The sequence below is a fragment of the Ranitomeya imitator genome, chromosome 2 (assembly GCF_032444005.1).
Source record: "Ranitomeya imitator isolate aRanImi1 chromosome 2, aRanImi1.pri, whole genome shotgun sequence".
In the NCBI taxonomy this organism is placed as follows: Eukaryota; Metazoa; Chordata; class Amphibia; order Anura; family Dendrobatidae; genus Ranitomeya; species Ranitomeya imitator.
In genome coordinates, this window is record NC_091283.1 from 187,591,421 (window position 1) to 187,694,089 (window position 102,669).

The following is a 102,669-nucleotide window of genomic DNA, read 5'->3' on the forward strand; positions in this document are numbered from 1 at the left end:
CTCATCCCCTATGTGCCCTCCTGCAGTGCTCTCTGCCTTGACCTCCCCATTACCCCCTCATCCCCAATGTGCCCACCTGCAGTGCTCTCTGCTCTGACCTCCCCATTACCCCCACTTATCCCCATTGTGCCCACCTGCAGTGCTCTCTGCTCTGACCTCCCCATTACCCTCTCATCCCCAATATGCCCACCTGCAGTGCTCTCTGCTCTGACCTCCCCCATTACCCCCACTTATCCCCATTGTGCCCACCTGCAGTGCTCTCTGCTCTGACCTCCCCATTACCCCTTCATCCCCAATGTGCCCACCTGCAGTGCTCTCTGCTCTGACCTCCCCATTACCCCCACTTATCCGCATTGTGCCCACCTACAGTGCTGTCCGCTCTGACCTCCCCATTACCCCCACTCATCCACAATGTGCCCACCTGCAGTGCTCTCTGCTCTGACCTCGCCATTACCCCCTCATCCCCAATGTGCCCTCCTGCAGTGCTCTCTGCTCTGACCTCCCCATTACCCCCTCATCCCCAATGTGCCCACCTGCAGTGCTCTCTGCTCTGACCTCCCCATTACCCCCACTTATCCCCATTGCGCCCACCTGCAGTGCTCTCTGCTCTGACCTCCGCATTACCCTCTCATCCCCAATGTGCCCTTCTGCAGTGCTCTCTGCTCTGACCTCCCCATTACCCCCTCATACCCAATGTGCCCACCTGCAGTGCTCTCTGCTCTGACCTCCCCATTACCCCCCCTCATCCCCATTGTGCCCACCTGCAGTGCTCTCTCCTCTTACCTCCCCATTACCCCCACTCATCCCCAATGTGGCCTCCTGCAGTGCTCTCTGCTCTGACCTCCCCATTACCCCCTCATCCCCAATGTGCCCACCTGCAGTGCTCTCTGCTCTGACCTCCCCATTACCCCCACTTATCCCCATTGCGCCCACCTGCAGTGCTCTCTGCTCTGACCTCCGCATTACCCTCTCATCCCCAATGTGCCCTTCTGCAGTGCTCTCTGCTCTGACCTCCCCATTACCCCCTCATCCCCAATGTGCCCTCCTGCAGTGCTGTCTGCTCTGACCTCCCCATTACCCCCACTCATCCCCAATGTGCCCCCCTGCAGTGCTGTCCGCTCTGACCTCCCCATTACCCCCACTCATCCCTAATGTGCCCTCCTGCTGTGCTCTCCTCTCTGACCTTCCCATTACCCCCACTCATCCCCAATGTGCCCTCCTGCAGTGCTGTCCGCTCTGACCTCCCCATTACCCCCACTCATCCCCAATGTGCCCACCTGCAGTGCTCTCTGCTCTGACCTCCACATTATCCCCACTCATCCCCAATGTGCCCACTTGCAGTGCTCTCTGCTCTGACCTCCCCACTACCCCCTCATCCCCAATGTGCCCTCCTGCAGTGCTGTCCGCTCTGACCTCCCCATTACCCCCACTCATCCCCAATGTGCCCACCTGCAGTGCTCTCTGCTCTGACCTCCCCATTACCCCCACTCATCCCCAATGTGCCCACTTGCAGTGCTGTCTGCTCTGTCCTCTCCATTACCCTCACTCATCCCCATTGTGCCCTCCTGCTGTGCTCTCCGCTCTGACCTCCCCATTACCCCCTCATCCCCAATGTGCCCTCCTGCAGTGCTGTCTGCTCTGACCTCTCCATTACCCCCACTCATCCCCAATGTGCCCTCCTGCAGTGCTGTCCGCTCTGACCTCCCCATTACCGCCACTCATCCCTAATGTGCCCTCCTGCTGTGCTCTCCTCTCTGACCTTCCCATTACCCCCACTCATCCCCAATGTGCCCTCCTGCAGTGCTGTCCGCTCTGACCTCCCCATTACCCCCACTCATCCCCAATGTGCCCACCTGCGGTGCTCTCTGCTCTGACCTCCACATTACCCCCACTCATCCCCAATGTGCCCACTTGCAGTGCTCTCTGCTCTGACCTCCCCATTACCCCCTCATCCCCAATGTGCCCTCCTGCAGTGCTGTCCGCTCTGACCTCCCCATTACCCCCACTCATCCCCAATGTGCCCACCTGAAATGCTTTCTGCTCTGACCTCCCCATTACACCCACTCATCCCCAATGTGCCCACTTGCAGTGCTGTCCGCTCTGTCCTCTCCATTACCCTCACTCATCCCCATTGTGCCCTCCTGCTGTGCTCTCCGCTCTGACCTCCTCATTACCCCCACTCATCCCCAATGTGCCCACCTGCAGTGCTCTCTGCTCTGACCTCCCCATTACCCCCCACTCATCCCCAATGTGCCCTCCTGCTGTGCTCTCCTCTCTGACCTTCCCATTACCCCCACTCATCCCCAATGTGCCCTCCTGCAGTGCTGTCCGCTCTGACCTCCCCATTACCCCCACGCATCCCCAATGTGCCCACCTGCAGTGCTCTGTGCTCTGACCTCCCCATTACCCCCACTCATCCCCAATGTGCCCACTTGCATTGCTGTCCGCTCTGTCCTCTCCATTACCCTCACTCATCCCCATTGTGCCCCCTTGCAGTGCTCTCTGCTCTGACCTCCCAATTACCCCCACTCATCCCCAATGTGCCCACTTGCAGTGCTCTCTGCTCTGACCTCCCCATTACCCCCTCATCCCCAATGTGCCCTCCTGCAGTGCTGTCCGCTCTGACCTCCCCATTACCCCCACTCATCCCCAATGTGCCCACCTGCAGTGCTCTCTGCTCTGACCTCCCCATTACCCCCACTCATCCCCAATGTGCCCACTTGCAGTGCTGTCCGCTCTTTTCTCTCCATTACCCTCACTCATCCCCATTGTGCCCTCCTGCTGTGCTGTCTGCTATCACCTCCCCATTACCCCCACTCATCCCCAATGTGCCCCCCTGCAGTGCTCTCTGCTCTGACCTCCCCATTACCCCCACTCATCCCCAATGTGCCCACCTGCAGTGCTGTCTGCTCTGACCTACCCATTACCCTACTCATCCCCAATGTTACCACCTGCAGTGCTGTCTGCTATCACCTCCCCATTACCCCACTCATCCCCAATGTGCCCCCCTGCAGTGCTGTCCGCTCTGACCTCCCCAATACCCCCACTCATCCCTAATGTGCCCCCCTGCAGTGCTGTCCCCTCTGACCTCCCCATTACCCCCACTCATCCCCAACGTGCCCACCTGCAGTGCTCTCTGCTCTTACCTACCCATTACCCCCACTTATCCCCAATGTGGTCACCTGCAGTGCTCTCTGCTCGGACCTCCCCATTACCCCCACTCATCCCCAATATGCCCTCCTGCAGTGCTCTCCGCTCTGATCTCCCCATTACCCCCACTCATCCCCAATGTGCCCACCTGCAGTGCTCTCCGCTCTGACCTCCCCATTACCCCCATTCATCCCCAATGTGCCCTCCTGCAGTGCTGTCCGCTCTGATCTCCCCATTACCCTTAGTCATCCCCAATGTGCCCACCTGCAGTGCTCTCCGCTCTGACCTCCCCATTGCCCCCACTCATCCCCAATGTGCCCTCCTGCAGTGCTCTCTGCTCTGACCTCCCCATTACCCCCACTTATCCCCAATGTAGTCACCTGCAGTGCTCTCTGCTCTGACCTCCCCATTACCCCCACTCATCCCCAATGTGCCCTCCTGCAGTGCTCTCCGCTCTGATCTCCCCATTACCCCCAGTCTTCCCCAATGTGCCCACCTGCAGTGCTCTCCGCTCTGACCTCCCCATTACCCCCACTCATCCCCAATGTGCCCTCCTGCAGTGCTGCCTGCTCTTACCTCCCCATTACCCCCGCTCACCCCCAATGTGCCCTCCTGCAGTGCTCTCCGCTCTGACCTCCCCATTGCCCCCACTGATCCCCAATGTGCCCTCCTGCAGTGCTCTCTGCTCTGACCTCCCCATTACCCCCACTCATCCCCAATGTGCCCTCCTGCAGTGCTCTCCGCTCTGATCTCCCCATTACCCCCAGTCTTCCCCAATGTGCCCAACTGCAGTGCTCTCCGCTCTGACCTCCCCATTGCCCCCACTCATCCCCAATGTGACCTCCTGCAGTGCTCTCCGCTCTGACCTCCCCATTGCCCCCACTCATCCCCAATGTGCCCACCTGCAGTGCTCTCTGCTCTGACCTCCCCATTACCCCCGCTCACCCCCAATGTGCCCTCTTGCAGTGCTCTCCGCTCTGACCTCCCCATTACCCCCACTCATCCCCAATGTGCCCTCCTGCAGTGCTGTCCCCTCTGACCTCCCCATTACCCCCACTCATCCCCAATGTGCCCTCCTGCAGTGCTGTCCCCTCTGACCTCCCCATTACCCCCACTCATCCCCAATGTGCCCTCCTGCAGTGCTGCCTGCTCTGACCTCCCCATTACCCCCACTCATCCCCAATGTGCCCTCCTGCAGTGCTGTCCGCTCTGACCTCCCCATTACCCCCACTCATCCCCAATGTGCCCTCCTGCAGTGCTCTCTGCTCTGACCTCCCCATTACCCCCACTCATCCCCAATGTGCCCACCTGCAGTGCTCTCCGCTCTGGCCTCCCCATTACCCCACTTATCCCCAATGTGCCCTCCTGTAGTGCTCTCTGCTCTGACCTCCCCATTACCCACACTCATCCCCAATGTGCCCTCCTGCAGTGCTGTCCCCTCTGACCTCCCCATTACCCCCACTCATCCCCAATGTGCCCTCCTGCAGTGCTGCCTGCTCTGACCTCCTCATTACCCCACTCATCCCCAATGTGCCCCCCTGCAGTGCTGTCCACTCTGACCTCCCCATTACCCCACTCATCGCCAATGTTACCACCTGCAGTGCTGTCTGCTATCACCTCCCCATTACCCCCACTCATCCCCAATGTGCCCACCTGCAGTGCTGCCTGCTCTAACCTCCCCATTACCCCCACTCATCCCCAATATGCCCACCTGCAGTGCTGTCTGCTCTGACCTACCCATTACCCCACTCATCGCCAATGTTACCACCTGCAGTGCTGTCTGCTATCACCTCCCCATTACCCCCACTCATCCCCAATGTGCCCCCCTGCAGTGCTCTCTGCTCTGACCTCCCCATTACCCCCACTCATCCCCAATATGCCCACCTGCAGTGCTGTCTGCTCTGACCTACCCATTACCCCACTCATCCCCAATGTTACCACCTGCAGTGCTGTCTGCTATCACCTCCCCATTACCCCACTCATCCCCAATGTGCCCCCCTGCAGTGCTGTCCGCGCTGACCTCCCCATTACCCCCACTCATCCCCAATGTGCCCCCCTGCAGTGCTGTCCCCTCTGACCTCCCCATTACCCCCACTCATCCCCAACGTGCCCACCTGCAGCGCTCTCTGCTCTTACCTACCCATTACCCCCATTTATCCCCAATGTGGTCACCTGCAGTGCTCTCCGCTCGGACCTCCCCATTACCCCCACTCATCCCCAATATGCCCTCCTGCAGTGCTCTCCGCTCTGATCTCCCCATTACCCCCACTCATCCCCAATGTGCCCACCTGCAGTGCTCTCCGCTCTGACCTCCCCATTACCCCCACTCATCCCCAATGTGCCCTCCTGCAGTGCTGTCCGCTCTGATCTCCCTATTACCCTTAGTCATCCCCAATGTGCCCACCTGCAGTGCTTTCCGCTCTGACCTCCCCATTGCCCCCACTCATCCCCAATGTGCCCTCCTGCAGTGCTCTCTGCTCTGACCTCCCCATTACCCCCACTTATCCCCAATGTAGTCACCTGCAGTGCTCTCTGCTCTGACTTCCCCATTACCCCCACTCATCCCCAATGTGCCCTCCTGCAGTGCTCTCCGCTCTGATCTCCCCATTACCCCCAGTCTTCCCCAATGTGCCCACCTGCAGTGCTCTCCGCTCTGACCTCCCCATTACCCCCACTCATCCCCAATGTGCCCTCCTGCAGTGCTGCCTGCTCTTACCTCCCCATTACCCCCGCTCACCCCCAATGTGCCCTCTTGCAGTGCTCTCCGCTCTGACCTCCCCATTGCCCCCACTGATCCCCAATGTGCCCTCCTGCAGTGCTCTCTGCTCTGACCTCCCCATTACCCCCACTCATCCCCAATGTGCCCTCCTGCAGTGCTCTCCGCTCTGATCTCCCCATTACCCCCAGTCTTCCCCAATGTGCCCAACTGCAGTGCTCTCCGTTCTAACCTCCCCATTGCCCCCACTCATCCCCAATGTGCCCTCCTGCAGTGCTCTCCGCTCTGACCTCCCCATTGCCCCCACTCATCCCCAATGTGCCCACCTGCAGTGCTCTCTGCTCTGACCTCCCCATTACCCCCGCTCACCCCCATTGTGCCCTCTTGCAGTGCTCTCCGCTCTGACCTCCCCATTACCCCCACTCATCCCCAATGTGCCCTCCTGCAGTGCTCTCTGCTCTGACCTCCCCATTACCCCCACTCATCCCCAATGTGCCCTCCTGCAGTGCTGTCCCCTCTTACCTCCCCATTACCCCCACTCATCCCCAATGTGCCCTCCTGCAGTGCTGCCTGCTCTGACCTCCCCATTACCCCCACTCATCCCCAATGTGCCCTCCTGCAGTGCTGTCCGCTCTGACCTCCCCATTACCCCCACTCATCCCCAATGTGCCCTCCTGCAGTGCTCTCTGCTCTGACCTCCCCATTACCCCCACTCATCCCCAATGTGCCCACCTGCAGTGCTCTCCGCTCTGGCCTCCCCATTACCCCACTCATCCCCAATGTGCCCTCCTGCAGTGCTGCCTGCTCTGACCTCCCCATTACCCCCACTCATCCCCAATGTGCCCTCCTGCAGTGCTGTCCGCTCTGACCTCCCCATTACCCCCACTCATCCCCAATGTGCCCTCCTGCAGTGCTCTCTGCTCTGACCTCCCCATTACCCCCACTCATCCCCAATGTGCCCACCTGCAGTGCTCTCCGCTCTGGCCTCCCCATTACCCCACTTATCCCCAATGTGCCCTCCTGTAGTGCTCTCTGCTCTGACCTCCCCATTACCCACACTCATCCCCAATGTGCCCTCCTGCAGTGCTGTCCCCTCTGACCTCCCCATTACCCCCACTCATCCCCAATGTGCCCTCCTGCAGTGCTGCCTGCTCTGACCTCCTCATTACCCCACTCATCCCCAATGTGCCCCCCTGCAGTGCTGTCCACTCTGACCTCCCCATTACCCCACTCATCGCCAATGTTACCACCTGCAGTGCTGCCTGCTCTAACCTCCCCATTACCCCCACTCATCCCCAATGTGCCCACCTGTAGTGCTCTCTGCTCTGACCTCCCCATTACCCCCACTCATCCCCAATGTGCCCACCTGCAGTGCTCTCTGCTCTGACCTCCCCATTACCCCCACTCATCCCCAATGTGCCCTCCTGCAGTGCTCTCTGCTCTGACCTCCCCATTGCCCCCACTCATCCTCAATGTGCCCTCCTGCAGTGCTCTCTGCTCTGACCTCCCCATTACCCCCACTCATCCCCAATGTGCCCCCTGCAGTGCTCTCTGCTCTGACCTCCCCATTACCCCTCTCATCCCCAATGTGCCCTCCTGCAGAGCTCTCTGCTCTGACCTCCCCATTGCCCCCACTCATCCCCAATGTGCCCTCCTGCAGTGCTCTCTGCTCTGACCTCCCCATTACCCCCACTCATCCCCAATGTGCCCCCTGCAGTGCTCTCTGCTCTGACCTCCCCATTACCCCACTCATCCCCAATGTGCCCTCCTGCAGAGCTCTCTGCTCTGACCTCCCCATTACCCCACTCATCCCCAATGTGCCCTCCTGCAGAGCTCTCTGCTCTGACCTCCCCATTACCCCACTCATCCCCAATGTGCCCTCCTGCAGTGCTCTCTGCTCTGACCTCCCCATTACCCCACTCATCCCCAATGTGCCCTCCTGCAGAGCTCTCTGCTCTGACCTCCCCATTACCCCACTCATCCCCAATGTGCCCTCCTGCAGAGCTCTCTGCTCTGACCTCCCCATTACCCCACTCATCCCCAATGTGCCCTCCTGCAGAGCTCTCTGCTCTGACCTCCCCATTACCCCACTCATCCCCAATGTGCCCTCCTGCAGTGCTCTCTGCTCTGACCTCCCCATTACCCCCACTCATCCCCAATGTGCCCCCTGCAGTGCTCTCTGCTCTGACCTCCCCATTACCCCACTCATCCCCAATGTGCCCTCCTGCAGAGCTCTCTGCTCTGACCTCCCCATTACCCCACTCATCCCCAATGTGCCCTCCTGCAGAGCTCTCTGCTCTGACCTCCCCATTACCCCACTCATCCCCAATGTGCCCACCTGCAGTGTTGTCTGCTCTGTCCTCCCCATTGCCCCCACTCATCCCCAATGTGCCCTCCTGCAGTGCTGCCTGCTCTGACCTCCTCATTACCCCACTCATCCCCAATGTGCCCCCCTGCAGTGCTGTCCACTCTGACCTCCCCATTACCCCACTCATCGCCAATGTTACCACCTGCAGTGCTGTCTGCTATCACCTCCCCATTACCCCCACTCATCCCCAATGTGCCCACCTGCAGTGCTCTCTGCTCTGACCTCCCCATTACCCCCACTCATCCCCAATGTGCCCTCCTGCAGTGCTCTCTGCTCTGACCTCCCCATTACCCTCACTCATCCCCAATGTGCCCTCCTGCAGTGCTCTCTGCTCTGACCTCCCCATTGCCCCCCCTCATCCCCAATGTGCCCTCCTGCAGTGCTCTCTGCTCTGACCTCCCCATTGCCCCCCCTCATCCCCAATGTGCCCTCCTGCAGTGCTGCCTGCTCTGACCTCCAGAAGCCTGCGTTGCCTCTTATCTATTAAGGTTATGTTCATATTTCTCTTTGCACATTCAATTCTGTCCATTTACAACAAATATGAGAGGAAACTTGAGTAAAACAGATCTGATGCACCAGCGATACAATGGAAGCAGCGGGACCCCCACTGATTGTTAGGGGGCTGTTATGTGTCAGTTATTAAAACAGAAAAAAAAAGTTTTGCTTTGATGCTATTTGTCTTCCATTCTAAAACCAGACTCAAAACGGAGCCTAGACGGATCTCATAATAATCCGCGGGGTCCTCAGCTTCCGCTACCATCAGTGATGCTATAAACGGAACAGGCAAACGAAAGTGTGAACGGAGGGGAAGATCGGAGCTGTCGGCCCCGAGCAGCGGAGAATAATGTGACACAGGTACATACAAAACGTCTAGGTGCAGCCCTGAGCCTCAGGTGTTACTGCTCGCTGCCACCGGCAGAGGGCGCTCAGCAATGTCCTTGGGTTTGGTGGGAGGAGGACCTGATCCTGCCGAGCTGCTGCCTGTTGTCTCTGGGAGACTTGTAGGGAACTTGTTTCGGAGGAGTTCTCGGGTGGAAGCTGCTGAATGTGCAGGGGACCCCGGGAGCAGGTAAGGAGAGACCCCTTTACTCTCTGCATGACCCCCTGACCCCAGGTGCTGCACCCACCGCCCTCTCTGCACTCACTTCCTCTGGATACAGGTGGAGAGGCACTCCCCAATGTGCAGGCTCCATGTCTGCCCAGCATTATTGGATGCCCCCTTCGCCTGCACTGGCCCTTTAATTTTTGATAATTCCTTATACAGTGATAGTAGGGATCAGGTAATGCTCTCCCCGTCCGCGGCTCCCCATCTGTCTATAGCGATAACTTCTGCCCCCAATCAATCACTATGAATGGATGAATCGCTGATTATAATGGTGGGACACATGGAGGTGATAAAGGGGTCCGCCATGTCCATACTAGATGCACCCCTCCTACCGGGGATATATATCGGGGGCCGTCCGCTTACGATGGTAAATCCGCCACAGACCCGCACGGGCTACATTACAATTTTACAACAGATTTGTCTCAGTAATCGCTGCTACATCGTAATGGGAAAAAATCCCTTTTATTGCTGTTTGTTAAAGGGGTTCTCCAAATCAGAATTTTTTTTTCTCAATTCAGGTCCAGTCTTTTGCTTCATTGGTGACTGGTTGGGCTACAGTGATCAGGGCTGTGGAATAAACTAGTGGGTTTTTTTTAGAAGTTGGTAAACCACTTTTAAAGAAAACAAATGTGACTTGTGGACTTATTATTGTGTGATTTTTATTTGGAGGGAGACTGCCCTCGCGAGTTATTGTGACGACCAGGCGGTATCACGCCCTGACTGGCCCAGAGCTGTGAATGGGGCGACAACTCTAGTGATGATGACAGTTACTTACATAGTATGGCGCCACCTGGTGTTCATAGAGTATAGCAGAGTGCACGTCCAGTCAATGAAGTGAATTGCTGGTGGACGCACATGCTCTGTTCAGTGCCCAGCAGCCAATAGAAATGGGCGCCTCAATAGCAAGTTGGGTATTAAGCAAAGCCAAAAAGAGTCGGCAGTGCACATGCTCAATCGAGGCTCCATTAATTCCCTGGGGGGCTGCTGAGCCGTCGGCCATTCCCACTAGGTGCCCTCCTCAGGGATAAAAAAAAAAAATCCCGTTGTATTGGTCCTATCAGCTGGCCCCCCACCGATCAGTAATGGAGATTGTCGGACATCTGCTGACTCTGCTGAACCCCAAACCAGGTATCCCTGACCTCAGCGGACATGTGCAGTCAGGGCACTAATAGGCCTGACACCATCACTTCTGGTACAGGCGCTAGTGGCGGATTCGGGGGCTATGTATTGCTTATTTTTACATCATTCTTTACTGTAGGATCCATTTTTCTTTAAATACCGTAAACCCCTTTAAAGGGATTGTCCAAGTCAAACTCAATCCCCCCCACAAGATAAATTATTATTCTGACAACTGGGTGACGGGATGTGACAGACGTGGATGCCATGGAAACCTCTTTTAGAGACCAGTTCCGCTGAAGTCTTCCGCTCAGATCTATTTCTACGAGAGAAATCTACAACTTGTTCCCATGGCGGAACCACTTGCAGGACGTGCTGGCGCTGGCCTTGCCGGGTACGCCGGGTATACAAGACTTATCAAAACTAGTTTCCCATAGACATCAATGAGACTCCCCCTGATTTATTGTTGATGACCCACAATTCTCTGACACTTTTTCAGTTTTTCCCCATCAACCTCAGCAGCAGAATTAAGTAAAAAAAATATTTTGGGCTTTCCTAAGAAACTGTTAGTGTCTCTTTAAGAAATCCACTACTCGTAGCTAAAGGCCCCCATACAAATTAGAGAATAGTCTGGCCAACCCTCAGATCGCCTTCAGCCAAAAATGAGCTCCTGGAGGTTTATGGGCACTTATTGCTTGGTCCCATTCGCTGATTCTGAGAATCAGGATTTCTCTCTTCACATTGGGGTCCATTTTGCCCCCCAAGACACTTGGAAGATATTAGCTCCGCCTCCTCAGCTGGACCAACAACTACCATCTGTATGGGGCTTCTCGCACTATGGACTCGGCACATAGTAGCTGCCCAGCATGGAGTACGTGATCCCATCATGTTGGGCCCATTGGCCTAGATCAGGCATGTTCGGTGCTAAGCGTTAGTTGATGGATCCATTTTTGCTGTAGAAGTTCATAGTCTTGTTCCAGTCACTTCTCATGCTGGGAGTTGTAGTTGTTCTCCAGGATGTGGCTTGCTGTGGTCTGTAGCAGCGTACAAACAGGCAGGATACAGATGCAGGATATGCTGTTCTGGTTCCTTCCATGGCGCTGATAGACGTCTTTTGGTGGCCATCTATCCGGACCCCCTGTGCTTCTTTTCCTGCTCTCTTTCATCCTATCTACTCTCAAGACACAAGAAAATGGACGAGACTCACAACAGGAACTGAGGTACCAGGGAAGAGTGAAAATCAAGGTCCAGCCATACACTGCTCATCGACAGAAGATTGGTGGCTAGTGACTGGCCCCTAATATTGGCCATTGTGGGAAAATACGGTTTAGCATAGTTGGATGTCCGCTCCCCTGAAGGGCGCCGCTTATCCCGTATCCATCATACTAACCATCCACAACTGATAATAATCCGAGCGTTCGCCTCCTATATCTGCGGCGGATTCTCTTTTAAGCACAATTGATGACAATCTCTTACAGATGAACGTCACAGTCGCCCCTTCTTGTTCAGTGTCTGCCCTAATTTTTGTCCTCCACCCCACCCACCCAGGGCTGATGACCACATTGGTATAAGCAAAGGGCAATGTCTGACGCTCCCTGCTGTTTACCCAACTGCACAGGATCACAGGCCGAATCGTAAAGTTACTTATCAACAGAACAAAGGAGGAAGGTGTTGGAGCCGCAGTGCTGAAGCAGGGGGCGACCATCTTATAACCTGAGTGCTACAATAAAAAAAAACATTCCCGGGGAGGGGGAAGAAGATATGGAGGGAAGGTACTTGAGCCCCTTTTGAATCCTGAGTGGTCCACAGCAATTATTCTACAGCTTTTCCATAAACAATAACATTTGGATGGGCCGGGCATGTGGGTTTATTGCCTAAGACAGGGATAGATGGCTGCCAGATGCGTCGGTGATGCTTGTGTTCTAAGGAAATAATTAATCTGCCTCAGCCCTACAGTCCCCACATAATTCCAGACAGAGGAAAGAATGGTGGGGCGGATTGTTTTACCTCACAGGTCTACTTTTCCAAAATGTCTCCAACAAGAGGGGAGGCCGCTCGGATGAGTAGACCAGTAAAGAAGGTCCCTGTGACTTCCGCTGAGAGGGGGCCCGGCGGGGTTAGTCGAGATTCAGGGGGCCCTGTGGGGTTCCCCGAGAAGCAGGGTGCCCTTTGGGGTTCCCCGAGAAGCAGGGGGCCCTGTGGGGTTCCCCGAGAAGCAGGGGGCCCTGTGGGGTTCCCAGAGAAGCAGGGGGCCCTGTGGGGTTCGCCGAGAAGCAGGGGGCCCTGTGGGGTTCGCCGAGAAGCAGGGGGCCCTGTGGGGTTCGCCGAGAAGCAGGGGACCCTGTGGGGTTCGCCGAGAAGCAGGGGACCCTGTGGGGTTCGCCGAGAAGCAGGGGACCCTGTGGGGTTCGTCGAGAAGCAGGGGACCCTGTGGGGTTCGCCGAGAAGCAGTGGGCCCTGTGGGGTTCCCAGAGAAGCAGGGGGCCCTGTGGGGTTCGCCGAGAAGCAGGGGGCCCTGTGGGGTTCCCAGAGAAGCAGGGGGCCCTGTGGGGTTCGCCGAGAAGCAGGGGACCCTGTGGGGTTCGCCGAGAAGCAGGGGACCCTGTGGGGTTCGCCGAGAAGCAGGGGGCCCTGTGGGGTTCCCAGAGAAGCAGGGGGCCCTGTGGGGTTCGCCGAGAAGCAGGGGACCCTGTGGGGTTCGCCGAGAAGCAGGGGACCCTGTGGGGTTCGCCGAGAAGCAGGGGGCCCTGTGGGGTTCGTCGAGAAGCAGGGGGCCCTGTGGGGTTCGCCGAGAAGCAGGGGGCCCTGTGGGGTTCGTCGAGAAGCAGGGGGCCCTGTGGGGTTCCCAGAGAAGCAGGGGGCCCTGTGGGGTTCCCAGAGAAGCAGGGGACCCTGTGGGGTTCGCCGAGAAGCAGGGGACCCTGTGGGGTTCGCCGAGAAGCAGGGGGCCCTGTGGGGTTCGTCGAGAAGCAGGGGACCCTGTGGGGTTCGCCGAGAAGCAGGGGGCCCTGTGGGGTTTGCCGAGAAGCAGGGGACCCTGTGGAAGCCACCAAGATATCTGGCACTTTTACAGGTGCTCTGTAGATATACTTGTCATAATTTAAGGAGATTAGGTGGAGGGGGGACATTTTAACCATGGACAAGTCTAAAAATATATCTAAAAATTGTGCATCATGTTCTAGTAATCTCTGTAGCTTGGGTACATGTGATTTTAAGCTAATCCTTTGTAGATAAGGGGGTCACAGATGTCTCTCGGCCGCTTCTCTCCTACACCTCCATACTAGCTGTATGTGCAGGTTGGCGGCGGTGGAGAAGATGGTTGTTGTCCTGGTGAAATAGATCATACAGGGTGGATGTTACTCTTCCGGGCCGATCGCTGTCCTGGTAGATAGTGCACAAGAAGTGCCTGTCTATTCACCTCCACGTACCATAAATGCAGACTATTGCCTGTAATGGTGGCCGCTGGCAACTGCCCATTGTCGTTCCCTTCCTATAATCTGGTGCTCGGTTACTACCTTGTGTTTTGGGGACTCGTCCCCTGACTAGTTCTAATGAACCCCAAGATCTCATGTTGGTTATTGATCTAATTTCACTTCTTTGTTTTTTTTCTATCCGCTCCAGACTCTTATGTGGCCAGGACATTGGAGCGATGTTCATCCTGAGCATCTTGGTTCATGACTAGAATGCGAAACCTACAGTGTAAAGTGACCCCTGCACAGGTGAAAGATTCTTGTGAAGTAGCTGTGTGGCAGACGGGTATCTCTCCCGACTACCCATACACATGAGTGCTCTGCTTGGATGAGCGTTCATGTCTTTTCAGTTGGAAGGAAGGAGACCGAGGAGTCTTATATCTCCTGAAACCAAGTGGATCGGGCGTTGAAATTCAGACCGCCCGATCCTTCTCTGCCTCCCCCCAACATCATATGTCGGGGGGCTCCCATACATGTGAAGCGATCGGCGGTCCTGTGGAAATCAGTAGGCACGGTGACTCATCTAATCTGTATGGGGGTCTTTTCTCCATTGTGACTTGGCTGATAACAGTGAACAATAGACTGCATTTTAGTTGATGAATGACAAACCTATTGTAATTGCACATCGTGTTTTGTCTTCATCTGGGATTGAAATAGAGTCGGATAATAAACTGCAGGGGTCAAAGAGCGATTCCTGAGTCTCCAATCCTTTATAGCTGGCCCTTAGTCTGCACCATGTCTTAAAGGGAAGGACACGTGTATCGGCGTGTTAGTATGCAGCATGCAGCCGCCATGTGTTTTCTAGCACAGGGGTCGGCGTCTGTCATATAGAAACCATTTCGTCACAATACAAGTTTCTGATGTCCTTGAAAACATTGTTACTGTTTATATAGTTTTATTTTTAGTCCATTGACTTGAATGGGGCTGACCTACAATACCAGACATCGCCGGCGACCAATGGTGGCGCTGTTTCTGGAAAAATGAGCGATTTGTGTATACAGTCACTAAGATGGGGTCAGCGAATAAGGCTGGGTTTAGACTGCCGCATAATGGGACTCTGCACTGGACCCAGGGAGGGGGAGTGAAGCGCAGTTATACACTCGTGGGAGGGTTTTTATTTTTCCTGAAATCAGAAAACCCCTTTAAGTAAGTCTCCATACACTAGCTGGTTTTCTTCCCAGAAAACCAGTATCCCGTTCTTGTAGTTCTCCTAGCTGCCATTAGAAGTGTCTGGCAGCAGTTTATTGCCCTTTTCCCATACAGAACGCATGCACGCTCACCTGAGACGAGCGTGCATGAGGATGGGAATGTCGGAAGGAATAACCTTTCAGTGAGCGAGCACTCAGCCGTCGGCCATCTAATATTTATGGCCATCCTACATGATGTCACAGTCAGCCGTGGACGCTTGGTTCCATCACCCACACCTTCCCACTGACTCAACTGACGTTTAGTCATCTGTTCCTAAAAATCTTAATGGCTGGATCGATTAACAACGACTTTACTTCTACAACATAGGTGTTTTGGAGGGGCGCTGGGACCCTTCAAGCCACACATCGACTGTTCTCAGCTGAGCGAGGCGGCGAGTCCCAGTGGTCATACGATTCGGGGATAATTACGGGACCATCCCTGCACTTTGTGGTCCTCCGTGGAGCGGATTGCTCTGTCTCCCCTCCCCCACACCTGCAGAACGTGTCTGTCTGGGAACATGGCTGCTCACCTCTTTGGAGAGAGCGCACACACCTGACTCTCTTGTGGCTTCCTCCAGTATAGCTCCGCTTCTCCCAGTCTGTCGTCACCAGGGAATGAATGGGAAGCAAACAGCGGATGGCCGCTCTATTGTCGCCTGTCTGTACCACTCCTATTATATTTTAAGGCCTTTAACTTGTGACTTTAGCGCTTTTGTTAAACTACAACACCCAGCAGGCAGACGGTCACGGCATTCTGAGAGTTGTAGTTACACAACGGATTGGAGATCACAGCTCTACACTAAAATATATTTAATATATACTTCTTTGCCCACAAGGGTTGTCATAGGTCCTTAATTGCATATCATTCCTGTTCCCAATTGCTGTGTATAGGGACCTTCCAGCTCTCCCTTGTGGGACAGAAAGACCAGGCAGATCAATTTCAATATGTCCGATCCTTTTGTTCCTGACAGAGATATTCCCCATGAGAGGATATTGGACAGCCATTTTTAATCCTTTAAATTCTATTTAGCTGCACGTTGGGAGTTGTAGTTACGGATCTGCTTTACAGCCGCAGGTCGGAGAATACAGCTCCTACATTAAGATATAATTATGAGTCTCGTAGATGCTACATTTCTAAACGTGATGTTTACCTTGGCATTACTGTGCCCTTAGGGGTTGTCATAGGTGGGTGGCCTGGGAATTGTAGGGATGTGCTATTTGGTCACCAAGTGGTAATATGTGGTCTGGAAATGGTGCGGTGGTATTTGTCCCTTGTATGTGATATTATTCGATCACTGTGGTTGTAATTTGTGGTCTGGTCATGTTGCGGTGGTATTTGTTCCTTGTATGTGATATTATTGGTCAAAATATACCTAAATTGTATTGCAGATTCTACCAAATGTTTAATAGGTTACAGTAGAGTAGGGCCCGGCCATTTTTCTGGAATAATCTGGTTCGGGTATATCATGACCCCCCCGTCACATGACCCCCCCGTCACATGACCGGGGGGGAGGGGGGGGGCCCACAGTGTCTGAACAGCCCGGGGCCCTGGCTACCCTTAATCCACCCCTGTAGGGGATGGATGGGGTTGTCATAGACGGGTAGCAACCAATCAGATTCCAGCTTTCAACCCCACCGAGCTTACTTGAAAATGAGAGATGTAATCTGATTGGTTGCTATGGCTGACACAGACACGCACGTGTCCCTAGAGCAGTTCTCATGGCTCAGTATGTCTGCACGACTTTACCTCAGAGACGCCCTCACTGTCCTATAACACATAACACATCGCCAGCACAAATGCTTACTGTACTTTAATTCAATTAAAGGCAAGAGGGGGAAATATAAGCGGAGTGCACAATTCCTTTAAGTGAAAATAATAATGGCCGCTCCTTATGGGATTCTTATTTCATTTCATATATTTTCCATAGCATATTATAATAGTGGTCATTTTTCCCCCATGTCCATGCCTAGATAGCTAGTATATGAATAAATCTCCCATCCCCCGGCAGCGACTGTGAGGGGACATAAGTGCATGACCTGAATACTCATGGTGTCTCTATATCAGATTCAGTCACTTCCTGGGCTTTGATTTGCATTAATGGCTCATGAATTTGCATTGTGATGTGATAGAGGGGCTCAGTGTGCGCGGCCCGTGGTGATGGCACCTAGTCTGGGCCAAGTGCAACGCTCCAACTGCAGCACAGCGCCAGGTGTCAACATGTGGGGGCGAATGTGTGTGTGTGTGTGTATATATATATATATATATATATATATATATATCATATAGTGGTGATATATACATCTGCGTGTACACGTGTGTGTGTATATATATGTATATATATATATATTTATTTACTAGATGGTGGCCCAATTCTAACGCATCGGGTATTCTAGAATATGCATGTCCACGTAGTATATTGCCCAGCCACGTAGTATATTGCCCAGCCACGTAGTATATTGCCCAGCCACGTAGTATATTGCCCAGCCACGTAGTATATTGCCCAGCCATGTAGTATATTGCCCAGCCACGTAGTATATTGCCCAGCCACGTAGTATATTGCCCAGCCACGTAGTATATTGCCCAGCCACGTAGTATATTGCCCAGTTACGTAGTATATTGCCTAGTGACGTAGTATATTGCGCAGCCACTTAGTATATTGCCCCTTGACGTAGTATATTGCCCAGCCACGTAGTATATTGCCCAGTGACGTAGCATACAGCACAGAGCCACGTAGTATATTGCCCAGCCGCGTAGTATATTGCCCAGTTACGTAGTATATTGCCTAGTGACGTAGTATATTGCGCAGCCACTTAGTATATTGCCCAGTCACGTAGTATATTGCCCAGTGACGTAGCATACAGCACAGAGCCACGTAGTATATTGCACAGCGAAGTAGTATACAGCACAGAGCCACGTAGGATATTGGCCAGTCACACAGTATATTTCCCAGCTACATAGTATATTACCCAGCCAGGTTTGTCACAGGTTAAAAAATAAACATGTACTCACCTTTCCGAGGGCCCCTTGTAGTCCACGGCAGCTTCTGGTCCCAGGGTTGGTATGAGCGCAGGACCTGTGACGACGTCGCGGTCACATGACCGTGACGTCATGGCAGGTCCTTCTCGCGCAGGCCCTGTGATGACATCGCGGTCACATGACCGTGACGTCATGGCAGGTCCTTCTCCCATACCATCTTTGCCACCGGAACCTGCAACGGAAGATGGCGGCCAGCGCGAGCGACTACGGAGGGTGAGTATAGCAGGTTTTTGGTTTTTTTTTTAAATTATTTTTAACATTACATTTTTTACTATTGATGCCGCATAGGCAGCGTCAATAGTAAAAAGTTGGGGACACACAAGGTTAATAGCGGCGGTAACGGAGTGCGTTACCCGCGGCATAACGCGGTCCGTTACCGCCGGCATTAACCCTGTGTTAGCGGTGACCGGAGGAGAGTATGCGGGCGACAGGCACTGACTGCGGGAAGTAAGGAGCGGCCATTTTCTTCCGGACTGTGCCCATCGCTGATTGGTCGCGGCAGCCATGACAGGCAGCTGGCGAGACCAATCAGCGAATGAATATCCATGACAGAAGGACAGACAGAAAGACGGAAGTGACCCTTAGATAATTATATAGTGTGTGTGTATATATATATATATATATATATATATATATATATTCTCCACAGTGTAATATTATATACAGCAGGTGTGGAAAGTATTCAGACCCCTTTACATTTTTCACTCTTTGTTTCATTGCAGCCATTTGTTAAATTCAAAAAATTTCATTTCTCTCTCATTAATGTACACTCTGCTCCCCATCTTGACTGAAAAAAAACAGACGTAGTAATTTATGCAAATTTATTAAAAAAGAAAAACTGAAATATTACATGGTCATAAGTATTCAGCCCCTTTGCTCAGTATTGAGGTGAAGCACCTTTTGAGCTAGTACAGCCATGGGTCTTCTTGGGAATGATGCCACAAGTTTTTCACCCCTGGATTTGGGGATCCTCGGCCATTCTTCCTTGCAGATCCTGTCCAGTTCCGTCAGGTTGGATGGTGAACGTTGGTGGACGCCATTTTTAGGTCTCTCCAGAGATGCTCAATTGGGTTTAGGTCAGGGCTCTGGCTGGGCCGGTCAAGAATGGTCACAGAGTTGTTCTGAAGCCGCTCATTTGTTATTTTAGCTGTGTGCTTAGGGTCATTGTCTTGTTGGAAGGTGAACCTTTGGCCAAGTTTGAGGTCCAGAGCACTCTGGAAGAAGTTTTCATCCAGGATATCTCTGTACTTGGCCACATTCATGTTTTCTTCAATGACAACCAGTCGTCCTGTCCCTGCAGCTGAAAAACACTCCCATAGCATGATGCTGCCACCACCATGTTTCACTGATGGGATTGTATTGGGCAGGTGATGAGCAGTGCCTGGCGTTCTCCACACATACCGCTTAGAATTATCACCAAAAATGTCTATCTTCGTCTCATCAGACCAGAGAATCTTATTTCTCATAGTCTGGGAGTCCTTTGTGTGTTTTTTAGCAAACACTATGCAGGTTTTCATATGTCTTGCACTGAGGAGAGGCTTCCGTCGGGCCACTCTGCCATAAAGGCCCGACTGGTGGAGGGCTGCAGTGCAGTGATGCACTTTCTCCAATCTCCCTACTGCATCTCTGGAGCTCAGCCACAGTGATCTTGGGGTTCTTCTTTACCTCTCTCACCAAGGTTCTTCTCCCACGATTGCTCGATTGCTCAGTTTGGCTGGACGGCCAGGTCTAGGGAGACTTCTCGTGGTCCCAAACTTCTTCCATTTAAGGATTATGGAGGCCACTGTGCGCTTAAGGTACCTTCACACATAACGATATCGTTAACGATATCGTTGCTTTTTGTAACGTAGCAACGATATCGTTAAGGAAATCGTTATGTGTGACAGCGACCAACGATCAGGCCCCTGCTGGTAGATCGTTGGTCGCTGAACAAAGTCCAGAACTTTATTTCGTCGCTGGATCTCCCGTGGACATCGCTTTATCGGCATGTGTGACACCGATCCAGCGATGTCTTCACTGGTAACCAGGGTAAACATCGGGTTACTAAGCGCAGGGCCGCGCTTAGTAACCCGATGTTTACCCTGGTTACCAGCGTAAAAGTAAAAAAAAAAAAACACTACATACTTACCTACCGCTGTCTGTCCCCGGCGCTGTGCTCAGCACTCCTCCTGCACTGGCTGTGAGCGTCGGTCAGCCGGAAAGCAGAGCGGTGACGTCACCGCTCTGCTTTCCGGCCGCTGTGCTCACAGCCAGTACAGGAGGAGTGCAGAGAAGCAGAGCGCCGGGGACAGACAGCGGTAGGTAAGTATGTAGTGTTTGTTTTTTTTTACTTTTACGCTGGTAAACAGGGTAAACATCGGGGTACTAAGCGCGGCCCTGCGCTTAGTAACCCGATGTTTACCCTGGTTACCGGCATCGTTGGTCGCTGGAGAGCTGTCTGTGTGACAGCTCTCCAGCGACGCTGCAGCGATCCGGATCGTTGTCGGTATCGCTGCAGCGTCGCTTAATGTGAAGGGGCCTTTAGGAACCTTGAGTACTGCAGAAATTCTGTTGTAACCATGGCCAGATCTGTGCCTTGCCACAATTCTGTCTCTGAGCTCCTTGGCCAGTTCCTTTGATCTCATGATTCTCATGTGGTCTGACATGCACTGTGAGGTCTTAAGGTACCGTCACACTAGACGATATCGCTAGCAATCCGTGACGTTGCAGCGTCCTCGCTAGCGATATCGTCCAGTGTGACAGGCAGCAGCGATCAGGCCCCTGCTGTGCTGTCGCTGGTCGGGGAAGAAAGTCCAGAACTTTATTTCGTTGCTGGACTCCCCGCAGACATCGCTGAATCGGCGTGTGTGACACCGATTCAGCGATGTCTTCGCTGGTAGCCAGGGTAAACATCGGGTAACTAAGCGCAGGGCCGCGCTTAGTAACCCGATGTTTACCCTGGTTACCATCGTTAAAGTAAAAAAACAAACGCTACATACTTACCTACCGCTGTCTGTCCTCGGCGCTCTGCTTCTCTGGTCTGGCTGTGAGCGTCGGGCAGCCGGAAAGCAGAGCGGTGACGTCACCGCTCTGCTTTCCGGCCGCTGTGCTCACAGCCAGACCAGAGAAGCAGAGCGCCGAGGACAGACAGCGGTAGGTAAGTATATAGCGTTTGTTTTTTTACTTTAACGATGGTAAACATCGGGTTACTAAGCGCGGCCCTGCGCTTAGTTACCTGATGTTTACCCTGGTTACCGGGGACCTCGGGATCGTTGGTCGCTGGAGAGCTGTCTGTGTGACAGCTCTCCAGCGACCAAACAGCGACGCTGCAGCGATCCGGATCGTTGTCGGTATCGCTGCAGCGTCGCTAAGTGTGACGGTACCTTTATATAGACAGGTGTGTGACTTTCCAAATCAAGTCCTATCAGTTTAATTACACACAGCTGTCCTCCAATGAAGGAGTAGAACCATCTCAAGGAGGATCACAAGGAAATGGACAGCATATGAGTGTCTGAGCAAAGGGTATGCGTACTTATGACCATGGGATATTTTGGCTTTTCTTTTTTTAATAAATTTGCAAAAATTTCTACATTTGTTTTTTTCAGTCAAGACGGGGTGCAGAGTCAACATTAATGTGAAAAAAATTAACTTTTTGGATTTAATAAATGGCTTTAATGAAACAAAGAGTGAAAAATTTAAAGAGGTCTGAATACTTTCCGTACCCACTGTATGTTATACTGCGGACATACTGTATGTGCCACATGTTGATTTCCAGTGAAATGTGTCTGACATGTAGAGGAATACATGGCCAATCCTTTGTTTTCGAGGGCGCTATATGGCGGTGTATACACATATAGGTTTCTCGGGCCATCAATGGCAGAGCCGCTTTATCCTTGGCTGGGCTTTGAGCTGGTGATTACAAGGATTAGCCCACAAATCCCTGTCTCTAATAGGACTGTTTGCTTTACACAATCATTCCATGCAGATGGGACCTCCGCCCCGACCAGACAGATTCCCACTGTGCTCTGGAGTGTCAGGAATCCCCAGAGCCGCCCTACCTTCCTCCCCCTCTCTTGTCTGCCACAGGTAAAAGCCAAAACAGTAGCTCAGACAAGATGTCCTCCCTGGGGCCCACTGCAAAATCCTGCCGATTGAGGCCTTCCTGGAGTGCGCTGACCCCGAGAGGTTAAATCTGATTGACTTGTGTGCAGATGGATGGTAAAGGGGGCTGGCTACAGGTTGTATGAGATGGAAAGGGGCTTTTCCAGGATTACAAAAGAGTCAGTTTTTTTTTAATTTAACACAGAAATAGCGCCACTTTTGTATATAGGCCGTGTCTGGTATTGCTGCTCCAGTAGCTAGGGCTGATCTGCAATACTTAACATAACCTATAAACAGAAGTGGCGCTATTTCTTCACAAGAAGCAGAAACAGACTCTTGTACGGGCCTCCCTTCCGTTTCTTGTCTATGGGACTGTTGGAGAATCTCTTATTTTGGATTGCATTTCAGAGCCCCATTTACAAGAGTTTGTAGGACCCCCAACTTTGGATAGATAACATTTATTGATGGGAATAACCCTTTTAAAGGGATTGTCAAACTTTACAGACAATTTTTTTTTGGGGGGGTTTCTTTTAAAAATGTTTCCCAGGCTTTTTGTTTCCATACACATTCAATCTTAATGTGATCAGTGGTCATAAATCAGCTGAGAAGAGCTCAAAGATAAATGAATGAGCTCACTGATGGGTTCTCAGTTAACTCATTTTGCAGCCAGCACAACATGCAGGCTATAGAACACAAACAGTGCAAAATTTTTAGTGAAGCCCACGTACAATTTTTTAAAATTTAAAAATACATGTATTTATGTTACATAGAAAAAAAGTCTTTAATGGTGGGCAACTGCTGCTCCGTCGCAGTGTTATTACGCCTTGTGGGTGGCAGAAGTCGGACCTCTTCGATCATAGTAGCAATATTCTATAGGACCAGGAGGGGAGAACGCCCCTGTAAGATGTTAGGAGAAGTGGAAGAATTGCGGAGAACAACCATTAACCTCTACACATCATTCTGGTTCCCTCTTGCCCGTCCGTTATATCCGCTGCCTGTCCGGGAACGCTGTCGCTTGGTAGAGGGCAGTCATTATTCCCATGTCCCAATTATTTTCATGGTTTGCAGAGAAATCCTTTTAGTTCCACAGAGACCTTATCAGAGCCCCCTGGACAAAGAGGGGCTTTCAGAGCTTGTACTGGCATCAAGCTCCAAGGCATGAGGGTGGGTGGGGGAGGTCAGTGTCTCTGCCAGGCCTGAAAACGGCCTCTGTGTGGGAAAGACGGGCCCTCGCCTCCCCTACCCATCAATCACTTGTGCCCATCCATAATGCAAAACAGGGCGACTTCTACATAATATATGGGGTCCCCTACGTCATCAGAAATCCACGCCCCCCTTTCCCCATACATGTAGTGTGTGTTACCCCCTCTTTACTGAAACGGGGCATCTTGGCATAAAAGTAGTTTCAAAGCTTATTATAGCCACCAGTCTCGTCTCCCCCTATCAGACCCTTCTGTGTAACTAGCGGTGAAGTCAGTGATGGTTAGTGAATGGGGAAGTGAATTCTGCCAGGTAATAACATTTTAATTTTGCAAAGTCAAATTTTAAAGGGGGTTTTCCAGAACTAGAAAAAAAAATGCCATTATGAAAAAAATCCTAAATACCTTTTAATTAGCAAATCCCATTCATTTCATATAGAGAAGTAATCCCAACGGTACAGTGAAATGGTCGCCGTCTTGTTACATTGCCAGAACCCAGTCCTAGATTAGTAGCAGCGGTCCCTACTGCACGTTCTCACTCGTACCAGTCCTAATAGCTTTCTAGGACTGACTTCGGTCAATGGACAATATGGCGACTATTGTACTAGATCAATAGCTTTCTTAGTGAATAACAAGTGTGACACGATCATCCTGAGATCAGGGCCTGGTGGACCTCACCCTTCGGAGGTTCTGGGTGCGAGGAAGTGGGCCATACCAACTGACACAGACAATAGAGGAAAGGCAGTACAATAAGATGGACCATACCAATTGACACAGACAATAGAGGCAGTACCATATGGTGGGCCATACCAACTGATACAGACACTAGAGGAAAGGCAGTACAATAAGATGGACCATACCAATTGACACAGACAATAGAGGCAGTGCCATAGGGTGGGCCATACCAACTGATACAGACACTAGAGGAAAGGCAGTACCATAGCGTGGGCCATACCAACTGATACAGACAATGGAGAAAAGGCAGTACCATAGGGTGGGCCATACCAACTGATACATACACTAGAGGAAAGGCAGTACCATAGCGTGGGCCATACCAACTGATACAGACAATGGAGAAAAGGCAGTACCATAGGGTGGGCCATACCAACTGATACAGACAATGGAGAAAAGGCAGTACCATAGGGTGGGCCATACCAACTGATACAGACAATGGAGAAAAGGCAGTACCATAGGGTGGGCCATACCAACTGATACAGACAATGGAGAAAAGGCAGTACCATAGGGTGGGCCATACCAACTGATACAGACACAAGAGGAAAAGCAGTACAATAAGGTGGGCCATACCAACTGATACAGACAATAGAGGAAAGGCAGTACAATAAGGTGGGCCATACCAACTGACACAGACAATAGAGGAAAGGCAGTACAATAAGGTGGGCCATACCATCTGACACAACTCATTATCAGGTTTTGATGTATTTTTTTTTGTGTCAAAACCTGGTTCTATAGAATAGGACTTTTTTCAACCCTAAACCTTAACATGCACAAGAAACAAATCTAGCATGCCAAAACTGCGGCAAAAAAACGCAAGAAAAAATAATTAAAACATGCTTTTTTTCCCACAGCTTCTTTCCTGCCAAGAGATCAGGTTTTACTGCAGAAAAAAAAATGCATAGTGTGAAATGACCCTAATACTGCCAAAGAATGGCCTCCCTCCATGTACTAGACACCACAAAAAAGGGGCACCCTGGACCGCAGTGTATTAAAGGGGAACACATACAATTACCATAAGGGGGGAATTTTGCAGTATGATGGTGGCTGCTCTGCACTGATTTTTACACCCCCCCCCCCCCCCGCCCCCTTATTTGTCCTGCAATTTAGAAGTGGATGAAGAATTTCATACCCCCGGGGTTGGTTTGTGGTGGAAATTACTATCTAATCTGGTCAGGTGCCAAAACATAGCAGAGACCTCCTAAGCACCAATCAGGTGGCCTGGGGGGCTTTTAAAGGTTCTCTAATTGAAGGTGGTGGGCTGCCTCGCTGGCTGTGGTCTGGGGGATGATGTCACACACACTTCTGTCACAGCCTGTCCCTGGGGGCGAGGAGTGGTCACAGGGTCCACAGGACAGAGGGTCCTTTTAATGTGCCGTCTTGTCAATGGGAATAATTAATCATTCTCATGAAAATTGCTTTTGCTTTCATCCCCCCCCCCCCCCCCAAACTGCAACATGGCCCCCAGCACTCCTCCTTATTAGTCCACTTGTCCCTTTTCCTGTAACAGAGGGCTCTCTCGGTATAGAAGGAGTTACTGCTCGTACACGGGATGTCACCAGTATTCCCCATGTGGCAGATGCTGTCAGTGAGGGAGGAGGGGTATGAGGCTGCAGACAGCCAATAATACCGCGCCCCGCACTTTCTTCATGGGCAGACCCCCTCCTCCTCTGGGTGTCCACTGGTCCCCACATACACACATCTGCCTATTGTTTCCGTGATGTCAATATGGGCTGTCTATAGAAGTGGAGGGGCTCCGCCAATATTAATGTAAGTACCTGCCCCATTCACTATTTGTACATATGGGGTAGCACTTTATGGGATCATCTGCAATAATTTATTATATATATTATTATGGCCGGTGCACAAAAACACAAAAAATAACGTATCTCTGTGGGTGCCAGTCACCCCAGACATGTAAAGGGTGGGCATCGATCAAACAATATTATACCCATATGATGAGCGGTCCTATAAATTCACTATAGGATCTGACACCATCAACTTTTTGATTTTTCCCCATTAGTATGTTTGTGGTCCATTTTCCGTAAATACCACCAATATCTATGGCTTTGGTATTAATATTGCCATCACCATTTTTTTTTTTTGATCAGTACAATTCTATCAGGTATAATATTTACTTAAAGGGATTGTCCATGAATATATAAAAATTGCTTGATTGACTTAATGACATTTCCTAATAGTCACTGATTCAATCTGGCCCTGTATGTTGATCTAAAAAAGGTACGAGAAGGGAGGGGGGATCAGTTTGTTTTTACTGTACACCTCCATAGACGTCCTTAGTTCGCCACATGTATAAATAAAGGACAGGTTTGCACTTGACTTGTGCTGCCGGTTGTGCTGGGATTTTCCACACATGAAAATACAAGGAGCTGCGGTTGTCACAATTCCCATGCAGGGTAAGAACACCAACATTTAGGAAAATTGGGGCAAAAACACAGGGTCACGTCTCTCAAAACTGTTTAATACTGAATATGTCCAATCAGAGCGCAGCTTTCATTTTTCCACAGCCACTTAAGAAATGAAAGCTGCTCTGTGATTGGTTGCTATTGGGGACAAACACTGTTTACGGCGCTAACTAGGCCCAGAAGCCTTTCTATCCAGTTCTTTTGATTACTTTGTTATTTGGGAACATAAACACGTCAAAAAATCCAGTCCTGTCACATTTTTTGAGGCTTTTACAGACGAACACACATTTATTTTCTATGTTATACCTGCAGCCATCACAGGGACATCGAAATTCACAATTTAGCCTCAGCATCTGATTAAACCATATTGTTTCTGTGACGTCAGGTTTTAAGCCGGGTTCATATAGCGTTTTGGCCACATGTCTGTGCCTTCATTCCGAAGGAGCCCCCCAAAAAATGGGACACAGTTGGAATCCATTCACTAAAACAAGGCCGAAGATTTAGGACCCTGTCCCTTTTTTTTTTCCTTAGGCCGACACCGAAACATGGTAGACTGCCTAAAAAATGACACTCGCCACCATAAAGGAGGCCAAAGTGTGGTAGACTGCTGAAAAAATGACACTCGCCACCATAAAGGAGGCCAAAGTGTGGTAGACTGCCGAAAAAAGGACACTCGCCACCATAAAGGAGGCCAAAGTGTGGTAGACTGCCTAAAAAATGACACTCGCCACCATAAAGGAGGCCAAAGTGTGGTAGACTGCCGAAAAAATGACACTCGCCACCATAAAGGAGGCCAAAGTGTGGTAGACTGCCGAAAAAATGACACTCGCCACCATAAAGGAGGCCAAAGTGTGGTAGACTGCCGAAAAAATGACACTCGCCACCATAAAGGAGGCCAAAGTGTGGTAGACTGCCGAAAAAATGACACTCGCCACCATAAAGGCAGCCAAAGTGTGGTAGACTGCCGAAAAAATGACACTCGCCACCATAAAGGAGGCCAAAGTGTGGTAGACTGCCGAAAAAATGACACTCGCCACCATAAAGGAGGCCAAAGTGTGGTAGACTGCCGAAAAAATGACACTCGCCACCATAAAGGAGGCCAAAGTGTGGTAGACTGCCGAAAAAATGACACTCGCCACCATAAAGGAGGCAACGTGTGGTAGACTGCCCAAAAAAAGACACTCGCCACCATAAAGGCGACCAAAGTGTGGTAGACTGCCTAAAAAAAGACACTCGCCACCATAAAGGCGGCCAAAGTGTGGTAGACTGCCGAAAAAATGACACTCGCCACCATAAAGGCAGCCAAAGTGTGGTAGACTGCCTAAAAAAAGACACTCGCCACCATAAAGGAGGCCAAAGTGTGGTAGACTGCCGAAAAAATGACACTCGCCACCATAAAGGCAGCCAAAGTGTGGTAGACTGCCGAAAAAATGACACTCGCCACCATAAAGGCAGCCAAAGTGTGGTAGACTGCCTAAAAAAAGACACTCGCCACCATAAAGGAGGCCAAAGTGTGGTAGACTGCCGAAAAAATGACACTCGCCACCATAAAGGAGGCCAAAGTGTGGTAGACTGCCGAAAAAATGACACTCGCCACCATAAAGGAGGCAACGTGTGGTAGACTGCCCAAAAAAAGACACTCGCCACCATAAAGGCGACCAAAGTGTGGTAGACTGCCTAAAAAAAGACACTCGCCACCATAAAGGCGGCCAAAGTGTGGTAGACTGCCGAAAAAATGACACTCGCCACCATAAAGGAGGCCAAAGTGTGGTAGACTGCCGAAAAAATGACACTCGCCACCATAAAGGCAGCCAAAGTGTGGTAGACTGCCGAAAAAATGACACTCTCCACCATAAAGGAGGCCAAAGTGTGGTAGACTGCCGAAAAAATGACACTCGCCACCATAAAGGAGGCCAAAGTGTGGTAGACTGCCGAAAAAATGACACTCGCCACCATAAAGGAGGCCAAAGTGTGGTAGACTGCCGAAAAAATGACACTCGCCACCATAAAGGAGGCAACGTGTGGTAGACTGCCCAAAAAAAGACACTCGCCACCATAAAGGCGGCCAAAGTGTGGTAGACTGCCGAAAAAATGACACTCGCCACCATAAAGGAGGCCAAAGTGTGGTAGACTGCCGAAAAAATGACACTCGCCACCATAAAGGCAGCCAAAGTGTGGTAGACTGCCGAAAAAATGACACTCGCCACCATAAAGGAGGCCAAAGTGTGGTAGACTGCCGAAAAAATGACACTCGCCACCATAAAGGCAGCCAAAGTGTGGTAGACTGCCGAAAAAATGACACTCGCCACCATAAAGGAGGCCAAAGTGTGGTAGACTGCCGAAAAAATGACACTCGCCACCATAAAGGAGGCCAAAGTGTGGTAGACTGCCGAAAAAATGACACTCGCCACCATGAAGGAGGCCAAAGTGTGGTAGACTGCCCAAAAAAAGACACTCGCCACCATAAAGGAGGCCAAAGTGACTCGGTTTGCTTCATTTTAGTGAATCGCTCTGTCGGGGGAACATCCGAATCCCATTTTTTTGACAGTTCAGACAAAAGCCCTGATGAAGTCGCCAACGTGTGGCCCCAGCGTGATCTAAACAGGCCCTTTCCATTGTGATCTATGGCGGTAAATCCAGAAGCCGGCCTCCACCACCACTACCGCCTTTTTTTCCTTTAAGGGTCCTGGGAACACTTGATGAGAAGCCATATTGGTAATCACCCAGCTTTTCTATAAATGGATATAACAGACAGATAAGTTATAAACTCTCCATCATGCCGTCACAACGGGTTCACTGACAGATTCTCAGTTAACTCATTCTCCAACCAGCAATAGACCGTGCATCATAGAGACTTTGATAGGCAAATGGTGCCAAATTTTTTAATAAAATCCAATTATGAAAATTTTCTTTAGCTGCTATAACATGCATTTAAATAAAAATGGTGTCACAAACGGGAAATACAATTTCCCGCAGAACTGCAGAACTTTCTTTAGACTCTTGAAACTTTTCCAAAAGCCTTGATCTGTTTTCTCTACATCCCATCCATTTCGGCTAGCGCTGTCTGAGTGGGTGGGAAGCTTTTTTTTAACAGGAGGGGTGTTTCCTAATAGTAATGTCGATTTTAATTTTGTCAGTGCCCCTTTAAATTAACTATTGCTGCAGGCTGATCCTGATCACATCAGAGTGATCAGAGCAGATGTCCTTACATTCAGAAGTGTCTGAAGCTTTATGAAATTTTTCCCAGTTTGAGGGTATGTGCACACGTATTCTGGAGGACTGCGGATTGTTCCGCAGCGGATTTGGAAAAACCGCAGTGCAAAACCGCGGCGTTTTTTCCTGCGGATTTATCGCGGTTTCTACTGCGGATTCCGCTGCGGTTTTACACCTGCAGTTTTCTTTTGGAGCAGGTGTAAAACCGCAGCGGAATCCGCACAAAGAATTGACATGCTGCGGAAAATAAACCGCTGCGTTTCTGCACGTTTTTTTCCGCAGCATGTGCACTGCGGATTTTGTTTCCCATAGGTTAACATGGCACTGTAAACTCATGGGAAACCGCTGCGGATCCGCAGCAAAATCCGCAGAGTGTGCACATAGCCTTAGCCTTTCTTAAGATGTGACCTGTTTAGCTTAGGACATAGATGACCCTTCAACTCCGCACCTCTAGATCCCATAGATTGGATGGACCCTTGTGGTTATGGCCTAGAGGACATTAATCTGCAGAAAGGATCAGGCGATGGGCCAGTCTGCGCCTGTACAATCTGTACCCGGGGATTGTTTTGCCGTCATGCACCTGGATGCAAAACTAAACACTTATTAAATTTCACATAACGTGCGCTTATTCTGTTACCCTGTAATATTCAGTCTCTCCTCACTCATGACTGTGGTTAACCCCTATCTACCGCTCATAGGGGTCAAGGAAGCTGAAATATAGGGAACCATGCGGAATCCAACCCGTATACCTCTCTCCATACATACTGAAATATGAATGACTCCACGCGTTTTGGTTCTTGTGTGATTTGCTGACCTATAAAACTTCAGGATTAAGCCAAAAGATTATCTTCCCCCATCATGGTTTGCATCAACGCTGACTCGGATTAGATGAGATGATTTATATGTGGTATCTAAGGTTAAGTTCATTACTGAAATAAGGCCACAAGCCTTCACAGGGTTCTTCCCATCTTCATGTTGTCGGATAGGGCTTGTGAATACAAGATATTTTGCAATTTACTGCTTGTTAAAGTTTTCAGACATTCTTGAGATAGTAACTTTTTTTTTTGTTCACAGCTTGTTGCCTTGGAAACAGACCACCGCTGCTAGACAGCAATATGTGTGTGTGTGTATATAATATACACAGAGACACACGAAGTGTTTACAAGCTCTTTTTGGTTGATCTTGAAAGCACAGTTTTGAGGCTGGCCAGGATCGTTGGAGCGTGCTCTTACCTCCTAACCCCATCCAATTTCAGTGCCATGCTTACAAGCTAGACAGCAGCGGTGGTCGGTCTCCTAGGCAACCTGCTGTAAACAAAAGAAGTGTTGATATCTACAGAACGGCTGCAAATTTTAATCAATAGTAACTTGCAAAAGTGGTTATATTTATAAGTGTTATCCAACATTATTTATCTGTGAAAATGAGAATAACCCTTTAAAGGGTTGGACAACACTTTCTCCACTGCTATATTCCCCCTTATAAAATAATAGCCCAGAAGAAGGGAGAGTTGCTACTTTTCTGGTTATAGTCGAAAGAAGTGAGAGTGAAGCGGGTGCTGATTGGCTGCAGAGCTCGCATGACATAGCAGCGTCACACGAGCCCTGGGAAAGACAGCGGCGTCATTGCTGGAACAGCGGCATCATTGCTGGAACAGCGGCATCATTGCTGGAACAGCGGCATCATTGCTGGAGCAGCGGCGGCTCCAGAGGTGAGTAGAAGGGGGAATAGAGCAATTGAGAAAGGGTTATCTGAGCAGTGGATAACCCTTTTGAAGCAGAGTTTGCACTAAAGGATCAGTCTCTGCACTCCGTGTGCAGTTCTGTGCGCCAGTCCATATTGCAGACAGCCGCACATTTTTGTGTCTTTCGGGTACAAGTTAAGGCGTTGAACCCTCATCTGCGACAGAGTCCCATGGTGCGTACATGTCGGTAATGTCTGCCTTGACTGTCCTTTTGCCAGCCAGTTACATTCCATTGTGGGCTAGGACCGCACATGTACAAGACACATACACGAACACTTGGGTGCCTGTTTTTTTTTTTTTTAATGGGAAGCCACATCCAGACAATAACTTAAGACTGGGTGTCATGATGCCAGTAGAGAGACTGGATCTTCTCCGTACCCAGAAGGTAGCCCAACACCTCCCACTGAAATCGGCAGGTTCGGCAAGCGGCATGTTTTGTCCCCTTGGGCAGCTTTGGGGCATTACTTCTACGTAAAAAAGTGAGTTGTTGTTGGCTTTGTTCTAGAACTTCCTACAATTGTAATATTCCTACATGTTTTTGGGGTAGATTCATTATCAGTTCTCACAAGTCAAATATATTTGTGCCAGGAAGGTTTGGCAGAGTGTCACATTATATTTTTGCTGATGGTCCCATCCCTTCTGCTTCCATGAGTGGATTTTTGCCATGAACAAATCACTCCAGTGATATTAATATTTTCCTCTTTTGCAGGTGATCGTTATGTTGGATCTGGCCCAGTCCCTGCTTGTCTTTCTTGGCCTTTCTTTGTCTGTTTCCTCGTTTCCCAACTTTCTCCGCCCAAATGTCACATTCAACCATATGGCTTATGACCCCAGCTCGGGCTTCATCTACATTGGGGCTGTCAACTGGATCTTCCAGCTGTCGCCCGACCTTCAGCTTATGTCGGAGGATTTGACTGGTCCCGTGTTGGACAGTCCTGAGTGCCTTCCTTTCAAGGACCTAAAAGATTGCCAGCAGGCTACAAAGACCCAGAACTTCAACAAGCTGTTGACCGTCAACACTCATGGTGGAGAATTACTGACCTGTGGACATGTTTTTCAGGGAATTTGCGAGAAAAGAGACTTGGCTAATATTTCTAACATCATTTACCGCACAGAGGACCCTGGTGACAACCAATTTGTGGCAGCCAACGATCCCAAAGTCACCACCGTAGGGATAGTTGAGAGGACACCACAGGGTGATTACCTTTTTGTAGGACGGGGCTTGACTGCTAGGCTCTCGAGTGGAATCCCACCCATTACTATACGGCAACTGGAGAAGTCATCCGTGTTCTCCAATGAAGGTTTGGGCAAACTTGTGGTGGGCGACTTTTCGGATTACAATAACACGTTTGTAGGAACTTTCTCCGACGAAGGCCATGTTTACTTCTTGTTTTACCGGCGTGGATCAAAATCACAAATGGAGTACAAAACATATCTTGGCAGCGTCTGCAGCAAGGACATTCACCTCTACTCCTACGTGGAAGTTCCGCTTGTATGCGACGGCTACAACTTGGCGCAAGCGGCCCATCTGGAGACCAAGAACAGAGAGCTGTTTGTGGTGTTTTCGGCCAGCCAAGGTCCCATCCCATCTCCCAGTAGCCGGACAGCACTATGTTCCTTTATGATGAAAGACATTGAGGAACGGATCGAGAAAGCAAGAGTCTTGTGTTATACGGAGTCGGGCAAGGGCGAAAGTGGTCAAGAAGAGGCTGGGATTGAATATGGAGTGAACTCTAAGTGTGCAGCACTCCCTAAGGTACGTGCCCAAATGTACAGTCCTGCTTAAGTTCCACACTACGTTATCTCCGAAATGTCCCTTTGCTAAGGTTAGGAAATGGTTTTGTACCTTCTTGAGAATAACCAAACCTGTTGGCTTATTTCTTGTCAAGGAACCATGGTTAATAAGAGTAGAAACTGTTTCAAACCTTCTACTTTGACCCAAATTGGCTTCCAGCTTGGACCTTCAGTATCCATGTATTCTTGTTTCTTTCCAGGAGTCCCCACAGAATTTTCCATGTGGAGGCGATCACACACCCAGCCCAATTGCCAGCCGAGTCTCGGTCATGGCTTCACCTCTGATCACTAATGACTCCAGTCTCACCGCTGTAGCTGCGTTAGTGGAGGACTCTCGCAAGGTTGTCTTCCTAGGAGACGCTGGAGGATCTATGCATAAGGTGATAACTGATTCTCGGTCAAAGAGAGGAACATTATCCATGAAGGATTCAAGGATGAGGAGGAATCTTTGTGTTGTAATTGTCCATAAAAAGATGGTTCTAGAGATGGTCTCAAGTGGTGTGTGTATATTTTGGGATAGTGTTACCTTTTTTTTCTCTCTCTCTCTTTTAGGTCTTTGTTTCTTCTGGTGCTGGACAAGTCTACAGCTCCTTGGTGGTGGCACCGGGATCTCCTGTAAGCCCTGACCTAGTTTTGGACACCTCGGGGAGGCTCCTGTATGTTATGACTGAGTCAATGGTAAGCGAGATCCACCCTGATGTATTTGATGTCTGCTTGATCGCCTGCGGCAGAATGTAAACAACGGGGCAGTCCTCCAATACAGAAAATGGATGATAATGACTTGACAAGCTAGTCCAGGCCACCGAAAGAGCCCAACAAATTACTGGAGCCGAATATCTCCCCAACGGAAACCAAAAGCGCAGTCTGTTGGGGTTCCTGGATGCATAGGGAGACAAAGGACATGTTTAGAGGGGACACTTTGTAGTTTTCCCCATACATGTGGCTAAATTGTAAACTAAGCTTTCACATAAATGTGTAATCAGAAAATGACCTATTGTTTAAATCTGGTATAGAATTTTTTTATTTTTTATTTTCCTCATCACAATATAGTCAATAGAAATCTTGCAGTTTTCACAGGATTACAATGAAAGGTAACATCTCTATATACAGTAGATAACACAGGATCCACCATTCACAATAGGTGATGTCACAGCTCACCTCCTCCTCCAGTACAATGACTGATAACACCTCTATATACAGTAGATAGCACAGGATCCACCATTCACAATAGGTGATGTCACATCTCACCTCCTCCTCCTGTATAATGACTGATAACACCTCTATATACAGTAGATAACACAGGATCCACCATTCACAATAGGTGATGTCACAGCTCACCTCCTCCTCCTGTATAATGACTGATAACACCTCTATACACAGTAGATAACACAAGATCCACCACTGACAATAGGTGATGTCACAGCTCACCTCCTCCTCCTGTATAATGACTGATAACACCTCTATACACAGTAGATAACACAAGATCCACCACTGACAATAGGTGATGTCACAGCTCACCTCCTCCTCCTCCTGTACAATGACTGATCTATATAAAGTAGATAACACAGGATCCACCATTAACAATAGGTGATGTCACAGTTCACCTCCTCCTCCTCCTGTACAATGACTGATATCACCTCCTATATACAGTAGATAACACAGGATCAACCATTCACAATAGGTGATGTCACAGCTCACCTCCTCCTCCTGTACAATGACTGATAACACCTCTATATACAGTAGATAACACAGGATCCATGGATAGTCACAGAACTCATGCCATAGACCCGTGCACTGTGGATTTCTTGATGTCCATCAACACTGGATTCTCTATCTCGAGCATCTGACCCATGCCGCCATGCGCTTCATGACTACTCATCTAAGAGGCTCCGCCTCCATGACTACTAGTAAATGGTTTGCATAGATTGCATAAAGGGGTAAAATATAGTTACTGGTCATAGAGATATGTGTTCACAAAGTGAAAAAAAAAACAATACAAACAACAATATAAACTACTGGTAAAAGGTAGATTCCTTTAATTGTCCTGCTGCCGCATGTGCACGGCTCTGATACACTGTAACAAACCCCTCAGCTGTGTGATTTGGGTCCAGACTGGTTTTCAATAATAATGTTACAAAGTTGTGTAAGATTTTGTTACACAATAGTTAAACTTTATCTACAAAAAAAAGAGTCGGCCCTGGGCAGTGCCATGCCTGCTGTCTCCGGGCAGTGCCATGCCTGCTGTCTCCGGGCAGTGCCATGCCTGCTGTCTCCGGGCAGTGCCATGCCTGCTGTCTCCGGGCAGTGCCATGCCTGCTGTCTCCGGGCAGTGCCATGCCTGCTGTCTCCGGGCAGTGCCATGCCTGCTGTCTCCGGGCAGTGCCATGCCTGCTGTCTCTGGGCAGTGCCATGCCTGCTGTCTCCGGGACTTGTCATTAGTCAGGGTTTTATCTGCATGACTGGGCACATGAATGACTGAGGAGGGTCAGACGATCGGTGGCTTGTCCCATCTTGAAGGGGTGTGCAAAATATCAAAATATTTCCTAAAAGGCCCCAGAGATGTAACATCTTGCAATTGGTTGTATTTGGGGCTAAAAAAAGAATCACTCTTCCTATTGGGTTTCATTCAAAATGTTGCACCATCTATTGCTGCTGCAGAATGAGTTTACTGAGAATCCATCAGTGAGCTCGCTAGAAGCCTGATGGAGAGTTTGCCGCTCTGGTTTTTCTCAGCTGATTTTATGAGCACAGACCACCTCAGTAAAATATCCCCCCCTAAATCCCGAGCCTCCTTCCTCATTTGGAGGCGTAGTTTTTCTAGTTTGATTTTCAGAATTCCTCTTCTTATACAAAGAGCCCGATTCACGATTGCATTTACGTTTTACGGTATTTTTGTCCAGCTTCTTGGTTTTTTTTGCCCGGACTGGCCGGGGGTCTCCTGGTCCATATGTGTCTGTAGGACTGTAAGTTGTCACTTTCATGTAGAGTGGTCATCCAGTGATCGGCGGAGGTCCGGCCACCGTGTTCTGCTTGGATCGATCACCGTCAGATTGCAGCGGCGGCACTATAGTTTTATAAAGTGGACAACCCCTTTAATAATCTCTTGTTTTTTGCTATGCTGGCAGTGTCCCTGATACATTGTTGCAGTGTCCAGTGATAGCTGCCTTGTGCTGGTCACATCTTGTTCCTGCTCCTTCTTTCCACCAGGAACACTTTCTGTTCTTCACAATTCGTCCTTGAATTCTTATACCGAGCAGCTGACCGGGGTCCTAATAACTGCAGCGGGGGGCGATGGCGGCATTTTATGACATGCAGGCATACAGTTAGGTGTACACTAGTGCTGATCCCAAATCACAGCTTGTATTGTAGTGCAGTGCTGCATTCACTATTCCGTAGCTTCAGAGCTGAAATCTCCCAGCTTCAGCTAATTGGTAGGGGTGCTTTGTGTCAGGGTGCGTCACTACATTAAGACTTAGGAGATTCTTACGTTAAAGCTTTTACTTCCCTAGACCACCAGGGATCCTTACATTAAAGCGTTTACTTCCCTAAACCACCAGGAATCTTTACATGACAGTGCTTACTTCCCTAGACCACCAGGGATTCTTGCATTAAAGCATTTACTTCCCTAGACCACCAGGGATCTTTACATGAAAGCATTTACTTCCCTAGACCACCAGGGATCTTTACATGAAAGCATTTACTTCCCTAGACCACCAGGGATCTTTACATTAAAGCATTTACTTCCGTAGACCACCAGGGATCTTTATATGAAAGCATTTACTTCCCTAGACCACCAGGAATCCTTACATTAAAGATTTTACATCCCTAGACCACCAGGGATCTTTATATGAAAGCATTTACTTCCCTAGACCACCAGGGATCTTTACATGAAAGCATTTACTTCCCTAGACCACCAGGGATCTTTACATGAAAGCATTTACTTCCCTAGACCACCAGGGATCTTTACATGAAAGCATTTACTTCCCTAGACCACCAGGGATCTTTACATGAAAGCATTTACTTCCCTAGACCACCAGGGATCTTTACATGAAAGCATTTACTTCCCTAGACCACCAGGGATCTTTACATGAAAGCATTTACTTCCCTAGACCACCAGGGATCTTTTCATGAAAGCATTTACTTCCCTAGACCACCAGGAATCCTTACATTAAAGATTTTACATCCCTAGACCACCAGGGATCTTTATATGAAAGCATTTACTTCCCTAGACCACCAGGGATCTTTACATGAAAGCATTTACTTCCCTAGACCACCAGGGATCTTTACATGAAAGCATTTACTTCCCTAGACCACCAGGGATCTTTTCATGAAAGCATTTACTTCCCTAGACCACCAGGAATCCTTACATTAAAGATTTTACATCCCTAGACCACCAGGGATCTTTATATGAAAGCATTTACTTCCCTAGACCACCAGGGATCTTTACATGAAAGCATTTACTTCCCTAGACCACCAGGGATCTTTACATGAAAGCATTTACTTCCCTAGACCACCAGGGATCTTTTCATGAAAGCATTTACTTCCCTAGACCACCAGGAATCCTTACATTAAAGATTTTACATCCCTAGACCACCAGGGATCTTTATATGAAAGCATTTACTTCCCTAGACCACCAGGAATCCTTACATGAAAGCATTTACTTCCCTAGACCACCAGGGATCTTTTCATGAAAGCATTTACTTCCCTAGACCACCAGGAATCCTTACATGAAAGCATTTACTTCCCTAGACCACCAGGGATCTTTTCATGAAAGCATTTACTTCCCTAGACCACCAGGGATCTTTATATGAAAGCATTTACTTCCCTAGACCACCAGGGATCCTTACATTAAAGCGTTTACTTCCCTAGACCACCAGGGATCTTTTCATGAAAGCATTTACTTCCCTAGACCACCAGGAATCCTTACATTAACGTTCGGTGTTTTGTGAGGGAAGTCCAGAGGGATAACGGTCAGCCGGACCAAAGCCATCTAATGTGCATGGCCAGATTTAGGGTTAACCCTCGCAGTGCCCTAAACCCCCAGGGGCTCTTTGTTCTGGCTATTCGGGAGAAGTCTCAAGTCCCTTCACAAAGGTGATAGGCCGAGCAGTGTACAGACCACCCTAATGATCACCAGGGGGCTCAATGATTTCAGGCTCACAGGAAGTAAGCAAGAAAAAATGTGTGTTCGGCCCGATGACCAAACTGCCTCTGCTACATCTGTGTCCATAGGACGAGGTCTGGGGGATTCTGCTTTCACACATCAGTTTTTTGCCATCAGTCACAATCCGTCGAATGTTGAAAAAAACGGATCCGTCGCAAATAGTGAAAAACTGATGCGACGGATCCATTTTTTCAACAGATCCGACTAGCGGATCTGGCTAATTGGATCCTAAAAAAATCGGAGCATGCTCAGTTAAAAAAAAAAAAAACGGAATCCGTTTCCGGATTTCATCACTTGATGGATCCGGCGCCATAGGCTTCCATTCTAGCGAACGACGGATCCGGCGAAAAACGGATGAAACGTGAGGCCATCCGTCGCTAATACAAGTCTATGAGAAAAAAATGGATCCAGCGGCAACTTAAGCTGGATCCGTTTTTATCAGAATTTGCCAGATTGTGACTGACGGCAAAAAACTGATGTGTGAAAGGGGCCGAACCACTCTGCTATTAAACACCTAATAACACATCACACACGGCTCCTGGGCCCGCTGCCCTCCTGCTTTCTCCCGGATTTCACTGCCCCATAATGAATGATGAAGTTCAACGCCCCTCAGTGTTTCCTAGAAGGAACAGGATGTCGAATATTTGATTACAGGTTCACATGCAAATTTAAACAGGTTATGGCAGCCCAGGTTATGGCAGCCCAGGTTATGGCAGCCCAGGTTATGGCAGCCCAGGTTATGGCAGCCCAGGTTATGGCAGCCCAGGTTATGGCAGCTCAAGTTATGGCAGCCCAGGTTATGGCAGCCCAGGTTACGACAGTCCAGGTTACGGCAGCCCAGGTTACGGCAGCCCAGGTTACGGCAGCCCAGGTTACGGCAGCCCAGGTTACGGCAGCCCAGGTTACGGCAGCCCAGGTTACGGCAGCCCAGGATACGGCAGCCCAGGTTACGGCAGCCCAGGTTACGGCAGCCCAGGTTACGGCAGCCCAGGTTACGGCAGCCCAGGTTACGGCAGCCCAGGTTACGGCAGCCCAGGTTACGGCAGCCCAGGTTATGGCAGCTCAAGTTATGGCAGCCCAGGTTATGGCAGCCCAGGTTACGACAGTCCAGGTTACGGCAGCCCAGGTTACGGCAGCCCAGGTTACGGCAGCCCAGGTTACGGCAGCCCAGGTTACGGCAGCCCAGGTTACGGCAGCCCAGGTTACGGCAGCCCAGGATACGGCAGCCCAGGTTACGGCAGCCCAGGTTACGGCAGCTCAGGTTACGGCAGCCCAGGTTACGGCAGCCCAGGTTACGGCAGCCCAGGTTACGGCAGCCCAGGTTACGGCAGCCCAGGTTACGGCAGCCCAGGTTACGGCAGCCCAGGTTACGGCAGCACAGGTTAGGGCAGCCCAGGTTACGGCAGCCCAGGTTACGGCAGCCCAGGTTACGGCAGCACAGGTTAGGGCAGCTGCCGTTTTCAGGTTCCTTTTGTTTGTGGATAGTAAATGCTGACCTCGCACAGAGCCTCTCCGTAAATCAGAAAACACCTATAAGGGGCTTCTCTGCTTTGGACCATCTCTGTGTGTTAGAGGGGTCCTAAGCTTCTCCCCTTGCTGACTTCTCCAGCGATCAATCTGTGTGTAAACCAAGCAGTACAGTTTCCCTACAGCGCCACCACTGGTGAAGCTTAGTATTACACCGTCCCCAGTCACATGAGTAGAATGTGTGTGTGTGACCCGGGACGGGTCGGGTCCTCCAGAGCGAGAATGGCTCTTTGCAGTTACTCCGATTTCTATTGGACCAGAGCTGAGGACCCTAAATAACAGACGCCCCTGTGAATATGGATTTTCTAAACTTTTTTACCATTTATTCACTTATGAAAATTTTTCTTAAAGGTTCTTGGTACTGAAGGTGGGTGAGATAAAGCGGCGATCGGGAGGTCAGGGATTTGTTTTTTCCAGTCTCCCTGATCTGCAATTGGTGATAACAGAGAGCAGAAGATTGCACTGAGGACATTATGTTCTAGTTTAGATTGTGCTCTTTCCTTCTCCCTTGGTGCCAGTCACTGTCCGTCTGTCTGATGACCAGTCCCCTTATAGGGGGGCAATCTTTACCGCGTCTTCCCTGCCCCCTGTAACCTCGTCTCCTTCACTTTCCAGGTCACCAGGCTTCCAGTTGCCGAGTGTTCGAGCTTTTCTTTGTGTGACTCCTGTCTCGGAGCGGGGGACCCCTTCTGCGGCTGGTGTGTCCTGGAGGGGAGGTAAATAATTCATGGAGTAATTACGGGTAGTGGCAGATGACGGGCTGCCGGGTGACATTCACATTTGTACGGTCCATTGACAGGAATATAAACATAATTTTCTGCATTTAAATAGAGGAATTATAGGGTCTTAGAGGGGGGGATCGGCTGATATCACCAGGGAGGTTCGGACCACCGTATGCTGTATGTCCATACATATAATGGCTGCTGAGCGAGGGCTGTTGTGTATAATCTTTTTATTTTTCATAAAATTGAGTCTCCTGCTGCCAGATCCAACATAGCACATAGATGGGGTAACACTTAAAGGGGGGTATTCAGTCTTGATTCAGGAGCACACAGCTCCCCAGCCACCCGGCGGCGGCGCTCCTGATAGATTGACTGTGGGCGCTTTGATGTTTCTTGCAGTACGGCTCATGTCCAGTATTGATCAGTATTTTGCATCGAGGGCGTTATATTGGGAGTTCATAGTGGTACCTGCTAAACATATCACAGACTTGTGAGTTTAGGGGCCTACCTGGGGTTTCTCAGCCTCCCCGGCAGACCAGACCGAGCCTGATATCTTTACTGATTTACGTTTCAACTACACTTGGAAACACAATTGATGGTGGGGGTCTCTACTTTATTAAGCGTTTTATTAACGGATGGATGAATTGCTGACCGAGAAAGTAACTTAACATGAGTCAAGGCCGATTTTACACCTCTGACATTCACGGTCCGAGTACAGACAGAAATGTCCAGACAATCCGCAGGTCTGATGTTGGGTTCAAGTCAGGAGACCTGCGGCCGAACAGCCATCGTGGTCAGTACTCGGTCTGATAGTGTCAGACGTGGGAAACCACGACTTCCTGTAACAGAAACTGGAGAATGTTCTAAATTGTTAAAATACCCTGGGTTAAAATTCAATCCTGGATCTCGGTCATATAGAAAGTTTCTAAGCCTAGTAATACGAGGGGTATGGGCATCTTAAAGTCCACTTCGTCTCCTCGCCCTTCTCCCAGTCATCTCCGTGTTTGGTTCTCCTCCTTCCTTCTCATCGGCCTTCTCCCAGTCATCTGTGTTTGGTTCTCCTCCTTCCTTCTCCTCGCCCTTCTCCTAGTCCTCTCCGTGTTTGGTTCTCCTCCTTCCTTCTCATCAGTCTTCTCCCAGTCATCTGTGTTTGGTTCTCCTCCTTCCTTCTCCTCGCCCTTCTCCTAGTCCTCTCTGTGTTTGGTTCTCCTCCTTCCTTCTCATCGCCCTTCTCCCAGTCATCTCCGTGTTTGGTTCTCCTCCTTCCTTCTCCTCGCCCCTTCTCCCAGTCATCTCCGTGTTTGGTTCTCCTCCTTCCTTCTCCCAGTCATCTCCGTGTTTGGTTCTCCTCCTCCCTTCTCCTCGCCCTTCTCCCAGTCCTCTCCGTGTTTGGTTCTCCTCCTTCCTTCTCCTCGCCCTTCTCCTAGTCCTCTCCGTGTTTGGTTCTTCTCCTTCCTTCTCCTCGCCCTTCTCCTAGTCCTCTCCGTGTTTGGTTCTCCTCCTTCCTTCTCCTCACCCTTCTCCTAGTCATCTCCGTGTTTGGTTCTCCTCCTTCCTTCTCCTCACCCTTCTCCTAGTCATCTCCGTGTTTGGTTCTCCTCCTTCCTTCTCCTCACCCTTCTCCTAGTCATCTCCGTGTTTGGTTCTCCTCCTTCCTTCTCCTCGCCCTTCTCCCAGTCATCTCCGTGTTTGGTTCTCCTCCTTCCTTCTCCTCGCCCTTTTCCTAGTCCTCTCTGTGTTTGGTTCTCCTCCTTCCTTCTCCTCGCCCTTCTCCTAGTCCTCTCCGTGTTTGGTTCTCCTCCTTCCTTCTCCTCGCCCTTCTCCCAGTCATCTCCGTGTTTGGTTCTCCTCCTTCTTTCTCCTCGCCCTTCTCCTAGTCCTCTCCGTGTCTGGTTTTCCTCCTTCCTTCTCCTCGCCCTTCTCCTAGTCATCTCGGTATCTGGTTCTCCTCCTTGTAGGTGCACAGAGAAGCTGCAGTGTGCAGCCAGCAGTGAGGCCAACCACTGGCTATGGAGCTTCGATGATCAAACTCAGTGCGTGTCCATCCAGGATCTGTATCCGGCCAACCAGAGCAGACTGGAGCAGACCGAGGTGCGAGTAGTAAGAGGCTGAAGTCCCAATCTTGTAGATTACAGCCCAGAGGCCACGTAAACCACTGAGCAATGTTGTAAAGTGTGTACTGCATGTGCGCGGCGTGTACTTCTCTATTCATACCCAAAGTAAAAAGTAAAAGTTCTGCTGGTCCCATCTTGGAATTAGCCTGCGGTTATCTGACCGACTACCAAGGGGGTTATCGCTTTCTACAAAAATGTATGATCGCTGGGAGAATGGGGGTCCCGTGTGAATGGTGCAATAGTGTTTGTGTATTACCACCGCTCTATTCACCATTTGTCAGGAATGTGCTCACTGCTGCCCCCATAGAGAATGAATAGCGAGGGGCACTACCAAAATCACCCATTCTCGTGGTTAGCGGGTGTCAAAAATAGGACCCTAAGGACCCCATACATAAAGCTCCCTCTCCTGACTCTCCCAATACACAGGAGCCGAGCCCTCGGCAGTTTAACTGTTGGACAACTAAAGAATCGGCAGTCTGAATTTGGCCATGCCCCCGGGCTTCATCTACTGGGGGAGAGCCAGGAAGCCCCCCATACACCTTAGACTATAGGCTGAATATTAGCAGGGTCAGCCAAGACGTGTATGGGGGTCATACACTTATTATCTCTCCTGTGCTTGTTGAGATAACCCCCTTAACCTTGTATCTGTCACTTTATCTCCCATAATGCACTCGAAACTTGGTGGTCTTCAAAAAAAAAATGCTTGAGGGGTTCGGCAGATGAACCTTACTTATATTTCACTTCTCTTCAGGTCTCGATGACTGTGCTGAACTTTCCATCAGGTGCGGAACAAGAAGCTTGGAATTGTCTGTTCAATGATTGGCCCAGTCCTGCCCATGTCTATGGGAACAAGGTCAGGTGCACCTCTCCGCCACCGGGACTACTGCCCCCAAATCAGCCCGACAAAGGTGAGCGTCCGTCTATTACAAAGACAGAGTAAAAGGGTTCTTCATGTCAAACAAGTCCTTCTTGTTGCTGGACCACCAAGCGATCAGCCGTAATCTGTGGGAAAACCTGACAGTGAGTGTTCAGTTTCCCTGCAGCGCCTCCGCAGGTGAAATAAAGCATTACACACACACACGCTCTGTGAAATGCAGGGCTGGTCCTCCAGAGTGCGAGACGCTCTTTAGAACATGACCATGAGATGAGGATCCAGAACTTTTCTATAGTGGATGATCCCATTAAGACCCTCAAGTGCAGCAATTACTAGTCTGCACCCCCATAAGTTTTCCACAGTGGTCTCCTTGCATCCCATGCCTTGCAGACGGTCACTGCAGGTATCGATGGCGCTGGTTGTTTTGTCTCTGGCGATAATAATCAGGTTTGTCAAGAGCATTGGTAAAGTTCCTGAGATTGCAGAGATTGGAGGTTTAGGGTTCACGAGAAGCCAGTGTGTGCAGGGCCTGGCTATGTGCTGCTCGGAGGTCAGGCTTCCTGATCAGGAACCTTGTGCCTGTCCTATGAAGACTGCTCCTTCTAATTGTCCATGCGTCTCTCTCGTGTGCACGCAATAGTTTCTTTTTTTTCGTGCAGATGTTAAATATCTGCTCAGAATTAGGACAGTTAATATTTCTTATAAAAAAAATTAAAGGAGATTTCCAAGAAAAAAACATACATCGCTTATCCAACAGGATAGGTGATATTTGTAAAAAAGATGGGGTCCGGCAGCTTCGTCTCTCACGATCAAGACAGCAGGGGTCCTAAATTCCTCCTGTGTGCGTTGAGTAGTACTGAGCATGTGCGACCACGGCTTCATTCACTGTTTATAGGAGGAGCGGTGGTCGCACATGCTCAGTACTGTTCTATTTATAAGGGGGACAATTACCTCCTGTAGTTGGAGCTGTCGGATTCTAAGCGATCCCACAACTCCTATTTTTATTTATGAGGTTTGAGTAGCAAATAATGAAAAGCTCAGATGATAATTATATTTTTGGGCGTTAAGTTCCCACATTTAGTAAATGTGAGTCATCCTGATAGTGGATGTATGTGCCTTTATGCTTAACGGACCCCATACCCATTAGACTAAATATTGTCCAGATCAGCTGTCAATCTAATGTGTATGGGGGGCCCCGAGTATTCCCCGATGAATAATGTAGGAGGAGAAAAAGAGCTGGCATGTTTGATTTCCAATGGCCGATCCTTTTCTACGGGGGGATATAACTGTCGGGTCAACGATCGTATGTGGGGGGCATAAGCCTGAGGTCTAGTGAAGATGTTTTCAGCTAATTTGCCAAATGATCTACTACGTATAGGGGTCTTCCTATTCATTTTGGCAGCAGATGTTGGGGAGAGAGGATCAGGCATGTTGGATTCCAGCATGTCCAATCCATTTGTGTTTTTTCAGTTCCAAGTAGTATATTTATGTCATAAGACCCCACTAATTGGCAAGCGAAGGGTCAATAAGGCTCCGCACGAGCAGAACTGAGCACGGACCCTAACATAGGCTTGGTATTGAGCCCCTTCTCTGTTTGCCTCTGTGGGGGTCCTGACACTTACCTATCAGAACTTCTGACATGTGACTGTGAAAAGTTTTCTTTTTATATGTTTATTTCCCCTTTTATCCTTGCGAGTTTGGCCTTGAGATTTCTCCCTGTTCTCGCTCGCTCCCCCTGCTGGATATTACAGGATACTACCGGCGACATATATCGCTCACATATACCGTATATACGTGGCGTAATGATAAATCGCTATAAGCCAATATATATGTATATTTTTTTTCTTCCAGATCACGTGACTGTACGTTTGGCGCTGGTCTTCCATGATGTCACCGTCACCGTGACCGACTTTGTCTTCTATGACTGTGCGGCTGTTATGGACCTGGCAGTGACTAATCCGTGAGTTAGCCCCGGCTGTGGTTGATAATTAAGTGAACCCTGAATAATTTTATAGGCATAAGAATCGTTAACCCCTTCACTCGCACACTCCATAAGTACAGTGTTATACAGCCGTCATCTGCCCTTAACAGCAGTGAGTGGAGCTGGCTCCGATTGCTGCTATTAACCATTTAGATGCTGCTGTCAATCACTGATGGTGACATTTAAAAAAGTAAAATGATAATAATGGGAACAGATTACTTCCTGAGAGTTGCCCACCTCATTGTGATAGAACGACGTCGGCTCAGTTTTAGGCCATATTTTGTCAGGACAGGGGGCGCTACACGTGTCTGTACCCCACAGATGATGATGGCAGGGTTTGTCTTTACAGGTGCAGCGCGTGTGTGAGCAGCCCCTGGAGGTGTTACTGGTGTCTGTCGGACCACCTTTGCTCTCACACTCCACAGTGCAGCCACGAGGGGATCATCATCTACAGCCAGAGCGTAAGGATCATAGTTACTTCTGGGTCCACAGTGACCACGGGGCATGGTGCCACGTCACCGACCCTAACATTGGGGGGAGAACCTTTCATGTTTTGTGGTCCTCATGCCATGCTGATGGGATCTGGTTGGGATTTGCCCATACAGTGAAATATTTACTGTCCTTGCAGGATGAACAGAGGGAGCTGTGGGGTCCGGGATCTTGCCCGCGGGTGGAGAAAGTTGAGGGCTCTCACTTGATTCACGTTGGCATGGACGGAGAACTCGATCTGATCGGATACAATCTTCAGCTCCTCAATGTGAGTTTTGTCGATACTATGAAATTGTGTGTGTTGTAATAATAGATATTGGGCAGATTCACATCCAAACACTTTCACGGGTACACTCAACAGCGCCACTCCTGTCCTAAGGCCGTGTCTGGTACTGCAGCCTTTATTAAGTGAGTCGTATAACCGTACCTGGCAGATTCTCCTATAGGGATCAGTTTGCGTTAAGTAACTTAGAGACACTTCTTAACCCCTTCCTGATCGAGCAATTTTCTATGTTTCCCCTTTTTTTTAATTCCCCCACAACCATAACTTATTTTTTTCATGATCATAGCTGTATGGGGACTTTTTTATTTGCTTATTTTTATTTTTTTAGGATGAGTTGTAATTTTGAATGACACCATTTATTTTACCACATACTGTTTGGAAAAAGGGGGGGAAAAATCAATTTATCCATTGTTTTTTGCGTTTTGTTTTTCCATTGTTCAGTGTGCAGTAAATATATCTTGGAAACATGATTGTACAGCTCAGAACAATTACAGAATACCAATCTTGTATTTTTTATATATTTTAAGGCTATGTGTACACGTTCAGGATTTCTTGCAGAAATTTCCTGTGCAAAACCTGACATTTTCTACAAGAAATCCACATGCATTTTTACCACGATTTTGGTGTGGGTTTTTTGGGGGGGATTTTTCCGGAGGTTCCCAATGCAATAATATAGTGGGAAATCCGCAAAAAAAATCCGCAAAATTAATGAACATGCTGCTTTTTTTTACCGCGATGCGTTTTTTTTTCCCGCGGAAAAAAACGCATCATGTGCACAAAAATTGCGGAATGCATTCTAAATGATGGGATGCATAATGTATGCGTTTTTTTATAGCGAAAAAAAAACGCGAAAAATCTGCAACGTGTGCACACAGCCTAAAGGTTTAAAAAAATAATAGTTTATAAAAAAAAAAAATGTAAAAAATTTGCTTTGAGCCCTATAATTTTATTTTTCTGTCGCGCTGATGTTTTTATTGATACCACTTTGGGGTACATGGGTCGTACTGATTTCTTATTCAATTTTTATGGGCAAATTTCAGCGATGAACAATAAAAAAAATTACAATTCTGGCATGTTCGATTTTTATTATACGGTTTATATAATTTTATATTTTGACGGATCTGAATTTCCTTACGAACTCAGCAATACCAAATATGTTTGTCGCTATTTTATTTTTTTTTTGTACTAGAAAAAGGTGGATAATTCAACATTTTATTTTAATATATTTTTTATTATATATTATTTAAATTCTTCTTTTTTTTTTTTTTTTACATTATTATTTCTGCGTTTGATTGCTTGTCTTATGTACCCGGGGGTTATCTGGGAGGTGAATGGGGTTGAGCGGTAATACAAAAAAAAAAGCACACCCTTTTTCTAGTTCCGGACCACCCCTTTAATGTCATTTTTGGCAACGGAATAATTTACAATCTTTTATTTATTTTCTTTTTTTTAGGGCGAAGCTCTAGAATTCAACTGCATCATAGAGGTGGAAGGAGCGCCCATCACCCTGAGGGCGCAGATCAGCCAGACGACCGCAGAAAAGGATCTGTATAAGGTCCATTGTGAATCCCATAAGGTGCGCGAGACTGACTGCAGGGGATTTAGGTTGCCGCCTCTTTAAAATGGGTCGTCTGCCTTTTTTCTCACAATCACAGGGAGTGTTTAGTTTCCCTGCAGTGCCCCCACAGGAAAACTATAGTATTACACAATTCTGATTGAAAACAATGGGTTGTCTATGTAATGCGTAGCCCTCTTGGGTCCTCCGATGGGGGGACTTTTCCTGCTCTGGCTGTTTCATGAAGGTCTCGATGTAGTTGCTCAAAATGGACAAAAAGTTTAACTCTTTCAGGGACCGTTTCCATGTATAAACTTGTATAGGAAAATATCGATGAGCCCGATTAATAAGTGACGATGCCGCCATGTAGCGGATGTAATGATTAACACCAGGCGGCTTCTTCTCTCTGATAGTACGAGTACCCCCTACGAGTGATGGAGCATCAGGTCCCCGTGTATGTGAAGAAAGGGGACGTGTACCGCGTGGACAACGAGGGGGACATTACAGGTATTTATTGGGTCACCGTAGCAGGATATTTACTGACTTTGTGCCGTGCGTTGTATCACATATGCATTAAAAGGTGGAGGTCCGACACCCGCCACCCCACCGATCTGCTGTTCTCAGCTCTGGCGGTGTACAGAGCCGGAGCAGCACGGCGCCGCTCAGCGTGTTGTGGCTGTTGTTGGGTACTGCAGCTCACTTCAATAGGAGCAGAGCTGCAGTGTATGGAGGGGTCTTGTGTGTTGGACCCCCACCAATCTGATATTGAGGACCCAGCATACATATAGGTTGCCGCTTTCTAATCAGTGGCCGACCATTCACATTAAGATAATGTTATCTGGACCCACCGATGTTGATGGGACCACCCGACCATCTGACGTGTATTTAATCTATTGCTGAGATGTGGGGAAAAAAGGGTTCAGGCATATTGATGTCAACATGCCCGATCCTTCGTTCTCTAACCAGATAAGTCACCGTCGGCGGGATCTGGTAACTGCTTACTCCTCAATTAAAAAATATGCACGGCTATTAAATGTGTATTGCCAGCTTTAAAGGGGTCTTCCAGGTCTGCTTATTCCCACATTGGGAGTCCAATCAGAGAGCTCCGTTTCCACAAGCCACAACAGTGGTGAAGAATCAGAGCTAGACCGGGTGAGAAAGAGAGAGCTTTTTCTCCTTTCTTTATAGCAAACTAGGGAGTTTCTGAAAGCATAAAACCCCTTTAACTGGAATATTGAAATAACATGAAGGACGGTCATTATTTCATTATTTTACTTCATTTTTTATTTCATTCTCTTCCCCAAATGTTTTCATCTTCTTATCCCCAGTGACTCTGTATAACTGCTCTGTGGGGCAGTCGGACTGCAGCCGCTGCCAGGCCTTGCCCCCGGAGTACCAGTGCCTGTGGTGCGGAGAGGAAACCAATGCTTTGTGTATGCACAAGGATCAATGCGACCAGAGCACAGTCCATGTCTGCCCCACACCGCTCATCCACTCGGTAAGTATACAGGGGCCACGCACAGCCTTACCGCTTCGTACGCCGTGAATTCTGTGTGTGTGTGTGTGGGGGGGGGTACAATACGGCCTCATACTTCAGTTACAACAGCCCTCACATGGATCAATATACTGATGAAACCAAGACAATGTAAATCGCTCAACACACCAAATTTACTACAAAATATAGTTTTTTACCAACTACTGCAGTCTCAGTAACCTTTGGCTGTTATAACCTGCAGCAAACATATATTCATCTCTGGCTGTTATAACCTGCAGCAAACCTATATTCACCTCTGGCTGTTATAACCTGCTGCAAGCATATCTTCACCTCAGGCTGTTATAACCTGCTGTGTTATGACCTGGTGGTCAGGACAATAATGGACCTGGTGGTTAAGAGCACACGGAATGACCTGGTAGTTACTGATAATAAAGGACGAGCTCTGGGACGTGGGAACTCTGCTGACCGCAATCCCTAATCCTATCAACCACACTAGAAATAGCCGTGGATTGCTCCTAACGCTCTCTATGCACAGCCTAAGGAACTAGCTAGCCCTAAAGATAGAAAAATAAAGCCTACCTTGCCTCAGAGAAATACCCCAAAGGAAAAGGCAGCCCCCCACATATAATGACTGTGAGTAAAGATGAATATACAAACACAGAGATGAAATAGATTAAGCAAAGTGAGGCCCGACTTACTGAACAGACTGAGGATAGGAAAGGTAGCTTTGCGGTCAGCACAAAAACCTACAAAAAGACCACGCAGAGGGCGCAAAAAGACCCTCCGCACCGACTCACGGTGCGGAGGCGCTCCCTCTGCGTCCCAGAGCTTCCAGCAAGCAAGACAACAATCAAAATAGCAAGCTGGACAGAAAAATAGCAAACCAGAGAAAAACAAGCAGTCACTTAGCTTCTGCTGGGAAGACAGGTCGCAAGAACGATCCAGGAGTGAACTAGACCAATACTGGAACATTGACAGGTGGCATGGAGCAAAGATCTAAGTGGAGTTAAATAGAGCAGCCAGCTAACGAATTAACCTCGTCACCTGTGGAAGGAAACTCAGAAACACCCACAGCCACCAGAGAAAGTCCATGGACAGAACCAGCCGAAGTACCATTCATGACCACAGGAGGGAGCCCGACAACAGAATTCACAACACTGCTGCAAACATATTTTCACCTCTGACTGTTATAACCTGCTGCAAACCTATATTCACCTCAGGCTGTTACAACCTGCAGCAAACCTATATTCACCTCTGGCTGTTATAACCTGCTGCAAACATATCTTCACCTCTGGCTGTTATAACCTGCTGCAAACATATTTTATAGCGAGGTGGATAATTTTGATTGTAACTGTATATATGCAGAGAATAATATTGATAAATATATATATATATATATATATATATATATATATATATATATATATATATATATATATATATATATATATATATATATTTATTATTATTATTATTTTTTAATTATTATTATATTTTACTTTTTAGTTTACCCCTGTGACTGGTATCTTGGAAGGAGGCACAACCATTACCATCGATGGAGCAAACATGGGCCAGAAAGCCGAAGAAGTGTCAGTGACTGTATGCGACCAGCCGTGCTCCCTCCTGCCAGAACTGTACGTGGTATCCAACAGGTTAGTAGACCGCCGCGCCGAGCGCTATTTCTGGATTTTCACACTAGTTCACCCCCTTTTCACCACTTCTGTACTTCTAAGCCTTTGCTTACTGGGACATTTAATTTTAGTATCCGGCCTCTTATAAAAGTTCCAGTAGCGGCTGCCGTCCACCGCAGCTTCCTGAAATTGGCGCGTTTATTAGTGGCTCGGACCCATCATACTCCTAATTGGTCACACTTTGCTGCGCCTGTTATTTACCACCCCCTGGTGGTGGGTAGTAGTACTGTAGAAATAGATTTGTGGACTGCAGGAGCCTTTTTTTTTTTCCCCCTCTTTTTCCGCTGGCTGATTTTGCCCCAAATTCATCTAATGGCGCACGGTGTCTGATGAATTCTGCACAGATTCAATGATGCTCTTAATACTTTGTCCTCTGTTTTTTCTTTTTGTGCCCTTTTCGAGTAAAATGTTGCACCTTCCTATCGATAAGATTTAAAGTGTCGCCTAGGAGGACTTTACATGGAGCGGGGGTCTAGCGTGCATCCCGACGCTCCGGTCCAAGTCTATGTCACTTATGGAAACATATACAGCTGCTTCCATCAGACCCATGGCAAATGCTTGAGTCCTCCTCGTCCTATTCCTTTTGGTTGGGGTCCCAGCAGTCGGACCCCCACTGATCTTGCATTATTACCTATTCAGTGGGTTTCTGAACGAAGGTTCATGATCCGAGGCTGGATGAAAGCTTGATCCCCCTGACTCTCCCTGGACAGATGATGGTCAGGGGGAGATTAGGATCCTTAATGTCTGATTTCAGACCGCCCCTTCTTTATGTTCTCCCGGAATTATTTTCTGGCAGCGGCTCTTTATATACAGAGCGAGCGCTCCTGTATATGGGAGAGTCGGGCCAGATGTATGGTGTATGGGGGGCCTGCTAATTAGAGCTGATTCCTTATCTACAGGATTGTCTGCACCCTGTCCGCGAGTCCAGAGGAGACGTCTGGCACTGTGCAAGTTTCAGTAAATGGTCGGGATCCTGGAATTTCCAGCGAGCTTTTCTCTTATCAGGTAAGCCAGATGAAGCCCCCCCATATGCACAGCTATCTCCCCCGACAAACACAGGAACGCTCCCCACTGCTGAGCATGCCTGTGTCTTCTATGCTGACTCCTCTGGTGGTGGGAAGAACAAAAGGATCGGACACTGACATTTTCATGTCTGATCCTTCTCTCCCCCAACATCATCAGTCAGGGGAGAATCTGGAGACTCCGATACTCATTACACTGTCTGACGACCCCCCTCAATCTCTGCAGGTTCAGCTGTATAATGTGAATGGGGGGCTTTAATCTCTGTATAGTATTATATCAGCCCCATGCAGTGAGCTCCCCCTAGTGGTGGCGACGGGCAGTCAGGTTTATGATTTAAAGCTCTATAATGACCGCCCTCGTGTAATATAATTCTAGGGACTACAGCCGGGGCTTCATGTTAACAATGGATTTTTTTCTTACAATTCAGGACCCCATTCTTCAGGCGCTGGATCCAGTACGGGGTCCCATGGCCGGTGGGACAGTCATCACCATTTTCGGTTCCAAGCTACTGACCGGTGACCAGATAGCGGTGACTGTCGGGGATTTGCCTTGTGAAGTGTCAGTGATATTATTCTCTTATGTTAGTATTTTATTCTGTTGTTTGTGCCCAAAATACGGATTGTTGTTTACTTTTGTCTTTTTCAGGTTTGGGGAGTTGTTAGAAGACCAGTTATATTGTGTCACGAGCCCCAGTTCTGTGCAGCAGGAGATGGCGGTGCAGGTTTTCTATGGGAGAACAGGAAGACGTCTGATGGACACCTTGTACGACTATACAGAAAACCCCACCATTTCTTCTGCTTATCCTTCCAGCGCCTTCTATGGGTAGGGATGGAAATGACATCTCTGGGCTTTAGTTAAAGGGGCTGTCCAGGCATACGGGTTTGTTGACCTATCTGTTCATCAGTGGCAGATCGTTGGGGGTCAGACACTCTGCGCCCCCTGATCAGCTGATTATTATCTGTAGCTGGATGCAAACACTTAGAAAGGAGCTGATGAACGCAGCTCCGATCAAAGTGCAAAAGCCATTGTGAGCTACTGCAGAACAGCTTGTATGCAAAACTCTTCTGATCGGTGGGCTGCCGGCTGTTGGATCCCCACCCATCTGCGATTGATACTGCAAATAGGTCAGCAATACCACATGTCGCTTTTATATTGATGATCTATCCTTTGGATAAGCTACCAATATTCAATATTCCTTTGGAAACCCCACAGTGGGTGGACTTTGTTCTTTCTGCAGCCTAGCCCTAAAGATGTCCATATACTTTAGAGCATAATTGGTGAAACCCTCAGCTTTCAGCAGGCCGGCTTATCTTCTGAGTGCTGGGGACTGCTGTCCGTCCCCCCAGATGGATGATGTTGGGAGATAGATGGATAAGGCATGTTGAATTTTAACATGCCCAATCATTTGTTCTCAGGGAAGATAAGCCATCAGCAGAGGTGTCTGACAGCAACCAATTCTGCTCTCCTTATTGCAAATACAGAAGAGTATTAGTAATAGTCAGGAGGAAAGGACGATCGGCCAACTACTATCGAGGGCTTATGGGCAACTTACACTGCAGTACCAAGTGCTGCCAGACTTGTAGGGATGTCGCTGTACTTGGATGAACAATGAAATGACTGTAGAATTAGTGGTCTGGGGGATCACACCCCAATACTTAGGATAGGTCATCAATAATTCCCTTTAAAGAGTTGTGGCTGCTGCTGACCCATTGTCAGGGGTCTCCCAGGACATGTACATGGCCGGCTTGTGCTCTCGCTATCTGTCCTCAGGACCTCCTCATCAGACATGGAAGTGAGCGGCATCAGAACGTGTGAGGCTTCCATCTCATGGATGTCCCATTGTTTCTTCCACAGAGGAGGACGGACAGTTGTGGTGACGGGTGTAAACCTGGATGTCGTGCAGACGCCACAAATGTGCGCTTTGGTGAGGTCGCCGGTGGAGGAGCCTCAGTCGGGAGAGGGGAGAAGGAGGAGGCGAAAGAGGGAATTTATTCTTGGTCCTGTCCATGAGGTGAGGCCGTTCCCAATCAGCCTGCTACTTTTTCTTGTAATATTTTGTGGTCGTTTAGCTCCGTTTTTTGTTTTTATTTTTAATCATTTTTTGCCCTTTTTTGCTTCACATTCCATGATCAGATTAGTGAACCGTGTCTCCAAAACTCCACATTCATGGAGTGCACCTCACCGTCTGTCCCCGACAACTCCGTCCTTGTGGATATATTATTTGTACTAGACAATGTCAGGATTCCATACAGCAGCCTCGGGAAGAACTTCACCTACCAGAAGAACCCAGTCCTGAAGCCCCTGAACCGTGACAACCCCGGCAAACCATATAGCCTGAAACCCGGGAACGTGCTGGATATAGAGGTAACAATGCAAAGTAGTCAGCTCGTAGCACTCGAGAGCATTTGTGGTGTCCCCAACCTCTGTGAGGGCTCTCTCCTGGTGTCCCAAGCCTGGGGGGGCTCTATCACAGTGTTTCCGGCCTCTGTGGAGGCTCTCTCATGGTGTCTCCGGCCTCTGTGGAGGCTCTCTTGCGGTGTCTCCAGCCTCTGAGGGGGTTCTCTCATGGTGTCTCCAGCCTCTGAGGGGGTTCTCTCATGGTGTCTCCGGCCTCTGTGGGGGTTCTCTCATGGTGTCTCCGGCCTCTGTGGAGGCTCTCTCGCGGTGTCTCCAGCCTCTGAGGGGGTTCTCTCATGGTGTCTCCAGCCTCTGAGGGGGTTCTCTCATGGTGTCTCCGGCCTCTGTGGAGGCTCTCTCGCGGTGTCTCCAGCCTCTGAGGGGGTTCTCTCATGGTGTCTCCGGCCTCTGAGGGGGTTCTCTCATGGTGTCTCCAGCCTCTGAGGAGGCTCTCTCGCAGCGTCCCCGGCCTCGGGCGGCTTTCTGCTGGTGTCCCTGGCCTCGGGCGACTTTCTGCCGGTGTCCCTGGCCTCGGGCGGCTTTCTACCGGTGTCCCTGGCCTCGGGCGGCTTTCTGCTGGTGTCCCCGGCCTCGGGCGGCTTTCTGCCGGTGTCCCTTGCCTCGGGGCGGCTTTCTGCCGGTGTCCCTGGCCTCGGGCGGCTTTCTGCTGGTGTCCCCGGCCTCGGGCGGCTTTCTGCCAGTGTCCCTTGCCTCAGGGCGGCTTTCTGCCGGTGTCCCTGGCCTCGGGTGGCTTTCTGCCGGTGTATAGAAAAAAGAAGAAAGTAGTTCCAGCTTCAATAAAATCTTGAAAAACTTTAATCCAATAAATTAAAATGAAGAAAGAACTCCTAGGATAACACCATAGCACATGCGAGGTAACCAACGCGTTTCGACCGACGCAGCGGTCTTTGTCACAGCTGTGACAAAGACCGCTGCGTCGGTCGAAACGCGTTGCTTACCTCGTATGTGCTATGGTGTTATCCCAGGAGTTCTTTCTTCATTTTAATTTATTGGATTAAAGTTTTTCAAGATTTTATTGAAGCTGGAACTACTTTCTTCTTTTTTCTATGGATCTTTACCACGTCTCGTCGGGACGAAGTTCCGGGCTTCTCACATGATCGGTGAGCTGGCTTCCTTTGTGTTTTCTGCCGGTGTACCTGGCCTCGGGCGGCTTTCTGCCGGTGTCCCTGGCCTCGGGCGGCTTTCTTCCGGTGTCCCTGGCCTTGGATGGCTTTCTGCCAGTGTCCCTGGCCTCGGGCGGCTTTCTGCCGGTGTTCCTGGCCTCGGGCGGCTTTCTGCCGGTGTCCCCGGCCTCGGGCGACTTTCTGCCGGTGTCCCTGGCCTCGGGCGGCTTTCTGCTGGTGTCCCTGGCCTCGGGCGGCTTTCTGCCAGTGTCCCTGGCCTCGGGCGGCTTTCTGCCAGTGTCCCTGGCCTCGGGCGGCTTTCTGCCGGTGTCCCTGGCCTCGGGCGGCTTTCTGCCAGTGTCCCCGGCCTCGGGCGACTTTCTGCCGGTGTCCCCGACCACAGACGGCTCTCCCGTAAGCTGTAATCTGAACTCGCAGAATGTAAAGTGCAGCCTGAGGATAAATTCAAAATGTTGCGTATACCCATTAGATTGCTGCATTCTGTGGTTTTGCAGGGCGAGGGCCTAGATTCAGGCATCAGCAAACAAGAAGTTCGGGCAATGATTGGAAATGGTATTTGTACCGTGAAGACCCTCACTCACAACCACTTGTACTGCGAGCCGCCTCTTACTGCTCCGCCGCCGCTCGACTCCACTTCTTCTCTCCCGGAGTTTGTGGTTAGTATTCCTGAATTTTTGCCTCGTCTCCTGTGTATATGTAACGCTGCCAACAACAACCTCATACCTTTTTTTTAATATCATTTTTGAACTAAGGTGCACATGGGAAATCTCCAGTTCAACCTCGGCCAGGTGAAATATGACGAGGATGGGCAGTCGAGTTTCCCTAAAGAAGCAAAAATTGGAATAGGAGTCGGAGCTGCTCTGCTGATCCCCATTGTGCTAATCATCATCTTTATGTACAGGTACGATCACAAATATCACTACTCCTCATAAATTGTGGTAAAAGCTGCCGTCCCAGTGAATGTTGGCACATGTGAGGCGAGATTTACACTGGGGATCTGTAACTCGTGTGCGTTTGTTACAGGAGACAGAGTAAGAAGGCGAAGAGGGATTATGAGAAGGTCCTGGTACAACTGGAGAACCTGGAGACCAGTGTGGGAGACCAGTGCCGGAAGGAGTTTACTGGTATTGTCCTGATTAGCGCAGAGCAGACTGTGCACATCCGGCCACGGTTACACCTCTTTTCCTACTAGACACGTGCACACTCGGCTAAGCAGATCATGCACATGGGTGTTCTTATTTATTCCACTTTCAGATCTGATGACCGAAATGATGGATCTCACTAGCGACATCGAAGGCTCGGGCATTCCCTTTCTTGACTATACGACATACACTGAAAAGATATTCTTCCCCGGGGACACCGTCTCGCCCGTTCGGAAGCGCTTGGACGTCCCAGAGAGCAGGCGAGCCACGGTGGAGCAAGGCCTTACCCAGCTCTCCAACCTGCTCAACAACAAGCTTTTCCTGACCAAGGTACGAGCGGCCCCTGTGAGGTTTTTAAGACACAAGTTGACATCTTATGAATTTATACTGAGACCCCAACCTCATGTTCAATCTGTCGTGCCCCAGCTGATCGAGACACTGGATGCCCAAGTGACGCTCTCGCAGCGAGACCGCTGTCATGCCGCCTCGCTGCTCACGGTGGCTCTGCACGGTAAACTGGAGTATCTGACGGATGTGATGAAGACCCTTCTGTGTAACCTGATAGACCAGTGCGTGGCCAAGAATCCCAAACTTCTGCTCCGCAGGTACATGCTGGACTGTGCAGAGTGTAGATCTTACCGGTAGATCCCAAACCATGGTGTCCTCAACATCTTCTTCTCTCTGTTATCAGGACAGAGACCATAGTGGAGAAACTGCTGACCAACTGGATGTCCATCTGCCTGCACTCCTTCCTTCGGGTGAGTAATGTGACTTATCCGTTGCGATGCAGAGACCCCGGCACGTTCTTTCTTCTCATCGTCCTAATCTATGTTGGGAATCCCTTTTTGCCGTCATCATCCAATGCTTCAGTCCTCAGCTCCTCTTCTCTATTGGTGGCGTAATGCAGCAGAGCCACTGTCAAGTCAAAGAGGGAGAAGAGGAGCTGAGGAAGCCAAGCATACCGACCTGCCAACCCTCGGAATAAAACCCAAATTTCGGCAAAATGGAAAAATAAAAAGGGTTTTGAACCCCTTTAAGACAGTTTTGCCACCTCTTATATGCAGCCCCAGGGATGCATGTTCTGGAGGAAGCAATGATACTGGTGTCCCAAAAATGGTCGATCACAGAGGGGCAGGTGTAGTATCTCGTTCTTATGGGGAACCCCACCTGGTCAATGTCTTCTTTTCCTCTCCGGGCAGGAGGCGGCAGCAGAGCCTTTGTACAAGTTGTACCGCGCTATCATGTATCAGGTGGATAAGGGCCCCGTGGACGCGGTGACGGGTAAAGCTAAGCGCACTCTGAATGACGGGCGGCTCCTGAGGGAGGACATCGAGTGCCGGCCGATGACGCTAACCGTCATAGTGAAGAATGGGGCAGAGGTGCAGCAGGTTCCTGTCAAAGTGCTGGACACCGACACCATCACACAGGTTAAAAGGAAGATCTTGAGCCATATTTACAAAGGAATGCCATTCTCCCAGCGGCCTCCTGTCCATACGCTTGACCTGGGTAAGACCTAAACTGATATATCTACAATGATACCTTGTATTCTATATTTTCAGAATGACCACTGGGGCTTTTTTAGGCTCTAATTGTTTCAGGAAACAACACATGTACATTAGCCACAATGATCAGACTCTGATCATGGTAGTGAAGCATATAATGCGCGTGTGCCGCAGTCATTTTGAAGGGAAGAGGAGCAGGTCAGATGTGACATCGATTGTGATTCATGGACCCTGTGTTATCAGCTGTGTAGAGAGGTGTCACCTGTCATTGTAATCTTGCCTCTGATGATAAGGAGCCTGATGAAAACTCTTCCTGAAATAACAGGAAGTAGAACGTTAAAAGAAAAAAAAGTCACAGGATTACTATTTTTTTTTTTTTTTATATAAAAATCGTAATATATACCGTAATTTTTTTTCTACATATGCAAAACACCAAATCCTGATATAAACACCAGATCATATTCTGACGACACATTCCTTTAAGTCCACGTTTACCTACATACCAGCCTCTACTTGCTGTTGGATGTCTTGGCATATTTTATTCCCAAACCATCACAACTCCTCGTTAAATACCCTAATAGGTAATTATGGGTTTATAGAAGGGGCCTATGTTCAGGACCCTCCTCTACTAGCTAGCACACAGAGCATCTGTCTCTCTGGAGGACCCGGCTGGATGATAATAATGGAAGCTGTGTAATACTTCATTTGGCCTCTGGAGGTGCTGCAGGAAAATGAAGTTCTTGCTTCCAGATTAAAGTTGATTGCTGAGGGTTTAAAGAGGCTGATAAACTTTTTAAAAGCTGCTGGATTGTTTCCCCACACACTAAACCTACCGGCGCCCCCTCTCTATACACAGGCACACAGAGTTTGGAGAGTGCATAGTTCCAAAATATTGAGACAAGAATAAGCCATTTTTAGGCGACTTATCTCTCATGAGTACAAAGGATGTGGCATGTTGAAATGTTAACATGTCTGATCTTTTTTTATTTACCTGTTGGACGGGGGAGTCAAAAAGACCCCTACACAAGATCGGCAGGTCCCACTGAAATCAGTGCTTCCAGCTGTCTTGTGGTGGCCTCTTTAATCATATGGGTGTCCTATTGTGTAATGTGGGGGGTCCCTGCAATGAGTACGCAGGCTGTGTAATGTCCGATGTCTCCACAGAGTGGCGCTCTGGTCAGGCGGGCCATTTGACTCTGTCGGACGAGGACTTGACGTCATTAGCGCAGGGTGTTTGGAAGAGGCTGAACACGTTGAACCATTATAAGGTACGGGGTCTAGTGCGATATTTGTGGGACCCCCAGATTTTAGGACAGGTTTCACCATTCACTTCTTGTAACAGGTCCCGGATGCCGCAACCGTGACTCTAATCCCCCGGCTACATAATGACCAGTGTGAGACGCTGAGCTGCAACTACATGGGCGGAGAGAGTGAGTACTTGGGTCAGATTTGTCATGTGTGCCCAGTGCCACGTCCGCCCCCCATCACGTATCTCACTTCTATCAGAGACCCCAATGCTCGAGGATGGTGACGATGGTGGCATCAGAATATGGCACCTGGTGAAGTCCGTGGAGGAGCCTGAGGTGTGTAAGCAGCGCCGCAGCAGCCTGCGGGAGAGAGAGCGCGCCAAAGCCATCCCCGAGATCTACCTGACGCGCCTGCTGTATATGAAGGTGAGGAGGGTCACCCGCAGATATGGAGGGTCATGGTCAGCGCCCGCCGAGGCTCACCCATCCCTACCCCTCACAGGGCACGCTGCAGAAGTTTGTGGATGACACTTTCCAGGCCATGTTGGGAGTGAACCGCCCTGTCCCCATTGCCATTAAATACTACTTTGATTTCCTGGATGAAATGGCTGAGAAACATGGAATCGCAGATAAGGAAACGGTCCACATCTGGAAGACTCACAGGTGGGTGCAGGTCAGGAGACCCAAGTCCATCGAGTGTGACCTATAAACTGACTTGTTGGTCCAGAGGAAGGCAAAAAGCCCATTAGTCCGACACTGATATCTCCATGTTAGCGGAAAAATAAATTCCTGATTCCGAATACGGCGCTCAGACTAGTTCTCTGGGTCAACGTCCCTTAACGTGTAATATTATATGTATCAAGAAAGGCATCTAGGCCCTCCTTGTACTTGTTTAGTAAGTCAACCGTTACAGCATCACGTGGCAGATAGTTTCATATTCTCACTGCTTGTACAGTAAATAATCCATAGTCTCACTGCTAGTACAGTACATAAATTAGTCTTGCCTTTAGTATAGTAAAGAATCCATAGTCTCACTATTTGGCAGTATATAATCTATAGTCTCACTGCTTGTACTGAAAATAATCCATAGTCTCACTGTTTGTACAGTATATACTTTATAGTCTCGCATCTTGTACAGTAAAGAATCCGTAGTCTCTCTGCTCGTACAATAAAGAATCCATAGTCTCACTGCTTGTACAGTAAAGAATCCATAGTCTCACTGCTCGTACAGGAAAGAATCCATAGTCTCACTGCTTGTACAGTAAAGAATCCATAGTCTCACTGCTCGTACAGGAAATAATCCAGTCTCACTGCTTGTACAGTAAATAATCTGTAGTCTCACTACTCGTACAGTAGAGAATCCAGTCTCACTGCTCGTACAGTAAAGAATCCATAGTCTCACTGCTCGTACAGTAGAGAATCCATAGTCTCACTGCTCATACAGTAAATCCATAATCTCACTGCTCGTACAGTAAAGAATCCATAGTCTCACTGCTCGTACAGTAAAGAAACCATAGTCTCATTGCTCGTACAGTAAAGAATCCATAGTCTCACTGCTCGTACAGGAAATAATCCAGTCTCACTGCTTGTACAGTAAATAATCTGTAGTCTCACTACTCGTACAGTAGAGAATCCAGTCTCACTGCTCGTACAGTAAAGAATCCATAGTCTCACTGCTCGTACAGTAGAGAATCCATAGTCTCACTGCTCATACAGTAAATCCATAATCTCACTGCTCGTACAGTAAAGAATCCATAGTCTCACTGCTCGTACAGTAAAGAAACCATAGTCTCATTGCTCGTACAGTAAAGAATCCAGTCTCACTGCTTGTACAGTAGAGAATCCATAGTCTCACTGCTTGTACAGTAAAGAATCCATAGTCTCACCGCTCGCACAGTAAATAATCCATAGTCTCACTGCTCGTACAGCAAAAAATGCACAGTCTCACTGCTCATACAGTAAATAATCCATAATCTCACTGCTTGTACAGTAAAGAATCGCCATCCGTGTTTATGATTGAACCTACTTTCTTCTATACGTAGAGGATGACCTAATGTCTATGTTGCTGTCCCAGGTGTAAAAATAAATTCATAAAAGTATTACTCCATAATAGAAAAAATATCAAACAAATATAAGCAAATGCTAAATATTTTATTAGAAGATACAAGTAACATAATAAGAGTTGATAAAATAAGACCGCAATGAAAAATAGGGAGAAGGCTGAGGAGGGACACAATACAGTCAGTAGAAAGGGAAGAAAGGACGATACAAAAGGTGGCCACTAGATGGCAGAGGACTACCAAAATATAGAAATGTTCATATATATACACCCACGGGATTAGTGCAATGTAATATTCATGTATAGATTCTTTAGAACAAGTCCCAACAGAGGACGTGTGTACACCATGCATGGGGTTAGACATACTAGCAGCTAATAGAATGTGCGCGTGTCACCGCATCAGCCTCCTCCTCACACCCTGATGCCCGTTTTGACCTACCTTCAGCTGAAGTTGAAAAAAGCTGTAAGTGTAGGCTGCAGCCAGCCGGACCCTTCGCCAATTTAATATTAATCTCCTCCGCAAAGGACAGGACATCAATATTGTTTTTTCCTGGTTTTTAAGATCCCGCTAGAAGATCTTGAAAAACCGTGAGAAATTGATGCAGAAAGTATATTGGAAAATTGTATAACTTTTCATTATTGCACGAAAAGCTTTATTTGCTGAATGTGCAATAAGCTGTGCTCCAATTCCCAAGCTCCTGCTGCAATCAGGCCTCAATAGCACACTGCTGCCACCAGGGGGAGCACGGTGTATACAGATTTATTGCACTGTGTTATTATTGGGGGGATCAATTTATAAAATGTCATAACAATGACGGTGAGGCTCATGTGTCTCTCTGCTTGGCCTCAGCCTGATGCAGAGGTTCTGGGTGCTCATCCTGAAGAACCCTCAGATGGTCTTCGATATCGAGGTGTCGGAGAATGTGGATTCCATTCTGTCAGTCATTGCTCAGACCTTCATCGACTCGTGTACCATCTCCGAGCACAAAGTGGGCAGAGTGAGTATATATTGTGTGTGGTGTGTATATATATATATATATATATATATATATATATATATATATATATATATATATATATATATATATATATATATATATATATATATATATATATATATATAATTATCTGTACAAAGAATCCATAGTCTCACTGCTCGTACAGTAAAGAATCCGCGGTCTCACTGCTCGTACAGTAAAGAATCCATAGTCTCACTGCTCGTACAGTAAAGAATCCATAGTCTGTACAGTGAAAGTTCCATAGTTTTACATATATGGTTGTGTGTGTATTATATATATATATATATATATATATATATATATATATATATATATATAATTTCATTATTTTCATTATATATATATATATATATATATATATATATATATATATATATATATATATATATATATATATAATGTGTTTTCTGCCTGGATTGATTATGTCTTTGTTTCGTTATAGGACTCGCCCGTTAATAAATTACTATACGCTCGTGAAATCCCACGATACAAGCAGCTGGTGGAGAAGTGAGTACACCTTCTCCTTGCAGAAGACTAGGGGATGGTCAGTTGCCCCTTGTGTCACTCTCTTTACCTGAATTCTTAGGGTCTCAGTGGTGGGGGGACGGTTGCACTATATAGTGACCTTTCTTACAGCACCCTACATAATGTAACGGAGGGGAATTCACGGTTTACCGTAGTACATTGGATTATTAGGGAATGAAAGATTGGACATGTTGAGTTTGAACATGCCTGGCCCTTATAGATAAGATTCTGCTCCAGTTGCCTGGCAGCCGCTTATTTCTATACAGAATACATGTATACTTTGATGAAGCCTGTTGGGGGGGGGGGGGCGGCGGTCAGTCGGACCACCCATGAATGTGTACGGCCCCCATCATACCTACGACAGGTGATTTTTCTGTATTCTTCCTCATACAGGTACTACGCCGACATCGCAGATTCTACCCCGGCTAGTTACCAGGAGATGAACTCCTCTCTCACAGAGCTGTCGGGGGTGAGTGAGTTATGGGGTCTGCGCACATTGACCCCAGGATATAGATCTGCAGCTGTCAGATTCCGGGCAGTATAATGTATATGTGTATGACACCTGCCATTTCTGCTTCCGCTCAGATTCACGCCGATGACCTGAACTCCATAGTGGCGCTGCAGGAGCTGTACAACTACATCAATAAGTACTATGATCCGGTGAGTGGAGCTGTCACCGTCACAAGAAACAGATCCGACACGTTGGATCTCAGGACGGTTTATGTTCCTAGAGATAAGCGTCAGTAGTTGCATCTGGCAGCCGCTTATCTCTGTGTGAAGATTACGGCCTTGCTCACCTTTTGGAGCCAAGTTTCGTTTTCTTAAATGCAGATATTTTTCAGCTAAAAATTATTTTTTGTTTTGAGTTCCATTAAAAATGTTGCGCTGTTTTTCACTTCTATTACCTCTTGGTGGATGCAGAATGAGTTAACTGAGGGTCCATCAGCGAGCTCACTGTGACAGAGACTTGGTAGCTTTTTTCTGTCTTTTTACAGAGGACATTTATCACTCCCGCTAACCTTTTTTTTTTTATTTTATTTTATTTTACAAACAGATCAGCCAGGCCTTGGAGGAAGATCCCAGCGGGCAGAAGATGCAGCTGGCGTATCGCTTACAACAGATCTCTGCTCTGGTGGAAAACAAAGTGACAGATCTATAATAGATTTGGGGGTCCCGTGACTTTTTCTCACATCCCATAGTAATGACTTGTGGGAAGAAACCTGGTGGTCTCCTACTAGGACTTTGCTGCACGTTTCCATCCGATTCGGGAACTCTCGTGTCACTGGACGGCACCCGCAGACTCTTCAGAACAAATGACATTTGACATTTTTTAGCACTTTCTTTCCACAATCCAGGTGAAATGACGAGTTCCACCGTATCGATTGGCGCTATCGAGAATCCTTTCCTCCTTCATCACCAGCCATGCAGTGCACTGCCTACCTCAGTGGAGCTGTACAAGTGCCTTCCTTCTGGTTCTTCCTGTGGTTTTTCGGGGGTCCACCTACGTCTTAGAAGGGGGGCAGTATGCCGCCCTGGCCTTATTCCCTTCCACTGTATAATAAGGAATTAATAAGTAATACACTGTGTGGATGTATATTATAATTATATGGCAGGGAAGAGGTATTGCTTATAGCAAACGATGGGATTTCCGATTGTTTGCCATGGGCCATAATACACATGCACCACTTTAATTTGTGTCCCTCAATATACAATATGTATGCGCTTTATGAGGACTGGCCCTGGTGTTAGAGAAAAGAACCATGTATACAAGGCATTGTGTGCTCTGTTACATGGTGGCCATATTGTATCGCCAGGCGGTGCCTGTGAGGGGTGTGACCGTTACGTTTGGTGGTGGTACCCTAGGGGACAGTCTCATCACCGCGCTCTGTCTGTCTCCAGAGAGCGTTATATCGCTTTTGTTTGTTTCTAACTTATGCAAAGCCTGTACATAGTTATAACGATATTTATTGTTCTTTTTATGCAGATTGTTTTGCAAATAAAATGATTTTTTAGAAAGAGATTTGTCCCGAGTTTTTACTTAATTTTTACCCTATAATGCAACCAGTGTGCCCTGACAGCCTATAAAGGGTTATTCCCATCTTCATAGATAGACCTTGTCAAAACAAGCACTTTTTTCAATTTACTGTATATTAACATTTGCAGCCGTTATTGAGATATTAACATTTTCTTTTAGTTACAGCTCGTTGCCCAAGAGACCGACCGCCGCTGATGTCTAGCTTGTAATCACTGTGCTGAAGCTGGCTGGATTAGGAGGTGGCGACGCGCGCCAGCAATCCTGGGCAGATCAAAACAGCGTGTACAAGCTCAATAGAAAAGAGCTTGTAAACACTGAACATGTTCCGCTGTCTAGCAGCGGTGGTCGGTCTCCAAGGCAACAAGCGGTAAAGCAAATAAAAATGTTAATATCTCGAGAACGGCTGAACATTTTGATGAGCCGTAAATTGAAAAATTGCTTGTATTTATACTCTCTCTGACAATATACATCTATGAAAATGGAAATAACCGTTTAATATAAGCTGCGGATCTAAAAATCTCACACCTCGGGTCCATTTCCACTGTGGATTTTTCTGAACAGTGTAGATGAGGTGCGGTAAAATCTAATTTACTGTAATATGCTGCAGTTTTTCCTATTAGCAAATCCAGATGCAAAATCCTCAGTATCTGTCCGCTGTGAGCATGGCTTTAAGGGAGTGTGTCTACAAAAAAAGGCTTTTGAGTTTTTACCATTGTTTTGCTTCTTTGTTTTCATGTCATTATTTTTAATAAAAATATAAAATTACGGTAGTAGTCTTGCAATTTTCACACTGGCCACTAGGGCTTTTTAGGGCCTACTTCCTCTCCTTTCAGAGGCAGGATTACCCAAGTTCCACCAATCACATCAGACCCTGCTTTCCCCTCCTATCACAATGACCTTTGCACACGCTCATTAGATGCTTCAATACAAAAGATAGGATCAGGTCAAGTTCATTGCTGCAAATGTACATGTGCATTTGCTGAGACAAAAGGGAATGAATCTTAAAAAATAAAAAGTGGCTGGTGTGAAAATAACATTTATACTTTTTTTAATTTTAGTAAAGCCTGTGATATAGAGAAAAAAAATATTGCCAACACTTTTTGAAAAATAAATGTAACACAAAAACATGGGCATTTTCTGATGACACATTCCCTTTAAGAGTTTACCTCCTTCCACTTTTGTCTTTCCCATCCCTGTTTGATCTGTGATTCATTAATGTGTATATCTCTTTAATTTGGGAGGTTGTATTATTTGGACTCCACCTATTTCCTTTAGGGAGTGGCGTAGTGAGGGTCCACCTCTGCACCAGCGGGTTAGTGCGTCTCCTGAAATTGGCAATTTCTCACCTGATGATTCCATGAAGATAAGTTATGTGTCTGACATGTTAACTGGAATTTAAATTTTAACTGGAATTTACATTTTAACTGGAATTTAAATTTTAACTGGAATTTACATTTTAACTGGAATTTACATTTTAACTGGAATTTAAATTTCAACTGCCAGATAATTCTCTCCCGCTGAGATCTGTTGATGAAGAGTCAGGACCCATCAGATCAGGCGAGATAAATCTGCAGTTGTCTGACTTAAATCTAATGTGCATGGGGGTTTTAAAGGTTCCTAAATGAGACTGGGGTGCTTCATAAAAAAAAAAAATGGAGGGTGGGGGGATCCTGTGACCACTGCAGCCAATCAGTGTTTGTTCCAGCTTGGACACAATCTCAAGGACACATGCAGCTGTCATATGAAACATACACCATAATCCCGGTTGAAGCAGAAATAGGGGAGTGGTGCAGGGCTGGTAGTGTTTTATTGTTGTTTTTTTGCTTTTTTAATCTTTGAAGGACCCTGGGTTAATTGTGAAAGATTTTCGAAGTAGCGGACTTAAGATATGTCATGGGACCGATAGACTTTTTTTCCCCTTATTTTCGTTGACAACTTTTTTTTCTATTTTTATTTTACTTTTTTTAGCAGTATTGGAAAACAAATGTAAGCAATATTCTAATGGTGGCCATACCGGTTGTAACACGGTTATCGTGAAAACAGATACAAAATTGCTTAAAGGGATAATTTTATTGCTGAAATTAGTGGTATATATGTTTAAGTCCCTGAATAACAAGAAAAACGATACCTCTTCTGTAGTAATCGGATGTGCCAGAGCCGAGATATCAAGCTTTGAAGTCACAAGCAAATTACCTGGAAAAGCACTCGACACTTTTCGACACACTCGTCCACTGACACGCCCCCAAGGCACTGCCACGCTAATTTGCATGTGACTTCAAAGCTTGATATCTCAGCACTGGCACATCCGATTACTACAAAAGAGGTATCGTTTTTATCGTTATACAAGAGCCTGTAAAGCCGTAGCACTAGTTTGTGTTAAAATCCTCACCACAGTAGTATTCTAGCAAAAATATGTGGATGGATGATAATATATCGATGGAAAAACCCTTACACGATTTCATATATAAGGACAAATATGGGACTGGGACTTTTACGGCGAACTCTCTACTTTGTCCCTTTAGTCACAGAGAAGTGTACGATTAAGCATGTAAATAAATATTTATTGAAAAACGTAATATACAAGGGCAAAGTCCTATTTACATTATAGCGAAAGAAAAACTTAAAATAAAAAATGTATATACTAAAAAATGACTCATCACAGAACTTAAAGGAACATTACGGGCGGATAGAGCCTGGTGCGGGATTGACGGACAGGTGTGTGATACCTAATTTTATAAGTTACAGTTAGGGTATCCCTATGTCAAGGGTCACTAGAGAAAACGCTGCGTCGTTTTGCCCCTTTAATTTTGCAGATGAGTGATCAGAGTTGATGCGTTTCGTGCCTCGCTACCTTAGGCGTCGGCGCTGCTCACCGCTATGGTTAGAAGGCCGTGGCGACTCTGCTTGAACAAGTCTGTGCTGATATTTCAGGATTGTAACTTGGTTCTCGCTGCCCCCTGGAAAGTTTGGGTGGTGATAAAGTTGCGCTTCGGTACATCAGATCTCGCTCGTACTCTCTGGGCGGTGCTGGGCGGTGGACGTGGTAATAGGAGTCCTTCACGTTGTAATGGTGGGGCTGCCCCTGGTAGGCTCGTGGATTATAGGTGCTGTAGTAAGGGGCCGCCATGGTGTAAGACATGCCGTACTCCTTCTGATACTGGATTGTATAGTGCCCGTTGTATAGAGATCTGTTGCTGCAGTGAATGATCTGATTTTCAGCACCGTTGCTTTCCATGGACTCCTCTGTACACAGAGACCCTGGAAAATAAGATATATTTACTTTTTCAACTTAGTATTTGTAATGGTAAATATCGTTTAGACAATGAAAAAAAAAATATTTTCAGAAAGTAGATTCCCTGTGGACAATCCCTTTTATTTTGCAAGTCCTCTGGCAGCGACACTGTCAGTAAGAGGGACGAAGCCTGTGGCTAATACACCCAGCGCTATTAATAATTGTTCAAGAACCTCCATTGATTTTAGTCCTCCAGAACAAGTCCCACCTACATCCATGCTTGTCAATACTCTGTTATGGTTAATAGCGGGGAGTCCAAAATACACTGTGTGCAGAATTATTAGGCAAGTTGTATTTTGATCACATGATGCTTTTTATATATGTTGTCCTACTCCAAGCTGTTCAGGCTTGAGAGACAACTACCAATTAAGTAAATCATCTCTGTGATGAGGAGGGGTGTTGTCTAATGACATCAAAACCCTATATAATGTGTGCTTAATTATTAGGCAACTTCCTTTCCTTTGGCAAAATGGGTCAGAAGAGAGATTTGACGGGCTCTGAAAAGTCCAAAATTGTGAGATGTCTTGCAGAGGGATGCAGCAGTCTTGAAATTGCCAAACTTTTGAAGCGTGATCACGGAACAATCAAGCGTTTCATGGCAAATAGCCAACTGGGTCGCAAGAAGCATCTTGGGCAAAAAAGGCGCAAAATAACTGCCCATGAATTGAGGAAAATCAAGCGTGAAGCTGCCAAGATGTCATTTGCCATCAGTATTGCCATATTTCAGAGCTGCAATGTTACTGGAGTAACAAAAAGCACAAGGTGTGCGATACTCAGGGACATGGCCAAGGTAAGGAAGGCTGAAAAACGACCAATGTTGTACAAGAAACATAAGATAAAACATCAAGACTGGGCCAAGAAATATCTTAAGACTGACTTTTCAAAGGTTTTATGGACTGAAGAAATGAGAGTGATTCTTGATGGACCAGATGGATGTGCCAGAGGCTGGATCAGTAAAGGGCAGAGAGCTCCACTCCGACTCAGATGCCAGCAATGTGGTGGTGGGGTACTGGTATGGGCTGGTATCATCAAAGATGAACTTGTGGGACCTTTTTCGGGTTGAGGACGGAGTGAAGCTCAACTCCCAGATCTACTGCCAGTTTATTGAAGACAACGTCTTCAAGCAGTGGTAGAGGAAGAAGTCGGTATCGTTCAAGAAAAGCATGATTTTCATGCAGGACAATGCTCCATCACATGCCTCCAACAACTCCACAGCGTGGCTGGCCAGTAAAGGTCTCAAAGAAGAAAAAATAATGACATGGCCCCCTTGTTCACCTGATCTGAACCCCACAGAGAACCTGTGGTCCCTCATAAAACGTGAGATCTACAGGGAGGGAAAACAGTACACCTCTCGGAACAGTGTCTGGAGGCTGTGGTGGCTGCTGCACGCAATGTTGATCGTAAACAGGTCAAGCAACTGACAGAATCTATGGATGGAGGCTGCTGAGTGTCATAAAGAAAGGGGGCTATAGTGGTCACTAATTTTGGGGGGTTTTGCATTTGCATATCAGAAATGTTTATTTCTAAATTTTGTGCAGTTATATTGGTTTACCTGGTGAAAATAAACAAGTGAGATGGGAATATATTTGGTTTTTATTAAGTTGCCTAATAATTCTGCACAATAATAGTTACCTGCACAAACAGATACCCTCCTAAGAGCCAAATCTAAAAAAAACCCAGGCAAGGGAGGCGCTGTTTCTAGTAACAAACAATATGGAAATAATATAAAGGTTTCTAAACATCTCTTATAAGAGCGGTTTACAGTATGTAATATATATATATATATATATATATATATATATATATATATATATATATATATATATATATATATATTGTTATGCATTAAAAGAGTGTGACAGGTGAAAGAAATGCTGGTGTCCTACCATTGTGTTCCTGGCTGGGCAGTCCACTTCCCTTCCTAACATCTTCCCCGCTGGTGTCAGAGGAGCTGTCATTGAAGTCACTGTCGCCTTTCTTTCCGGCGTCTGACTGTGAGTTCCTACAAGATCATGGTGACAGCTGGTGAGCTGAGCGTTTTGCCACATAGGGCTTGTTCACACATACAGTTTTTTTTTCTTCCATAAAAATGCAGCGTATGACTATTTTAGCTAAATAAATGGGATTTGAGAAATCTCGTTCACACGGTGCATTTTTTGAGCAACAAAAACACAATGTATGGAGTGTTTCTCCTGTCAACACTCTTAGGTTTTCAAGCGGGGAAAAAATGCTGCAAAAAAAAAAAAAAAAGCACCGTGTGAACACATAACCATATACCTATGTACAGTGATACATACTCACTGCAGAAATACTCGCATCAGTCCCAGGATCTCTCCAAGGAACTCACACAGTAAGAAGTACAATAATGAAAAAAAAACCTGGGACTACCTCACACCCTCCGACAGTCTGTCCTGCGGCCAATCAGAAGGGCACGACGGAGCCGAAACGGAACTCTGCAAAATAAATAACAAATATTAAAGTGCGAACATAAACTAACTTTATAGTGTGACGGCCCCCCCTAGATTACTACTAATATAAACTAACTTTATAGTGTGACGGCCCCCCTAGATTACTACTAATATAAACTAACTTTATAGTGTGACGGCCCCCTTAGATTACTACTAATATAAACTAACTTTATAGTGTGACGGCCCCCTTAGATTACTACTAATATAAACTAACTTTATAGTGTGACGGCCCCCCCCAGATTGCTACTAATATAAACTAACTTTATAGTGTGACGGCCCCCCCTAGATTACTACTAATATAAACTAACTTTATAGTGTGACGGCCCCCCCTAGATTACTACTAATATAAACTAACTTTATAGTGTGACGGCCCCCTTAGATTACTAGTAATATAAACTAACTTTATAGTGTGACGGCCCCCCCCAGATTGCTACTAATATAAACTAACTTTATAGTGTGACGCCCCCCCCTAGATTACTACTAATATAAACTAACTTTATAGTGTGACGGCCCCCCCTAGATTACTACTAATATAAACTAACTTTATAGTGTTACAGCGCCCTTAGATTACTACTAATATAAACTAACTTTATAGTGTGACGCCCCCCCCCCTAGATTACTACTAATATAAACTAACTTTATAGTGTGACGGCCCCCCCTAGATTACTACTAATATAAACTAACTTTATAGTGTGACGGCCCCCCCTAGATTACTACTAATATAAACTAACTTTATAGTGTGACGGCCCCCCCTAGATTACTACTAATATAAACTAACTTTATAGTGTGATGGCCCCCTTAGATTACTACTAATATAAACTAACTTTATAGTGTGACGGCCCCCCCCCAGATTGCTACTAATATAAACTAACTTTATAGTGTGACGGCCCCCTTAGATTACTACTAATATAAACTAACTTTATAGTGTGACGGCCCCCCCCCAGATTGCTACTAATATAAACTAACTTTATAGTGTGACGCCCCCCCCCCTAGATTACTACTAATATAAACTAACTTTATAGTGTGACGCCCCCCCTAGATTACTACTAATATAAACTAACTTTATAGTGTGACGGCCCCCCCCAGATTGCTACTAATATAAACTAACTTTATAGTGTGACGCCCCCCCCCCCCTAGATTACTACTAATATAAACTAACTTTATAGTGTGACGCCCCCCTAGATTACTACTAATATAAACTAACTTTATAGTGTGACGGCCCCCCTAGATTACTACTAATATAAACTAACTTTATAGTGTGACGCCCCCCTAGATTACTACTAATATAAACTAACTTTATAGTGTGACGCCCCCCCAGATTGCTACTAATATAAACTAACTTTATAGTGTGACGCCCCCCCCCTAGATTACTACTAATATAAACTAACTTTATAGTGTGACGCCCCCCTAGATTACTACTAATATAAACTAACTTTATAGTGTGACGCCCCCCCTAGATTACTACTAATATAAACTAACTTTATAGTGTGACGGCCCCCCTAGATTACTACTAATATAAAATAACTTTATAGTGTGACGGCCCCCTAGATTACTACTAATATAAACTAACTTTATAGTGTGACGCCCCCCCTAGATTACTACTAATATAAACTAACTTTATAGTGTGACGCCCCCCCGTAGATTACTACTAATATAAACTAACTTTATAGTGTGACGGCCCCCCTAGATTACTACTAATATAAACTAACTTTATAGTGTGACGCCCCCCCTAGATTACTACTAATATAAACTAACTTTATAGTGTGACGCCCCCCTAGATTACTACTAATATAAACTAACTTTATAGTGTTACAGCGCCCACACGTTTAGTTTTAAAAACTAAAAACACCCTGAAATTTTTTTGAATTGGCCCCAAACACCAAAATTGAAATGGTTTTAAAATTTTGTTTAGAAATCTATTCTGTCTATAACTCCAATGTAGACCTCTGCATCACCATGGCAACAGACTACAAAATTATCTGTGTAGTCTGATCCTACAGTTACCTTCTGCCATCCATCCTTTAACTCTTGCTATCGTTTTGAATGTTTGTTATGATAAAGTTGGGGCAGATGTAAGATGGTATGACTGCAGCATGACCCTATTTTTGTTTATATTGTTTTACATGTTGCCATGGAGTCACATAATTCTTTAAAGGGACACTGTCACCTGAATTTGGAGGGAACAATCTTCAGCCATGGAGGCGGGGTTTTTGGGTTTTTGATTCACCCTTTCCTTACCCGCTGGCTGCATGCTGGCTGCAATATTGGATTGAAGTTCATTCTCTGTCCTCCGTAGTACATGCCTGCGCAAGGCAATCTTGCCTTGCGCAGGCGTGTACTATGGAGGACAGAGAATGAACTTCAATCCAATATTGCAGCCAGTGGGTAAGGAAAGGGTGAATCAAAAACCCCGCCTCCATGGCTGAAGATTGTTCCCTCCAAATTCAGGTGATAGTGTCCCTTTAAGAGAGCTGTAGACAAACAAAATAGGAACCTTAAAGTTGTTGTCCAGGCTTGGAATTTAAGTCTGTATGTGGCTGCAGACTTCTAAATCCGCAATCAGGATTCTCCAGTGCCGCCGCCAGGAGCAGTTGCATAACCACAAGTATTCATACATGTGGTCACATGCCAACTAGACGTGCACTTCCTCACTCAATAAAAGTGAATTAAGCAAGACTGGACACGTCTAGTTGGATTGTGGCTGGAAGCATGCAAATTGCATACGTGACCGTCTGCTCCAGTCACAAGGAAGATCCTGACAGTGTGTAATATGCCCACTTTGTAGATTCACAAATCTGCAGTCACTGAGTGACTGCAGACTTTAACCCAAAGAATGGACAACACTTTTAAAGAAACAGTGACCCAATTGTAAAAAGTATGAAAAGCATGTTTGTTAGGAGACCATTTACTATGTGACTGCAATAGAAAGCGAGATAAAATATTACTTACCGTTGAAGCGGAGTGGAGTTCTCCACATTGCTCTCGGGTGGAGGACACGCTGAGGTTCTCCGTCTCTGTACTGAGGGACAGCTGGCAGGAGTCAGGAGAAGAAGAAGCACATTCTTTAGCATAGGTAGTGATGGTGAGTAGTTGTTCTTTGGTTTCTACAATGCCCCCGTCAGATCTTTGCTTAGATCGATCAGATCTTCGTTTGCAAGAACAGGCCACAAACAAAATTGCAACCAGGAGTAAAGTGCAACCTCCTGATAACACTGCAATAAAGATTATGGACAGGTCTAGTTGATGCTGTTCCTCCAGAGATGACTCCATGATGACTATGTCCATGTTTGATGGAGAAACATCGGTGAGAAGGAATCTAATGGTTGCATTGGAGGACAAGGATGGTCTACCATTGTCAAATACAGCCACCACTATGCTTAGGCCCTTATCCTGTACTGGGTTGATTCTTCTATGTAAGTAGACCTCCCCAGTGTCTCTATTCATGGTAAATAGCTTATGTTTATCCTGCTGGAGAGTGTATGATAATTGAGAGTTCACCCCATCATCTGCATCAGTGGCTTTCATCTGAAATACTAAGTAATTTTGAGGTGCTTTAATTGGCAGCAGTATCTCCGCTGCTCCATGGTCCAGTAGAGGGAAGGTTATCATCGGATGGTTATCGTTTTGATCAATTATCTTAATTTTCATTTGATTGTGGGTCGAATGCTTGGGAATGCCATGGTCATAGGCCTCAATATAAAGGTTGAGTTCCTTAAGTTTCTCATAGTCTAATGACCGTACAGCCCGTACTACCCCTGAGTCAACGTCAATGACCACAAAAGTAGACAAAGACTGTCCCATTATCTTCGTATCCACCAGTCTGTAAGATACTTTGCCATTGTGGCCAACATCAAGGTCTTTAGCGGATACTGTGGTGATATAAGCTCCTGGGGCATTATTTTCTGGAATGGACACTTCATACATTGGTTTAGTGAAGAAAGGGGCATTGTCATTCTCATCGATCAACCTGATGGTATACTTCTTGATAGTCTTCAAAGAAGGGACGCCCATATCTTCAAGCACCAGTGTGAGGTTGTATTCAGCTATGGTCTCCCGGTCTAGAAGTGAGGTGGTAACTATCATGAAGCTTTCCTCATTGACTTGCTGCAGCTTAAAGTGATCTTGTCCGTAAAGGGTTATGTGGACTTTGCCATTCAGTCCCGAATCTCTGTCTGAGATGCTGATCAATGCAATTAAACTCTCTTTAGCAGTTGTCTCATTGACATAAGCCACACCATGGCTGAAGAAAGTCAAGGGAGTGAAAGTAATAGCCGGTGCATTATCATTGACGTCTATAACGTTCACAGTAACTTTACAAAATGCTGTTAATGGGATAGGTCCAAGGTCCTGGGCCTGGACATCAAATTCATAGAAATGCTTAGTTTCAAAGTCGACTTCACCTTCCAAAATGACACTACCTGATTTTGGATCAATTTTAAAGAGTTCACGTACCTCTTGAGACACTTGTGCAGTGAAACCATACACAATATCTCCATTGGCTCCTTCGTCTGGGTCAATAGCACTTAAATCGGCTATAAGATGACCTACGGGAGTGTTCTCCAGCAAAACTACACTGACCGAGGTTTCCAGGAAGGTTGGACTGTTGTCATTGTAGTCCAAGACACGGACAATCACAGTTGTACTGCCAGAAAGCGAAGGGCTTCCTCCATCACTAGCCTCCAGCTCAAGCCTGTATAAAGAATGCCTTTCTCTATCAAGTTCCTTCATCAGAATTAAGTCTGCATATTTAAGGCCGTCTGCCCTGATCTGTACATCAAGGCCAAAGTGGCTGTTACCAGAGATTAGGTAGTCCTGAATAGAATTTAGACCTATATCTTCATCCACCGCCATCTGCAGTGGGATCCTGGTACCCACTGTAGCTGCTTCTGAAACATCCACATGCATTTCAGGACTGGGAAAATGGGGGTTATTATCATTAATGTCTCTCACCTCTACTTTCACCGTAATCAGCTTGTATGTGTCCTTCGAAAAACTGAAGAGGTCCAGAGTAAGAACACAATTTGGGGACCTTCTGCAGATCTGCTCCCGGTCTATTCTTTCTTGGATGCTTAGCTGTCCATCTCTCTCGCGGACATGGATAAAGGAGCTGTTAAGCTGCTTCATGAGACGGAAATTAGCGGCATGACCTCCAGTGGAGTTGAATATGGGATGATGTTGTAGAACAGCAATAACCGTTCCTGGAGCTTCTTCTTCATAAGTGTAGAAATGTAAGGTCTCGCCAAGGCATAGCGTTAAGTAGAGGCCCAGTAGTAATACTGGGGTCATTATCGAAGCAGTCATCATGTTCAGTCTCTGGACTTTAGATATAAATCTTGATGTTTGTCCTGAAAAGTGCAGCATCCAAGAAGCTAAGTCAGTTGTGAGAGATGGCCCAGAGGACTTCTTCTAAGGAGGAATGAGAGTGACTGCAGATCTGATCCTCCTACCTCTTCAATTAGGAGCTCACCACTATGCAAATTTGTCTCACATCTCAATCTGCCAATCTGTGTGTCTCCAAGACAAATGGTCATTGAGGTGGACAAATGAAGTTGCCATTAGCTGTGGTCTCAGCTGGGGTCCAGCTAATATGCTGAAGAGTGTAGGGCATAGTCAAATATACACAGTAAACTTTTACACAGGAAACCCAATTAACTCCAAATTAGGGAAAAGAACAAGTTGATTAGACTAAATTAGTTGTGTTTTCAGATGGAAATGTTACCGGTAATGTGATGGGAACCGCACAAGTCTTTTGATAAAAATAAAAACTGCAAATTTTAAAAAAAATAATAATATTAATAGAGAAATGAAAAGAAAACCCTTACTAACTAAATTAAAAATTATCAGAATTTTTACATAATGTTTTTTTTTCTTGTTAAGAGAAATTGGAAAGTCAGACCTTTTTATTTTAGGTCTTAAATCAATATTAAACTATTTTCAATTACCTGTTTAAGGAATTTTTAGTTAATAGACGGTGGGGGTACCCCATCCGGGACCCTCATCCATTAGCCAGAATAAAGAGAAACTATAAAGAACATCCTTCCTTCTGGAAGACCCATGATCTCTATGGATTTCATATCTAATATATAATTGCCTAGAATACTACTTCCTGCAATTTGTGCCAACTTCCGTGGCTTTGTCCGGAGCTAATGTCCGGAGCTAATGTCCGGAGCTAATGTCCGGAGATAAGTGACGTCAACAGTGTCCAGTGTCTGATTGGTTGCCGCCTGCTGCGAGCGACCAATCAGAAACGTGCCGTACTGTGACACACTCCGCCCGCCATTTTGGTGTGATTTTTGAATTTTTACCTCACAGCAAGTTTCTACTGCGTGGAGGCGGGCCCAGTGACGTTGCTCTTCAAGCTCCTGCCGAATTTCGTCAAAAAAATGATAATACCATTTACCAAAACTATATATATTTAGTTGTGAAGTGGTTCAGTGACATTTTCACACCAATTTTGAACTTTTGTTTGGTGTTTTCTCCATATACTGCCTATTATTTTTGTTCTTTCTTACTATTATTTATTAATTGTATTATTCTTACATTTGAATAAATAAAGTATATATGGATTCTAGACTCCCGATTCTTTAGAATCGGGCTGCCATCTAGTGTGTAATACTTCTTTTCACCTGCAGTGTCTCTGTAGTACAGGGTGGGCCATTTATATGGATACACATAAGTAATATGGGAATGGTTGGTGATATCAACTTCCTGTTTGTGGCACATTAGTATATGGGAGGAGGAAAACTTTTCAAGAAGGGTGGTGACCATGGCGGCCATTTTGAAGTCGGCCATTTTGGATCCAACTTTTATTTTTTTTCAATGGGAAGAGGGTCATGTGACACATCAAATTTATTGAGAAAGAGAGTTTCACAAGAAAAACAATGGTGTGCTTGGTTTTAATCTATCTTTATACTTTCATGAGTTATTTACAAGTTTATGACCACTTATAAACTGTGTTCAAAGCGCTGCCCATTGTGTTGGATTATTCGGATGGCAGCGTAGTAATATTTTGACTTTAGATAGATTTGAAAGAATTCTTCAACCCTCTAATGTGACCATGGAAATATTAGCTGACTAGATGTTCCTATATGTTGCCCACGCTGTATATAGTGTACCAAAAACATTTTCTTAAAGGGAACTTGGCAGCTGATGCATGATGTCTGATCAATGGGCACCATGTATCAGACACTACTGGCTGCACGATTTCAGCCATGTACGTTTGACTCTGAAACACTGCTGCGTTCAGAGAAAATCATACTTTAAAAGCCTACAAATGCCAAATCGCATTGGAGACTAGCCAGAAAGGCGGGTCCCCGAGGCTGCTTCCCTCCTGCTTCCCTTGAGTGACAGGTCTCTTCCTGAGCGAGACTAGCAGCAGACGGGGAAAATTCAACGGGGAACGTCCTTTCCAACCAGTCACCCTTGCAGCGTGATCATCCTTGGCTTTTCTCTGAAACGCTGCTGCATGTGAGTCAAATCTATCTGGCTGAAATAATACCTCCAGTGTCTGATACATGCTGTCAGTGGATCGGGCATCATGTATGAGCTTTCTAGTTCCCTTTAAATTACATTTTGGATGACAGTGAAAAATGTTCATAAAATTTAAATGTATGTAATCCGCCATTAGAGCCGAGGCTTTGATATACTTAGGTTTACATAATGGCCTAAAATTTTGAGATGACCATTTCTACATATTGTAAGCAAAATAGTTTAAAGAGGACCTGTCACTTGCCATAAAGATGTAATTTTTGAAGCTGATGTAATCGCTGCTCTCTTCCTGAATCCGGTGCTGTTTTTCTTTTGTTCCTGCCCCTTTCCGTTCCTGAGATAATGGCCTCCTCTTCCCTGTGTTTAAACCTAGTTTTGTTAGCCAAAGGGGCAAGGTCTCCAAGAACACGCCCACAAAGAAGAGTTGAAGATCACGCCCACTTCAATAACAAGGCCAGATATTCATACAGTAAAGAAATGGCAAAATCTCAGAAGCTGGGAGGCAAAAAAAAAACATTGCCGGACTCAGGAGAATGGTGATTTTTACATCAAATAAAAAATATTGCAGGTTCTCTTTAATTGTCCTATACAATGGCATTGGCCTGCAATGTATGTTAATGAATTGAGCATCATTTCCTGTCTGATGACTCGTACTGTAAGTACCTGTCCATGTAAGACAATGATAAGGGGCAGGTGTGGAGGCACAAGGTTATAAAGAAATCATTGCAATTGTTGCTGAAAATTGGAAAGGATGTTTGACCATTAATGGACTATTGTGAACCATTACAGATTCCAACAAACCCTGAAGTTACCAGATCAATACAATGAAAGTAGTGCTAATTAGTGGTAACGCATACAGAGCTCACAGTGCAAAGAGTTACACTGACTGTATAAATGTCAGAAGGTCCTCAATCTGCCCAATAACCCAATATATCTCACATATATATGATACATAGACCGCAAGATTGAAGATGCACGATCCGATTATTGTGATTATGTATTTTCCAATACAACCATTACTTAAAGGGGTTGTCCAGTCTTGGAGACCTTTTTTTATTTTTATTTTTTTTTACCTACAGGGGTTGTCTGGTCTAAAACGACAAGTCTGCATTTATTCTATGTGACTGCAGACTTGTGAGGATTCTCCAGTGTCAGCTATGGAAACAGCGATCTCATGACAGCGAATGTTCGATACGCATCCTCCCGGCTAGAATCAGGCTAGACTGTTTCCGGCGTGCTCAATACAAGTGTATTGCGCGAGGCCTTGAATGTATTTTAGGCTAAAAGTTATTTTTTCAATCTGGTTTAAAAAAAAAAAAAGTGCACTGTTTGCCTTCTGCAGCCTCTACGCTGTACTGTCTAATGCTGGCTGCTGAATGAGGTAACTGAGAATCCATCAGTGATCTTGTTCTGATGGTCTTTTGGAAGAGTTTGCAACTTTTTTTTCCCCAAGTTGAATGTGCAAAGAGACAAGAGACAATAAAAGTTAAAGCATTACCCCATTGTTGTTTTTTTGTTTATTATTATACCCCCCCCCCCTCTCTCTCGGGGTGATATCACTAATGTCTGTTCCCTTCTTATAGTAAAATAAATATAAGGCAGGATTGCCAACCGTCCTGAAACTCCAGGACAATAGATCACTTTTTTGCCTTATCCTTACAAAAAAAATGAAGGTTTCCATGATTATTTTTGTAGTTGAAGAAACTTAAGGTACCGTTACATTAAGCGATGCTGCAGCGATCTGGACAACGATCCCGATCGCTGCAGCGTCGCTGTGTGGTCGCTGGAGAGCTGTCACACAGACAGCTCTCCAGCTACCAACTATGCGAAGTCCCCTGGTAACCAGGGTAAACATTGGGTTACTAAGCACAGGGCCGCGCTTAGTAACCCGATGTTTACCCTGGTTACCAGCGTAAACGTAAAAAAACAAACACTACATACTTACATTCCGGTGTCTGTTCCCCGGCGCTCTGCTTCTCTGCACTAAGCGCCGGCCGGAAAGCACAGCGGTGACGTCACCGCTGTGCTTTCCGGCCGGCGCTTACACAGTGCAGAGAAGCAGAGCGCCGGAGAGGACAGACACCGGAATGTAAGTTCTTTTTTACATTTACACTGGTAACCAGGGTAAATATCGGGTTACTAAGCGCGGCCCTGCGCTTAGTAACCCGATGTTTACCCTGGTTACCAGTGAAGACATCGCTGAATCGGCGTCACACACGCCGATTCAGCGATGTCTGCGGGAGTCCAGCGACGAAATAAAGTTCTGGACTTTCTGCGACGACCAACGATGGCACAGCAGGATCCAGATCGCTGCTGCGTGTCTAACTGAACGATATCGCTATCCAGGACACTGCAACGTCACGGATCGCTAGCAATATCGTTTTAGTGTGAAGGTACCTTTACATGGATTAGTCTGACTGTATTGATCATTTTACAATGAATGCAGCTGATGTCTTTATATCGGAATTATAATCTATAGACATGGATCACTTTTAATCATAATTATTTATCTGTGATTTTTTTTTATAAGCTGTCCAGAAAAAAAAGAAGTCAAGTTTGCGTCTTGACGTAAGGAATCGTTCAGACCTCTGTGAAAAACAGGCCGAAATATTGACTGTGATGTATGGACTGGCCGCCGGTCTCCTGACCTGAACAGGTTTTTTCCCCCAAATAATGTAGTTTTCCATAGACACAGGGCCTCATTCAGAACATAGTGAAAATCTGGCCTTGTTTTTCCTAACAACCAATCATAGCTCACCTTACATTTCTTAAACTGCTGTGGACAAATGAAAGCTGTGCTGTGATTGGTTGCTATAGGCGACAAGGCCTACACAAAGGCTTTGTAAACATGTCCATAGGCCAAAAGCTGCCTCCGTTTTAGAAAGTCTTCTACTTTTCTATCATTCTTCACCACACTGGTTGCCATAACTGTGTCTTTCTTAGGCCTTCGCTCATCACACATTTGTACCATTTGTACAAGCATTAAACAAATGGCCATTTTCTCTGACAAAATGGAAGTCAGGAACCTGTAGCTAAAATATTAGTGTGCCTCCTGTGCAGCCCCCGCCATGTGTTATGTGTTTTGTATCAGACAGCAAAAGTGTCAAATGGGTAGGAGGTGACACAATTTGCCCCTTTGCTCAGTTTGTTGTGCAGGTTTGGTTGCTAACACCCCCCATAGAGAGCTTAATGCAATTTCGAGGGTCCGTGCTAATTTCATCAGTATGATGCTAATTTACACCGCAAAGTTGGACTTTAAGTGAATCATTACCCTGAAGTTTATTGAGGCTACATTACATGCCACAAAAAATCACTATAGTCGCCAGGAGTTCAAGTGTTCTGAATGATCATGGCCGCTTTATAGCAGTCCTATAATAATACAGCACTAATAATAATACTGCTGCATCTATGTCGCCATCTTTTTTTTTACAATTTGTTTATTTATTAAAATCACATAAAAGATAACATAAACCAATAACACAGAATAAATATGGAGAGGGGGCCGTGTGAAATGTGGGCACAATATGGAGAGAGGTTAGCCTTTCAGGGGACAGAGTGGAGATATAGGGAGTGTAAGAAAGAACAGTGGAGGGGGTACAGCCATGGTGTAGACCGTGGTTCATTAGGGCGGACGGTGGGGCAGTTATAGCTCGTAAGGGCAGACAGTGTAGCGGTTATAGCTCGTAAGGGCAGACAGTGTGGTGGGTGTCGCTCATTAAGGCAGACAGCATGTGTGTCATATCCCATAGGAGGCTTAGGGTACTGTATGGACAGATATTTTTATATAGAGGGCATTTTAATAGCACTTTTATTTTTCAGGACACCATATGGGGATGTGCTGCAAAAGGCCTGAGGAGAGGGTGGCCTGCAGAGACGAGCTGTGGATGTGAAAAGTCATCATGGCATCTAGACAAGATAGCAATTAATAAAAAGAAATTAGTCACAAAAGATGCCAGCTATAAGGTACCTGGATGTAAATGTTTACTTGTTGATACTGACTACGTTGTCTCCTCCGTACTGTGGTTCCTGTATGGTCCGCAGTCTGATAATGACTGATAACAACTCCCAGCATCTTCTTACCATTGTTAAAAATATACTGAGAGTTGTAGGTTCATGAGATACAAATGTATATGAGCCTGACTTGGCATTACAACTGATTGCTGTATTAAGGTTTGTGATATTGACATGCTCTTATAGTGGTTTGTGATTTATTCATGTACTGATGGTCGTTCTGCTGACGTATTCACGTACTGAAGGTGGTTCTGGTGACGTATACAGCTCTGGCAAAAATTAAGAGACCACTGCAAAATGTTCAGTTTGCCTGATTTTTCCCTTTATATGTATATTTTTTAGCTAAATGTAAATTGTTATTTTATTCTATAAACTTCTGACAACATGTCCCCGAATTTCCAAGCAATAAATTTTATATTTTTTTCTGACAAAGAAAAGTGGTCAAAATTAAAAAAAAAAAAAACACATTTTTTTCAGACCTAAAAAAATGCAAAGAAAACAAGTTCATAATCATTTATAAAGAATAATGCTAATGTTTTAACTCAGGAAGAGTTCAGAAATCAATATTTTGTGGAATAACCATGATTTTAATCACAGCTTTCATGTGTCTTGGCATGCTTTCCACCAGTCTTTAACATTGCTGCTGGCGCAAAAATTTAAGCAGTTCTTCTTTGTTTGATGGCTTGTGACTATCCGTCATCTTCTTGATTACATTCCAGAGGTTTTTATTGGGGTTCAGATCTGGAGGTTGGACTGCCCATGACACGGTTTTGATGTGGTGGTCTCTTAATTTTTGCCAGAGCTGTACATGTACTGATGATGGCACTGGCGAATTTATTTACTGCATGTGGTGCTCGTGACATATTCATGTACTGATTATGGTTTTGTTGATGCATTTATGTACTGATGGAGGTTCTTATGACATTAATATACTCATGGTGATTCTAGTGTTGCATTCATGTACTGATGGTGGTTCTGGTGATGCACTTACCTACCGATGGTGGTTCTAGTGACCTATTTATTTACTGATGATGGCTCTGGAAAATATATATGTACTATTGATGTCTCTGGTATTCTATTTATGTACTGATGATGATTTTGGTTTTGTATTCATGTACTGATGATGATTCTGATGATGAATATATCACCAGGACAGCCATTGCTGCATGAATACGTCAAAAGAACCTCCATCCGTACATGAGTACGTCACCAGAAGCACTATCACTGTACAGGAATATGCCACCAGAACCACTATCAGTTTTGTTGAAAACTGTATTTGTCGCATGGCGGGCGTAAAAACCATCAGCTGCATCTCTTTATCTATAATAATAGCTGTTTAGTTTCCATTAGGATATCCGCCAAATGATGGACACCTTAATTGAAACCAAATAGTCCCCATTATATTTAAGCTATATTAGGTTCCATGACCTTCCTTGGGTCTGAAACATATATAGGATGTCAAGGATGAATATCGCTATATGTCCCTTGTATTGTGTAAATGGTCAGTAAATAATGAACTATTCTATATCTAATTTTGAAAACACACCCCCTGTTGAGCCTCACCCCTAAAATAAACCACGTTTTATTTTTCTTTTGCTGGATATTTCTGGGAGAAAAAGGTAACATTTCTAGTGTACATGGTCGTCAGAGAGGGAGAGGGGTGGTGTTAGGGAACCTGTTACTTAAGTCTTTCGACCCATTCCTTTACTTGAGGGATGAGGGTTCAGACCGGACATTCAGCGTCTCCCACTCACACAACACCTCCTCACCTCGCCCCCTTTCTGTTGGTGTCCCCCAAGGTTCAGTTCTGGGACCCCTTTTCTCTTCCATCTACACCTTTGGCCTGGGACAGTTCATAGAGTCCCATGGCTTTCAGTATCATCCCTGTGCTGATGACACACATATCTACCTCTCTGGATCCGATATTACCTCCTTACTAACCAGAATCCCAAAATGCCTGTTGGCTATTTCATCCTTCTCCTCCGCTAGATTTCTAAAACTTAACATAGACATCTCACTCAAATTCCCCAAGAGAGTAATCCATCAAAGTCAATGGTGGCTCAGCACGGTGGCTCAGTGGTTAGCCTTGCAGTGCTGAAGTCCTGGGTTCATATCCCACCCAGGACAACATCTGCAAGGAGTTTGTATGTTCTCCCCGTGTCTGTGTGGGTTTCCTCCGGGTACTCTGGTTTCCTCCCAAATTCCAAAGACAAACTGATAGGGAATTTAGATTGTGAGCCCCATCGGGGACAGTGATGATAATGTGTGCAAACTGTAAAGTGCTGCGGAATATGTTATCGCTATATAAAAATAAAGATTATTATTGTTATTTAATGGTTGCTCGCTCTCCCCAGTACCCCCAACTCGCTGCCACGGGGAAACCCTTGACTCTGATCTCTCCTTCAAACCACATATCCAAGCCCTTTCTACTTCATGCCGACTCCAACTCAAAAATGTTTCCCAAATCTGCACATTTCTTTATCAAGAATCTACAAAAACACTAGTGCATACCCTAATCGTCTCCCGCCTTGACTATTGCAACCCTCTGCCTTGTGGCCTCCCTTCTAACACTCTCGCACCCCTTCAATCTATCTTAAACTCTACTGCCCGACTAACCTCCCCCCCCTCCGCTATTCCCCGGCCTCCCTCCTCTGTCAATCCCTTCACTGGCTCCCCATTACCCAAACACTCCAGTTCAAAACCTTAACCTTGGCATACAAAGCCATCTACAACCTGTTTCCTCCATATATTTGCAACCTAGTCTCCCGATACTTTCCTGCACGCAACCTCCAATCCTCACAAGATCTCCTTCTCCACTTCTCTTATCTCCTCTTCCCACATTTGCATAAAAGATGTATCCAGCGCTTCACCCCTACTCTGGAACTCTCCTCAACATATCAGACTCTCACCTACCATCGAAACCTTCAAAAAGAACCTGAAGACTCACCTCTTCCGACAAGCCTACAACCTGCAGTGACCACCGATTGACCAAACCACTGCACGACCAGCTCTATCCTCACCTACTGTATCCTCACCCATCCCTTGTTGATTGTGAGCCCTCGCGGGCAGGGTCCTCTCTCCTCATGTACCAGTTGTGACTTCTATTGTTTAAGATTACTGTCTCCTTTTTATTATGTATACCCCTCCTCACATGTTCTATTGCATCAACTAGAGATCTGCCATGATCGAGCAACTTATAAATAAAGGATTATAGAAATCTATGGCAGTCATCCAGGCCTGTTGACAAAGGTGATGCTCAAGAGCAATATCTATCACCGAGCCCCACTCCATACAGCCAACCAATTCCAGCCCTGTGCTGATGAGGGCCTAAAGCCCGAAACACGTGTCCACAGGTAGGAATTGGTTGGCTGTGTAAATTTAGAAACTAATCTGCAGCATTGCACGCTTGGCGGTTCCAAGCGCTGTGGATTAGACAGGGGTGGAAAGAGATGATTTGCATAGCTCCGCCTACTGCAAAGGATTCTGGGTAAACCTGCTATTCTTTGTATTATGCTGCTTGCAAGTACTTTCCGTTTCAGGAAAGCATCCACTATGTATTTCCTTTAAGTAGAGGGTTTTTCGGTCTCTTTCGTCCCGCTACATTTAGCCCAACTTGGGTCTCTCCCTAAGGTGGCTAGCATATATGTATATCTATCACATAGGCGGCCTATGTAGCTGATATAAGGCTCCTGGAAATAGGGCCCAAACTTACCTGGCCTTATCAACAGGATATATTAAAGGGATGAAGTGCAAGAACCAAATGCCTCCTGTTCAAAAGGATTAGAGGTGTCAACCAGTCCCAGATGGAGGGGGTCATTTAATTTAATTGCTATTGGACTCCCTTTCCTCTGTGCACATCCATGTGTGAGTGCAGATTATGTTGGGCCCTCATTCTCCAGCTTTGCTAATGCAATTTCTATTCTTCAAGTGTTAACTCCAACAAAAACAAGCAGAAATATACAACATTACCAAACCAAAGCAATGGAAATGCAGAATGGAATGTCTCCACTGGACAAATAAACCCATGTCCTGATTTGCATGATTGAAGGGACAAGTCTGACATCAGTTAATGAGTCGGCAGGGGGCAGAGGGGGCTTCCTGCTCTTGTGATATAGCTGGAGATTAAACAGACCCTTATTAATGCCATCTTGGTATAATAACGATTCACATTCAATATGTAGAACCTAAAAATACGCAGACCTGTAATGATAGGGGTTTAGATTCTCATTGTTCGTTTTTTTTTTTTTTACCATGTTCACTAAATGCTGAACCTGACCTGCCATTATGATTCTCCCGGTCATTTCGAGTTTGTAGATACCAAACATGTATTTTTTTATTTAAGTGGTGAAAAAAAATCCAAAGTTTGTATTTAAAAAATAAAGCACCTCTTTCTGAAACCTGTAGCTTCAACATTTTTCAGGGTCTGGGTGAGGGCTTATTGGCCGAGTTGACGTTTTTATTGATAGCATTTTGGGATACATACACTGTTTTGATCATCTAGTATTGCATTTTATTGCAACGTTGCAGCAACTAAAATAACATTATTCTGGCGTTATGATTTTTTTTCTCCATACGCTGTTTACCGATCGGATTCATTCTTTTTATATTTTGATAGATCGGGCATTTTTGAACTCGGCGATACCAAATATGTGTTGTTGTTTTTTATTGTTCTATTTTGAAATAAGCAAAAATGGGTTAATTTGAACTTTTCATTGTTTTTTTTTAAATTTTTTAAACTTTTTTTTACTTTTTACTTGATTCAACAATGGGAGACTAGAAGCTGCGATCATCTGATTGTTTGTGTTACACATAGCGGGGCTATGAGCTCCAACCACTGGGCGGCGCTTATAGCAGTTCAGCAATGACAACCACAGGGGTCTACGCAGACCCTGGGTTGACATGCCAACCCATTGGCGCCCCGTCACATGATTGCGGGGTGCCGATGGGCAGAGCTAAGACGCATATCCAATTTGCGCATGTTAAATTCCGCTGTCAGAGATTGACAGCAACATTTAACTAGTTAACAGCACAGGAGGATCGCGATTACACCCGCTGCTGTTAAGGGTACATGACAGCTGATCACATCAGCTGTCATGTGCTGGAAAGGATGCGGGCTCAGCATCGGAGCCTGCACCAAAGAGGGGGAAGCGACCTATGATGGATATACTCGTTAAGGGATTAATATTTGGTACAGAAACCTTTGTTTGCAATTACAGAGGTCAGACGTTTCCTGGAGTTCTTGACCAAGTTTGCACAACATTGGTCAACATTTGAGTTTCAGCTCCCTCCAAAGATTTTTTTCAGGTCTGGAGACTGGCTAGGCCACTCCAGGACCTTGAAGTGCTTCTAAAGGTACCTTCACACTAAACGACGCTGCAGCGATCCAGACAACGATCCGGATCGCTGCAGCGTCGCTGTTTGGTCGCTGGAGAGCTGTCACACAGACAGCTCTCCAGCGACCAACGATGCCGGTAACCAGGGTAAACATCGGGTTACTAAGCGCAGGGCCGCGCTTAGTAACCCAATGTTTACCCTGGTTACCATCCTAAAAGTAAAAAAAACAAACGCTTCATACTTACCTCCCGCTGTCTGTCCCCGGCGCTCTGCTTCTCTGTACTGGCTGTGAGCACAGCGGCCGGAAAGCAGAGCGGTGACGTCACCGCTCTGCTTTCCGGCCGCTGTGCTCACAGTGAGTGCAGGAAAGCACAGCGCCGGAGGACAGACAGCTGAAGGTAAGTATGAAGCGTTTGTTTTTTTTACTTTTAGGATGGTAACTAGGGTAAACATCGGGTTACTAAGCGCGGCCCTGCGCTTAGTAACCCGATGTTTACCCTAGTTACCAGCGAACACATCGCTGAATCGGCGTCACACATGCCGATTCAGCGATGTCAGCGGGAGAGCCAGCGACCAAATAAAGTTCTGGCCTTCTAGCCCCGACCAACGACATAACAGCAGGATTCTGACCGCTGCTGCGTGTCAAACTGAACGATATCGCTAGCCAGGATGCTGCAACGTCACGGATCGCTAGCGATATCATTTAGTGTGAAGGTACCTTTACTGAGCTACTCCTTAGTTGCCCTGACTGTGTGTTTTGGGTCATTGTCATGCTGAAAGATATCTTCAATGCTCTTACTGAAAGAAGGAGGTTTTTGGCCAAAATCATGCAGTACATGACCCCATCCATCCTCCCTTCAATATAGTGCAGTCTTCCTGTCCCCTTTCCAGGAAAGCACCCCCAAAATATGTTTCCCCCACCATGCTTCACGGTAAGGACGGAGTTCTTGCGGTTGTACTCATCCTTCTTCCTCCAAACACGGCGAGTGGAGTTGATACCAAAAAGTTCTATTTTGGTCTCATCTGACCACATGACCTTCTCCCATGCCTCCTCTGGATCATCTAAATCAATGGCAAACTTCAAACTAGCCTGGACATGTGCTGGCATAATGTTTGAGACTGTGAACCCAGCTCTCTTCATATCATTGACCAGGTCTTCCCGTGTAGTTCTGGACTGATTGCTGGCCTTTCTCGAATCATCCTTACCCCATGAGCCAAGACCTAGCATTGAGCCCCAGACCGAGGAAGATTGACAGTCATCTTGTGTTTCTTCAATGTTCTAATAATTGTTCCAACAGTTGTTACCTTCGCATCATGCGGCTTGGCTATTGTCATGTAGCCTGTTATGATAAGGCAATTCAGCACCACAATGGACATAGAAGTCAAAGCACATACAGTGATCTGACAATAACCCAAAAACATAGAACGAGCGTGGGAACTCTGCTGACCGCAATCCCTAATCCTCTCCAACCACACTAGAGGCAGCCGTGGATTGCGCCTAACGCTCCCTATGCAACTCGGCACAGCCTGAGAAACTAGCTAGCCTGAAGATAGAAAATAAGCCTACCTTGCCTCAGAGAAATACCCCAAAGGAAAAGGCAGCCCCCCACATATAATGACTGTGAGTTAAGATGAAAAGACAAAAGTAGAGATGAAATAGATTTAGCAAAGTGAGGCCCGACTTTCTGAACAGAGCGAGGATAGGAAAGGTAACTTTGCGGTCAACACAAAACCCTACAAACAACCACGCAAAGGGGGCAAAAAGACCCTCCGTACCGAACTAACGGCACGGAGGTACACCCTCTGCGTCCCAGAGCTTCCAGCAAGCAACAAAAAAACAAAACAAGCAAGCTGGACAGAAAAAAACAGCAAACAAAATAGCAAAGCAGAACTTAGCTATGCAGAGCAGCAGGCCACAGGAACGATCCAGGAGGAAACAGGTCCAATACTAGAACATTGACTGGAGGCCAGGATCAAAGCACTAGGTGGAGTTAAATAGAGCAGCACCTAACGACTTCACCACATCACCTGAGGAAGGAAACTCAGAAGCCGCAGTACCACTCTCCTCCACTAATGGAAGCTCACAGAGAGAATCAGCCGAAGTACCACTTGTGACCACAGGAGGGAGCTCTGCCACAGAATTCACAACAGTAGCCCATCCCAGCCTTGTGCAGGTCTACAATTTTCTCCCTGTTGTCCTTAGACAGCTCTTTGGTCTTGGCCATTGTGGAGAGGTTGGAGTGTGATTGAGTGTGTGGACAGGTGTACCGTATTTTATACAGGTAACGAGTTCATACAAGTGCAATTAATCCAGGTAATGAGCGCAGAGTAGGAGGCTTTTTACAGAAAAACAAACAGGTCTTTGAGAGGCAGAATTCTTGCTCGTTGGTAGGTGTGTTATGTCCCATGAATGAGACATTTTACAGACTGTCCTGTACATTTTACATGTCGTATTACAGTTCTCATGTTGTTTATTGTTGCTATGTGTTCCTGTGTTTTGCATAGCTGAAATCCTCCCTTTCCATGAAGTTTGTCCCTTCTGTCTCCCTGTCTCCCTCTGCTGAGTGTCATGTCACTTCCTTCTTCTTCTCCGTGTCTCAGTCTCCATCTTGGCTTCATTAGAGGCACATGTGCTTTCAGCTTGTCTCAAGAAAGTCTTTTTTTTCCTGCTGCGGCTGTTTATGCATTTAACAAGAATTCTTAAAGAAATCAAGGTCTCTTCTGGATTCTTCATAACATGTGTGCCGGCAGCTGAGTTAAGCTATCTGCGAACGTGACCAATTGTAAGTAAGGTTAAGAGATTCAGCATCTCACAGAGCCATATTTGTAGCCAGAGGCCTCGGGGACAGAATAAGGTGATCAAATACCTATTTCATACAATAAAATGCAATTTTTAGATTCTGTCTCTCACAAGTGAAGCGTATCTATGATAAAAATTACAGACCTCTGCATTCTTTGTGTTAGGGCTAGCGGAACGCACCAAGTAATAGGGTGATAGATACAAGGTGCGTTCGCAGCCCGGGGTCCACCGGGCAGAGATACCTGCTGCAAGTAATGGCGGATGAACACTGAGCTCACACGTAGGTTAAACTTCACCCAGTGTGAAATGAAAGCGAACTCTGCTGCCTCACAGAGTCGCACTGTACACAGGGACTAAAACCGTAACTGAAAGTTGTTCTTGCTCTGGAACTCTTCTGTGCTAACCGCACACATGAAGGAACCAGATGCTAAGCTAAGGCTAATTGCCCCCACTGACGCTTGCTGCCTGCCTGAGTGTACAGCCCCAAAGCTAAACAGACTCACACCACTTACAGTATATACAGTGTGGTAGAGTATCCGCTGGCAACTGCCAAACACAAATGATTCTAGCGCATGGCCGTGTGGCCATGCAAACCTTTTATAGCTGTAGCAGTTCAGGACCTTCCTAGTGGACCAATAGGAGCTGCTACAGGACCTGAGCGTGTGACCTCCGACCTCCAATGAGAGGTCTTCCCTTGGGCATGCTCAGGAGGAGAAAACCAGGACTTAGTCCCAGGAGCGCCTGCTCGCCGCCAAACAGTACTGGTTATAATGTCTGGACCTGGAAGGGCAGCAATAACCAAACGTGCAGTATCTGTCCAAGCCAGGGGCTGGGACCGATGTCTCTGCTGAGCAGACTCCACTGCGACCGGAGAAGAATGGGAGACTGCAGTGGACATGGCTCGAGAATCCCCATGTGCAGTGGTAGGAACTCGATGCCTAACATTGCCCCCCTCCTAGGGCCCCCCTCCTTGTGCCTCGCTACGCTCAAAGGCCGCAATGAGCAGCGGAGCCCGAATGTGCTCCACAGGCTCCCAGGTTCTATCCTCTGGGCCGTGGCCCTTCCAATCCACCAGTATTTTTTGCCACTTACTACCTTGCACCCCAAGATAGAGTTCACCTCGTACTCATCTGTGGACGAACCTGATGTCCCCGCAGATGACTCAGAAAACCGGGACATATAGACGGGCTTTAAGAGGGACACATGAAAGGTGTCAGTGATACCTAGGCGTGGAGGAATAGCCAAACGGTAGACCACAGGGTTGACCTGTTCCAGAACCTTGAAAGGGCCCATGTGGCGAGGCGCAAACTTAATGGACTCAACTTGCAGCCTGGTGTTACGGGCGGAGAGCCACACTAAGTTGCCAGCAGCAAAGGTCGGAGCGGGGCGCCGGTGTGCATCGGCAGAAACCCTCATTCTCCTTGGAGGCCTGGATGGCATCCTGTGTGCGGTCCCAAATGTCATGTGCCTCCACCGCCCAGTCTGCCACCCTAGAATCGGTGGATGACACGGGCATGGGCACAGGGACTCGCGGATGCTGGCCGTAATTAAGGAGAAATAGTCTGACCGGTAGAGTCGGCTACGGCGTTGTTCAAAGCAAATTCCGCCCAAGGTAACAAAGATGCCCAGTCATCCTGCCTGGCGGAGACAATATGTCGTAAGTATGTGACCAGAGTCTGGTTGGCCCTCTCTACCAACCCATTCCTCTTGGGATGGTATGCAGAAGAGAGATTCAGCTCAATGCTGAGTAAACGACAGAGCTCTCTCCAGAACCGAGACGCAAACTAAGGACCCCGGTCACTGACAATTTTGTCAGGCATGCCATGTAGACGAAAACATGTTTTATGAACAACGCCGCTGAGGCCCGTGCAGAAGGTATCCGTGGTAGCGAAACCAAGTGCACCATTTTAGAAAAATGGTCAGTGACTACCCAGATAACTGTGCAGCTACGAGACTTGGGTAAGCCTACCACGAAGTCCATCCCGACCATCTCCCAGGGCCTGTCTGCCACCAGCAGGTGTAAAGTAGCCCAGCAGGCCATTGCCGAGGAGACCGATTCTTGGCACAGGAGACACACGCCCGAATATAGTCCCCGATGTCACGGGCCATATGCGGCCACCAGTACGTCCTCGACAAAAGCTCAGATGTCCTCTTGGTCCCAAAATTTCCACCCACCCTGGACGAGTGAGGCCAAGAGAGAACCTCCGGTCGCAAATTAGATGGAACGAAAGTCTTGCCTGGGGGCACAGACTCTAGCGAAACCGGAGCCACAGTTCTCAGGCTCTCCGAATGGACAATAAGCCCAGGCTCCTCCTCCTCTGATGACACTAAGGAGCGGGAGAGAGCGTCGGCATGAGTGTTCTCCCCGGAAAGAAAATGATTTATCAACATCGGGGTAAAATGGGAGCGCCAGCGAAGTATGACTTGATAGAGAGGAAGGGCTTGGAGACCTCCTCCGACCACAACTTGGGATTAGCTCCCTTCTTAGGGAGGGCAACCAGAGGAGCTACCAAAGTTGAAAAGTGGGGAATGATCTGGCGATAATAGTTGATGAACCCCATAAAGCGCTGCACCGCTTTGAGAGAATGGGGTTCCTGCCAGTCCATCACAGCCTGTAGCTTGGCGGGATCCATAGCCAATCCTTGGGCGGAGATGATATAGCTCAGGAAAGGCAAAGGCTCAAACACACACTTCTCCAACTTGGCATAGAGGGAGTTTGCCCGTAGGAGGTCGAAGACTTTGCAAACATCTCTCCGGTGGGAGTCTATATCTGGAGAGTAGATGAGAATATCATCCAGATAGACTACAACCGAGGTGGAGAGCATATCCCGGAAGATATCATTCACAAAGTCTTGGAAAACGGCTGGGGCATTACAGAGCCAGAAGGGCATCACCAGGTATTCATAGTGCCCATCCCTGGTGTTAAAAGCCGTCTTCCATTCGTCCCCCTCACGGATGCGAATCAGGTTGTAAGAACCCCGCAGATCTAGTTTAGTAAATACCCTTGCTCCCCGAAGCCTATCAAAAAGCTCAGATATCAGGGGCAATGGGTACTTGTTCTTAATGGTGATGGCGTTAAGACCCCTGTAATCTATGCATGGACGTAACTCTCCATTCTTCTACACGAAGAAGAAACCAGCCCCTGCAGGTGACACTGACTTCCTAATGAATCCTCTTGCCAGATTCTCCTGGATGTACTGAGACATTGCCTTCGTCTCAGGGAAAGACAACGGGTAGACTTGACCCCGGGGAGGCACAGCACCAGGCAAGAGTTCAATAGGACAGTCATAGGGGCAGTGAGGCGGAAGGGTCTCCGCAGCCCTTTTGGGGAACACGTCCGCATAGGGTCAATATTGCTTGGGGAGACAGGAAAGTTCTGCGGGTACCTCAGTAGTAGCAACCTGAACGCATTCCCTCTGACATCTACCCCCACAAGATTCACTCCATCCCAAAATTCTGCCTGTGGACCACTCAGTATGAGGGGAGTGGTACCGTAGCCAAGGTATTCCTAACAGGACCTCATGAATTCCCTCAGGAATGAAGAGCAGAGATATAATCTCCTGATAAGATGGCGACATGGATAGAGTAAATGGGATCGTCTGGTGTGTTATCTGTGAGGGCAGTGTCAACCCATTCACCACTTATACGGTCACTGGTTTGGCGAGCATCACCAGGGGTATTGCATGTCGTTGGGCGAAGATGTCCTGACTGCCGGCAGACATGACAGACCTTGAGTGCACGAGCGGTCCGGGACTTAGATCCCACTCGTGACACCTCCATGGCCTCATGTGACTCGGGCGCCTGGACTGGAGATTCCAAAGGTTTGGCGAAGGTGGGAGCCAGCCGAAACCTCTGCCTACACTGGGCTCGCACTAACCTCCTCTCGCTAAAACGGAGGTCAATGCGAGTGGATACACCTATTAGCTCCTCCAGTGTGGTGGGAATCTCCCTAGTGACCAAAGCGTCCTTCACATGGTCAGCTAGCCCCCTCCAAATACAGGGATGAGGGCTTTATCCGACCACTCCAGCTCAGATTCTAACGTCCGGAAGTGGACGGCAAAATGGCTGACCATGGAGGAGCCCTGAGTCAATGCCAACAGTTGGAGTGCCATATTATGGGTGACTCGAGGTCCCAAAAAGATCTGTTTCAGAGTGCTTAAGAACAGCGGAGCACTCTGCACCACATGATCACCACGCTCCCACAGCGGCGTAGCCCACTCCAACGCCCTGTCCGACAGAAGAGATATAACGAATCCCACCTTTGCCCGCTCTGTGGGAAAACGTGCAGCCAGGAGCTCGAGGTGTATTGTGCACTGGCTCATGAAACCCCTACAAGATGCGCTATCACCAGAGTATTTATCTGCCAGCGGGAGGCGAGATAAGGTCGGAACATGGGTGGGAGTGGACAAACGTGCTGCAGCCACACTTGCAGCCTGAGCAACTACGGCGGAAACATCCACAGCTGAGGTTGTGCGCTCGAGAGCCGCCAACCTGCCCTCCAGCTGCTGGATGTACCGCAGCAGTTGCTGTTCGTCCGCCATTATTAGCCAGACCCTGGCGCTAGTATACTGTTAGGGCTAGCGGAATGCACCAAGTAATAAGGTGATAGATACGAGGTGCATTCGCAGCCCGGGGTCTACCGTGCAGAGATACCTGCTGAAAAGTAATGGCGGATGGACACTGAGCTCTCACATGGGTTAAACTTCACCCCGTGTGAAATGGAAAGAGCTCTGTTGCCTCACAGAGTCGCACTGTACACAGGGACTAAAACCCTGACTAAAGTTGTGCTTGCTCTGGAACTCTTATGTGCTAACCGCACACATGAAGGAACCAGATGCTAAGCCAAGGCTAATTGCCCCCACTAACGCTAGCTGCCTGCCTGAGTGTACAGCCCCAGGGCTAAACAGACTCACACCACTTATATACAGTGTGGCAGAGTATCCGCTGGCAACTGCCAAACACAAATGATACTAGCGCATGGCCGCGCGGCCATGCAAACCTTTTATAGCTGTAGTAGTTCAGGACCTTCCTAGTGGACCAATAGGAGCTGCTACAGGACCTGAGCGTGTGACCCCTGACCTCCAATGAGAGGACTTCCCTTGGGCATGCTCAGGAGGAGAAAAGCAGGACTTAGTCCCAGGAGCACTTGCTCGCCGCTGAACAGTACTGGTCATAATGGCTGAACCTGGAAGGGTAGCAGTAACCAAATGTGCAGTATCTGTCCGAGCCAGGCGCTGGGACTGACATCTCCGCTGAGCAGGCTCCACTGCGGCTGGAGAAGAATGGGAGACTGCAGCGGTCATGGCTTGAGATTCCCCCTGTGCAGCGGCAAGAACTCGACGCCTAACATTTTGTAGGTGGGAAAACTTGGAAGATTGGCAGTGTGTCAAATACTTATTTTCCCCACTGTAAACAAACAATAATTTACGGGTGGCGGTAACTTTTCATTTGTGTTCATATTTTCAAGAACTAGGGCCACTATATGCAAGTAATTACTCATACCCAAACACTGGCACTAATTCCACCAAAAATACATGTTTTATGGCATGTGGTTGGTAAAGGATTTCTATGGATGGCATGGCAATGCTCCTAATTTCAAAGACTATCAATGGCCATTCTTGTCTTTGGACTACAAGTGAAATATCAAGAAATCTGATGAGGCTCTCAGGCTTTCACCACTCCAATACCAGTCAAAATGAGAGGATACAGAGAAGACATTACATAAATACCATTATTACGTAGATCTTATGGTCTGGTGTCGCTCCTTTTAGACCCCCATACATTCATCTGACTCTCCCATACACAGGAATCTCTATGCCTTTAGTGGCGGCTTATCTCTTTGAGCAAATTAAAGATTGGCAGTCTGAAATCAGACATACAGGATCCCTAGAAATATTGAAAAAACATCCAGCTCCCACAATCCATTAAAATTGAGATGGCTTTATTGAATAAGACACTGGCGTAGAAATGCAACGCATTGTGGATCACTTATGATCCTTTTTCATAGCATGAAGTACACACAATTACATTTAAATATATATACTGGATCCTTAGCTCCCCCAATATTACTTTTCGGGGTCTCACATACAGACACGGTTGTTTATTGGATAGAGTGCACTATGCGTATATTGCTAATATAATACGCTGTGGACCTTCCACACAGAAAATCTGATTTGTGTCCACCCCATGTGAACATACCCTAAAGAGAACTTTCCATCCACTGTCTTTCTGTACATGGAAATCTCTATGGAATGGCAAATAAAGCAGCCGGACCCGTGCCCTGGCACCATGGGTGGACACCAATATTTTAATAGTGCATTAATAAAGGGACACATAAGGGTCACCCCAAAAATCTCAAGAGAGTAACAGACAATAATATTTTCAGGTTTATAACCATCTCCAATCAGAAAATGTATGTACAAATATATGGGGGTCCCATGGCTGCTTAGAGGGTCTGGCGTGGGATTAGATAGTGTTGTGATAATAGGGGCTACTTTTGATTAAAATGCTTTAAGAGGATTGGGGGCATTCTCCGCATAAATAGGCAGGGGTCATATGTTAAAAAAAACTGACTACCTTCTGTAGTTTCTTTAAAAAAACAAGCAAACAAACAAACTGTCCTTTACTCACCCTCCCAGAGTCTCTGCCACTGCCCACGGTGTCTGTGATTGTCTGCAGCGCTGACATCACGCTGACAACGCTGCAACTAATCAATGAGCTCAGCAGGTTGTGAGGAAGAGCCATTGAGCTCAGTTATGTGTTGTCTGCGCTGCAGATGCTAAAAGACACAGGTAGGAGCGATGGAAAATCAGCATTGTACCTGGGGAGGGTGAGTAAAGGACAATTTAAAATACTTTTTCAGGGGAAGAGGAATTTTCTGAAACTGGTAAACCCCTCTATGATATAATGTACAATTTCTGAAATAAACTTCTAATAAAAGTAGGCAAGTAAGCTTCAACCATGTGATGGTGTCACTGAAGGTTTTGGCTGTGTGGTTGCACATTTTATAGATGGCCATGGGAGGTTCACTTGATGTTTGATCTCCTCACTGTGACAACTGTTCTCAGTCCATAGTGAAGATATGGCTGAAGATCCAAGACCCATCACCTTCTCATGTCATACACTAGCCCAGTTGGCTCATTAAGTCACACTTGCTGAATTTGGTCCTTGGACACACATGGGTGAGGGTTTGGCAGCAGATGGGTTTGCGGAAGTGGTAGCTTTCACACCTCGCCTTTGTTGACTGCTGCAGATTGTGGCCTCCAGAAGGATCTGATCTGGATGTTGTTAGTGAGGAGGCTCCTACAGATGTTCCTGATTCCCCTTATCTCCAGCCTGGCATGTGTGTGTCCTCCTAACAAATGCCAGAGAACCCTCAGAAGATTACAAACCTGACAGTTACATATCTTGCATATCCATCACCCACTGATAAGAGCTGACAGATGATCTGCAGGGTCCATCACAGGCCTGTTTTGTTAAGCTAGCCAAGCAAATGGTGGCCAGAGACAAGGAGATTATCTGGAGGATAACACAGAATTACCTTCCAGCAGAATGATATATCAGCCAGACCTCCAAGAAGTCACCATCACTTTAATAAGATAGGCCTAGGTCCTGAGACTGTGTGCCATAACAGGGCTTATGAATGTCAAAAATGGAGGGTCAAAAGCCCACCATACACTAAGTATGGCTGTCCACTGAAAGATGGTTTGTTATATAGGTCACCTCGTACATTGCTTATGCCTGTTTCACGAGAAAGAGAGAGAGAGATCGAGAGAGATTTTTTTCCAGAATAGAAAATGCATGATTTGTGTAAAAAAACAGATTCGATCATTTCACCTCACGTTTCATACATTTGTCGCCGGACAGAGAAAACATTCCTCTATACGTTTTCTCTGGCTGCCGGAAAACTAATTTTGGACGGATTCGGCAAAAAACGGATGAAACGTGAGGCCACTAGGCGCAATCCGGCGCTAATACAAGTCTATGATAAAAAAACGAATCCGGCAGCAACTTTTGCCTGATCCATTTTTTTCAAAATATGCCTGATGTGTGACAGGGGCCTTATATCCGGTTTGAGCAGATTTCAGCTGATCTATGGGGGGTGCCAGATGTAATCAATTATTAAGTAGTAGACAACCCCTTTAACCTGGTCATAGAAGCAAACGTTATAGGAACAAGAATAATGCACGCAATGACAATGCGGCTCCAAAACCCATCCTCCATGTGGTCGAGCACTTGGAAACAATCACAACCACACGTACTGGCCTGTTTTTCAATATGGCCATCTGAATCCAACTTTACAGTACTGCTCTGTAAATACCGACATTGGGCTGATATTTGAAAAAAATTATGTACCGGTGTGTGTGTGTATATATATATATATATATATATATATATATATATATATATATATATATATATACTAGATGGTGGCCCGATTCTAACGCATCGGGTATTCTAGAATATGCATGTCCACGTAGTATATTGCGTAACTACGTAGTATATTGCCCAGCCACGTAGTATATTGCCCAGCCACGTAGTATATTGCCCAGCCACGTAGTATATTGCCCAGCCACGTAGTATATTGCCCAGCCACATAGTATATTGCCCAGTCAATTAGTATATTGCCTAGCCACATAGTATATTGCCCAGCGACGTAGTATACAGCAGAGCCACGCAGCATACGGCACAGACACGTAGTCACATAGTATACTGCCCAGCCACATAGTATATTGCCCAGCCACATAGTATATTGCCCAGCCACATAGTATATTGCCCAGCCACATAGTATATTGCCCAGTCACGTAGTATACAGCACAGAGCCACGTAGTATACAGCACAGACATGTAGTCACGTAGTATATTGCCCAGCCACATAGTATATTGCCCAGTCACGTAGTATACTGCCCAGCCACATAGTATATTGCTCAGCCACATAGTATATTGCCCAGTCACGTAGTATACAGCACAGAGCCACGTAGTATACAGCACAGACATGTAGTCATGTAGTATACTGCCCAGCCACATAGTATATTGCCCAGCCACATAGTATATTGCCCAGTCACGTAGTTTAGTGCCCAGCCACATAGTATATTCCCCAGCCACATAGTATATTGCCCAGCCACATAGTATATTGCCCAGCCACATAGTATATTGCCCAGTCATGTAGTATACAGCACAGAGCCACGTAGTATACAGCACAGTCGTGTAGTATATTGGCCAGTCACGTAATATGCACCATATCCCTGTTAAAAAAAAAAGAATTAAAATAAAAAATAGTTACATACTCACCTTCCGGATCGAAGCGGCCGGTTACCGATGCTCGTCGCGCACTCCAATCTGAAGAGTGCATTGCGGTCTCGCGAGATGATGACGTAGTGGTCTCGCGAGACTGCACGTCATCATCTCGCGAGACCGCGAAGCATGGAGCGGTCACCGTGGCGTCGAGAGGAGCATCGGTAACCAGTCGCTTCGATCCGGGGGCCAACCGAGGGTGAGTATGTAACTATTTTTTATTTTTTTATTATTTTTAACATTAGATATTTTTATTATTCATGCTTCATAGGCAGCATGAATAGTAAAAACTTTGTCACACAGGGTTAATAGCAGCATTAACCGAGTGCGTTACACCGCGGTCAACGCTGCCATTAACCCTGTGTGACCGCTGACTGGAGGGGAGTATGCGGGCGCCGGGCACTGACTGCGGGGAGGAAGGAGCGGCCATTTTCTTCCGGACCTCACCCATCGCTGATTTGTCGTGGCTGTTTTGCCGCGACCAATCAGCGACGTGGATTTCCATGACAGACAGACGCCGTGACCAATGAATATCCGTGACAGACAGAAGGACAGACAGAAAGACAGAAGTGACCCGTAGACAATTATATAGTAGATACTGCTCAAAAAACAAAGGGAATACAAAAATCCCACATCCTAGATATCACTGAATGAAATATTCGTTGTAAATCTTTATTCGTTACATGGTGGAATGTGTTGAGAACAATAAAACCTAAAAATGATCAACGTAAATCACAACTAATATCCCACGGAGGTCTGGAGTTGGAATGATGCTCAAAATCAAAGTGGAAAATGAAGTTACAGGCTGATCCACCTTCAATGGAAATGCCTCAAGACAAGGAAATGATGCTCAGTAGTGTGAATGGCCTCCACATGCCTGTATGACCTCCCTACAACGCCTAGGCATGCTCCTGATGAAGCGGCGGATGGTCTCCTGAGGGATCTCCTCCCAGACTTGGACTAAAGCATCCGCCAACTCCTGGACAGCCTGTGGTGAAAAGTGATGTTGGTGGATGTTGCGAGACATGATGTCTCAGATGTGTTCAATCGGATTCAGGTTCGGGGAATGGTCGAGCCAGTCCATATCTTCAATGCCTTCATCTTGCAGGAAAGGCTGACACACTCCAGCCACATGAGGTCTGGCATTGTCCTGCATTAGGAGGAACCAAGGGCCAACAGCACCTGCATATGGTCTCACAAGGAGTCTGAGGATCTCATCTCGGTACCTAGTGGCAGTCAGGCTACTTCTGGCGAGCACATGGATGGCTGTGCGGCCTCCAAAGAAATGCCACCCCAGGATGTTGCAGGCAGCAGATCGCTCTCCACGGTGTCTCTAGACTCTGTCACATCTGTCACATGTGCTCAGTGTGAACCTGCTTTCATCTTTGAAGAGCACAGGGTGCCAGTGGCGAATTTGCCAATCCTGGTGTTCTGTGGCAAATGGCAAGCATCCTGCTTGGTGTTGGGCTGTGAGCACAACCCCCATCTGTGGACGTCGGGTCCTCAGACCATCCTTATGGAGTCAGATTCTAACTGTTTGTGCAGACACATGCACATTTGTGGCCTGCTGGAGGTCATTTTGCAGGGCTCTGGCAGTGCTCCTCCTGTTCCTCCTTGCACAAAGGCTGAGGTAGCGGTCCTGCTGCTGGGTTGTTGCCCTCCTACGGCCCCCTCCATGTCTCCTGGTGTACTGGCCTGGCTCCTGGTAGCGCCTCCAGCCTCTGGACACTACGCTGATAGACACAGCAAACCTTCTTGCCACAGCTCGCATTGATGTGCCATCCTGGATGAGCTTCACTACCTGAGCCACTTGTGTGGGTTGTAGAGTCTGTCTCATGCTACCACGTGAAAGCACAGACAACATTCAAAAGTGACCAAAACATCAGCCAGAAAGCATTGGTACTGAGATGTGGTCTGTGGTCCCCACCTGCAGAACCACTCCTTTATTGAGGGTGTCTTGATAATTGGCAATAATTTCCATCTGTTGTCTATTCCATTTGCACAAGAGCACGTGAAATTGATTGTCAATCAGTGTTTCTTCCTAAGTGGACAGTTTGATCTCACAGAAGTTTGATTTACTTGGAGTTATATTCTGTTAAGTCTTCCCTTTATTTTTTTGAGCAGTGTATACTGTATATGGAGCGCCCCCAGACACAGGGCCACAGGTTACTCGGTAACGGTCCTCTCTGTCTCAGTTCTGGGGTTGTCACGGTGGTGGGACCCGGTCCGTGACCCTGCTAAGGGGCGTCCAATGAAAAGGTTGATAGTAGTTTGTCAAGGGTTCGTGACGCCACCTGTGGTGTTCGGTCAGGGCGACCGATGCTGCTTCGGGGTCCGCTGGGGTGATGGAATAGCAGCTAGATGGTGTACCCTCCCACAGGTGAAGTGTATCCCCAGGGCCTCCCAGTAGTGTAGGTGGCGATGGTGTGAGGTGCAGTTAATAACGAGGACACAGGGTTGCAGTCTCTTTACCTTTTACTGAAGACTTCAGGATCCTCAATCCAGAGCACGGTTAACAGAGCTGTCTGAGACCGGCCGGTCCGAAGGCACATCCAGAGTTCCGTTTGCAGGTGGATATCGTTGCCTACCACTAGCGCCTGTGTGTTGTAGTGCTTCCCTGCTGAGCATTCAGGATAATCCTCACAACTTCTATTCTCGTT

At 47.0% G+C, this 102,669-nt stretch overlaps 2 protein-coding genes across 2 annotated transcripts; one reads left to right on the forward strand and one right to left on the reverse strand.

Annotated features, from left to right (window-relative positions):
* The first annotated feature begins 9,166 nt into the window (after positions 1–9,166).
* Positions 9,167–65,304, forward strand: PLXNB3 (plexin B3). The gene is made up of 35 exons (XM_069748322.1): positions 9,167–9,303; positions 32,250–33,296; positions 33,535–33,714; positions 33,887–34,012; positions 40,641–40,741; positions 42,706–42,838; positions 43,613–43,769; positions 45,587–45,695; positions 46,066–46,177; positions 46,345–46,473; positions 47,942–48,064; positions 48,457–48,550; positions 49,372–49,541; positions 51,045–51,190; positions 52,129–52,234; positions 52,680–52,810; positions 52,898–53,074; positions 54,107–54,263; positions 54,386–54,616; positions 56,289–56,450; positions 56,547–56,695; positions 56,818–56,918; positions 57,049–57,266; positions 57,363–57,541; positions 57,628–57,694; positions 58,136–58,442; positions 59,603–59,706; positions 59,781–59,868; positions 59,945–60,111; positions 60,188–60,348; positions 62,595–62,742; positions 63,206–63,270; positions 63,682–63,757; positions 63,874–63,948; positions 64,343–65,304. Exons 1-35 carry the CDS (start codon positions 9,280–9,282, stop codon positions 64,445–64,447), a joined length of 5,625 nt encoding a protein of 1,874 aa, XP_069604423.1. The 5' UTR covers positions 9,167–9,279; the 3' UTR covers positions 64,448–65,304.
* A 2,900-nt stretch (positions 65,305–68,204) lies between these two features.
* Positions 68,205–76,369, reverse strand: LOC138666315 (protocadherin-8-like). The gene is made up of 4 exons (XM_069754541.1): positions 74,033–76,369; positions 71,004–71,068; positions 70,502–70,617; positions 68,205–68,581 (listed from the first exon to the last, which is right to left on the reverse strand). The coding sequence occupies exons 1-4, from the start codon at positions 76,367–76,369 to the stop codon at positions 68,205–68,207; spliced, it is 2,895 nt and encodes a 964-aa protein (XP_069610642.1).
* Between the last annotated feature and the right edge of the window lie 26,300 nt (positions 76,370–102,669).

Excerpts from the sequence above, each read along its gene's own strand:
- LOC138666315 (XM_069754541.1), bottom strand. The coding sequence starts at position 76,369 with ATGACCCCAGTATTACTACTGGGCCTCTACTTAACGCTATGCCTTGGC. Across the intron at positions 71,069-74,032 it reads AACTCCACTCCGCTTCAACG|AGTTCCGTTTCGGCTCCGTC; the intron begins GTAAGTAATATT and ends TTTATTTTGCAG. Across the intron at positions 68,582-70,501 it reads GCCCAGCCAGGAACACAATG|GGTCTCTGTGTACAGAGGAG; the intron begins GTAGGACACCAG and ends CTTATTTTCCAG.
- PLXNB3 (XM_069748322.1), top strand. The coding sequence starts at position 9,280 with ATGTGCAGGGGACCCCGGGAGCAG. Across the intron at positions 52,235-52,679 it reads GCGAGCTTTTCTCTTATCAG|GACCCCATTCTTCAGGCGCT; the intron begins GTAAGCCAGATG and ends CTTACAATTCAG. Across the intron at positions 56,696-56,817 it reads ATCATCATCTTTATGTACAG|GAGACAGAGTAAGAAGGCGA; the intron begins GTACGATCACAA and ends CGTTTGTTACAG.